The 144,179-nt window shown below is 35.9% G+C and overlaps 1 protein-coding gene and 1 pseudogene across 4 annotated transcripts; both read left to right on the top strand.

The window, feature by feature from the left end:
* The first annotated feature begins 30,200 nt into the window (after positions 1–30,200).
* On the top strand, positions 30,201–118,775 carry LOC149571099 (pumilio homolog 5-like). 4 transcript variants are annotated; one of them, XM_089812657.1, is made up of 12 exons: positions 30,201–30,334; positions 31,668–31,747; positions 31,867–32,584; positions 33,226–33,568; positions 33,650–34,850; positions 34,955–35,096; positions 35,340–35,447; positions 42,524–42,736; positions 42,832–42,942; positions 67,742–67,936; positions 68,792–68,966; positions 118,334–118,775. In XM_089812657.1, the coding sequence occupies exons 3-12, from the start codon at positions 31,943–31,945 to the stop codon at positions 118,354–118,356; spliced, it is 3,153 nt and encodes a 1,050-aa protein (XP_089668783.1). In that variant the 5' UTR covers positions 30,201–30,334; positions 31,668–31,747; positions 31,867–31,942; the 3' UTR covers positions 118,357–118,775. The 4 variants fall into 4 exon arrangements, with proteins under 4 accessions (XP_089668783.1, XP_089668782.1, XP_089668781.1 ...); XM_089812656.1 differs by having other exon boundaries at positions 31,664–31,747; XM_089812655.1 differs by having other exon boundaries at positions 33,226–34,850.
* Positions 45,604–46,873, top strand: LOC149571100 (disease resistance-like protein DSC1; annotated as a pseudogene).
* Positions 118,776–144,179: the final 25,404 nt, after the last annotated feature.

Below are 144,179 nucleotides of genomic sequence, written 5' to 3'. Positions count from 1 at the left end.
TTGGTCTACTCAGTGGTTTACTACTTGAGAGGAATAGCCCATTGTTTCTCTCAGGTGCAGTATGTTTATGCTTATCTTTCATGGATATGGATCTTGAGCTATGGTGCATGAGTTAGTTCTTGAGGGTTCATTTGAGAGATGGATTAGCATTGGTTATCTCCTTGTGGCTATCTTGTTATGTTGTTTGAGTTTGGGAGATGGTTTTATATTTGGCATATTCCTTGGATTAGGAATGGTTTTTTTTTGTTTAGGAATATTTTTATGACTTTGATCTTATTGTGAGAGGTTTACATCCTTGATTAGTTATATAGTATTGTTTGGGTGTTTTTATGGCTTATTGTTGGGGTTTCACAGAGGAGATCATGCTTGCATAGTTTACATCTAGAGGTGTGTGTAGAAAGACATGATATAGGTTATGATTTGTATGGCTTTCTCTTTGGTCTTAGTAATCCTTTTGGATGTTTGGTTCCACTTACATTGGATTTGAGATTGGTTGGAGATTGTGATCACTAGTTTGTGCTCATATATGTCATGTGAGAGATGACATGCTTATTCATTTATTTCTTTCCTTTGTTGGTTGTGGAGAACTTGAGAGAGTGTTGGAGACTTGTTTATGAGAGTTGTTCTTACAGGGTATGTGTTTATGTATTGTGGATGTCCTTGATACTACATGGATTTACTTCTTTGAGATGTTGTGAGTAAATTGGTTATAGATTTGATATTATCTTTTGCAATGAGAGCTTCTTGGTATATATGTGGCAGGTATTTCATATAAGGCTTGTGATTGCATGTTACAAATAGGATATGTTGATGATGTGAGATTCACTTGGTATACCTTTAGGGGTATGGATAGTTGGATGCGTTGGAACTTGTTGTGGGTGTTATTTTAGTTATGGATATTTGACAACCATTGATACATGTGATTACCTTTGGATCAGGTGTTTATGCTTGGCATTTGAATTGGTAAAGGATTTTATGATTCTTATGTGACTGGTTGGGTAGCTTTCTCTTTGGATGGCTTTTATGTATGTCTAGTAACAATGGCATAATAGGTGGTGGAATCATTCATGTTTGAGATGTTGGATACTTTGATTTTGTTGTGTGTACCTGGATGGAGCACATGGTGTACTTTGATCCACAATGGTGGATGTCCTAGGAGGGATTGTTTCCTTGTTCATTCATATGGCTACGAACTTGATGAGTTGTATTGTAACATTGTGATAGTATTTGATGTAATTATTTAATATTGGGGAAAAGAATTAAATTTCCAATATTAAATGTAGGGTCAATGAGTTAGGTAGCACATGATTTTAGCACATGGTTTTTGTAATACCACTTGGTGGTTTTGTGGGACTTGCTACTATATAAGCAGCCACAAGGATAGTTGTAGAGACAAGACAAAAAAGACAAAAAAGGGGAAAAGGTAAATAGGAAAGTCAAGCAAGGCAAGGCTTCATATGTTAGCCAAGGGAGCATTTGTGAATGTTGGAAGCATGGCATGGGATGTGTGCATTCATTCTTGTTCACATGGATTGCTTGGTTATGGCTATGACTTTGAAGGCTTCCATGGTTGTATTGTAATGGTGTTTTGCTAAATAATACATGGTGATGGATGTTATTGAAGGCTGGGTATTTTTTGTTCACCCTCAATGAGGGTTTCCAAGAATATATCTTAAGTCACAATTTGTGTGGCTATGCTTCTATTCTTTTGCATGTGGATTTCAATTACATGCTTTTTTTTAGATCTATTATGGGTTATGTGGAAATAATTATATATTTTTATTGCAAATTTCCTTCCAAAGTTAATTAGAAAATATCTAATTACTCTAACACTGCCTCCGCCCCACCTTAAGAAAAACTTAGGTAGTAGCTAAAATCCTAGAAACTACTATTGAAATTATATTTAGGTCCCAACAACAAAGATTGATGAGGTATCCAAGAACAACCAAATCTCTGCAATATGGAGAAATAGAGAAAAATATATGGGAAAAACCCTACTCCAAAAAGAGATGAAAAGAATGCTAAAAGAACTAGTGAAGGACCACAAAACCCTCCAAACTAGAGAATGTCCCAAAAGATAGGAATAAAAGATGATCATGAAGAACACCACTGAAGTATAAGAAGTTACAAAGATATGTTGGAAAGTAATTATTGATCTAAAGAACCTCCACTAAAATAAAACTTGACCAAGTAGAGAAGACTATAATCTATATGAGTACTCTCAGAAGACTATACTTGAACCAGGAGGCAAACAAGGAAAACAACTAATCTCGAAGATACAAATGGCATGAAACACTAAAGACTGAAGAGCTAAGCAATCAAACATAGAAGGCTACAACCAAAGTAGGAACAAAAAGAAGAGTGCCTATATGTTGAGTGATTCATCTCACTGAAAAGCATAGATACACAACCACTATATTTTCCTAGTACATAGGAACAAATATTGAACACGTAGCTCATGCCATCAAACCAAGGAAGGATGAGAACCAATAGAAGAACCCCCTATAATGCATGCAAGGGTGAGGTGATGTGCAATTGGAAAAATGAGTAAAAAGAATTACATGTCAAGGGAACATGATTAAGATGCACAAAAGAATACATATGTGTATACTAAGGTGATCAATCTCAAACATGTCATAATACTAATGTTACAGAAGGGAAACTTACTAGACAAAGGAAGATGGCAAAAAGAGACAAAATATCAACCCTCCATGGCACTTTAACCAAATTAGGGCATGCATAATAAGGCATAAGATATAATGAATCCCAAGAATACATAAATTTTCATGAGTATTCTCATATGACACTGCTTGAATCAGAAGGAAAAAGAACTGAAATAAAAATATAGATGGAATTTGACACTTCATTTTAGAGTGTTTGCAAAAATAAAAAGAAATGATGTCTACAAAGGCTAGAAGAGATATAAGGTTGATAAAATATATAGTACAACCCATGACAAATCATATGAAGCAATGAAATTGATCCCTGGACCTTAAACAACCAAGATTTCTACCATAATGCAAAAAAATGAATAGAATGTACCTATAGAAAAATATAGAAAAACAAATAGCATCATTGGAAAGAGTACAAAAATATATTTCTAACGATATAAATAATTTCCAAATCGAAGATTGGATATGTCTCCTAGAGTGTAAAAATTAACTCATGACTTTGATAACAAAAAAATCCACCAAAAATGCATCACCAAATAACCATCGACAGTTTTTTAGGACAAACCAAATCAAGTACGATAGTTTAAAGACTGTCAAAATCCATCCCAAAATTTTGATGACATCAGAACTGACATAAGTATTGTTGTCAGACCTGACATAGTACTATGTTAGAGTTGATGCATGTACCTTTTTGAGTACTTCTTTTAAAAAGAAAAGAGTATGCTTTTTATTCATAAAAGCATTATTTTTTTTAAATAAAAGTTTTGTTCTCCAATTTTATTTTATTTTTGTGAAAAAGAAAACATTTATAAATTGTATTAAATGAATGAATATTACAAAGAGATATCAATCTTTATAAAAAGAGATAAAAACCCTAAAAGGTAACTACCCTAGATTTCATGATAATAATTAATGAAACAATTAATTATTATATTCTTAAAGTTTAACTTAAGTAAAATAAAGTTAATTAGAAAATATCTAATTACTCTAATAGTTCACTTCAAGTTTTGCAGAATTTGTGTATACACTATATTATTGTTTCTTGTATCTTCCTTTTATCCTCATTGATGCATAGCTCATAATTTCATGCTATGCAATCCAATCTGCCACTCACCCTTATGTCTTTTATAATAAGCCCTAGATTCAGATATGTAGGCTTATTAATCTCCTTTACTTCCTCTTCTTTCTTATCTGATTTAGTCTTCTCTACACCTTCGTCACCAGTTTCTTCTTATTTTCTCTTTCCTTTCTTCTTTTCATTGGTTTTTTGGTTCTTTTCTTCTTTGATTGATCTTGTCTTAGGTGATCCACATGATTTTATTTAACCTTTCCTCTGGCAAGACTTTTCTGTTGAAGGTATCTCTTTTTCTTCTTCACACTGATCAACTCAATAAGAATTGAATGTTCAGGTTCTTCAATAGAAACAATTGGTGTCCTAGATTTTATACTACAAAAAATTTACATCAACATGCTCATCATTCTTCTTGATTTCCTTTGTATCACATGTTTCTTTAATTTCATCTTAATCTTGGAAAATACTTCTTCATATGTTCCAAACCTTTGAACAATGATATCATTAGGTTTGGATGACAACAATCTTTCATACAGACTCACCTCATTCTCATCTATCTCATAATGCATGGATAACAACCAAAAATTTATTTGTTGAATTACTTGTAGAATACAAATGTGTGTGTGTGTGCGCGCACACGCGCGCGCGTGTGTGTGCATGTGCGTATGTGTGCATGTGCACTCGCTCGTGCATGTGTGCATGTTTCTACAAGAAAATATATCTCATCCTTCTATTCCCTAGCCATACTGAATAAGAAGAAAATAGGACCTATCCTCAACCCAAATTCCTAAAAGGAATGATCCAAATTGATTAACCACAAGGAAGTGATCAATGCCCAAATGGATCAAGCAATAGAGAATATGAAGAAAGGAGGAGATCCTATAATGTTGGTATGGAAAAGTGTGTACTTGAAATTTGGAATGAATAGAAGACAAATACTAACCTCAAAGTAGGGTAAATCTAGAAAACGCTGATTTATGATGTCTGTGTACAATTTTAGAGAATTTTGCAACTTGTTCCAGACTAAAAATGTCAAAATAGAGAAAACCCAGAAAACTTTTGTCCTTTTGAATGTAGGTTGACCTTAACCCAAATAGTGGGGCAAAATCTTACCTCGGGGCACAATTGTGCCCCAAAAAGAAGACCTTGACCTACACTGCTTCGACAATTTTTTTATTCATGGATCTCTCAAGTTCGATGAAAAGGGTATCCAAATCTTCACTTTAATTCATTGTTCTACACCTATATCTGCAATAAAAATGGTTTGTTTGTTTGGATGGGGGGTTTGCCTTGGTCAAACCTAGTTTGGAATACCTTGAAATATAATTGAAATTTCAATATGAATAAAAAAAGTCAATGGAACTATTCACCTTGCTTATATTGCAACCCTTGTGGAGGATTTGAATCCTTGAATCCACAAGTACGAGTGCTCCAAATGGATATAGAAATGTATGTAGGATGTCTCAAATCAATGTCATTAGATCTTCAACACCAATCTTGAATGAATATTTGCATAGGAAGAGACTTGGATGAATGTGGACGGAGAAATCTTCAGCAAGAGAGCTCTATAGAGATTGAATCCTTCAATAGCTAACAATGGACCTCCTTGAGTTGGATCTTGAATGCTTGAATGCTTGATAAATAGTAGATCTTCACTTCATAGAATAATAGATGCACAACATAATGGTTTTTAGAAAATCGATGCTCTCCTAGTAAGTGGATGTCAAAATGAGGGAAGAAGGCTTCCTTATATAAAGATCTAGGGCAAAAACTTCTAGATAAGGCTAACATGGGAGAATTAAATCCCAATTAAGCTTGATCCCTAGAAATGGACCTAGATTAAATGTAATTTAAGAGAGTACCATTTTGAAACCCAAAACAACCGACCCAGAAGCGAGAAAATAAAAATTTCCAAAGCTTGATATCGCAAAACCTCCAAATATTGAAAATTGGACCTAGGGTCAGGGATGAGGTTGACCCTACCCTAGGTCATGGTTGAGGTCATTCTTGACCTAGGTCAAGGTGGAGGTCGACCTTGACCTAGAAAGTCAAAGTCCTCAGTTTTACAGAGAAAGTTGTAAGAAATATGTTGGAAATAGAGAGAGAGAGAGAGAAGCAAAATAGGAAAAAATAGCTAGATCCATGCAAAGACCTATTCAAGGAGCTTAACATGACCCCATACCACTTACTCAGAGGGCTAACACTCTTAACATGGAATTTCTTCCATTTTAAGATGATACACATACTAGCAAAAATCCTTTCTAATTTGTGCATTTTGGATTGAATGTCTTTTAGATTTCCCCACATGATACTATAGAAATTGTCTCCCAACTCTCTAATGGACTTTATTTTCATCATTGCTGATATCAACTAACCACTTTACTACATAGTTTCAAGGAAATATATTTTTACATAGAAAAAGATACATAAAAATATTTCTTCAAACTTGAATGATTATTTCTTATCCTTATTCACTTTGTCTTTGTTTGTTAAGAGTTGACACCTTAGCATTTTACACATGTCATTCATCACATCTTCCTTCACCATTCGATAGTGATGCAGGAGCATACTGGGTTGCATTTGCTATCTTGCTTGGTAGATGTGTGCTCAGTTATACTTGAGGACCTTCTTGCTAACTTTTTTGCCAATTGGCTTGGTGGAGGTGATTTTGCCTTTGTTCACTGAGTGGCTCGGGTTCTTCTTTCATCGAGCGATTCAATTTCTATGTTCATTGATTTCCTTGGTGACCTTTGTTGTTGTTGTCTGATGATGTCTTTCACCGAGTTGTCTATTTGGTTCTTATTTGAGAGTCAACTTGTGTATTTAATTCATCGATCATTGGGATGCATGTAGATCATTGTGTGGTCAGACTTCTCCATATGATAATCTAGAATATTTTGTAACTCATTTTGGAAAGTATAAATAAAAGGTCTTGGTCTAAGTCTAGCAGTTAGTTCGAGGGTAGCAAGGTTAGGATTTGGAATTTAGAAAGGAGGTCATAGATCTTGCATGTTGAAGAATATTTCATGTGTATTTGAATAATTTTATTGGTCACAACCTGAAATGCATCATAGTCGGGCATGTATAAGGAAGTTTTAATGAATTAATGGAAGATTCTAGTTCTCTCTCCTTCTGGCATTGTCTCTTTGTGATTTTCTTCAGTGTGTTAACTTAATAGGGTTGGTTGGTTGCTAGGTGTACCTTTGGCCCTAGTTCCCTTCCTCACCTTGCATCAAGTGGTATTAGAACAAAGGTTTCGTCCTTGTGAAGATTTTATCATATAAAACCCTAAGTGGATTTGGTTATAGGGTGTCATATCTAAGATTTGGCCTATAACTACAGAGGGTTACAAAATTGTAGGAACCTATTGTTATAATGGTTCATGGTAGAGGAAATGTTAATAATTTCAATATGGACATGTTGAGACAAATTGTAGCTAGATTAGATGTTTTTGAGACATCCCTAAGGAGAGGAGTACACCTTAATGATGTTAGTGATGATGAAGGAGCACCTGGAGCACCAAACCCTAACCTTGAACCTAAGATAGAATTTGACGAGGAAGTATTGATGAGGGTTTTGTCTAGGGCACATCCTAAGCCTACTATTAAAGTTACAAGTTATGATGGAACATTGGACACAAACACTCTGTTGGATTGGATCTATGAGATGGAGAAGTTCTTTGAATTTGAAGGCACCTTTAATAATAGGAGATTAAAGACAACAATCACCAAGTTGAAGGGCCACACTTCACTTTGGTGTGCAAATTGATATACAGAGGATAGGGAAAGAGAAGATTAGAACATGACTAAAGATGGTAAATAAAATGAAGAGGAAGTTCCTCCCTGCTGATTATTAAGTTTATTTACTAAGGAAGATGCAAAATTTGAGGCAAAGGGATATGAGTGTGAAAGAGTATACTAAGGAATTCTATAAATTAGACATTAGATTTGGACATATTTATGATGAAGTAAAGAGAGCATCTAGGTATTTGAATGGTTTGAAAATTACAATTCAAGATGAGATTAGTTTTTTGAAATTGGATAGTGTGGAAGAAGCATATCAATATGTCTTGAAAGCTTAGGAGATCTTGACAAAGAACATGAGTAAAGACAAAGAGCTAGAGGAGGAATAATGTTAAGAAGCAGATGTAGATCTTATGGAGAAAATACCATATATGGTAATACTATTGAAGATAAGAGCAAAAATAAGTGGAAGGGTGATTAGAAAGGCAAGATTGAGTGGAAGGGTAGTAGTTCTTATTAAGGAAGAGGTGGTTCTTATCGAGGTAGTTATGGAAGAGGAGGATTTCATGGTACCTATTACAAATGTGGTAAAGAAGGACATAAAGCTTGTAAGAAAACTAAAAGTAGAAGCTTATATGTTGTATCCAAGGAGAATATGTGAATCCACCGAATGGAACTGAAAATGAAGAAAATTTGATGATAAGAAGAACTTTGTGTAATGAGAAAATTGATGAAGAGTCCCTCCTGGGGTGAAGTCTTTTCAAGACTAGATGCAAGATTATAGGAAAATATTGTAAGGTGATCGTTGACAATTGCAGTTCAGAAAATTTGGCATATGAAGAGTTGGTAAATAAGTTGTAGTTGCAAAGGATGTGACACCCTAAACCATATCAAGTTGCCTGGATCAAGGATGAGCATAAATTAATAGTAAGTGAACAATGCCTTGTGAAATTCAAGATTAGGAACTATTATGATGAAGTCTTGTGTGATATTTTTTTTTGATAGGTAATATTTGTATTGTATTGATAAAAAGATATACATTGTTATTGTATGGCTAAAATCCTATCAGTTTGTACTATCCTTTCCCTTCCCATACATATGCCATTAGATGACAAAAATTCATAGTATGAACACTCTGATGATGACCAAACCACCCAACCCAAAAATAAAACAATCAATACAAACAAAATAGAGCCACTGTCACCTTCGTTGTCTACTACTTCTTGAACTATTGTGTCACTTCCTCACAAGTGAAAGTTGGAATTGAGTGGTCATCCATCACCAAATTCCCTTGTCTACCTTGGCGATGCTTTCCACTGCCCTCCCCCTCTTCGACTAACAAAGAGGCATCAACCCAAACTCCCTGTGTTGTGGATGCACCCTCCTTAAGGTGGCATTTATTCACAATCAGGTGAAAAAATTGTTGTCCTAGGGCAAGTGTGCTTTTCCACGGTGTGGCCTTCATAAAGCCTCATTCATGCTCCTTTGACACCCCTACATGCTCAGTCAGGAATTCCAATATTATTTTCCACCCTTGTTCTGCTTTGGGGATATGAATGCCTTGTGGGTTTGAGGAAAACTACACCACTAGTGGTTGGATAGGAGAGACCCCTCCATTAATTAGCCTCCAAGGTTTAGTACCCATCTTAATTCCAAACCCTAGAACAACTCTCTCAATTACATTCTTCAGCTCCATAAGCCATTGCCTTTCCATGCATGTAGCCACAATCTGATAGACCTCTTCTTTCAATTCCCCTACTAACAATGTGAGCACAACAAATAGTGATGCCACATCCAAATTTGATCTCCTCTTCTAGACTGCCTCCAAATATTTTGGCCCTAGCATCTATTGAACACCCTTCAAAAAGGTCAAGTCATCAAAAATGAAAATATCTTTAAGACACCGCGTGGAAATCTGGCCTTCATAGGTATGTATCTAAGAATCTAAGCCGAGAGCGAAGTTTGCCTCCCTTTCTATCTCAATGAAAAAACAAATGACCTTAACCTGCCTTCAGCCTGAATATATCTACCTCAGAACTCTCTAGAAAAAATTATCAAAGCAAACCAACACTCCATTTGGCATGTGCAAGGGATACATCGATAGCATGGAGATCTATGCTTACTGTGGAATGATTTATGTCATCATAAGTCAGACTCATGATGCCTTACTCTTGATCTTCCAATTTTAACTACCATGAGTGAACAATTGTATCTAATGGTCGAATAATAATACTCTCTTTATTCACTCCAAGTTGACAAAAGTCCTCAAAGATTTTATGTTGTGGACCCAAAGATGAATTGGCACCTAAATGTGCTAGCAAATCCACCACTCTATTCACTTCCTTAAAAAAATGTGAAACTTTGAAATCATTGAAATCTAGAAGTAATTCCTTAATTTGTTGTATACCCTAATCTAGATGCCATGCCTCCGTCTTTCCTCTCTTGATGTTGTTTATGATTATCTCAGAGTCACGTTCTAGATTGATTCATTTACAACCAATTTTCACTCCTAAGCCTAGAGCCTCCCTAGCTGCAAAACATTCAGTAGTATTATTTGTTCCATCCTGCAAGCATTTAGCTACAAATGCAAGTATGTTTCCCTTATGGTCTCTTGCCATGCACTCATACCCTAAAACACCTAGATTTCCCCTGGCCGCCCCATCAAAGTTAATTTTAATCCAACCCTCCTATGGGGGTGTCCATAATGCCTTTTCCCTCTAAAGTCATGTGTGATATTATGACTATGGATTTTTGTCATATACTTTTGGGTAGACCCTGGCAGTACCATAGTCAAGCATTGCATGATGGTAGATTGAATCAATATACTATTTGGGAAAAAGGAAAAAGACAAGTCTTTTTTCTTTGATAGAGGAACCTAAGGAAAATCATTGTACTATAGTACAGGTTTGTATGGTTAATGGAAATCAATTTGTGAAAAAATTGAGAAAGGAGAAAGTTTGTTTTGTTGTGATTCCTAGTGCACCAAGTAATGTTAGTATCAATCGAGTTCCAACAGACACTAAGAAGTTGCTTACCAAGTATCAGGAAATTATTTTTGAGAATGTACCTAATGTTTTTCCACTAGCAAGGAGTATAAGTCATTGTATGGACATGATTCCTGGAGCTACTTTATCAAATAAATCACCTTATAGATTGACAACTATCAAGAAAAAAGAACTTAATGGGCAAGTGCATGAATTTTTATAGAAATTTTGAGTCCATGTGTTTCACCTATTCTATTATCACCTAAGAAGAATGGTGAGTGGAGAGTGTACTAATTATGTAGCTGTTAATAAGATCACAATGAAGTATAGGTTTCCTATGACTTGAATGGATGATATTATGGATTGTTTGAGGGGGGAAATGTATTTTACAAAGATTGATTGAAGAGTGGGTATCATCAAATTAGAATCAGAGAAGGTGACGAGTGGAAGACTACTTTCAAGACAAAAGAAGGTTTGTATGAATGGTTGGTTATTTCTTCTGGTTTAACTAATGCACTGAATACTTTTATGAGGTTGATGGATGGATTATTGAAAAAATTCTTGGCTAAGTTTGTGATTGTATACCTTATGATATTTTGATATTTAGTGAGACTAAGGAAGAACACCTTCGACATTTTAGAAAAGTATTACGAGGATTGAAAGGGGAGAAGTTGATTAAATTGAAAAAGTGTTCATTCATGAAAGAGGATATTGTGTATTTAGGAGTTGTGATTTCAGCTGGTGATTTGAAGATAGATCCTAGGAAGGTTAAAGCAATTCTTGAGTGCCCTATACTTGAGAATGTGAGCAAGGTAAGATCATTTCATGGTTTACCTAGTTTCTACAAGAAGTTCATCAAGAATTTCAGTTCAGTTCTTAATGATATGACTAAGACAATGAGAAGAGATTTTTAAAAAATCAAGTAGACACATGGAGTTGATAAGAGTTTTGAGACATTGAAATAGAGGGTTGTTGAATTACCTATGTCGGCTTTACCTGATTTCAATAAAGTATTACAAGTTGAACATGATGCAAGTGGTAGTGCAATTGGAGTTGTGTTCAGTCAAGATGATAAATGTATTGCTTCCTTTAGTGAGAAACTAAATGATGCTAAAAGGAAGTATTATATGCATGATCAAGAGTTCTATGAAATTGTTCAGGCTTTGAAGAAGTGGAGACATTATTTGATTCCTAAGGAGTTTGTGTTGTATACTAATCATAAGGCTTTATAATATTTGGATAGTTGACATAAATTAAATCAAAGACATATGAAGTGGGTTGAGTATTTGCAGAATTTCATGTTTATGATCAAGTGTAAGAGTGGAGTATCTAATTGAGTTGCGGATGTGTTGAGCATAAGAAGATATTTTTTAATAGAGATGAAGGTTGAAGTTCTTGGCTTTGATGAGATAAAGGATTTGTATGACACCAACCCTCATTTCTCTAAGGTATGGAGCGAGTGTAGAGCACCAAATTTATTTGATCAACCATGTAAGTATGAATATTATTTCATTTGAGAGAAGGTATGTTGTTCAAAGGAATTGAATTGTGCATACTGAGAGGATCTATGAGAGTTTATCTGATGAAGGAGAAATATAGTGGTGGATTGGCTAGACATTTTGGTATTGATAAGGCATTGAATTTCCTTAAGGAGAAGTATGGTTGGCTATAGTTGTATAGGGATGTTTAGAAGTTTATAAGGAGTTATAGAGTTTGTCAAGTTGCAAAAGGAGTAAGTCAGAATATTGGATTGTATACACCTATTTTAGTACCTAAGAAACCTTGGAAATATATCAGTATGGATTTTGTGCTTGGCTTACCTAGGACTGCAAGAGGGCATGATTATGTATTTGTTGTTGTTGATAGATTTTCCTAAGATGGCACATTTCATACCATGTAAGAAGACATTTGATGTAGTGCATGTTGCTAAGATTTTCTTCAAAGAGGTTGTTAGATTGCATGGATTACTAAGAAATATTATATATAATAGAGACAATAAGTTTGTTGGTTATTTATGGAAGACTTTGTGGAATAAGTTGGATATCAAGTTGAAATTTAGTTCTACATTTCATCCACAAACTGATGGACAAATATAGGTTTTGAACAGAAGCTTGGGTAATTTGTTGATGTTAGAGTAAATGATTAATTTAATTTAATTTATTAAATTACCTTGACTCCCTACTTAAGGTTTAACTTAATGCACATGCATTCCCATTTAATAATTAATTATTAATTATTAAATATCATTTACATCTTAGGGTTTCCCTTTTAGGTATTACAATCTTCTTACACAAGGATTGATCCATTGTATATTTTTACTTATTCTTTTAGTTTGATAATATATTCTTGTATATTATAGAACCAAACCCTTGCCTTCTCTTGACCTTTTCTTCTCTGTGACAAGTTCTTGCATGCAGGTGTTCTACTGGATTTGTGGATTTGTTCTCATCAAATCCTTCATGATATCAGAGCATTTTCTAGTGATGCTAGTTATTTTCCCAGATTCTTCTCTAGGGACATTCTATTCAATTTTTTGCATTTTTGCAATCTAGTGGATATCTTTGTTGTTTTAGGTCTGAGGATCTATTTTATTATTTCAAATGATTTATCATGGGTTGTACTATCTATTTTTTCAACCTTATATCTCTTATGGTCTTTGTAGACATCTATTATATGCATTCTTTCAAACACACTGAGATAAAGTGTCATATTCCATCTATATTTTTGTTTCAGTTGTTTTTCCTTATTTTGCCTTCTGATTCAACCAATGTCATATGAGGACACTCATGCAGATTATTGTATTCTTGGGATCCATTATATCTTGTGCCTCATTGTACATGCACTACTCTAATTAAAGTGCCATGTGAGGTTGATGTTTTGTGTTTTTTTGTCATCTTCTGTTGTCTAGTAAGTTTCCCTTCTATTACATTAGCCTGATGATGTGTCTAAGATTGGTCACCTGAGTACACACACATGTGTTCTTTTGTGCATCTTGATTGTGGTTCCTTCACATGCAGTTCTGTTGGCCCCCTTTTCCAGTTGCCTATCACCTTGCCCTTGTTTGCATTGCGGGGGGGGGGGGGGGGGGGGGGTGGTGGTGGTTATTCTATTGTTTCTTATGCTTCCTTGGTTCAATGGAGTGAGCTATGTATTCATTATTTTTTCCTATGTACTAGGCAAATATAGTTGCTAGGTACCTATGCATTTCAGTGAGATTGATCATTTACCATTCAGAAACTTTTCTTTTTATTCCTAGTTTGGAGGCTTTTTCAATTCCTCACTAGTTCTTTTAGCATTCTTTCCATCTCTTCTTGGAGTAGGGATTTCCCATGTGGTTTTCTCTATTTCTTGTCTTTATAGATATTTGGTTGTGCTAGGGTACTTGATCCAACCTTTATTAGACCCTTTTTTTTTTGCTTTCAACATTAGTTTCTAGGTTTTTAGCCACTTCCTAAGTTTATCTTGGTAGGGGGGTTTGTCAGAGTAATACAGAATTTCCTTATTATCTCTAATTTACTTAAGCTAAACTTTGGGCATATAACGATTAATTAATTTATTAATTACTATCATGCAACCTAGGATATTTCCCTTTAGGGTTTCTACCTTTTAGGTGTTGCCTTTCTCCTTTTATAAGGATGATAGTTGTAAATCTATTCATTCATTCAATATAATTTCTAATTCTTTTTGTGCATTAAGACTATCTCATCTTCTGTGAATCTCTAAATTCGAGCTTCCATATCTTTGATCCTCTCTTTCTACAACAAGTGTTTGCATGTTGTGATTCTTGGGAGCTGCGGGGTCGATCTTTCATAAACTTCAATAGTTGATATGCTTAGTTGGGAATAAACTAAGTAACTGAGATTTAGTGTTGACACAAACAAAGTTTGCATACAATAATTTTCTGAGAAAGAGTACTTGAAAGACACCTTTTGAGATAGTTACCGGAATGCATCCTAGAGCTATATTGTTGGGGAATAGAAGAGAAGTGCTAAAGGTGATGAATTTGTTGAATTCATGAAATGTTTGCATTAGGAAGTGAAACATAAGTTGGAATAGAGTAATCTAAAGTACAAAGAGAGTGTAGATAAGTTTATAAGACACATGATTTTTTAAGTTGGTGCTGAGGTGATGGTTCATCTGAAGAAGGGTAGATTTCTTGTTGGCACCAATAGTAAATTAAAAATGAAGAAAATAGGTCCTTGCAGAATCTTAAGGACACATGATTTTTTAAGTTGGTGCTGAGGTGATGGTTCATCTGAAGAAGGGTAGATTTCCTGTTGGCACCTATAGTAAATTAAAAATGAAGAAAATTGGTCCTTGCAGAATCTTAAGGAAATTTGATAGTGGTAATGTTTATGAAGTTGAGTTACCTGATGACATGGATAGATCTCCTATATTTAATGTTGTTTATTTGTGCAAGTATCATGAATCTAATGATGAGTTGACAATACCGAGTGATTATTCTAAGAAACAAACCAAAGAGATAGAAAATAATTTGGATTAGAGAGTTGGTAAGAGTACACGAGGAAAGTATTACTTTGAGTATTTGGTAAAGTGGAAGGAAAAGCCAGTTAAAGATGTTAAGTGTATTTCTCAATCTAAGTTGGATTCACCTCAGGTTGTGACACACTCATGATTTAGGATAATTATTTATTTTCAACCCCAATTGTTTGATGTAGGAGCCTCTTAGGGTTTCATTTCCTATCTTTCTCGATAGATGTGTGCTTAGTTATAGTTGTAGACCTACTCGGTGACTTCATTGATGCTTGGATCGGTGGAGGTAATTTTTCCTTGTTCACTAAGTGCCTTGGGTTCTTCTTTGACTGAGTAATTATATTTTTATGTTCACTGAGTGCCTCAATGACCTTTGTTGTTGTTATTCACTTACGTCTTTCACTGAATTGTCTATGTTATAGAAAAAGGCTAATTTAATTTCATTTATTAAATTACCTTTTTTCCATTCTTAAGATTTTGCTTTATGCATTTTTTAGCTTTCTCTATTTAATAATTATTAAATAACTTTCACCTTTAGGTTACCCTTTTTGGGTTTCGATCTCCTTTTATAAGGATTGATCTCTTTGTAATTATTATCTCTTGAATAATCTCTTCTTATTCTAAATATACAGTTTGCATGTTTTTCAGATCAAACCCTTGCCTATTCTTGTCTTTTTCTTCGACATGATAGGTTTTCGCATGTAGGTATTCTTGGGCTTCGTAGATTTGATTTGCATATTTGCTCAAATCCTACAGTATACCATTATGTGATCAATCTTCTTCATATGATGATCTAGAATATTTTCTAAGTAGTTTTGGCAAGTATAAATAAAAGTTATTGGTCTAGGTTTAGCAGTCAATTCAAGGGTAGCAAGGTTAGGAGATGGAATTTAGAAAGGTATGAGATGACAATTAACTCTGACTCAAACAAATTTACCCAACACCATGTGTTAAAATGAAATGCAAACTCCTATTTTTTAAATGAGAATTAATATGCAAATACATTGTCCTAAGTAAAACTAAGTAAAGTGTAATTAAGAATATTTAATTACACCAATAATTTTGGGTTTTCGGTGCTCTTTAAGGACAAGGGGTCATATTCATGTTAGATAGTGGATGGAGTTCTCATTCAAAGTGGATGGAAAGAAGGTGGTACCAAGAGGAATATTGCATGATAGATGAAGGGAGATTTAAGAAAAACAAAAGAAAGCATTTTCCAAAATAATGATGTCATCTAGGTGACACACTACCTAGTCTTAACCAAACCTTTGAGTGGGAACAATATTGTAACCATAATAGTGAGCTTTAGGTAGTATTACAAAAGCACAATTGTCACTTAAAAGATATTCCACTCAATATATCCCACATAGAGGATTTGAGCATGACATCAATTTGGAGGAAGGAGTGAAGCCTATTATCACCATGTCCTATTGCCATCCTAAGATGTCAAAGAAGAGATAAAGAAGAGGATTCAGGAACTCCTTGACAAAGGATGGATCAGACCCCTCACTAGTCCCTTTGCATCCTTGGTAGTGTTGGTGAGAAGAAGGACAAGAGCCTCATGATGTGTGCCAACTACTAAGTATTAAATAAGAAGATCATAAAGAATAAATACCCATGATTCACAGGATCGATGAACAATTAGATGAGTTTCATGGAGCTGTTTACTTCTTCAAGATTGATCTTTGTTATGGGTACCACTAGATCCACATGAGGGAATAAAATGTCCATAAGATAACATTTAATTTCCACTACAATCACTATGACTTCCTGGTCATGCTATTTGGGTTGATGAATGCTCTCTTCACCTTCTAGTCATGCATGAACCACATCTTCAACATGAAACTAGGTAATTTCTGTTGGAATTCTTAGATGACGTAATTATTTACAACAAGAAATTTGAGGAACATATTAGATGTTTTAATGAGGTATCTAGAATCATGGACTCACACACAATGTTTGAAAAGAGGTCCAAGTGCAAATTTGTGATGACTAAAATATTGTGTTTAGGTCATGTCATCAACACATGAGGGGTTTAGGTACATCATGATAATATTTACATATTATTGGATATTAAATTTAGATATTATTGGATATTTCATACTCAGGATACTCACAAAGTTATGTGGTTTATTTGATATATGCAATTATTACAAATGATTTGTGAAAGGGTTTCACAACTAGGAGCACCATTGACATACTTAGCGAAGTAGGGGGCTTTCTACTAGGTTGAGAGGGCACAACATGGCTTTGACAAATTAAAGGCAATTATGAGTCCATGTCCCTTATCAACATTACTAGACTTCACTTGACCTTTCATCTTGAAATCCAATGTGTTAGAAGAGGGAATTGGAACAATTTTAATGCAAGATAGTCACTCCATCACATTTGAGAGTCAAAAAAACTTGGGAGCTAAATGAATATGCTTGGCCTATGGTAAGGGTATGCTTGTCATCATGCAGATTGGCCAAATTTCAAAAATACCTTGTTAGAGAAAAAAATATTAGAGGACAAACTACGATAGTATGAGATATTTCTTGGAGCATAAGGCTTTGAACGAGTGCTAGCAAAAAATTGGCAAGCAAAATCCAAGCATATGGTTTGACATGGAGTACACGAAGGGGAAGAGTATAATGGTCTCCAACTCACTGTCAAATAAATCTTCCATATGTGCACCTATCATAAATTTTGGTAGATTGAAAGGCCCACCTATTGATTGAGTACTCAAAGAACACCTTTGCATATTAATCAATGGATGGTTAAATAAAGGATGACATGTACAAATTGTTTGGTGATATCATCTACTTCAAGAATATAATCCATTTGGTACCCTAATTGAAGATAAAGGAGAGGATTTTGAGGGAAGGTCATGATTCATGCATGGAAGGTCACTTGAGGTACCTAAAAACCTATAGGAAAATTCAAGAGAGGTTCGTTGTGAAGGGCCTCAAAGGTGATGTATTGCAATACACGAGGGAATGTTCCACTTGCCAACAAAATAAATATGAGCATACTTTGTCTACTAGGTTACTTTAACCTTTTCCAATAATTGATCAAAAATGGGAAAGTAGTTTAATAGACTTCATCATTAGACTTCCCAAGATGCAAGGAAAGGATTATATTTATGTTGCGGTCGATGTCATAGAGAGGAGGTTGAGTTCACACACCATTAGAGTACCTAGTTTGCTAGAAGGATCTGCCAATTGAAGATCCCACATGGGAGAGCAAGTAGATCTAGGAACATTCAAGTTTGTAAATGATTAAGGGCAAGCAATTCTTGGGCCAAGAGGACTATAATATTCCCAAGATATTAAAATGACTCAATTAAATTAGTTAATTATCCTATAGACTCTTTAATTAACTAATTAAATTATTTTAAAAGTAACAAAATATCATTGTCAGTCTACTTGTAACACTTTGGGAAACTTCATGGAGCCCATTATAAGGTCAAGTTTGGCATTATAGGAAGTCATCATAGAGTTTTACATTTCTTATGTATTTATAATTTTAATCGAAATTTAACACCATCTATTGTTTCAGAGGTACAAGATCCTCTACATTCTAGCATTGCAGTTTTGGTGGGAATCACTCCTCACCCTAGTCTTCTCATTGGTTCCAATTTGATATAATTTGAGATATATTGATTTTATTTTATTTTGATCGATAAAAAACCAAGGCCATGATAAATTTTATCAATAAAATTAAAGATTACATCAGTTGTTGCTTCGTTCAAACGGGCACTGGTAGGAAAGAATGGAGAAGAAAACCTCCAATCTAGCCCGAGATAGAATGTCCTATATTATTACATTTAAAAAGGGGCATACCCTAGTCAGATCAACTTGAAAGATTACATAGAAGAATACAGACATTGAAGGGGCATACCCCTTACAATTTACATTAGCTTCCAAATCAAATTCAATACAATGTCAAATCCCTTCTTATTCATGTAGAGCACCTCACTTGGAAGATTATAAAGTACCTGCACCAGATAAGTCTTCTACCAACTATACTTAACTTCATCACCGGGTTAAAGATCTTAGAACAATCAACCCAAGGAATCCAACCATAAACTACTAAAGGATCAGAATTACTATCCTAAAAAAATTAATATCTATGAAATGGTCTCTATACCAGCAATAGACCTGTAATAATAAAGAAATACGATCACTTAATAAAGGGCTGAAAAAAACCATTATCAATAAACCTCATGAATTAGATCTAAGAGAAGGAGTCTAAATAAATCTACTTGTTACCGTCCAATAGTCCTAATACTACACCACGAGCCATCATAAGTTAATACTTTAGATCTCAATATAAAGTTACAGTCAGAAAAGTATAACTTTGTTCATCCTAACTATCTTATATATCAGCTAGTAAAGAAACCATATGATATTAAATATTGAAAACCAACAATCTCATTTAATAATCATCTAAAACTGACCTACATAAGAAGCCAATTGAAAGATCTTACGTCAACAAGAGCCCTCTTCCGTCAAAATGATAGAACCCACAGTGTTCAAAATAAATTGATGCATCCTCAGGGAGCTATTAAAAATTCTATAAATCTAATGTCACATAAACTCCGTTCTAAAACCACACTCACTGATCTTTCATAGTTTTAACTATTCTGGGATAACAACCAAGCCAAGAAAGAACCCATTTTGAGAACAGGGGAAAGCCCAAACAGAGTATAGGATAAATAGGATCAATTTCGAAATTATAAGACTTGTTTTACACCAATATATCTCCTTGTTTGAGCCATTCAACATAATATACAAAAAGATCGCACTGATTGAAGAGACACTCAAGGTTACTGCCTTATTGAGCTTCATATGTGCTACTGAAAATAGTGTGACAATCTTCATTTTTAGTGATAGAGATAAATAGAATTAAGAGCTTATCTTAGTGTATTACAATGGGCCTACTTCCAAATTGAATACATACAACAAAACCATGATCATTCACCTGAGATGTTATTCCATGCCCGCCTTAAAGTATCTCAAACATGACCCCATATATCTCATCAATAAATTACTAAAATTAACAAAATTCTTGACTATCAGCAACTATGAAGTCATACCACTACCTAAAACAAAAAGAAGAAAAATACAACTGGAAGTAAATTACCAACATTCATTCAAGACCAATTCTGGTCCAATGGATTATAAAATCTAGTATAATCATATATTTATATTGATATCTGTATATTAAACTTATGCAAGATCTAAAATACATCTCGATAAGATTATGAGGCTATTCGGCTCTCAAACATTGAAAATGAGAGGGTCTACTAGCTGCATATAAAAGCCCTAAATAGTTTAGCAGTCCAAGGATACAAATTTGCCTAAAGGCCTACTAGTATTAACCCTAATAAATAGAGTAGCTACCCAAAACACCATTCAGCATAGTAGATTACTTCCAATACACCATTATTACTTTAGGGATGTCATTTGGCTGCTCGACGACATAGTTTGGTGGAAATTTGAAATCCACTTTTGCCCTACTAGTTTTTTCAGCGTTTGGGGTGCAGAAATCAAGGGCGTCAAGGTTATCAAATACCACTCCCAGCTATATGTACGTGTTGAACAAATGGAGATATTTTATTAGCCAATCTTTTCTATCATCTGCAATGATCCTCCTCCAGTGAAGCAGGAATTGTATACTCACTTCCATTTTAGGCCATTCTCGATAGAACGCGGGGCTTTCCTGAATTATCAGCAAAGGGTGCCTGAATGCTATGTCTAGGTCTGGGGAACCCTGAGGCAGCTTCATGTACTTTCTTGGTAGTGGAATTCATAGTTTCTTGTCAATTCTATGGATGACCTATTCCAAACCCCTCCTCCAGGTAGGGACAAACAAGTAACGACAGAGCCTAACAATATCTTTTGTCACAATCTTTGCTCTGGCCATCACTCCAATGAAAGAACCAATAATGTCGTTGTTAGTCCTCCATGTGAATTCATAATTGAAGATACCTTCCTCGATCACTTTACTTATGGCAAGTCAAGTCATATCATCAACCGAGTAAAGTATCTGATTCCACCTTTCTAGTTTTACATTTCTACAAAAGGCCATGGTGTGAGCTTTGGACATATGGAACATGTAAATGTTTGTATCCATGTTTAAGGCACATTGAAAATGACAACTAATTGCCTCCAGTTATAGGTAGAGGAAGCTCCTAGAAACAACTCTAATGACAACATCTCGTGATGTCATCTAGATCGATTAAGCCCCTAGCACTTCGCCAATAAATGATCATATCACAGGGTGCAAACTAAAGTTGTCCTTACTTAACCAATGATCTTGAATACCATTCTGAATCATGATGAGGACTAGTCACGCATATAAAGTGGGTTGTAAATAACAAGAAAAATCATTAATATAGCTAAAACCTAGTTACTTACCAAGGTCTACCCAAAAGGGTATTGGGGAGGGGAATGTCGATAGATTGTATGAATCAACTACTACAATCGACTAAGAATCCTAGTAAATATAGGATTTACTAGCCCTTTGACTTAGTATATTAAATTACAAAGCCAAGCAACTGTTTTTAAGTAGCTCTATACATATAAGAAATCTAAATGTGTCGAAATAATGAAGTAATAAAAGATAATAGTATTAGTAGAGAAGGGAAGAAAAACATTAAAGGGGAGGCACCTACTATGAAGATGGGAGACCAAGAATCTTAGAGTGACGAAGAAACATTATTAAATAGTAGTGTATTAGCTCCATCCGCCCCCATATTTGCTAAAAGGTCCACTTCTTGGCTACCCTCCCTAAAAATGTGACAGATCCTGTAATCTTCCAACTTATCCAGTAAAGAAATGACTTCTTCTAATTGAGAGTTGAGAACCCAATTAGGAGTGGAACATTTTTTGATGGCATTTAATATAATCAGTGAGTCTCCTTCTATGAAAACCTTGGGGGTTTTTAACAAGAGACATAAATGGAGAGCTTGCTTTAAGGCTTTGAGTTTTGCAAGGTTATTGGAGGTTGGATTGATTGACAAGGATTTTTTGGCGATCCATTGACCTGATTCATTGTTAATAATGCATCTAATACCTGCTATCCTTGGATTACCCTGAGCCACACCATCAAAATTTAGTTTGACCCACCCAATGGGTGGTGGTTCCCATCTGCAGTCTTCGCTCGCCTTTTTATTAGCTTTGAGATAACTCATTGGAGGATTAATTAGATTGGACCATAACTTCTTCATTAACGCATCCTAGTTGGAAAAGAATCCTTCTACTATTTGCACCTTTCTAAGGTGTGAATTCATGGTCTCAAAAATGCTAGCTTCCATTTTTAATAACAACTCCTCAGGCTTCAGTTCTAAGTTGTAGAAAATGTGTTGGTTCCTCTCCTTCCAAATCTCCCATTCCATAATGGAGGGGGAGATATTCCATAGTTTGTGATATACTCCTTTGACCAAATTTGTGGGCCAACCTTTTAGATGAGCTGTCAGAGTATTAGGGAACAAGGTTGACCATCCCAACATATCCTAAGCCACTCCCAAAATTTCTGGGAGTAGGAGCAATTAAATAGAATATGATCTGCGTCTTCTTCCCTTTGTTTACATAGAACACATCGAGAAGGGCCTTGAAATCCAAGTTTGTGTAACCTATCCATAGTCAGGATTCCTTTTTGGAAGGCCAACCATAGAAAGAATCCTGCTTTTGGGAGGCAAGAAGCATCCCAACATAAATTTGGCAGGATATCCACCTTTTCTCGATATTTGGAGTCTACTAGAGCCTTGTATCCATTTTTTACGCTATATTTGCCATCATTCGAGGTAGCCCAGATAAGTTCATCTGACTTTTCTGAGTGCTTAATCCTCCTATCTTCTAGCAAATTTTCATAATCCTTGATTGTATCGGGAGCTACATCCAAACCCTCCAAAGATTTCCACACTACTTTAGGGGCGCCATCGATGGAGATCGTAGTCTTGTAATCACTGACTTTGTAGCCCCATAGATTACTTAACTTATGTTTGAGTTCTGATGATATGAAGCTCTTATTGAGGGGTGGGTGTCCATCCCAAGAATCTTCCTAGAATAGGGCCTCATCTCCCTTGCCAATATCCCAAGTTAAGTATTTGTAGATTAAGGGGTGACATTTTAACATAAAGTTCCATCTTTTTGATCCTTTAGGTGGGTTTATAGTTCTAAAGATAGAAAGACAGTCATCCACATTAAGATATTTGTTGTAAAGAATCTTCACCCATTTGTGATTTCTTTCTTTATAGAGCTACCAAATAAGTTTTGCCCCTAAGGCGACATTTTGCCATTGCAAATTCTTGATTCCTAGCCCACCCTGATCCTTGGGTTTGCAAATATTCTCCCATGAGATAAGCGCTAGTTTTTTATATCTTCTTCACTATCATTCCACAAAAAATTTTGCATCTTGGATTCGAATTTAAGTAGGTTTTGCTTAGATAGCGGCAGGCACAACAATGAAAAAATAGGAGTGGTAGATAGAATTGATCTAATCTTAATGCATTTTCTTGCCTTAGTTAACCATTTGTCCTTCCAATTGCCAATCCTGGTGTCCAATTTTTCCAAAGTATTCTTTCATACCTTGCTTGATTTCTTGCCTTTTTCTAGGGCAATACTGAGATACTTGCATGGAAAAACACTTTTTTTATATCCCATAATATTACAGATTTGTTGTTCTATATTAGGTTTTGTATTGATAAAAAATATTTCCAATTTGAGTTCATTGACTTTCTGTCTGGAGGCTTCCATATATGTTTTAATAATGTTTTTTAGACTAAGGGCTCTTTGATAGTGCTTTTGCCCAGAAGAATGGTATCATCTACATATTGCTAGTGAGTAATGTTTGGCATATTTTTAGTCACCCTAATGCCTGATATCTTTTGTTTTTGGTGTGCGTCGGTCACAACTCTCCCAAAAGCTTCCACCATTATGATGAATAGAGAAGGGTACAAAGGGTCTCCTTTTCTAATGCCCCTTGATATGTCAAAGAAACCTTCCAACATGCCATTGATGAGAATGGAGATTTTGGGAGTCAAAATAAATTTGAAGATGAGGTTAATCCATTGATGGGAGAACCCGAATGCTTCCATAACCTTGCATAAGAATCTCCAATCAACCATATCGTATGCTTTTTGAATGTCTAGTTTCATGAACATACATGCCTCTTTGTTCGAACAGGCCGAATGTATTGTCTCTTGAATGGTAATGATTCCATCAAGAATATATCTACCTAGCATAAAACCAATTTGTTCTTTTGAGACAATTTTGGGGAGGATACCTTTGAGCCTATTGGTTAGGACCTTGGAGAACACTTTGTAAATAGTGTTACAAAGTACAATAGGTCTATAGTCACTCGAGGTTAGAGGTTCATCCTTTTCAGGGATTAGTGTGAGAAAAGAGTGATTAATTTCTGATAACAAACCCCCCATTTCTGGAAGCTTCAATAGCTTTCCATAGATATATGCCTATGATATCCCAACATTTTTGGAAGAAGAAGGCCTAAAAGCCATTAGGCCTTGGGGATTTATCTGGGTTCATATCAAACACTACTTTCCTGACATCTTCCAAGGTAATTGGTTTGTTAAGGATCTTATTATCTTTAGGTGTGACGATTTTAGGAATTACCTTGAATAGATTGGCTTGTGCTATTCCATTCGACCCTTCATAATTGTTTAAGATGTTCTAAAAGTACTCTACAAAGGTATGCACAATTTCACTTAGGTTATTGGTTATAGTACCCGAGTGATTGTTGACACATGTTATTATGCTTTTTGTTATATTATATAAAGTAGAGTTGTGGAAGTATTTAGTATTTTGGTCTTCTTCCCCCAGTCACCTTTCTCTAGATTTTTGACACCAAAATATCTCTTCTTTGCTTAATATATCTTCTTGCTTAGCTAATAAGTCTTTTTCTAAAATATAACTATCATTGTTCAAACCATTTTTTATTATCTCTGAATTTAATTCTTCTAGGTGTTTTTCAATGTCTAATTTCACTTTGAAGATGTTATTAAATTGTTCCTTGTTCCATCTAAGTATCTGTTCCTTCAACATTTTCATTTTAGCCACAAAAAAAAAAACATCTTTGAGCCTTTGAAGTTGTTTTGTGCCCACCATTCTTTAGTGTTATTGATGAAGTTTGGGTCTAAGAACCACATTTTCTCACATTTGAATGGGTTTCTAGCAGGCTTATGAGGCTTGATGAATTCAGATTTGATCAAAAAATGATTAGATCCTACAATTGGTAAAATTGAGGATGAAATATTTAGATTAATAACACCTAAGTCTCCTTTGATAAAAAACCTATCAAGTTTCTCAGCGATATATGCAAAGTATTTTCTCCTATTATTCCATGTATAAATCCCAGTGCTTGTTGGGATGTCCATTAGATTATGCAAAAGACACTAGTCATGGAAATCTTTGGATGCTTGTGATAATTGGTGGTTACCGCCAATCTTTTCATTGATATTTAAAATTGTGTTAAAATCACCCCCTAATACAAACAAACTACCCTTGAGGTTGTTCGTGAATAGACTAATCTCATTCCATATAGCCTTTTTATCAACCCAGCTAATTGGACCATAGATATTAATAAGGATAAATTTAAGGTTTATTTTTAAGCTTTGAACACTACCACTAATCCAATGATTACTAGTATATAATGTATTTATACAAACCTTTCTAGGATCCCAAAGAATCCCAAGGCCCTCGGATGCCCCTATTGATTCTTGAAACACAGATTTCCATAAACCAAACATTTTATCTAGATTACCTAATTCTAATTTATCTAATTTAGATTCCTGAAGTAAAACAATATTAGATTCAAAATTTTTGAGGTTATGTTTTAATGACTTCTTTTTGCTAGGGGCATTAAGACCCCTAGCATTCCATGTAGTTATCTTCATACTTGATCGGGAAGGCACTTCCCCTTCCCATTGTTGAAAATCTGGTCTATCTTTTGCCATTCTCTACTATGTTCATCTACTTCCTTGAGCTCCTTTAATGATTTCCTTCCTCTCTTGCCTTTTTTTTTTGCCGCAAATAGGAGAATTGAGACCTTCTTGATTCATAATAATACCTGGCTGATCTAGATTAGATTTTGCCTTCTGCACAGTGAAACTCTTTTCAATCCCAATCCCTCCATTTACTTCCTTTTCACATTCTTTTAGGAACTGATTGAAAGGACCAACATGCTTCTATATGTCTAAATCTACTTCCATCTTACTACCCTTGTACATTCCATTATCTTTTTGCATCATGCTTGAGCCTGGCTTTGTCATCAAGGATTGTTTTAGATCATTTTCCTCAAATTCAATCTTATATAGATCTTTCCTTAGGTCTTCACAAGTGTAATTATTCCCTCCTAGTTTGAGGATTCTCTAAATGAGTTCTTCTTTCTGTGCATCCATACTCTTATCAATGTTATCATCGCTGAATACTTGGATTGAATCATCCGTTAAATGATTTAGGCTACTTTCTTCAGATTTTGATATGCTTCCTTCTTCCCATGCTGGATCACAAATACTTTCCTTGTTCAAGAATTCATGAAACTCTTTAATTGGCATCTTTTCGGATCTCTTTATCTCCCTGCTCTGTTGCTTACTGATTGGTGTGAATGGAGAGCTCATTGTGGCTATTGGGGTTTGCCAAAATTTGTATTTGGTTATTGGAGATTCTGTACTAGAATTTGACTCTTGAGACTGACCTTGTTCTTTATGATCCCTATCCTTCTTTGTATTGATTGCCTCATTTGTTACCTTAGGAGCATTGAATAACATACAATTCTCTATTTCCTCTATCTTGCCCGCTTGATCATCCTTCCTATTTACTGCTTGCTAAATTTCTGAGATTACTTTGTCTTCTCTGTGTCTATGGTTTAGATCATCCTCTGAGCTTTTGTTATTGATAATGACCTTTGCTTCCTTGTGATTAATACTGGTGCACCTGAATGATATCTTTTCTTGTTCCTTATGTCTCTGCTGATCCTTCGAGCATTGCTCCTCCCTGTTACCATCATTGCTAGAACCCTTATTTTTTAAAGCTTTTCTCCTGCTTTTTGATTTTCTTTTCTTGCTATACTATATGTCCTTTGTATTTTCTGAGATCTTTTTTTGGCTAACCACAATAACTGATTTTAGCTTCCTTTTGTTTGCTGAACTATCCTTAGACCAGCAATTTGCTGTGTTATCTGTATAGAAAGGCTCTGTCTGAAATTCAAATTCCTTATGAGCAGATTCCTCCTCATACTGCTCTATTAATCTCTGATTCCTTTTTTTCTTTAGTATTCTTAACCATGGGAATATGCTATCAAAATTTGATGTAAGAGGTAGAGTTTTGAATTTGATCCATTTGTTATCATTTAATCTTATGATCTCTGATATTTTACCTTCATATAAATGCATTGTTAGATCATAAGTTGCTTTATTTGTTATGACTTTCTTGTGTAGTTGTGTAGCTTGTTTAAAATTTGTTTTAATCAACAGTTTAACATTGTTACAACATAAGTATGAAGAATTGATTCCTAAAAATTCTCCCATGGCCGAACCTATACACCTAAGAGTTTCTATCTGAAGAAGCTCTGGTGGAAGGGATGGGATGTTGAACCAAGTTGGGATCTCAAAATCTAGCTTATCAATCTTAAAGGCTTGTGACCATTCTATGAATTTAACAACATGACCCTTGAAGAAACATTCCGAGACTGAAATTAACTCTTTCTTAATAATTTTTTCTATGCATTGTAAAAAGAGAATCCTATATGAGTGATGAGAAATACTTACTGTTCGTCGCAGTTAGCTTCAAGCCAATCAGAGAGGAGAGGGAAGTCTTTCAGGGGGCCATTCTATATTGCGAAAAGTCCACCTTTTAAGCATTCGTTCTAGGTCTCTTCTACCTCTTTAATGGTCACAACAATTGAGTTATCTACCAGAGTATCTAGGGATTTTTGGGAAACTTTAGATTTGGGAGGTGGGGAGATGAGCACTAAGGGACGCCTATGCAGAGGGATATATGAAGGCAAATATTTCCTATCTGTTGTGGGCAGTGGCTTTGAAGAGGCATAAGGCGAAGGTATTCCTCTTTTTGCGGGTTTAACATGTTGAACATCAATATGTGGTAGGGCATATTTAGTTAGGTTGAACACCCTAAATTGGTTATCTAAACTCTCAATGATAAAAATCGGTCGGGGCTAGGGAATACCTGGAAGACTAGTGTAATTTGCGTTAGGGCTTGAGGTGATTCACAATCCTTAGATCCTTCGATTGCAATGTTGCTTTTCTTTTGGGATCTCCAAGACAGAGAATCTGTTTGTAGTGTTAGTTGCGAATTTTGATTCCTATGTGTTCTGGCTTGGTGCTTGATACCATTTTTTGTTTTGATCATTAGCAGCGATTGGTGGATAATTGCCATGCAAGTATATCAGCCTATGATATTTCTTTTTGCTTCTCTAGATATTCTACCTTGTTTTATTCGCACATCTGTAGAAGTTCTCCATTAGCAGAGCTAATGTATCATTTAAGTGTTCATAATTTGAGATATATTGATATTATCTATCCAAAATCCACTATTAATCCCCATGTTATGATTTACAATATATTTTAGAAATAGTGGTAATAGTTGCATTTAAGGTTGAATATCTTCATCACACAATTGCTAAGATTTTATTTCTTACTTCGCTCAAATGAAGTTATATTATGGATGTTGTAGGGGAGATTTGGAGGGTGTACATGCACAAAATTAGGAGACTATCCGTTATACAAACATCAATAATATATACTAGTGAGTACTAATAGTTACTGTATAAATACTTTCAAAGAAAACAAGGCTTATGTACGATCAATACATATTATTGTACTGGTGAGGTTAAGTCATTGTACGTGCAAATTGCCTCATAGGTTAAACACATCATTATACAATGTGGACTCGACCATACGAAAAATGGATAACATGGAGACTTGCATACATCAACTTGGTCACTATACATGGGAGATACTGTACAAACAACATATCGTATGAAGGTTGGAATAAAGTAGGTCGTATGGGAAGAATTTCTTGCGAAACATCACACTATTCATATTTTGTAGTTTATCTTCCCCATTTAATGGTTTATTTTAGTTATGATTAAACATTTACGTTGGAATAAAGTAGGTCGTACAATAATTGAAGTGGTCGCATGGAAATAATTTCTTGCGAAACATCACATCATCTTTCACCCTTTATATTTTGTAATTTTATCTTCCCATTTTAATGGTTGTATTTTAATTACAATTAAATCTTTATAAGTGAATACATATTTGATTTGAACTCACCACTTATTTATTAAGATCCGTAGTACACCAACATCATTTTCTAAATAATGATACTAATTAACCTCATGTACTACACATCTCTATGCAAAAGTAGACCAAACTTTATCCTAACTTATCTTTTACATCTCTTTTAAGACACCCCCTACACACCAAGACACAATTGTCAATTATAAGATCATTAAATTCACAATTGTTAAAAACCCCCTTTTAAAAAGTTGAAGTTTATAAGAGGGACGAAGTAAATTCCTAGAAAAAGGGCAAAGTTTGCAGAAGGGAAGGCAAATGGAATGAATTTAAAGTGAAGTAATAAAAACTGCATCCCTTGTCTATTATGCCTAGAGAGATCGGGGTCATCCTCATGGCACGGTGGATTCTATTAGAAAACGAAAGTTCACGGATAAGAATAGCAAATATTACTATTTCTAGATAAATTTTCTCCAAAACATGCACCTTCCAAATCTCTACCAAATCTAGAGCTGTCCAAATTAAAAATTCATGCATGAAAATTTCATGCGAGACCATTTACACAACTTTAAATAAATTAATAAAAAAGAATAAAACCCAAAACAACTCTTTCCGGCATCTCGATCCGCCGGCGGCAAGCCACTAAACGATAAATCCAAATTCCCGGCCGACCCACGGAATCTCATCCTTGGACTTAATATTCTGCCACGTAAGCATGATCGGACGGTTGGCCTAAATCGTATCTTATACATCTGACGTGTACGTATATACGGCAATGTATGTATTCTGTTGTGGGCCTTATTTATTATTCAGCAAAATAGCCCTAACATTAAGACTAACTGAAAAATAAAAGTTAGAACTTCGAGTAAAACCGGGGCCGTCGGATGTTCTGATCGGACGGCTGGGAATCATATTCTGCGGCTCCTGGCGACTAGACTTGTTTGTAAGAGACACCCTTGTTTGTCTCACCATGTCTGACTTTTTTCTGTGAAATTTCACGGCAGTCGGGAGCTGCCCGGAATGTGCAGAGGCGGCCGGAATTTGTTCAACTTTCATGGCGATTTCTCAGCGGCGGCGACCGGAATAGTGAGAATGGAGTTCTCGCCGTAATTTTCTGCGCCTTCTCAACATTGTTTTGTGCTCAAAACGAACAAGTTATTTTAAGGAAATTGAAAAAGAAAAAATCGAATTTACTTATTATAGATATTTGGCATAGATTTTTTTCTCTTCTTTCACTACACATGCATTGAGATTATTACAGACTGCAGCAGCTTTCTATATTTTGGTAGAGTATTCAGTGTTGAAATCATAAGTCTTTGATCACTTGCGGCGCCAGTCAAATTTTCTCTGTGGACCTTTCCGGTGAATTTTTGTTCTTCTTCTTTACTTTGTTTTTTCTACCAAACTGAATTTTCTCGGAAATTCACTATTTTATGAGCAGGGAGGGAGAAATTAGGAGGTCTTGATGTGTTTCGCTGTTAATCATTTCTTGTTTGGAGTTTTTAGGTAATCTGGTTTTGGCTTTTTAAAATTTGTTTTTGTTGGAAGAGTGAAATTGCACCTTAAAATTTGTAAATTTGTTCTTTAAAGATTAAGGAGGGTAGATTACTTTGCCTTTCTTTAGTGTTTTTGGTTTTCTGTGAACTGGAATTGTGACCGATACTCTGCCAGTGGGAAGTTGATAATTAGGTCTGGATAAGGTGGGCGGTTGAATTTTTATGTTTGAAGTCTGTAGGTAAAAAATTTTGCTTTTTCTTTCTTTCCATTTGAATTTCACCGACAGAACAAAATTCTGCAGTCTGAGACGTTCGACTATGAAATTAGGTCTGGATCGGATTGGTTGTTAAATTTTCAGTCTTGAAGTTGTTGGATGAATTATCTCGTTCTCTCTCTCCCTCTCTCTTTTTGTTTGTGAATGAAAAGAGTGAAACTTTGTCCACAATATTTACGTGCACCTCACAATAATATGTTCCAAGTACCTGCTACTTTTGCATTTGGGGACTTCGCACTTGAAAGTGTGGCGGATATTGAAACTTGACTTGTGCATTCCAACATTAAAAGATTGATGATTTGGCTTAGATATTCAAAGAATTTAGTTTAATTATTCAAATTTTTTTAGGTTTCAAAGTGGGCAAACTATAATCATTTGATGTTTTTTGTTTTGAGTTTGAGGTTGAAATTAGGAGGTTTGGGTAAGTTTTACCATTAAATTATTATGTTGAGATTGTTTAGGTGGAAATTTCTGCACAAAATTGGGTATTTTGTTCCAGTTCTGCCTGTCTGTTGCGGTATATATTCTACTGGCGTTTTATAAAAATAAATCCATACACCATCTTATGGAGTACTGTTTTGAGTATAGAATCTTGAAATTCTAATTTGTTTTGTGGCAGCTTGTTTGGAGCTTAGGTTTCTAATTATACACTGTATTTTGGCAGCCAGTTTGGAGCTTAGGTTCTTTATAAGGTGACCTCTGCCACCTTTTGTAGTTTGCGATTTGTTTTCGGAGTAAGCAGTTTCAGGTCAGCACAAGTCTTTGAATCCTCGCACAATTCAGGCTTTAGGTGAAGTGAATAATCAATGTTCTTAACTCTTTACTTTTGACTTACAACTGCAATTTGTGTTTCCTTTTAAACCAAAGCATGTGATAGATGGTAAAGGAACTTGAGCCCTCAAACAAAATCGAATAAAAGACAAGCTAACGACATATAGTTACAATGGCCACTGAAAATCCAATGAGATTGATTAGTGATGGAGACGGAGCGAGGAACTGGTCTACAAGGAATAAGAATTTAAGGTTTGCATCATTTGGTGATGGAGCAGAGGAGGAGTTAGGTTCATTACTGAAAGGGCAGAATTTTGGTAACAGCAGACAAGCGATTCCGAATAGAAGTGGGAGTGCACCGCCAACTGTTGAGGGATCACTGACATCCTTAGGGGGGCTCTTTCCTCACCAAAACTCAAGCTTTGAATCGAATTGGGATGGAATTGGCGACACTGTTGAAAACTTACAATTGGAAGATCAACTTCGAGGTGATCCAGGATACTTAGCCTATCATTATTCACATAACTTAAATCCAAGACTTCCACGGGGAGAAAATCGTCGTTTAGCACATAATCTAGGCGCTTTAGGTAACAAGCAGAAGTTGAGATCTTTTGACGATAGTAACAGCAGGTCATTGTTCTCATCTCGACCTGTTCTTCCGACACATAAAGAGGAACCTGAGGAGGAAAGGTATCCTGGTGTTAATCCCAGGCAATTCTCCACTGAGTGGTTGGAAATGGGTTCTGATTATTTTTCTGGCACATCTTCATCATTGTTGGGAGGCCGCCCTAAAAGCTTAGTAGATTTGATTCAGGTAATTTTTTTCTGCTTATGTAAGAATAGTTTAATTAATGGAAACTTGTTATTTGGCTCCTTTGATTTCCACTGGGCTGCAACTGTAATTTGTATTCTTATTTTCATATTCTATATTCTTTTCTTCACTTTCCAGTCTTTATTTTTTGAAAAATTCTGTATTCTTTTCTTCACTTTCCAGCCTTATTTATTATTTTATATATATTTCATTCTCCTCTTATATAGTTTTATATGGATGTTTCCATACTCTCATGTACGGGGGTTCTCAAGGGTTGCACATCTAGATTTCCATTTCTATTGTGAGTAATTTAGTTTATAATAAGTCCTAATAGTTAGAATGTCAGGTCTTTTAAAGTAAGAAAAGCATGGTGAGCGTTTCCCAGAAGTTTTCTGAGTTGGAAGAATTGTAATATCTGACATGTGTGAGTGTTTCACTGAAATTTTACATTCATTAAATATAATAAATTGTGATACTATGGAAAGTTTAATTAAAGATAATGATTTGTTCCATATCTTTATTTTTTGTATAATATTTTGTTTGTGGCATGGAAATGAGTGTGGTGGAGTTCCAGCATTCCTTTGTTCAATTTCATTTAGATATCATTTTATTTAAATGCTAACTAGTGCTCTTTTCTTTTAAAGGAGGACTTTCCTCGAACACCATCCCCTGTATATACACTTTCTCGTTCCTCAAGTCGTGCAGCAAATGATGAAGGAATTGATGCTAATTCTTCTGGGGAAGCTCTTATGTATATTAGAGAATCTGTGGTGTCTTCTATTAAGGGCTCCGAGCTCTCATCTGCACGCCCTGGGTCCCGTTCGGCAACACCTACTCCTAGTGGTATACAAATCCTTAGTGGTTCAATTAGTGATTCTCATCCTGCTGCTCCAGTTGCAAGAATTCCATCCCCTGATTCACCAATGGAAAGCACAAAGTCTAGCAGCCAAGGAGAAGCTTTGATAGATGAGATTGCAGGTTTAACAGGTGGTTCAATTACTGCTAACTCAAAGTTAAAGAATACAATGTTTAATGCTGTGAGCACATCTGATGTATCAAACCTTGCAGACACATTACAAGGTTTCAATATTGCTGATGTGGATAATGTAGAAGATGATTCTCAGAAAAAACAGCAGCAATTGCAGCAGGAGCAGGAGCAGGATCACCCTCATCATTATAATGTGGCACAGGAACAGTATCAGCGTCAGCAGCGGCTTCTTCATGTTCCTTTGGTTCAAGGCCAAGCTCAATCCCAGGCTTCAACACAAATTCATCAACAACAACATCAACATCAACATCATTCTAGCATTGATCATGCTGTTCGGAATCAATCTAAATTTGGTGCACCAAATATGATGCAAGGTTCAGCTGTGGGGCTTCAACCAACATATCAACCAAGTACACCACCTGGACCACACCTTTATCCAGCTGCTTACTTGGCCTCTGGAAATCCTTATTACCAAAATGTACAGTCTACTTTCTATGCTCCACAGTATGGCATAAGTGGTTACCCTATGAATCCCACCGTTTTTCCTTCAATGATTTCGGGATATCCTCATGGTTCTATGCCAATGGCATTTGATACCACAGCAGCGGCTGTTGCTGCAAGCATGAATGCACGTGCAGCTGCCACAGCTTCACCTGGTGGAGGTATGGGGATTGGTGTAGATATGCAGCAACTTTATAAATTTAATGGCCAACTTGGAGCAACATTGCAACCGTCCTTTACAGACCCTACATACCTACAGTATATGCAGCGATCATCTGAGGATGCATACAATTCTTCAATGCTTGGTGATTCTTTAGCAGGGAGAGGATTCATTAGTGGAAGTCAGATGGATGCCCTTGAGCTACACAAAGCCTCAATACTTGGCTATGCTAATGAACACAAATCTCAGTTCACAAGAAGTGGAACATTGGGTGTACCAATTGCTGGCAGGAGTGGTTCTGTAAGTCCTGCATATTATGGGAGTCCTCCTAATCTGGGCTTTTTGATGCAATATCCTGGTTCACCATCGGCAAGTCCAGTACTTCCAGGATCTCCAATGATAGCAGCAAGCCTTCTGGCAAGACCAAATGAGAGGAGCCTTCGCCTTCCACTAGGATCAAGTAGGGTAACAACAATGGGAGCTTATGCGGGATGGCAGTCGCAAAGGGGAAATGAAAAGTTGGACGACGTAAAATGCTCTTCCTTTCTTGAGGAACTGAAGAATAACAAAACTCACAGATTTGAGTTATCAGATATTGCAGGACACATTGTTGAGTTCAGGTCAGTCTTTAGTATACTAATAATAGTACATTATTATATTTGTCAATCTGATATTATTAGCAAAGCTTCACTAATGAATAATGCAATATTTTCTTGTCTATTAGTTCTGATCAACAAGGAAGCCGGTTCATACAGCAAAAACTAGAAACTAGCAACTCAAAAGATAAAGCATTAGTTTTCCAAGAGGTCTTGCCGCAAGCATCTACACTGATGACAGATGTGTTTGGTAACTATGTGATACAAAAGGTAATGAGCCAATGGCCTTGTTGAACACAGCATTTCTATTAAGAGATTCTATTTTTCTTTAAATAATGCTTGAAACTATCTAGCTAGTCGTGAAATATTTATTTTGATTGGCGAGGCTTGTTTTTGCATATAATTATTAGATTTTAATTATTAAAGAAAACTATTTGCCTATGGATTTTAACTTTTTTATGTAGTTATCGATGAGTTGGTTGATCTAATTTCAAGATACATATCCTCCTGCAGTTTTTTGAGCATGGTACAGATGAACAAAGACAGGAACTTGCAAATCAGCTTGTTGGTCATGTCCTGACCTTAAGTCTTCAGATGTATGGTTGTCGTGTAGTACAGAAGGTAAGCCTAATGCTGTCAATTTTGTCTATAAATTCTGAAGCATATAGGTTTTCCCCATTTACATTCAAATTAGAATATTTCATTAAGTTGAGGTCGTATTTTTTTGTTAAAATAAATTATGCAGTCTTGAGGAATGAAAATAATCAATGTGTGTTTCCCGTTTTAAAGTTTGAAATCAGTTAATGCTCTTGATGAAAATATTCTTCTCAATTTTAAGTGTAGTAAATCATGTAATAAAGAAATAGCTTTATGGATTGGATAATATTTGTAAACAAAAATTATAATGCTTGGATTCTAATAAGACAATAGATAGACTCTCCTTATAAATATTTAGCTGAAGAGGACACTAAGGAAATATGGTCGTGCAGCCTCATCTCCATCCTCCTCTCAGCACCAATAATTCATGTTTAAAAGTTAATACAGATGTATTTCTCACGGTAATCTTGAATGGTGATTTAGTCTCCCACTTTTCTTGCACTTTGGTTGGGACTACTAAATTATTTTGATGCTTGTCTGTATGATGTGATTTGGGTGTGCAGTTTCTTATTGTCTAATGAGGATGATCATCGAAAGATTGAAAACAGATTCTCAAATTTTCGCTACCACTTTCGAATAAAAACATAAGGGATTGAAAGTTAAAACCGGTGATCTATAATATTTTTTGGCTCTTTGATCCACATGGCACCCCTGGTAATCTAGGTAGCAATTTTGGACACAATTATGAAAACTCCTGATTATCCACATTTTTATTTTAGTTTTGATTTCTTCAGAGCTCTTTAGTGTATAATTTGGTGAGGTATTACAAACAGATTTTAGGGGGATAAGGAGCCCCGCAAAGATGATTTACTGCAAAAATAGAATGCATTAAAAATAGCAGCCCAAAACCAGCCCAGAGCCAACAATCTATCCACAACCAAAGAACCAGCTGCCCAAAAGGCCAGCACCTTATGAATCTGATCTCAACAAGAAAGAGATCCTAAGGGAATTGAGGTCTCCTAAACCACATAACTGGGTTTTGACATGGCTCCCAAAACCTTAACAGTAGCAACACTTCAAAAGCTGAAATATACACATAGTCACTTAAATCCTCAGCTCTTAAAAAGCTTTCGTCAGACTCATCACCAACACCTATCTCCACTTCTATTGGGGATAACCCTACATCAATAGGGATAATCAGCGAGATAACCCCACCTCAATGGGGATAATCAGCAAGAGACCAGGACTCTGTCCCTTCACCAACCAAAGACATAGGCTCCAGTAATGAGGGGGAAAAAGAAGTGGCTGAAATCATCAAAATCCCCTGTTGAAAAAAAGACAGTGCCCTCAATCTTCCCCATCTCAACAAATAGGAAACCAATATTCCAATAAGTGAAGTCACACCAAGAACAAAAACCACCTGCCTCAATGCCAACACCTACCTCCCCCTCAATAGAAGATAGCTCCACCTCAATAGGAGTTGACAGTAGGAGACCAATAAACTGTGCCTTCACCAACAAAGGAACAAGAGCCCAGTAGTGAGGGGGGAAGCTAGAGAGGCTGAAATCATCAAAGTCCCCTGGCGAAAAAAAGAAAGCACCCAGTAACAACCACACCTCAGTTAGTGGAAAGCCGGCAATCCAAGAAGAGAAGACACCCCAAGAATGAGTACCAAACCCTTGAGGCAGCAACACAAGTGAACAAAGGGCCCATAGGAGAAGAAGGAACTCAACAAGACAAAGATCATTGAAGCCACCTAACAAAAGAATCTCCACACCAGCCAACAACCTCACTTCAACCACAAAGACACTAACTGCCAGCAAAGAGAAGCCACTCAAATAGCTGATCCAAAAATAAGAGCTCAACTTCACGCAAAGAGAGACCCTGAAGTGACAGAGGAGAACCGAAGGGCTGAACTTGTCTAAGTTCCCCTCCTTGTGAAAAACAACACCAACAATCAGCCACTCATCAATGTGCAGAATCCCAACTTCCCCTCAAGAGAAACCTTCTGAAAACCAGGAACCAATAGCAAGAGGAGACAACTTCCGAAAGAGGATAACCCAAAGGAAATGCAGAGAGCCAAAAAACCTGACATCACTGCCAGCAAAGAGAAGCCACTTAAATAGCTGATCCAAAAATAAGAGCTCAACTTCACGCAAAGAGAGACCCTGAAGTGACAGAGGAGAACTGAAGGGCTGAACTTGTCTAAGCTCCCCTCCTTGCGAAAAACAACACCAACAATCAGCCACTCATCAATGTGCAGAACCCCAACTTGCCCTGAAGAGAAACCTTCTGAAAACCAGGAACAAATAGCAAGAGGAGACAACTTCCGAAAGAGGATAACCGAAAGGAAATGCAGAGAGCTAAAAAACCTGAAATCATCAAGGCCCCCAAACAAAAGAAAACCAGAACCCACTGGCATCCCCATCTCCATGACGAGGATTCCAGAATACTCCAGAGAGACCACCTCGAAAAGAAGAGGGAACCTGTGGAAAGGGGGGAAATCAACAACTCCATAAACATTGAAGCCCCCACCGCAAAAGTTGGAACTAACCAACTTCACCACACCATCAGGTAAATGCACCTCTAGCTTTGAAGAAAGAACTCCCAACCAGCCAACAAGCAGAAGAAAGAGTTCTTCAGGTTTAGTTCTTCAGGTTTAGGATCACCCCGAGCAAAGCTAGAAAAATAATAGGATAAAGTTCATCAAAGTCCCCTATCGAAAAGAAACCCCTCCTATCAAGATCCAACAGTATCTGGCCCAAGAGACCAAAACCAAAAGGGCCTCTTCTCCAGCAAATCACAAAGAAGATTGTGACCTAAGTCTTTCAGTGCATGTATGAATTTTGAATTTCGAGGAACATGCTAGTATTTATGACCCCAACGAGGAGACTACAAAATAAAATTACTCCAGGAAATATTTCAGATCTAGTTTTCTCTTATTTGATTGCCCGTTTGAACTTCCAAGGAGGACATGGTTTACTTCCTACTTTGGCAAGAACTTATGTTCTTACCAGGAACCTTAAGTTAATATTTATGGTAAGTTTTCTGTTTCATATTCTACAGCTATATAATAGCTGGATTTGAAGCTTATATAGTGGACAACACATGCATCTCTCCTACAGAAACTCACCCACTCTGTATGCATTTTCAGTTGAAACTAAGATTATCTAATTTATCTGTTAATAATTACCAGTTTTATGGATATTGTTCAATTGCTGCTTATAATATATTATTTTTCTTAATAGCATATTGTACCCTGAATTACTAGCTCAATTGAGGTCACTATTTGAAAGATACTTGAGCATTGCACATGCTACATCTTTTGGGAGGCAAACAGAGTCATGGGTGTCTTAATCAAGAAGGTGACTTAGCTTGATTCGGGTCTCAATTTGATTTCTGAACTGGCAATGTTCAAGCATTTTCTTTTTTGATCTTGCAACACTCAACTGCTTCTACCTGCTTTGGATTGGGTTGACAAAGTTTAGTACCTTTTTAGCAAGTCTTGTTTGGTATTATTAACGAATGCAATAAATAGTTCTGTTTTGGATACAGGGATCTCCTCTATGTTATAATCCTAACTATTTCTGAACCCAAACTTTACCTTTTTCATCACAACTCACAAGTTCATAGAGTATGCAATTAGTCAAACACTTTGTATGACACAAATTACCATATTATCCCTCAGAGTAATTCTGTCAAACAGATTGCTTTTGTCCTACAGTTTGAAGCTAGTTTGAATGACTCAATTATATATGTTATTTGATTTTCTCTGTCAAGGAAACTCAATGTACCGTGAATTCAGAATAACCATCAATGCACCTCATTATGTTAATACATAATCTCTGAAAGTAAACAGCAGATGAAAACAAACACAGAGTAAGAATTCTAGTCCAGCCTTTATTTTGAAAAGTAATGATTCCAGTTGTATGTATACAGATTTGGCTTTATGATTTTCTTTGGTGAAGCCTGTAGTTGTCACTGCACGAACCTGAAGTGAATCACCACCAAGGAAATATGAATAATTGCTCCAAGCTCCTCAATATCTTTGCATGGACTTGATTCACGCACCCAAACAGCGATGAGTAAGATGATTCATTCAATGTATCCAGGTTATTACTTGCTCCCGGGAGGGATTTCCTTGACATCCCAACATAAAGAACAATGGCTCAGCTGTCGATACACCACAGAGATCCACAATACCCACTAATTCTGCTTCAGATCACAGGCATCTGATAATTTGTTTATCTGCTGCATTGCATACTGGAGAATAATGATACCTTGAATATGTAAATTGATTCCAATGCTTATAATGTTACCCTTTGTCTCGTCTGCCCAATATCTTCTCATGCCACCTCATTCTTGCAGAGCAACCTCATGGCCACACCAATTTCACGACCAGGCACGGTATTCACCACCAAGGCAAAGTTCAGAGCTCCCGCGAACATTAAAATTCACAAATGTATATTTTCCTTCAGTTGATAATACATTGCAATATAAAAATAATCTTGTCAACATTTATTACTTTATATTTAAGTTATATCCTCGCCAACTTTATGATAACCAATGCTGAAATAATAATCATTCATTAGGCATCCATAATATGGGACCTATCATTTTAGCATAGACATGTTTGGGCAAACATCAAATATATTAATAGGTATGCTATATAGAACCACCATTAATATGAGCCTTACCATCTATTCATTGTTTCCTCCTCAGTCCTTATTTGCACAAATAATTTATTTAACACAATGTTCCCAACCAATATAATGCTATTCATCCATAATATTTCTTATGCTACCAAATATATTTCCTTCACAATAAATGAATATTTCATTCACACTCTATAATATTTTCCATTAAACTATAGTTATACTGAAATAAATCATTTACAAAAAAGTGATGCAACCTCTGACTTTTTCTACACCAAAATCTGGTATTTTGTCATTCATAGAGTCTAGTTCTACAATCTCCGTTAAATCTCCATCTGTTTAACCTGCATGATTCTTCCAAGCTCCATCTAGGTCATATCTTCTAGTGACAAAAATGGCTTCCTAGGCACATACTGAGAAGAATTTGAGAAGAAATCACAAATCAATAAAATAATATTAGTCCCCAAATCATACTTTCACCAAATCTCAAAGTTCCTTTTAAAATTATTATTTCCCAGTGTTCTGCAGCGATGCTCCCCCCCAAAATAAACATGCAAGCGCCGCCAACTCGGGGATGATGTCATTCCCAAGTCCCTGGCTGTGCTGCTGATCGCCGCTTGAGGCCCGACTTCCCAGGGATGATTAGAGGCTTCCCTTACACTACATTTTGACATTTTGTACTTGTTTTGATATCATGCTACTTTATATAACATTTCACTTTGTAATAGTCTTATACATCATTTTATAACTAGCATTTTATATACCATATGTACATTATATAGTATATATACTCCCCCAATACCACTGTCCCCAAATTGAGGCCGTTTTGCCCCCCCATCGCCTGACGGTAGTGTAACTACATTATTTTTGGATTCAACTTTTCATGCATAGTTATTTGTTAGTGACTTTTAATTAATTTTTTTGACTAGAGTCACTCCTAATTAATTATTAATAATATTGCCTTCTATCTCATTTTTAGGCAATAATATTAAATAATTAATTTAATTTCTTTTTGCACCATTTTATCCTTAACAAATAAAATGGGACATTGTACTTTAAGATTTCCTATTACAGAATTCAATAGAATGCATGCCCTTGGTTCATGCGGTGACTTGTTTTCCATGGCCTTCATGTCTCATCAGAGCACTGTAATCATTCTTTCCTTGTTCTTGCATCCTACCACCCCTTCAATGATCACCATCTTGCTGTTTTGTCATATGTGACAATCTAGGAAGCTTATTCGAGAAGCTAACATATTGCTTTATGCCAGTTCATCTCTAGATTTTCTATTTCAACATTCCAACTCAGACGCCTTACTGTTGTTTAGTGGCTACGCTGTGTTGGTGGTCTGTTGCAACGGTTCACAACAGCTATGGTGTGATGATCTGTTTCAATGTGCTACCCTTGCTTTGAATGGTGATTGCTGGTCTAATGAAAAACTGGAGAGCTTTCCAATACGATGCTTTTGAAAAGAAAGAGGTAAATAGCAGATGGCGGCTTTTTCCTGCATATTCGTTAGTTCAGGTTGTCCTTTTGACTTTTTGTTTCTCAAGCCTTTTAAAAAAAAATCCTGTCTGATTGCATTATTTGGACATTCCTAGTGATGGGAGCCCCTGGTCCAATGGTGGGTAATAAAGCATTTAGTGCTTTGAAGGAAGTAAATGTTTTCAAAACCCGATCCAAGGCCCATGTTTGTATTTCCAAATCTTTGGCTAAGTAATCTGCTGAGGCCTCTGCTAATCTTACCAAAAAAATACATGCTTAGTAAGGGTCATTTCCAAATATGCCCAAACCACACTACATGTTCCCCCTTGCTATTTCCAAAAACTCCACTGCTCTTACTGTGTCAGCAATGCTCATCTTTGTTCTGAATTTTTGTGGCACATCACTATATGATCTCTCTGAGCTATGTTTGAATGTTAAATAATAGGACAATTTTTTATAGGTGTTGGTCTAGCGAGCATCTTAAGCATTTTAAGGGTTATGGTTATAGTAAATATTTTTGGTTTTGAACCGGCGGTGAACACAGGACAAATAGTTTTCCACTTTGGCCTATTTGGGTTTACTATAGGTGTTGGTCTAGCGAGCATCTTAAAGCATTTTAAGGGTTATGGTTATAGTCAGTATTTTTGGTTTTGAACTGGCGGTGAACAGAGGACAAATAGTTTTCTACTTTGGCCTATTTGGGTTTACTTAAAATCTTGGATTTGTGTTTCTGCAACCTGTTGGAAGTCTGCTAGACTGCTATTCTTATTTTCTATGGTTTGTAGCTTTGTACTGAATATGTGATCCTCGTTCTGTTTCAATAAAAAAGAAGACAGCAGACAAACTGGAGTTGTGTTTTCTCCTTGATTTTTTGTTGTTGTTGAAAACTTAGAATATTCATGTCACAGCACAGCTAGTACATGCAGAATCTGAAATCTTGATTACTGAATTTTGAGCCAGGCACTTGAAGTAGTTGATGTAGATATGCAGACACAGCTGGTTTCAGAACTCGATGGAAATGTTATGCGATGTGTGCGAGATCAGAATGGAAACCATGTCATACAAAAATGCATTGAATGTGTGCCAACAGACCAAATACAATTTATTATTTCCTCTTTTTATGGTCAAGTTGTAAATCTTTCCACACATCCCTATGGTTGCCGTGTTATACAGGTGATCTACTTTGGATGATACATTTTACATTGCCTATTTATTTCATTACATTTCAAAATGATTGTAAGTTTACCTATTTGCATGATTGGAAACAGAGGGTTTTAGAGCACTGTACAGATGAGCAAAAAGAACATGGGATAATGGAAGAGATTTTGCAAGCTGCTTGTAGCCTTGCTCAAGATCAATATGGAAATTATGTGGCACAGGTATTTCAGATTCAGCGGATGCCAACTACTTTCTGAATTGTTGCCTATTACAATGCTCCTCGGGTTTCTTATTTAGTTTAGATTAGCCTGTACTGGTGGTAACAATTTAGAATTTTATATCTTCTGTATCCTCTGAAGAAGTTTGCGTGTATGATTTGACTGCACTATCAATGTGGTATGTACCATGAATGAGCTTTTTTGACTGTACAGTAAGATGTGTTCCTGAAATTGAAATTAGAACTAGCTTGAATATTTATTCACATTCATTTTTTGGGAGCAGAATGATTTGGAAATTTTCCTTTGGCTGAAGTTTCTTTAGTCTAAAACATCATACAATAGTTTGACATCCATAATACCAAATGTAGCATTCTACTGTTACATACCACAGCATATTCATGTCTGTATATTTTATGTTTTTCTTGTTTTGGAGTTTGAACTATTACGATCTTGCCCTTTTTTAATGCCTCATTGGGGTTATCCTTTATATCTTTTGCGCAATATGGCCATCATTTGTAAAATAGGAACTAATTTTAGTTTTTAATCTTGCTGTTTTTCCACTTCTTTTCAAATTAGATTTGCTTTTCCGTTTACATTTGATAATTGTTTTGCTCTACTTTTTGAACTTATGTAGGGGGCTATAATGTTTATAAATCATTGGGGTCCCCATAAATGTAACTTAATATAGGGAACATTTCTGTAATTAATTTTAAATTTTTATATCTTCACAAACCTCTACTAGAAAATATGGCATGGTTCAGAAAGACTAGAATGAAGGATTGTTTATGACCATAGTTTCGAGAATCACGGCAATTCATGAGATTTGGCGATTCGATTCAAGCCAAACGATTTTTTGTGAATCGGTGAATCAAATCAGCGATAAAGACTTTATGAAATAAGTTACTAAATTTTAAGGTTTATTTAAATTTGCCGATTTGTGGCCGATTCGATTCCAGTTCATGGCCGTTTCACGATTTGATTCAACCTTGCCGATTCCAATCTGATTCCAGTTTTTGTTACTTTGTTTATGACACATATGACTGATAGTAGAGATCAAGAAGACTTGAAGAGTGCATTTGATTACAGTAGTTTAAGTACAAGGGCAAAAATGACAAGTCAATTTTGATCTTGACACATAACTGAAAGGCCAGTTCCCTTGACTAGCAACAGAGAAAATGTTGAAGAACCCAGATAACTTAAAATAACATTATTACATGGTTTGTGTTATTAGGAAGAGCAGCAGTTGCAGATGTAGTCCCTTCCACTTACAAGCAGATTTATGTTGAAACCTATCTGTTGTGACTTGTTAACCATTTATAAAATATATGAAGGTCATTTGAATAAGTTCTCGGCTTATGATTTTTCCCTTCTTACGCTATCAAAGAAGAGTTGCAGGCTGATAATGAGGAGTTGTCAGTGTCACAGACATGTTTGTAGAGGCTGAACTCATGTTGTTTGTTTTATGAGTTCATGAAGGTCCAAGTAACAGTGATCATGCTTGTCAAATCCTGATATATAGTGACATTTGGAGTTTAAGGTTTACTTTTCCACTGTTTTTTTCCTTCAAAGTTTTTTTCCAGATGTATGCTTATTCAGTCCCTCTCTCTCTCTTTTTTTAAGAGGGGTAAACTTCGATCCAGAGCTATGAACTGGTGAGGCGACAAATTGGGGACCTCATCCCTGGTGTGATTTGAACCTTGATGGCAAGAACACAAGACAACTACTTAACCATCAGAACATGCCAATGCCGGCTTATGCTTATGTTCAGTCTCATTTTCATGCTTTTTTTTCGTTAGTTTGGTGTTGTCATGATCATTTTCAGTAGTTAAAAGCTACAGTATTTGTTTGCTTTTGAATTATACAATTAGATTGGTCAAAGAAATTTTTGTGAAGCTAGAGGAAATATGATGCATAATTGTTAACTTTGAGCCAGAATCTTCATTTGAGTTTACAGTTCAGATTGGGGTCACAAGTTTCATTTTCTTTGCAATGTCCATGTGTTCAGAGATAGACGAAGGAGAGTACTTGCAGGTTAAGCTAGTAATTATACCAAGTTGGAATGGTAAATTTAGTTGAGGCTGAAATATGTATCAGAAGTTGAAAGAGAGGAGTGGCTAGAGGCATGGATGATAAACAAGCAAGATTCTATTGGGTGGAAAATTGCTGCTCAGATTCTCTGTGGAGAAATCAGTAGGCTAAAAATCATCATCCTAGTCTTCTTCCAGAAGTTGGAAACTATTTATGAACAGGTGTAGAAAGAACAGAGAGTCTAAATCAATTGAACAGTACTCAGAGAAGCCATCTTTTAGCAATAGTAACCCTGTTTTCAAGGTTGAATTGAAGATAGACATTCAACCCACTTGATGGACAGTAAACAAATGGAAGCAAGCTAAGTCACAAGGTTCAAATTTGAGTTTGGGTTTGTCAAACATAAAATTCGGATGAAATTTGGCAAGGGAAAAAAATCAACATTAAATTTAACTTATATAAATTTATTTATTTTTAAATATAATATATCCACATAATTGTCAAAATAGTTTGACATTGCCAAAAAATTCAAACTAAATGATTCAATATTATTTCAAAATAAAATAATATTATTATAAATAACAATATTATATTAAATATCATAAAATAGATGAAGTTCGGAAAGCGTAAAAATTTATAGATGATGGTCCTTCTTATCAACGCATACGAGAAAGTAGCATCTGTATTCCTGTTTTCTTCCCAACATTTCTGCAGTTGCAATCCTTTTTGAATGAAGTGGGTTTTACAGTTTAAGTCGATCGTCAGAATTGTTCCCCTATTTTATGATATTGTTTCCTCAGAGGTTCAACACCAAAGTATGGTTATATGTGCTCAATATTTCGATCAACATCTAACGAGCGCAGTAAAGAAGGTTTCCTGTGCATGTGGTTGGTCTGGAGATCAATACATACTCAAAGAATTTGTCGATATGAGCTCATGGTTCTTCGAAGGGACTGTTTTTCAGCGATGTTGTGAGGGATCTACTGAAAATGTTAAGAGACAAGGTTCATTTGGATACTCCCAAATGCTTTGGTTTAGACTGGCGCATGGAGCATGTGAGGAGATTACTAAACATAGTAGATTGTCAGAAGAAGAAGACCACCCTAGGAAAAGTTGTTTGCAAGAGTGTTTTCTACAATCAATTTGAAGTGCATTGTTTTTGTAATGGGTGTGGGAGAAAGATGCCAACAACAAAATGGGCTGGTAAAGCTGCAAACTCATACTACAAGACGTTTCCTGATTCATATCCAAACAAAGTTTTCAATTACATGTGGAGGAGATCATATTGATCAAGGTAACCATGATTGTCTCATGGGTAAGAGAGTTCTTCTCCTGCTAGCTGGCATTCAAAGTGTCGAGCAGCTGGAAGCTCTTGGGGGGAATTTCAAGGACCTCGAATTAGGCAATTATTTGCTCATTACATCTCAGAATGAACAGATTCTAGAATTGGAAAGCCTTGATGAAATGTATGAAGTAGGATGCCTTCCGTGATTCCCACTGTCCAGATCCAGAGCTACAAACATTAAGCATCAATATTGTCAATGCTTGTGAGGGCCATCCTCTTGCACAACAACTTCTTGGCAAAAACCTTCTTGATGAAGACGATAGAAATGTTACGAAAGACATGGCAGAGAAACTAAGGGATGCTCCTTATATGCAAAAAAAACTCCTAGTAATGAACTATTGATGCATCGTTGCCGCAGAGATTTGGGAGCAACTGTTTCAAGTGAAGTGTCTATAGAACCTCATAAATGCATAAGACTATGTGATGAGGACGATGTGCACCATGTGCTATACTGACCCTGGTTATGAATTTGACTTGATTGGAGAGACTATAATTCCACCAACATTCAAATCTTATATAAGTACTGCCCACCATTCACGGACTGAAAAGTTTGGTTTATCTGGATGTTGGGTATTGCCAACTATCTGAAAATGGATGTCCACTCAGAATATTTTAATTGTCTTCGTTAAGAATCATCCATCTAGAGCATCGATCATTCATTTCTCAACAAAATTTGAAAGATTAATCAAGCTTTTAGTTAAGTATGTCTATTTAGTTTCTCACATATCACAAAATTTATAAAACTTACATATAGGAAAGTGAATGATTCATTTTAACAAGTGAAATCATTTCAATAAGTCATAGAGGCGTTGCTATGTTCTTATTCAAATAACATAGAACTTAACTATTCATAAATCAAAAGTTTAGTCAATTTAAAGAGCATCAATTAACATTAACAATATTGATCAGTAGGGATGCACATTCATTATTATATTAAAAGGACATTTTCTTGTGATGCTTTGCATATTTATCACCTTAGCAAACAAAATATGTCTTGAACCAAGAAGATAAGAAAATGATGTCTTATGGACACTTTCAAATGAAAATCGATTTTTCTTTGAAAATATGTAACCACCCATTTTACAAAATGTTTACACTTTTATTAAATCGCTTACAAAATGTTACTATGGATGTAAATGTTGAACAAATCCTCTCTCTCTCTCTCTCTCTGTCTCTGTTAGAAGACAATGACACATGACAAACTCAACGAATTCTCGAATATTTACATATATAGTGATTTCATGACATAAACATAACTATATAAAATTTATTATATTTAATCATAAGTACACTTTCACATATTAACTTAAAAATATATTCAAAATATTTATTATTTTATTGACAACCTTATACTTAATTTATTTATATTACATAATAATGAAAGAAAGTTATACACATATATATGCAAATTATATAATTAAAGTACAAATTTTATTTTCCTTTACCTTTTTGTCAAAACATATTTTGTAATTTGCATTGTTTATTGATAACTCTAAGTAAGAGTTATGCTCTCCAGAAGCTTAATGGGAGAATACTTTCTAAAAGACAATATGAGAATCTGTGTAAATTAGACATAAGAAACTCATGTCATCTGATGAGATTGTCAGGACTGGAATCTATGCAAGGATTGGCAACATTGGATTGGTGGGATGCAATAAACTTTCTAGTGTAATAGGGAAAGAGATCTAATAATTGATAGGGTGTCCAATAACTATGATAGTTTTGTCATAGATACCCCCAATTACTACTCTTAAAAGAGCCCCAAAAAATGAAAACATGTGTATTGATAGTCGATCACAAATGTACTAATAGTCAATCAATTTTTATCATTTTATAGCTTTTTAGGTTGGTGATTGACCAATTTGTGCACCACTATTGGAACGTTTCACACAGACTACTGGGGCATTTAGCCACAAATACTAGTATTTTTTTAGTGAGTGTCTATTGGTGCATGAACATAGCAGGTATTGGGTGACTTTGCGCTTCACTATCCCTATAGAGAGATCCGTGAATACCCAAAAGTCAAAACTTTAACTTCAAGCTCTTGACTCACCTAAAATAGTTAGAGAAGTAGAGGGGTAAAAGGAAAGACATAGAGAGAGATAAACATAGAGAGGATGGGAGAGAGAGAAAGGGAAAGAGAGAGAGAGTCATACAAAAATGACTTTCATAATTCTATGACTTACCCATTGCACACTAAGGTGCGATGGCTAGTTATAATCTTTAATCTCTGTTCAAAACTGCTGTTACTAGTTTGTCCTCTTTCTAGATCTTTAGGTGCCTTAAATAGGAGTTATTGCAACCACCAAACAGTGTTGAATGCCTCCTTAAACTCACACGAGCCCTCAAAGAAGTATACAACCTGCTACCAAATAAATCATATATCACTCAAACTCAACAAATAGCACATTAAAATGTGTTTCCCAGCTGGGGAGAATGGAATGAGTCAATACCCATAATCAAATATAGTTTATTTCTGGAGTTTTGAACCAAAACTTGAATATCAAGATGGCTGGAAAGTGTATGGCCAGAACTACAAAATGCCAACAGTTATAAAACACAAACTGCACCCCAAAATTTGCTATCCTAAATCAGAATACCTTATATCTTTGTTTTCATCAAACCCTTATCACCAAAATTTGAGCAAACTCACTGCAAAGTGAGTGCAAACCCTTAAATCAACAACCAGTTAGGGTGGCTCTTGCACCATCGAATCTGACTACTGAAGAGGGTTTTTGTTTCCAACAATCCAAAGAACTCTTTAAGTTCAATCAACAGTATTTCATTAGGTGTGCACGAGCAGAATGAGAGAATGAGAGCACAAATTCCAATTGGTTACAGCTTCAAAGTAGTAGATGATTGGTTATGTGTCGTAGTAAGAAAGGTTTGTGTGTTGGTAGTAGTGGGTCTCAAGAGGAGGGTGAGTTGACAAAGATTTTTCCATATTATCAACTCACTCAAAAGGAAGGTAGATATTTGTATTTGATGCATGTCCTCAAGCTAATTTCATCTTCCAAAAGATAGTGGTTTGGCTTGGCTTAAGACAAAGAATCTTTCCAATCCAGGTTCATTGGGTTGGCTGAAAGAAGGAATGGGCATTGTGTTCTGAGGTTTTCACACCATCTATTAGAATATTATAATGTTTCTTTAATGGTCATCTTAGCTAATCATTAGTTTATTAGGCAGTTTCTATTTCTATCTTTAGTTCACGATTGTCTCTTTAAGAAACATCGTCTTTGTAAACCTATATAAGGAGCTTTCATTTCCTCTGTTTAATAACATTGATTTATAATAACATGGTATTAGAGTGGGTCGATTGGATCTAAAATTTGGCAAAATTTTAAGAAAAACTTGACTCTTGTTTTGAACTCTTTTTTTCTTGAAATTTGTTTTTTTTCGATTTTTTGAAATAAAAAAATAGTTCGAGGTATTTTATAAAAAAAATTGTGGTTTGTCTTCAAAGATTTTTGCCGAAAATCACGAGTTCGGTCGAGAGTTTTGAGTGCTCAATTTCTTTGTTTGAGTAGGAGCCTCTGATTTTTTGAGGTTGCATGTGCTTTTTGTGAGTTGTATGTTCTTGCATGTGTTGTTTTACCATACGAAGTCTCATGTTGTTTTATCACATGAAGGTTTCTCTATTGGGTTTATAATTTTTTCCTCGAGAATTATCTGATGGATTTTCACAATTTTTTCCCTTGAAAATTTTCTCATGGATTTTCATTAACTTTTCCCATGAAAAATTCTCTTTTGGGTTTACTGTTTTCTCCTCAAAAATTATTTGGTGGATTTATAATTTTTCCCTAAAAAATGATGCTTTGTATGTTGAACCATGTCTCAGATTCTATTGTTTGGTTTTGATTGATTTTTAACTAAAAAATCATATTTGTTTTTTTTTCAATTTTTTCTCCAATAGAAATGTGGCTCTTTTGCAATCTGTTTTGGGGCATCTTGCTCCTTTGCAAAGTTTGGAGGGTTTACTGATTTTTTCTCAAAATTGTTGGAATTGTTCATGGTATGTCTTTGGCTACAAGAAGGGATAGCTCTGTTACCAAACATCAGGTTCAAATTTTGTGATGATTTCTAGTCAGAAAATTTGCTGATTTTGGAAAGTAGCAGACTCATCTCAGTGGCATCTTGTCTCTTGTTACAGATCATTCTGCAGAAGTGGGCACACTTCTTTGTTTCTTTTTTTAGTATGGCTTCATGGTCACTAACATGTTGTAGATCCAAGGAAGGTCTCTTGGAGTAGTAGAATGTTTTGAAGAAGTTGTAACCAAAAGAAAGTAGTTTGAGAATGACCATTAAGGGAATGTTTCTTTAATGGTCATCTTAGTTAATCTTTAGTTTATTAGGAAGTTTCTATTTTCATTATTAGTGCATGATTGTTTCTTTTAGAAACACCATCTTTGTAAATCTATATAAGGAGCCTTCATCTCCTCTGTTTAATAACAACGTTGATTCACCATAACACCATCGTCCCATTGCAAATGGGGATCCCCTTTTTTCACTTGGTTGTGGGGAAGTTGTCCGAGGTAGTCTTAGTTTAGTAGCAAATTTGAAGTCTTCTAAGTCTATACGATGAGTTTGAGCAACTTTGGCTTGTTAGGGAGTCAAATTAGTGAAGGATATTGTTGATGTTTAGCATTAGGAGAAGCAAAATCTGAATCTTCTATAATGTTATTATTTGCAATTACATCACAGAGATATAACTATGCACCACTGTTTGATATACATTACAGAGACATATATACGTACATGTATTCATATTGATTTATGCATACATGTACGTACACATACATCTTTGTTATGTATATGGAATTTTGACAGAATAAGTGGATGATGATGGGCCAACTTAATTGGTCGTATTACTTGTAACAAATATCGTTGCCATTATTGGGTTTCATATTACCCGTGTTTGATGCCATTGTCGGGTTTCATAATTCCACCAACTGATGCCATTGTCGGGTTTCATATTTCCACCAACTGATGTTATTGTCGAGTTTTATACTGCTCACGACTGGTGATATTCATATCACCCGAGTCAAGGTTAATTTACTTAAGTCGGGTATTCAACACCCGTGCCTTGGCTTTGATTTAATATTGTGTTGTTATTGGGCAGTATACAGACTACTGTTGGAATCGTTGCTAACTAAACATGCCTCCGAAGAGGCATGTCCCTACGTGGCCTAAAAGGCCACGTAAAGACATGACTCTTCGGAGTCATGCCTCTTCCTTTTATATATATATGTGCATATCCGACTGCAGTGAAAGCATCATTACAAGCATACAAGTACCTGCAGAATCAGATCGACATTATATTATTGCTATTATTATTCACACCATTTATCTTACAGTGATCCAGTAAAGTATTCATTGCTGAAGAAGGAAGAATTTAAGAACCTGTTGCAAACACAGTGAAAAGATAAGTACTGTCATTCTGTTTATTTGATTCAGAATTTATACACAAATATTTGTAATTGTTTATCTATCAGAGATCTTTTATTCTCAACATGGTATCAGAGCTGCACTGATAAGAAAACCATTACAAAACATTAAATTCTGATTCTAATTTAAAGGGAAAGAATTTTTTTTGTTAAAATATTAAGATGGTGAATCATGTAAGAATTGAAGATAGATTAGATGGAGCTTCTAACTTTTCATCTTGGAAAACCAGTCTATTAATAATTCTAAAAGAGATGGAATTAGAAAATCACATTGAAACTAATTTACCTATGCCTGAAAATGAATCTGAGAAAGCAACATGGAAAAGGCATAATAATAAGGCAATGAAAATAATCATAGATTCAGTACAAGATCATATACTTCCTTCCATAGCAAATCTTAAAATTGCATTTGAAATGTTCTCTACAATTCAAAGTACATTTGAAATTAATAATACAAGTAGATTGCTAACTCTGAAACAAGATCTACTTTGCATAAAAATGAAAAATGGAGAATCCATTACCTCTTACTTCCTTAGAATTACTGAATTAAATGATCAACTTGCTACTATGCAAAGTCAAATGGATGATAAGGAATTAAGTATGATTGCTCTTAGAGGACTTCCACTATCATGGGAAACTTTCATAAGAGGTTTAAGCTCTCGTCCTGAACTTCGAAAATTTGATCAGTTAAAGAATGAATGCACTCAAGAAGAGTCTAGATTAGCATCCAGAGGTTTAATTTCAAATCAAGATGGTGACATTCAAGCGTTGTATTCCAAATCAAATAAGAAATGAAAGTTCAAATATAACAAGAAGGAAAACAATAAAAATCACAAATCTCACAAACATCGTGATTGGTCCAAAGTAAGATGCTTTAAATGTGATAAGTTGGGTCATTCCTACTATGTGTGTCCTGAAAAACAGAAAATTCAAGCAGCTTTGGCAAAAGTTAAAGAAGAGAATAATGAGAAAATAGACAAAGAAAATTATGCATTTATAGTAGCTCTCTCAAGTGAGTTAAGCTCTAATCACAACACCTGGATCATAGATAGTGGAGCTTCTCGTCATATCTTTGGATTTAAAGATAAGTTTGAAACCCTCTCAAATCATGAATTAGAAGAAGTAACTATTGGAGACAATTCCTCTTACCCAATTAAAGGAATTGGTACTTTCAATTGAATTCTGATATCACTCTTCAACTCAAGAATGTCCTTTATGTGCAAGGGATTAAAAGAAATCTTGTCTCCATCTCCGGACTTGCTGATCAAGGGTACAACATTGCATTTCAAGGAGATAGAGTTCTATCTTGGACTAAGAACTCATCTATCAAGAAAGCCATATCCATTGGGGTTAGGGATGGAAGTCTTTATAAGCTTTGTAATTATCAAAATTCAAAGTTAAACTTAACTCTTAGTAAAGATAAGACAAATTCCATTGAAATTTGGCATAGAAGATTAGGTCACCTTAATTTTCAAGCCTTAGCATCTATAAGTAAAATTGTAAAAGGACTTCCAAATTTCAAATCAGATCATTCAAGTATCTGTAAAGGGTGTGCCTTAGGGAAAAATACTAAACACTCCTTACTCAATAGTGTTCATAAATCTAAAAACATACTTGAATTAATTCATACAGATCTTTGTGGTCCTATGTTAGTTCCCTCTCTTAATGGAGGTCAATTCTATTTAATTTTCATTGATGACTACTCTAGGAGGACATGGATTTATTTTCTAAAACAAAAGGAGTCATCTGAGGTCTTATCCAAGTTTAAAGAGTTTAAAGCCCTAGTCGAAAATCAATCAGGACAAAAGATCAAAACCCTCAGGTCTGACAATGGGGGTGAATTCACATCTGATATTTTAAAAAACTTCTGTATTTCTGTTGGGATTAAGAGGGAGTGTTTTGTACCTTATAATCCTCAACAGAATGGAATAGTTGAAAGGAAAAATAGGTCTATTGTTGAGTCAACCAGGGCCATGTTACATGATCAAAACCTTCATTACTCCTTTTGGGCTGAAGCTTCCAATAGAACTGTCTACGTTCAAAATCGTTGCCCTCACTCTATATTGGAAAACACCACTCCAGAAGAAGCATTTACCGGTGTTAAACCAAATTTAAGTCCTCTAAGAATATTCGGATGTCTAGTCTATATTCACATCCCAAAAGAAAAGAGAACTAAATTAGAGCCTTCCGGGAAAAAGGGAATATTCATTAGTTATAGTGAAACTTCAAAAGGGTACAAGATCTACATTCTTGGACAAAGAACAATTGAGATTAGCAGAGATGTCATATTTGAAGAAGACACTGCCTTCAAAATTTTTAGTGATAGTGATGAATCCATTTCAGAAGAAGATCAAGCTATAGAAATTGAGAGGGAGGAATTTTGACATCTCTTCCATGTCTAATCATACAGAATCAGAAAACGTCAACTAGACCAATAAGAAGAGACCCCTCTGGGCCAAAAAAATGTTAGCTGAAAATCAAGTTGAACCAGAGGATGTAATTCAGGAAAGCAAAAGAACTAGGAACCAATCCTGTTATGTTGCTCTGCTATCTGAACTCATAAAATTTGAACCTACCAATGTTAAAGAAGCACTTTCACATCAATCTTGGAAGGAAGCCATGATTGAGGAATATAACTCAATATTGAAAAATGATGTATGGGATATTGTACCAAGACCTAAAAACAAATCTGTCATTTCTTCCAAATGGTTGTTCAAGATTAAACATGCTGCAGATGACAGTATTGAAAAATACAAAGCTAGATTTGTAGCCCAAGGTTTCTCTCAAAAGGAAGGCATTGATAATAGTTGCTAGGTATACTTTAGTCAGATCAATCCTAGCTATTGCTGTATCTAAAGGATGGAAAGTACATCAAATGAATGTCAAAACAACGTTTCTTAATGATAAGATTGAAGAAGAAGTTTATGTTGAACAACCAGAAGGGTTTAGCATTTTTGATTGCAAGACTCACATTTGTAAATTGGAGAAAGCACTTTATGGTCTTAAATAGGCTCGTAGAGTCTGGTATGAAAGAATAGATAATTATCTACTGAAATTGGGATTTGCCAAAAATGAAGCCGATCCAAATCTATACTTCAAAACTGAAGGTGATGATATGGTTATCTTTGTATTATATGTTGATGATTTACTCATTACAGGTGATGAACATCTTATAGAAAAATGTAAACAAGATCTCTCTGCTGAATTTGAAATGAAGGATCTAGGGTTACTTCACTGTTTCTTGGGGTTAGAAATCTGGCAGCTGGACAACTATATTATACTAAATCAGGGAAAATATACAGTTGATATATTAACCAAGTTCGGAATGATGGAGTGTAAACCGGCCGCTACACCTATTGAGATAAATCTACATAAACTAAAAGATGATATGAATCCTACTTATTACAGACAGATTATTGGATCCCTGATGTACCTGGTTAACACCCGTCTTGACATATGTTACGCAACTCATACCTTGAGTCAGTTTATGTGTGCACCTAAGAAGATACATTTGCAGGCATCTAAATACATAATGAGGTATCTGAAGGGTACTATTGGAATGAGAATCAAATATGACAAAGTCAATCTTGAGCTAACTGGATATTCAGATTTTGATTGGGCTGAAAGTTCTATTGAGCGCAAGAGCACTTCAGGATACTATTTCAATCTTGGATCCGGTATGATTTCTTGGACTAGTCAGAAACAAACTTCTATGGCCTTAAGTTCTACCGAAGCCGAATACATTGCATCTTCCCTATGTGCCAGAGAAGCAGTATGGCTCCGGAAGTTGCTCTCAGATCTCTTCAAAAGACCTTTGAAGCCCACAGTGATTTATTGTGATAATCAGAGTTGTATCAAGCTTTCTTCTAACCCTGTGTTTTACAATCGCTCTAAACACATTGAAATTTCATTTCATTACATCAGAGATATGGTTAATCGAGGAGTCATCCAATTGGAATATATATGTACAAATGATCAAACGACTGATATCCTTACCAAACCTCTTGCTAAAGTAAAACTGAAATATTTCAAGGAAAGACTTGGTATGATTATTTGTAATGGAAATTTATTGAAATAAAAGAGTTGTTCATTTATTTCCTCTAGTTATTATTTGATGTGTAATGAAAGGTGATCTTTCATTCACATATTCAGTGATGGAAAATTATTTACAAGGTGACAATCTTGTAAATAGTTGTTTATTTTTGGGCTTCTCTAGACATTGCTTAAGTGCAAGTAGAGATTATTTTTGGGCTTCTCTAGACATTGCTTATGTGCAAGTAGAGATTATTTTTGGGGCTTCTCTAGACATTGCTTAAGTGCAAGTAGAGATTATTCTTGGCCTTTTCTCTAGACATTGCTTAAGTGCAAGTAGAGATTATGTGTGTTATCTTTAAACATTGCTTAAGTGCAAGTAGAGATCATTTACTGTTCATGTAGTATTGCTTATTAGATGACTCTAACTAATGTTTTTCATCTCCCTAGCTAAAGAGGGAGTGTTGATGTTTAGTATCAGGAGAAGCAAAATTTGAATCTTCTATAATGTTATTATTTGCAATTACATCACAGAGATATAACTATGCACCACTGTTTGATAGCACCACTGTTTGATATACATTACAAAGACATATACATACATACATGTATTCATACTGATTTATGCATACATGTACGTATACATACATCTCTGTTATGTATATGGAATTTTGACAGAATAAGTGCATGATGATGGGCCAACTTAATTGGTCGTATTACTTGTAACAGATATCGTTGCCATTATCGGGTTTCATATTACCCATGTTTGATGCCATTGTCGAGTTTCATAATTCCACCGACTGATGCCATTGTCGAGTTTCATATTTCCACCGATTGATGTTATTGTCGAGTTTTATACTGCTCACGACTGGTGATATTCATATCACCTGAGTCAAGGTTACTTTACTTAAGTCGGGTATTCAACACCCGTGCCTTGGCTTTGATTTAATATTGTGTTGTTATCGGGTAGTATACAAACTACTGTTGGAACCGTTACTTGCTAACTAAACATGCCTCCGAAGAGGCATGTCCCTACATGGCCTAAAGGCCACGTAGAGACATGACTCTTCGGAGTCATGCCTCTTCCTTTTTTATATATATGTGCATATCCAACTGCAGTGAAAGCATCATTACAAGCATACAAGTACCTGCAGAATCAGATCAACATTATATCATTGCTATTATTATTCACACCATCTATCTTATAGTGATCCAGTAAAGTATTCATTGTTGAAGTAGGAAGAATTTAAGAACTTGCTGCAAACACAGTGAAAAGATAAGTGTTGTCATTCTGTATATTTGATTAAGAATTTATACACAAATATTTGTAATTGTTTATCTATCAGAGATCCTTTATTCTCAACAAATATGAGTGAGTTGGGATAGGCTTGTCAAGGATGTGGATTTGAAGTGAAGAGATTTGTGATGAAATGAATTAGAATCTTTGGAAAATTCTTGTTTAGTACCAAATTTATCTTGCGCAGTCAAGACAAGCTATGGAAAAGAAGCTTGATGAAGGCATGCTGATTACTATAATTTGACTAAATCTGGAATTTTTTAAGATTTTCTAAGATGTAGTATCTCCATTTTAACACTTAGTGATTTGAAACCACTATCAAACATCCTGAAATTGTTTATCTAAAACTTAAAGTCACTTAAAGTTATATTTTATACAAGATTTTCTGTCTTCCAAACAATGAGTTTAGACTTGCAACATCTTTAACCCTTGGAGTGAGCCCAAGAGCAACTCGGAATCCAATTGTTTGTGGGGGCTCCATGCCTTTTGCCATGCATTGAAATAGTGAATTGCATGTCAAAATGGCGAGGTAACAACGAAGTTTGAGCAAAAAATCAACAACTTAAGCACATTTGGTCTTAATTGAGCCCATCAGATGGTTGGAATCAAACCTCTCTTGGGGCTTTGGAGCCTAAGTAGAGGTTGGGTTTTGACTTGTTCTGGGGCTCCATGATCATGACTTGTATTGAAAGTTGAAACCACATTCACTTGTCATCAATGATTGCGCTTTGCCATTAGAGAATTTGATGAGAGGAGAACAATGACATAATGATAAGATGGAGGGTTGGTTTGAAAATCAAGAAGATTGATTCTTGAAAGTGCAAGTTGCTGAAAAATGGAAATTGAGAAGCAAGTCAACTTGTCGGTGACAAAGATTATGGAACTAAGTTCAATTTGCACATGAAGTAGGTGTTGAACTGAAGAAGAGGGCAGATCAAAACATCCAAATTTAGCCCACCATTCAGTGAATTTTTTGAGGCCACTTGGGCAAGCCCAAGATGTGGTTGGAATCTAACCTCTCTTGGGTCTTTGAAGCTCCACCAACCTTTGTTTATAATGAAAGACCCCAATCACTTCTCCATATGCTCAAGCATGAAGTTCAAAATCAGAATACGTAGGTGAAGTTAGCACTTCTAGGGCAAAGTGTAGGTATTGTGGATCAAGATTTTGAGGCAAGAAGAGAGTGAAAAAAAGATTGAAGGTACAATTTTGAGATTGAAACAACAGAACGGTCAACTTGAAGGGCAACCACAATTAGGAATGACAAAACTAAATGTGAAGTTGAATTGAAAAGGAAAAACGAAAAAGTGTAAGTTTGTAGATCAAGCATCATTGGGCTTAAGCCCAAGAGGTGGTTGGAATCCAACCTTTTTTGGGGCTACAAAGCCTAAGAGGAGGTCGGATTCTAACCTCTTATGGGGCCCCATGCCCAATCGCCTTGATCGCTCAATTGTTAGGCAAAATTAGAGCTAAATTAGATGAAGAAAATATAAAGACTTGAACATCAAAAGCATTCAGCTCAAATCTGTCAACAACAATCAAGATTTGAGGATGAAACTGAATATTTAATGTTGTTAATTAAGTTTGCAAAGTATGTGCTGAATTTTTTGGATTCCCTATAACTCTGATTGAAATAAAAAATGCTGTTAATTTTTTTTCTTGTTTTCCAAGGCTAAAGTGAAGGATTGAGATGCACAAGAGCATGTAGGAAGTATGGCAAAGTACAATATGAAGACTTCATGCACTAGCAAGTTGTAAGCCATTCATCAAGAGGACAAGTGAGATGGTGTTTGATATTGAGGGTCAAGGTGGAGTTGCTGATCCAAGTTCAAGTTGTGCAACATCGAGATCAAGTAAAAAAATGATTTCAAGTGCAATTTCAAGCTTCCATCAGAAGATTCCCTAAATTGAGGAGGGACAAGATAAGCATGCTGAGGTGGTGCCCATTCATTTTCAACCAGTCATAGGGCTCCAGTTGCACGTGTTTAACAACATTCAATTAGACTATGCCAATTGTACACGTGGAGCCCACTCAAGGCTTCTACCTAATCTGTTTTCTGAATTGTAATTTTCTTATTGGCCCACAAGGCGGTGCTTTGATGCAATTGGACAAGCATTTAAATGATTGTAGTGGTTAGGCAAGTTAGGGCAGTGCAGGCATAATCCTAGCCCTTGATCTTGAATTGATTTTGGCCTTTTATTGTAATTGAACAGCTATATAAACCAAGGCTGTCTCATTTTATCTCATTAGAATTAGTTTTAGAATAGAGTGTGGGGGAGACTTGGAGAAATTGTTGCCATAATACTATCAAAGTAATTACTAATTTGTTGTTGGTCTTCATGGTGGATTACTTGTGTTTTACTGATGCATGATTAATACATTTCCTCATTTGGAATAGGGACTTAATTTCATGTTTATTAGTAGTGTTTAGTTGAATGGAATATATTTTAGATGCATCTTTGTGAGATTTGCTTAGACCAAATCTCTATTTGCTTGCTGATTGTAAGTTTTCGTGTTGTGGTCGAATGACTTATTTAGGAGCTTTACTTTGATTATTACTTGCACGTGGATATGCATTGATGGATTGTGTAAATGGAATGCTGATAGTTTGAACACAACCTTAGGAGATTGCACTAGTGTAGAATAGCTTTCTAAATCCTTTATTCCTTTGTAGTTTGATTGGTTGAAAGTAGTTGATGTCCATTGATTAAACAACGTAAGTTCCTTTGTGATACTCAACATATCAGCTCATTATGACTGAGTGAAAATCCACAATAAAAAGAACCTTGGGATTGTCTCATTTGATTACAATCTAAAAACGTTCTTTAACATTTGAGCATCCTTATTCAAGAGAGAGTTGGAAATTTGGTATTTCATTTGGAATATGAAGTTTTAGATTTTGTATGTTGTAGTGGCATAACATTCACATCAACACATCCTAGTCACTAAGAAATGTAAAATCAGATTGGGCTTTACCCATGTTCATGGACAAATTGATGGTAGATGTCATCCCTTTGGATGTTTGTGAGGTTGCCTTTGATAGTCCGTAGAGAGTAAATTTGTAATAAATTAATTAAGTAGTTATTAGAAGTCTTGTACCAAATGTTGCATTGATTGGTATTAGTAACCAATCCGAGCGCTATATGTATTACTCAGTGGGAATAGAAAGGGATGGTAATTTTGGATTCATTGCTAATGGTATATAAGCTCAATTGGTACAATCAATACAAGACATATTTTGCCATTTTGTGTATTACTTCCATTTAGTAGAATGCATGTGATGATAATATTGTGAATTATATCTTAGTACATAAGAATTGTACTTGGCAACATTGTCTTTCATATTGGCATAAACATTTCTAGCGCCGTTGCCTAAGTACGAACCCATGGTCAAGAAGGTGAAAGGAAGATGGAAACATGAATGGACTGACCCTTCCATCAATAGAGAATGACAATTGATAGCGACGTTGAAGAAGAGGAAGTGAGGAGGGAGGATCAATTGACAGAGAACATTGTACCTGTGGGATTTAGCGTTAGACGAGTACGTGTGACAGGAGGCAAAGCAGAGGGCTCTCCCCACTAGCATAGTACGTGCCGAACTCATGGTAAATGAGGTTGTGTATGATATACTCGGGAGTCTTCCAAGGCTGCTCGCAGGAGGTTGGTGGAAGTTGAGGAGCAAAGAGAAGTGGACCCAAGGGAACAAAGAAGGCAATAGACACTACAACTATTCCATCGAAAAACCCACAAAAGGGAGGAGTCCAGGGATACTAACAACCGCAGGACTAATCTCCGGTGGAGGAATCAAGAGACAAAGAATTGTAGAAGGAACGATTAATTCCACAATTAATGCCCCTTCCTTCCCAATAAGGACAAAAGATGTAGGAAGGAAACTCAATTGGAAGATGCAAATGAGGAAGTAAGGTGGACATTTTTGATACATCAGCAAGTGGAGAGGAGGCGAAGATTGCACGATCTTGCCCAATAAGTAGAAAGAGAACTAGAGCATAGTGAGCATGCCCTTGGTGAGACAAAAAACAAAGCCTAGAAGGGGAAGTAGAATTGTTTGTAAGAGGAATAGAGAGGCTAGCCATTTTGGAGAAGCCAACCATAGGGTAGATCGAACGAAAAACCTCAAAAAGTGGGAATTCCATTTCCATCAAGGTGGAGAAGCAGAGGGCTTCCATCAAGGCAGAAGATGAAAGGAGCATGAGAGAAGGGAAGTCTTGCACATTCCTAGCGAAGGAGAGAGTTCGTAGCAAATCAATAAAAGAAAATGCTAAACACACCAAATAAACAAAAAACTTCTTGAATTTAAAGGCGAGGGATCAAAAGACCCTTTAAGGCATTGCAAGACGTGTGACCATTTAGGAGGCGGGAGGACAAGATGACGAAGACTACTGTTTGAAAGCCTTTCTTGCCACCTTGTGTGGAATAGCTATCGACTAGTACATAGACCTTGTAGATGAGGAAAATGCAACATGGGCCATACGGAAGAAACCTTTTGAAGCATAATTCAAATTATTGAGAGACGATGATGAGGTCGTAGCAGAAAAATTATAACACTAGACAAGGGAAGAATGAAAGTGTTCGGGCATACCACCGAAGATTGAAGGAACTAATAGGGAAGCCGAAGAATAAACCAATGAACAAATTGAAGAATAGGTGGTTTATAGAAGGATTGAATCCCTCCATCTAGAAGAAAATGAAGATGGTACCTCTATTGACCTATAAAAAGGTTTGTGATAGAGCTATGGACATCGAGAGCAGAGATAGAACTACGAGGAGCAAGAAGAGAACTAGCGACGCTAGTAGTGAGGGAGAAAGCGAAGAAAAAAATTGTTTCAAGCACTTCGTGGAGACATGATGAGAGAAATAAAAGAAAGCAAAGGAGGCAAGGAACTATAGTGTACAGAGTGCGGAAGTGAGGGGCACACAAGGACCAACTATCTAAAAATTTGTTTTGCAACATTTGTCAAGTGGTGCGACATTCCATTAAAGAATGCCTGTACAATTTGAAAGCAAGAAACACCCAAGTAATCTTGATTGGAGATCAATTTGCACCTCCAACAACCCCACCAAGGAACATAAATCTTGATGCCTCCCCCAGACGAGGAGGCAACAATAATAGTAACACAATGCGCAGTTGTATTGAGTACAATGAAATAGGCCACCCAATGATTCAATATCGAAGGTGTAACACATAGGGGCATTTTTCTCAAGAATGCTAGAACCAAAACCAACATGGTAGCAGAAGGAGGAAGGAGGTTATGTCGATGATGTGGACCTAGAAACCATGAGGAGGCCGACTGTCCGAGAGGGAAGTTGGTGAACATGTTGGAGGTAAATGCTATCAGTAGACTATCAGTGAAAAAAGATCTCTACCCAAATCCCCCAAGGGAGAAAGAAAGGCTAAGGGATGATCGAAGAATGATAAAGGAAGAACAAAACACACTACAAGAAGCTTCCCCGTATGATCCAAAGCAGAAGCCAATATAATAAAACAAATGTTGTAGGCCACGGTACCAGTAAGGGTAGCTGAGATATTGGATGTATTACCTCAAATGAAGGTAGCAATTTCTGGGATGGAAGAAGGTAGTCACAACCAAGGGGGAGACAAGAATGGAAAAGAAAACAACAAAAGGAATAATATATCGGAACAATTGTCAAACTAGGATCCAATGTTGTTTTCTGTGGGAATAGGGAGAACTTTTGTGATAGTAGAGATGGAAGTCATGGGTCACAAACTAACTAATACCATTGTAGACGGCAGATTGGGAGTCACTGTACTTCCTAAAGAGACATTATGGCCACCTACCTTCCATCTAGTAGGAGCATACCAACATGGCATAAAGCCACTCGGAATGCTCAAGGCTCAGAAGGTAACTGTGGGAACACAACACTTTCTCTTAGATTTTAGTAATTTCCCTAGAGAAGAGAGGATACAATGCTTTATTGGGTAGGGAATTGTTGATAACAACGAAGGCCAACCATAACTAGAAAAAGAACACCTTGTCAATCGAGAATGAAAGGAAAAGATGTACCATTCATCTACGAAATCAAATAGTGAGCCAGGAACTTGCATCCGACTTAGAATTTGAAGGAAAGTACCATGAAGATGGAAGGATAGAGCCAAACGAGGAAGGAGTCTGAAGAATCGGGAACTATTCGGAAGATGAAACAAGTTCGCTTAGTGGATTACTCCATTGGCAAATGGAGGAGTACGAGACGCTCCAACCAAACTGCCATATGTTGGAAGTGGTAGAACAAAATGAGGGAATGCCAAGGACAAACAAAAAGCATGCTCGCCAAATGAGGAAGAAACTGGGTGAAGAAAAGCAGAACAAACCAAAAACCAAGGAGGGACAAAAGGTATGCCATTGAAAAAGATCAAATACAGTAGTAAACATTTTGTTTAATACATTAAATAATCATTTACAATAATATAAGCATATAACAGTGAAAACTCCAAATACGTGTTCATCAACACGATAAAACATAATACCACTGAAAATCAGAAATAACATCATGATAAGATAATCAATATTTTTTCGAATACAAAATACACCAGATATCATCAAAAACAGTAGAATCATCATGCAGATATGATCAACAATAAGCATGAGTATAATCTATCATCTACATCAGCTATGACACTGGTAAAACCAAAAGAATGTACTGTAATCAAAAGCATCTTGCAATGCTAGTGCAAGATCACATCATACAGTTAGTCAGGAGAAATGTACTGTAATCAAAAGCATCTCGCAATGCTAGTGCAAGATCACATCATACACATCATACAGTTAGTCTAGCTCAGATCAAAGTATTGTAATACAGAATGCAATCATGGGATGCATTACATAGAATATAACATAACTGATATATATAAAATTCTTCACTTACCATTATTAATAAATTTATCTGTATATAATATGCATATGTTATATATATATATATTGGACCATATCAGGGTTCTTTATTCAGATATAATACTTTGTAAATCAGTATGAAACTCAATGGCTCATAGATAAAATCAATACATCTATTTGCTGTCACACGAGGCTTCATAGCAATATAATATATTTTATTACCTTTGATGAGCACAAATGTATATCTTCTCAGTTCTCCATTTGTCCATTCCCTATTGATCTTCTTACCCCTTCATATCTTTTGTGAGGAAAGGTGGCATCTCTTCATCATGCCTGCCCTTTTCAATGGTCACACCCTTTCACAATTACCACCTTCAACAAGGTCAGAACCCTTCATTATTGTTGCCCCTTCGGAATTTATTTCTTCCATTAATCCTTCTTTAACTGCAATGCTCTCATCTTTTTCCTTCCGTCATATCCCTTTCAAATAAATTTTCCTCACTTTTATATCTTATTTTTGAGGGAGTTAGAACCCTTCGTTACATTTCTCTTGACCTTTTATTAAATATAGTTATTTATAATATTATATTTTTTTATTTGTTTATTTTAATTATATTATTATTATTATTAAATCCTATTTCAGAAAAGGGGCATAACAATTGCCATGCAAGGCAAAGGGGTATTCAAAAGAGGATGTAGGCCAGAAATGTCCTTGATTAGTTCCTAGATTTTTGGGACCAAAAGTTTCTTGATTGAAGGACCTGCAATCCAAGCTATCGGATATTGGTGCATGACTAAAAGGTCGATTTCCCTCATTATTGATTGGCAAAGCACTGAAGAAACTAGAACTCTCAAGATGGTGATTTTACAGTTTGTCTAATAGGTGCAGAATAGAGTGTTGATGAAACCCATCTTGCTAAAGTTATAAAAATTTATGAAGGTCATTTGAAAAAGTTGCTGGCTCAAGTAATGCAAACTTCAAAGAGAGTTTGGCAGGCTGATATATGAGTTCTCATGGTGTTGGATGTATGTTTCTAGGGTTTGTTAATTTGCATTCATCAAGGTCACAATGAATTTGCATGTCAAAGGATGAGATATAGTGACATGAGTAGTTTTCTTTCTTTCTACAAGTCATTTTTGGGCATGTGCTTGTGTCTTTTTTCATTTCCTTGCTTGTTTCTTTTTATTTTTGTGCTGTGGTAGTCATTTTTCAGTAGTTGAAATCTAGAGTAAGTGTTTCCTTTTGGATAAGATGTTTTTGACACTAGTTGTAAGTTGATTGGCAAAATTAAGGGTGCGTGAAGCAAGAGGAGATAGAATCCATAATTGTTAAAGTGTGAAGCGTAATCTCCATTTGTGTTTATGGATCGAAAGAGATTACAAATAGGAAGCTCAAAAATGTGGTAATGTCCAAAATAAGATTGCCAAGAATGAATGATCAAGAAGAGACTAAATGGAGAAAAAAATGGGATTATAATGGTCGAACTTGAATTTGGGTATTGACGGATGGTGGAATTGGTGTTACACTACAAGGGTGACAATTTGTAGCACCTCAACGACACTGTACGCCCACAATTTCGTGGATGTCTTTGTCATGTGCACACATCTTGGGCTCCAAGCTACGTGGACGATATTATGAGAAATTGGCAACAAGGCTCAGATGGATAGATCTAATGCTTGATGTGGATTTTCATGTTTTAAGCTAAGGTAGAGACATGGTGTAATATCAAATTACACCGGGCTGTAAATTTATGATACTACATTTTGCCCCCACTTTAGGGAACATATCATGACATGAGATGTGAGCTAAAGTGAAGAGAGCTTACTTGACTTACTTGCGAGGATTTCATTCACATAGGAGTGCTCCCAACAAGTATGTAAGATGATGAAGACAACATATAGACAAAGACCATCAACCATTGATGGTACATCGATATGGCTGACAAGTTATGTTAAGCCAAATAGTGACATTGTAGGGTGATTTTGATAGTGCATTGATGTGAGTAGCAAAATCTAGATAATTGCATGATAGGACAGCTTTAGACAGTGCATTGATACGTATAGGAAAATCTAGTTAGGCATGTGATAGGGTGGCTTAGACATGTGTTGACGCACACAAGGCATGTAGTAGGGGGATTTAGATCATGCCAACATGATTAGCAAAAGCTAGATAAGCATACAATAGGGTGAGATTTAATGAGATAGTGGATTGTCCCCCACAGAGGTAGACATATAGATCAATTTTAAAATTTTTGTTTTTTCAAGAAATACCTATGATGTAGAGACAATATGATAATTAGATAGTGTAGATGTAACAATCCCCCTTAGAATGGACTGGCTGCTCAGAGGGGAGCATGAGACATTCTAAGGAGAGAAAAAATATTGTGGCATGTCAACATACTAGATGTTTCCATGAAATGTCAACCCACAATAAGTAATATATAATCTCTACAACATTCAAACAGAGACAAGGGTATTAGATGGATTTGCATTAGAACCTAGTAGAGTGATATACATCCTCTTAGGGGTATTTCATCACTTCAAATTATAACTTGATCTAAAGAATAGCACATGAAGAAAAAGTAAATAAAAATTTGTGTCAACATGGAAGGGAAGCCTAAGACATGCTCAAACCTGCATGTTCTGTTGTAGTTGATGTCTAGTATCTGTCTACTTAAAACATCCACACGTCAAGTGCAACTGCTCACTGTATAAATATCCTAAGCACATGTATAAAATAATCAAAGTGCGCCTAACGTGAAGGGATGCTCTAGTGGCGCAATCATTTGTATGTATTAGAGTGATATGACATTGGCCTTTCCATATTTAATCCTCAATGTACAATATAAGTGAAAATCTCATTTAAAACATTAACTAATCATCTATGGCAATATGATCATTAAATAATACTTTTATCTCTTTGGGAACAAAAGAGGTCAAAGTTGTCAAAGTTAAATACAAAACAGTCATGACACATAAACAAACAAGTGGCGATACCCTTGAGTGAACCTCAAGCCATAGAAAGTAATACAATTCCTACCAGATTTATCTGTAGTCAAGCAAAACATTTAACTTTGAAATACTACCAAAACATCAATTGAGAAATGCTCATCACAAGAAACTTATTTGATTTTTTAATTTGGAAAAACCCCTAAAACATTATTAAAAGTCCAAAGGCTATCTAGAGAATTGACAGCTCAAAAGTTATTCTCACAAATGACAGTACATCATATTATACCTCAATTGGTATCTTTAGGACTCTTCTAAGTGTTATTTAAATCTCTTTGTAATTCCATCGGACCATTGAATCTTTTTATTATTCACCATTGGATTATTAACATTGTATCCAATTTTGATACATAATAAATAAGGTCGTTCCACTTGTCAAATAATCCTGACACCACTTTGCCATTTTTGCACCTAAATGACTTATTATTATTTCATTAATCTTATATTCTAATAAACTTTACTCTTGAGAATTAGCACTATTCAATAAGTTCAATTTGTTGACATTTAGTGGTTTAATATTATACCTATTGTATATTTTCATTTACTTTTGTAACATTTTTGGAGGCAAGTTTTAACCTTATATTAATAAATTATAAACATTCTAGAGGTTGTGTGACAATTAATTCCTCGAAATGCATTAAGGAATTTGTGAATTTCTTCTCCAATTTTAAGCTAAATTCTATTGGGATGTCATAATCAAATGGAAGATGTGTTAGTTCTATAATTGCTTTGTTAGCTTTTGATTTCTCCCTCTGAAACTCTGTGATCATTGTTTAGCATGTATTGGAACATGGGAAGCCACATGAAAGAAGTGAAGTCATCAACAAATTGGCAGGTCAATTTGTACAAATGAGTCAGCATAAATTTGCATCCAATGTTGTTGAGAAGTGCTTGGAGTATGGAAACCCAACAGAACGCCAACTGTTGATTGATGAAATGCTAGGCCAGACAGACGAGAATGATAATTTACAGGTAATGTCCTCTATCATTATCTTGCTCATGGCTAAATTATGTTGTTAAGACTTAAGGTTTCTGAGCAATTCATTTGCTTTTCTGTAAGTGTCTTTCGATTAAGTCATTATGTACATGCATCAGGTCACTTCTTTTGTTTTTTTGATTCTGACGTGATAACTTTAATTGGAGGGGAACTAATAGTCTAGCAAATGAACAAATATTTTGTTATCTTTATTATTGATGATAGCTTAATGAAGCCTGATACAATTTAAAAACCGTTTATGATGGTAACTGCTAAATGGCTACATATATAGATTATGCATAGTAGCATTCTTTTGCTGCACATTTTGGTGATTTTAAACCATAAATAAATGCAAGACTTTTTCAAGCAAAAAGTCTGAACTTGCTGAAAATCTGCAGTAAAACTGCTAGTAGCAAGACAGAAAGAAAAGGTGATCAATGGAGTTTTTAGGAAAAAAGAGTATTGGGATTGGTCAAGGAGGAGAGAAATCTTTGTATTTTGTATATTTCCAGAGAAGGAAAGTCATTGTCAATGTCCTCATTTTATTTACCATGTAGTAGAAGGTTAAATATCTTCTATATATTTCTGATTCAATATTGACTTAATGAAATGACTAATTACAGGAATGAACATATGACTGAACTATTACACTATTGGAAGTAAATAAATATGAATGCAAACTTTGTTAATGTTTTTGGATATTTCAGCGATTCCTGTTTATGAATGATTTGGTGGTGCAGATGATGATAAAGAATCAATGTGCAATCTCTGTAGTTTAGAAAGATTGCAAGATTGGATAATGTTTTTTGGATATTTCAACAGTTCTTGCTTATGAATGGTTTGTTGTGCAGACAATGATGAAGGATCAATATGCAAACTATGTGGTGCAGAAGGTGCTTGAAACATGTGATGACCTACAAAGGGAAAAGCTACTTGCTCGCATTAGAATTCACTTACACGCATTGAAAAAGTACACATATGGGAAACATATTGTTGCTCGAGTTGAAAAACTTCTTGCTGTTGGAGGTGTGTGTCGTCTGACCTCTTTGAGTGATGAGGAATGCCCAAGGATTGTGCTTTGGCACTTTGTAGTGTGATTCTTGACTATCATTTTTAGATCTATGCTTCAGTTTTCTGAATGTATGCTATTTGTGAACAAAAAGAAGAGCAACCGCAAAACTAGTAATTACAAGCACATATTATGGAGGATTTATAAATAATTTTTCTCGTCATATATTAAAAGTTGAATTGAAATAATTAGGAAAATATGGGTGTTCAGAATCTAATAAATATTGATACATTAATAGCAAACAATCAAGCAAGAAAGAAGATGAATAATCAATTTCAGAGAATAATGAAAAAGCATTCGAACTTTTCAAAACACCTCTCTTAATGATCAAGAAATTTTAATGAATCATCTGTAGATGACTTCCTCAACTTGCTTTCTTTCTTATCCCTGTAGATGTGATATTTTATGTAACATAATAAATTAACTTCCTAAAAATAAAACCATTAGTTTAATTTAATTAACGAACATTCATAAATAATAAATTTCACTTAAAACCATAATAACTGAAGTAATTGCTATCGTTTTCACATGAACATGAATAACTGAAGGCTTGTTTAATAACTGAAAGGAATATACTATTTCTCTTGAATGATGAACTTTACACGAAAAGGAATTTAGCTAACAATTTTCCAATTAACGCCATGTAAAAGAATTGTTAAATGATATAACCAACAAAACATAAACCATAGAACCTAAAAAGCTTGGTGGTTCGATCTTGTTTATCTTTACTTAAAGCTCCTGATCTCTTTAGGGGAAAAGAGTATCATGAAAGGTTCCACCACCCAACCATTGATCTTATGTTCGTGACCTTTAATGTTCTCCCACACAACTTCCTCATGGAACTAACCCAATCCTACATGGAGATGTAGGCAAGAGATCTAGTCTTTCAGACCATCTGTGACTTGGTGCAGAATCCACAACTTGTTAATGTTGTAGCTTCAGTTGGATTGAATTGACCTAGAGATAATCCTTTTATGGTTATTGGTTAATTATCAATTAGACAAACACTCACATATATATATATATATATATATATATATATATATGTTATATATTAATGTTAAAATATTGCCTAATTGATGATTAATTTATAAATCACCATAGAGACATGTCTTTTCTACGCTTATTTATATAACATTCGAATCTGCATTTGGAACACGCAGAAATAATAAGTGTTATTACATTTGCAGCAATCGTTTCTCTCAACATGGTTTCAGAGCCAAATTGCAAATGTAAGAAAGCCAAAGACATGGTCGGAAGATTTTGTGCCTGTAATGAAAGATATGGAATCAATGCACACAGTCACACAATCAGAAAAGTCACCAAAATAATTGTACAGAACTCTAAACCGAGTCACATACTTAATTGCTTCAGTTCGGTAGGTCAAGATGTCTGAATCTTCTTAAATTTGGCTTAATGGTTAAGATGTCTGAATCAACTAGGAAATGGAAAACGCTAAGGAGGAGAATAGACATGTATTCAGCGATTAAGGTACAGTCAGCAGATTGACAGGTTGAATCAGCAGGAAATATATGAAAGTGGCATCTGTAACCCAGATCACTAGACCATCTTCAATGCAGTAGTTCCGTCTACGCAGAGGAGAATTAAGAAGGGGTACGTATGCTCAGCAGTACCATCATAGACATCAATTTCTTGTTTTGTGCATACCAGTGCTCTATAATCACAAATTAGCATTCACATTAGCTTGAAAGCATTGGGAGCTCTCACACAGTGAGTGTTTCCACCAATATAATCCCTATAAAAGCAGTGTTGTTTTTATAATACATAAAAGCAGCGAAAGGAAGAATTTAATATTTTTCCAATACATCTACTATATCGGAAATCAATCAGAAATCATAGTGGAGGGATGTTATGATTGTTGGAGGATTTACTAGTATCCAGTGTAACACGGGGACCCGCACCCCCCTCGCAAACCTCAAAGTACCCATCCCCATGTCGTCCCCGCACCGAGTACTTGAGTACCCAAGTATCCCTACCTTCACTATTCCGCAACCATGCTACCACTGAGATGAGTACTTGAATTTCTATTTGAATTTTGATTTTTAAATGTTAATATTGGGTATATAATATGTTACTATGTTGAATGTTCAATGGTTCGAAAGTTCATGTTGCAATTTTTCTACGTTAAAGTATTTTAATTTGGTATGTTCTACTAAAACATCATTTTGTAACTAGCATTTCAAGTTCTATATGTATGCTGTACAACACCCCTCCCTATCCTATCATCCCCTTGCTGCTGTCTCCCTGTCATCCAGAAAATGAGACCCATTTTTCCCAGTCTCGGAATTTTGTCCCAGCGTACCCCAGTACTGGGGTTACAATGCTTGTATCTGAAGAGTGAATGTGAATGAAATAGTTTTGGCAAAACAGTTAAAAGTGTCAACTCTTTGATGACAAACTAATATCCAAAGATATACTTGAAGAGTTATGATGTGAATACATCTATCAAAATCACGGCCGAAGAAGTAATGCCCACAATTCTCAGTTGATTCACACCATGGAATGTCAAGAAGAACATCATATATGAATCTAATGACATAAGTTGTGTGATAGTCAGCAATCTAAGGCCAATGTATGGTGAAATTAGCCAACAATAAGGATTGTTAATTATGTGTACTCTTGATCGAGTTTTATCAAACTTCCATAGGCCCATAGGACATGGTATTCAAAGAGGGTTGAAGACCTCTATTGTTACAGTACCATTTTTTTTGGGAAATGATATAAGGATTATAGATTACTCTCATAATGGGAAATGGGCGCAAGGCATTTATAATTGGTAGCTTAAACCAACCCACCCATGTGGCTAGCATCTAAAATTAATAAAATTCCTAAGGACAGATTAAGGAATTCTAGCTCACTTACCAGATTGGTGGATGTCCAGCAATAAGGAGTATTTGTCCAAACAACTTTTACAGAACTAACGAAATTTGGGACCAATTTGATGAATTCTGAAATTAAATGCACTCAAAGTGTTTGATGATATACTTTGTGAAATAGCAACACGAGCTGAATTTTTTTTAGTTAGAAATGGTCTGGGATATTACAGAGCAAAATCACTTAATGTTTTATTTAGAAACATGTCTTGACACCTAGATATGATAGAAGGATGGTTGTCTTCAAATTGAAGAGAGAGGGACTTGCTTATGTTGTCTTTAAGGACTTAAGACATCCGTCGAAGAGGAAGAATCTATATAGATTGTGATTAGTTTCTTCAAAGAAGAGGAATCAACATTCAGAGGGAGAAACTGCAAGATTTGCCTAAATTGACTGTCAAATAGACTAAGGTTCTCAGATATATTAAACAAAAAGAAGTTTTCCATATTTGATGTGATGCAAATTGTTCAACAATATAAGATTGGGAATTTTACATTATGGGGGGGAATAATAATCAATGTTCCATTCCCATTGTTTGACAAATGTTTATATGGAGACACTTTCTAATTTGTTGCACATGGACCCTCATTGGAGCAAATTATATCAAGGATGTTGATGTGCAGATAAGTATTTCTTATCTTTCAGTATCATGATGGACTACACTAAGTTGCTGTCCTGGAATAAGCCGGAGATTATGATTGTTATTTGATAGACTACATTCAGTTGCTGTCCCAGGATGAGTTGGAGATCAGATAATACATATCCTTTTAGGATAAAACATATTCTCTTGGTAGGCATCATGACCTTGATGCAAGTGCACATACCAAGAGAATATAAGTATGATGAATATCATATGATTGATATTTCTTGTTGAATCATACTTTGGATGATATCGAAAGAGAACATCTAATTTGATTGATATATGTTGATATGCTTAAATATGCCATTCCAAGAATATCACATTGAGATGATATCTCTCTATATACTTGAGAGCATAATGTGTTCTACAACAATCCTCCTTGGCTAAAAGGGAGTGTTAATGTTGTAACTTTAGTCAGATTGAATTGATTCTAGAGATAATCCTTCTATGGTTATTGGTTAATCATTAATTAGACAAACCCTCATATATCTACTTTATATATATATATATATATATATATATATATATATATATTGATATGTTAGGGTTAATATTGTCTAATTGATAATTAATTTATAAATTACCATACAAACATGTCTTCTATGCATATTTATATAACATTCAAATTTGCATTTGGAATACAAAAAAATAATAGCAGTGTAATTACATTTGCAGCGATCCTTTCTCTCAACACAACTATCATAATTAGTCACACCTTAGGCATCTTAGCCTATGAGAATGACCCTCCTAGCTAAACATTGCCCTACTAGTTCTAGCAATTGATGGTTACTACCACTATACTTTGTGCTGTCATTGTCATTACCAAACTCGTATCTTGAGTCCTTTAGAATCATTCAGGTTTCCATGACCCATCCAGGGCTAGTTTCCCTTCTTGACAATAATGGTCCATTGACCTAAGATAGTTATTTATGGGCATAAGCATAGCATTTGTGGTTCCCATGGTTCATGTTCAAACTACAAGTAGTCCTCCCCACAAGTCTCCGTTATTATATATGTAATAGTATGATTGACATTTAATAGTCTTTTCTATTTTCCATTCCTAGGATAAAAATGGAACCCTTCCAATAATGTAGCAACATTTATAATTGTTTATGATTGACATTTAATTTTCTTTTCTATTTTCCATTCCTAGGATAAAAGTGGAACCCTTCCAATAATGTAGCAACATTTATAATTGTTTAGGCTCAATCATGTATTTCAAGATGATACAACGTTGTTGATGTTTGGTAGCTTTAGTTGGATAAATCTATGAGACCAAACTATTGAAGAGAAATTAATATAATAATGCTTTTTGGAAATTATATATATATATATATATATATATATATATATATATATATATAAAAAATTAAGATTGTCATTATATTAATTACGTAATAATGAATAGACATGTCCCATGGAGGGACATCTGTCTCCATGTCTCATTCACAATATATATAAGAGACATTGCTGCCTTGGGAAAACACATACCAAATAGGTAGTGCCATTACCTTTACAACGATTCTCTAAATCCAACATGGTATTAGAGCTAGGCTGCAAATATACAAAAAATATTATAATTAGCTAACAATATACAAAGATTACAGTGGAATGACAGTACAAAGATATGAAGACATTGGTCAATATATATTCGAACTATCTATAAATTACAATCCAATTGGAACAGCAGACAGAGTCAAATTAAGTTGGCATAGTCATCATAAGCAGCAAATATAATCAGGAAAAGGAGAGAAGTGCCTAGTGCATCCGCCACATAAGATGAAGACCCCAACACAAGTATGTAAAAAGGAGGAGGTACAAGGCTTCCATCAAAATATGAACATGGATCTACTTTTCTTGCAAGCAAGAAGAGCTCTGTGTGCTCTTAAAAGCCTTGTAAGGTTGCGAGCATTGGTTTGAGGACACATTGTGCAAAAGCAAGCAATTGAAACAGTACGCAACATGCAAGCACTAGTTAGAGTTCAAGTTGTGTTGCATGTCCGTCAAGTTAGAATGTTTGAAGAAGGGTAGACAATTTAGAGATAGTTGCTTTAAAGGCGCCAACAAGAGTCCCACCCTTAGAGATTTCATTTAATTTTGAAACTAATACTTAATTCATCATCGAGGGTCCCAAGTTAAAAACAAATATGGAAGTGAGGCAGAGGGGGCATCAAAGCATTGACCAAGAAAAGCCTTTGCGAGGGGAGTGTAAAAGAAGAACACACGTGCCCTGTTTCCTAGGTCAAGCATGTAGACAAATATATTGAAACCATAGACAGGGGGATATTATCAAATAAGGAGGATCAAACAAATAGAATTATATAAAATAAGGGAACCTCATATGTGAATAGGGTTAAGACCATTAGCAGGTGAAAGATCTGAGATGGCTTGGTCCCATCTATCCCATTAACATAACCTTAAGAGTAATTGATTAAAACTCAAAATATCTCCGGCATAATCAAAGAGGAGGGAATACTTATACATAACGATCAAGATAGAGTGATAAGGAAGATAAAACACACACACATTAAAGGGTGATACGTTAGACAAGCAAGTAAACCCTTGTATGATCGTGGTTTGTCAAAAGGTAAGACCAAAACTAATGGCTTGTAGTCATACGGTCAAACAAGGATATACGCAAAAATAGGCCCTTTTGGATATCAAAACTCTCGATCACAACTTGTGATTAAATAGTGCATATCATATAGAGCAAAATATATTATATCGATTTTGGTGGAAGTTCATATTAATATATATGGAAAGATATCAAGTAGAAATATATATCAACATGTCATATAGATGATTATATTTAACATCCTATATAAGTCATCATTGACGGGAAAGAGAAGAAAGGAGCTTTGATACCTTAATATTACATAAAGACATTGTTTAAAATTAAATACTGTTGCGCATAAAGGAGAGACAAATGTTGAAAATGGAGGTTATTGTTTGAAGGGTATGCATCTATGTTAGTGGGAGCAGCTGGAGAATCTTCTTTAATTCATATCCTTTGACAACATGAAGTAAGTCTTCCCTTTTGAGTACAATTTCGAAGTATTGTATTTCTAATATAGTAAATCTCTGTTATTTGTACTTCTATATGTACTATAAGAGCTATTTGTCTTTATATTTTCCTTTCTCTTCAGGGATGTTCTTCCAGGAAAATTAAGATTAATATCAGATTGAGAGGGAGTTTGACACTTCATCAGAGGTAACATTGGATGAAGAGTCCAGAAGATTGATATTGAGAGGGAGTCTAAAAATCCATGTGTGTGACTGTATGATTTTAATGGGCCTACACTTTTGTACGTTACAAGGAAGTGATGACTTCCAAATGATTATCACTTGTATTTGTAGAAGTTATTGAAAGGTGACGATCTTACAATAACTTAATCTTCTATTATGGTGGATATCTTATGATGTCTAAGAATATCATGATAGATTATATCTTGCATGGTGGATTAAGTTCCTTAAATATATCATGAATGTTCCTATGGTAAGTATTATTGAGGATACGTGTGCACATACCTTATGAACATTTTTTAGTACTTGGTGAATGTTATGCAACTTGATGTTCAAGAGGCCATTACTCATAGTACTTGGTGAATATCATGCGACTTGATGATCAGGAGACTTGATGATCAGGAGGCCATTACTCAGAGTACTTGGTGAATATCTTACAAATTGACATTCAGGAGGCCATTACTCATTACTCAAAGTACTTGATGAATGTCATTTGACTTAACATTCAGGAGGCCATTACTCTTGATATCATGAGATGATATCTAAAATGGTGGATATCTTCTGATCAAAGATAACCTTGAAACTTGCCATTCTTGATTTTAACATTGAGGTAATCTTGTGTTTATCCTCCTTAGCTAAGAGTGTTACATCCCAATTTTTGACCTAGCTTGAAATATAGACGTTATGGAGTCACTTGGCAGTTTAATTTGATATAATCTGGTGAAATGGTAAGATAGTTGGTTGTTATGATTTCAAGTGAAGATGACATGTTAGTTGATCGTTAATTTAGAATTCATGGAATTAAGATGAAAGGTTAATTGATACAATTATTTATAATTTATAATTTAATTACAGAGGGATTCCTTGCAGGGAGCATGTTGAAGGGGTGGAAGCATTGTCAGAAAAGAATTAGGCAGGGCATTACCATCACTGGCAGACGGATAGAGAACCTAGCGATTTGAAAACAAGACACACCCATGGAATTGCATGAGTTATTTAAACAAATAATTTAAATAAAATAATTAAGTTAAAATATAAAACATCCCTCAAAGGATTGTAAATTATCTTTCATCATTATTATTTTGATAAAATTTATACTCATGCATTTAAACATAAAAATGATATAATAACACTATAATTTAATAATCGATTTCAATAATATTCAAAACTATAATAATGATTGGGATTATAATGTTCGAATTTTAACAACATTTGAATTATTATTTTGAGTTATAATCTTTCAACCCTCTTTCATTTCTTTTTCCTTAAGTAATTGGAATTCGTATGGTTGCTTGTAACCGGTGGAAGCCAAATTAAACTCTTGTTTCTTGTGAAATGTCTTGAAGCGAACCAAAATTAGGCGTAAGTGGGGGGAATACAAATATAATCAAGCGCAAGTTGTGATAGGGGACGGATGGCGCATTCTTGGTGTGTAACAGTTTTAACCCAGCTTTCCTTTATTTAATCTGCTACGGTGCCATAGCCTGAGGACAATACGTCTTTGCTTCGGTTCATATTAGCAATCAGAAATTCATACGCCATTTTTCATTTGTCTCCATACGTAATAGAGTTCATATATCATTGCATCCAGAACACATGGGAGGGGGGATACATAGAGTTATTCATTTGAAAGATTAGAGTGATACGTCTTTGTTTCTTCAAGCAATTGTTTCCATGGAACCTGCGGGAGGTGTTAGAGCCTAGTGTTAGGCAATCAACCGTGGGGCAGTCAGCCACGAAGGGAGCACCAAGGATATCACCAAGTTAAAGTCAGAATGAGGTGATGAAGGTGCGATAAAGATAAATGTTAATAGAGTTAATACTGTCATGGGATTAGAATTTCTGGGCGAATGGATTAAGACATAGATCCTTAACCATAGCTCTACAAGAATTCGTTATCATACTAGTATATTTTCCAAAAAATCATATGAATGTCTTTGTTATTCAGAGAATGTAAAACTGTATTTAAATTCGGAAAACCACAGATCCTGTCCATCATAATATATTGCTTCCCTTATTTTGATTAAGAATGCTGTAGTTTCTTTTTATAGAAAAGTTAAATATAATTTGTTGGCATCAGAGAATCGCTGGCTCAAAGGCCTGATATAGGTGAAGAGGTGCAAAAATATCTACAATGATAAAAATGTTATAATAACAAGACAATTAAATAAAGCATTATCTCAAGCATGAATAATGTTGCCAAGAATAATAACATTATGAGATCTCTTAATAACATAATCATAGAATATGTAATGATGGTTGTATGTAATCTTCTTGAATAAAAGGAGCCGTCTGCTCTGAGAATTCCGAATACCTGGGACTCACCCAGTTGTGAAAGATGGGTGATGTGGTGTGAGAAAGGATTCATCAATAATATGAAGCAATATCATTTGTGACATTTCAATACTTACCATTTAAAATTAATTAATAGCGCATGCATATTCTTGTTACTGTGATCTCCTGTTGCCAAGACGTAAGGCGTGTTTATACCTTGAAGCCCAGTGATTGGTAGGATGTTCCCTGACAATTCCGGGTAGAGAGGGCCTTTCTCGTTAGAGATTGTGTGGGGATATATATTGTGGTCCGAGGTTGGGTGGTAAAGCTCTTGGCAATGTTTCATTTCTCTCAAGATGTCGAATATGCGTCACAAAGAGATAAGCCATGCACTCAATTGTTTATCAGAAATAGGTATTATTATCATTTTTGTTTATGAGAAGGTAAGATTTAATTGAAGTATTTCATTGCTATCCTCATTTTACTTCATATAAATGAATATTGAATATAAGTATTTATCTAATCTTGAGAATTTGTCACAGATAAGCAATCGAAGGAAAAGAAATCCAAGATTTAATTGAAGTATTTCATTGCTATCCTCATTTTACTTCATATAAATGAATATTGAATATAAGTATTTATCTAATCTTGAGAATTTGTCACAGATAAGCAATCGAAGGAAAAGAAATCCAAGGCCCTAATTGATTGTGTGACAGCTGGAACCTTAATTGATATGGTGGTATTGGAAGCCCTAACTGAATCTGTGGTATCGAAAAACCCCAGTTGAATCCGTGGTTGCGGAAGCCCTAAATTGAATCCGTCGTCGTGGAAACCCTAGATAAAATCCGTTGTCGCAGAAGCCCTAAATTGAATCCATGGTTGTGGAAGCCCTAAGTGGTAAAGCATTACCAGAAGCCCTAAATAAACCGATGGTAATTGATGCCCTAATTGGTAAGATGATATGTGATGTTCTAATTTAAGTTATATTGGTATTTAGTGGTATTCATCAACTGGTTTTTTGAGATAGCAGTCGATTTGAGAAATTGTTAGAGTATTGGTGGACTAACTCAGGTGGTTGCAGAAGCATACTTAGATGATTTTTCAGTCTCAGTTTTCCAAAGTATGTGATTTCAATTCCTGAAGTTATTTCATTTAATGGTATTTCAAGTAATTGGATAAGAAATTTTTGTTTAACTGATTTTAACGATAAATCTTCTTCACATGAACAAGAACGATGTAACTGCCTTCCTATGAAATCGAAGTTATAACTGTATTCTTTGAGTATGTTGAATGTTAAATTAGACCCTGAAAAACTGGATGTTACAAAGAGGGAGTGTTGATGTTTGGTAGCTTCAGTTGGATAAACCTATTAGACTAAATTTTTGAAGAGAAATTTGTTAAAGTTTTAGCTTTAGTTAGATTGATTCTATCTGATATACATTACTGTAATTGGTAATCATCATTTCCTATATATACTTATTCATGTTAATAATATATATTATTGTATATAATACATATATTTATTATTGTTATATATATATATATATATATTGTTATACATATTATTATTATTCATGTTAATATAATATTATTTAAATGATGTTTTCACCATAGACACGTCTCTTCATAAAACATGTCTCATCTCATATTTATATGAGATCCAAATGTACATTTGGAGATCATCAATAACAATGGCTATAATTCTACATTTGCAGAAACGATCCTAGAAGTTAACATGGTATCAGAGTAGGCTGCAAATGTAAGAAAATAATTGAAAGCACAAAAAGCTTCTTTTCTCCAAAATTGTTCTTATTAGGATCATGGTTGGTCCATTTGATTCAAAATACTCAAGTGTAGTAGAGATTCAGATTGTTGTGAAGGGGAAATACACTCATTGTCTAGACATAATGTTCAATTCAGATTACTGGAACCCATGTCAAGATTCAAATAGTCGATTAATAATATAGTCAGCATTTGATTGGAGGAGTTTTACAGACAAGGACTTGTTAGCAGTAGATAGAGAGTTACAATGAGTATGGGTGAATAAGAAAGGAGGAGATAGATAATGTTATCAGGGAGTACACCAACAGAACATGGTACTTAGCAGTTGAGCATATCATACTTGAACTTCAAAATTGTCAACGACGAACACATCCACAAAAGATCTTCAGGGGCCGTAAATGTTTCATTCATTCCACGAAGACGAAGAAAATTGAAGACTCGTATACTCCTCATGCATCTTGGACTTGTGGTGCCAAGAGAATAATGGGTATTGAACCCTAAGTCAATCAGACAATCATAGCGGAAATCACGATAGCTGATGAATGAAACGATTAAGGGATTGGAGGAAGGGTGTCGTCTCTATCAGCAATGTATTGTTGTAAATAATTAATATCTAGGTTACTAATATTTACAGGAAAGACAAATTCTTGCCATGTGTATTGATGGAGTCTGTACGAAGAGGATTGCAGATAAGAGGAGAAGAATTTGGTATCAATAGATATTATTCTTTACAGAGTACGATACACAAGCAATAACAACTATTGTCCAAGTTTTCTTTGTTGAAGACAACTAACTAAACAAGAGGCATCTAACGTAGTTCAAGCTTAAGGAATATAAGGAAGTAAAACGAACCAGTCATTAAAAGGTGCAAATGCAATTCAAAGGAAGTGTCGCATAAGATGGAAGGAGACTCAACAAGAAACAACTGAAAAACATGAAAGAAACGAATAATAAAGTGGCCTTTGACTGAGGAGAACAATGGTGAGTTAAGGAGCATCCATCGCTCTATAGCATCAACATTCACCATGTCTTTTCTCAATAAAATGACAAATTTGTAACTTGTAATGTGGAATATGAATTTGTGGCAAGTGGAAAATCTTGGACGATATGCAAATTAACGTGATCATGACAAGAAGATAAGCTCGGTAGGTTGAAGAAAATTAATAGTATTCAATAAGAGTTGAGGTAATCAAATTCCAAGTTGTAGTGTTCAACGGAGGTCCTTGACATTGCATGGTAATGGAATATGTGTGACATGTCTCGCTGCACTATACATATGGAGAGGAATTCAATGTTCGAACGATGATTGTATAGGGCAAACAATTAGTGCCTTCAATTTCGATTGATAATAAACAACAGTTACTATGCTGATTAGCAATTAATATATAAGATCGGTTACAATAAACATTGATTAATACCCGTAAATAACAACTTGCCTAACTTATAATAGACGCAGTTAAAGACATTAATGTTTGCTAATAAAATAGTGTGAGAAATTAACAAAGAGGTGCAATCTCTCATATGAGGAGGCATCTCTTTATGAAATGTGAAGATATAAATATAATATGGCCTAAGATGGACTATTAGAGGAGCAATAAATAGAAGATAAGAGATTATGGATCGAGCAGAGAAGGGGGACAGATGTTGTAAGGAAATATTATTAGGGAGAGATCATAATCTATACATGGGGAACTTTATAATGAATATTTATAAAGTCGTGACTGTAAGAATGAATGAATAAAATACATATTAGGGGATAAGGGATATGGGATATATTCACAAGCAATATATTTCATGGAGGACAATAAATTCATAGAAAATCCATAATTTTATATTATCTCATTCCTTCATAATTGACCATATGAACATTTACCAAGATGGCTATTGAGGTTGAGAAGAAATGCTTATAAATATGATGGGTTATTTTAGAGTGATTATTATTATTATTTTCTAAATTTTATTTTCATTACACTATGAGCTATTTGCCTTTATCTTTTCCTCCGAGAATGTTATTGCAGGAGGAGGAGGATTGATATCAAATTCAGAGGGAGTCTGACATATCTGTCTAAATGAGCGGATAGAGGACGTTTCAGTTGATTATTTGAAGATCTTGATCATATCAAGGGACTATGTGGAATGATGAGATATGTGTGACTCTCTCCAAAGGAAATTTGAGTTGTGAGACGTTAATGAAGTTTTTAAGAATTCATTTGAACCATCTACGAGTCTCACTTTGATGAATGAAACTCGACGTATGAGTTGTAGACTCATTCATGTGGCACAATCATACTCAATCAAGATATTGGCATATTGTGGACAAGTTTGATAAAATGGAAGGACATGTTCGCTTCTATTGTTGGACTAAATGAATGTTTGGACCTTCAATAGATGAAAAGAGCAATTGGCACTTCGAAAAGAGTAGTCATATTTGATACAAAATTGTTCAACAATATAAGGATGAGGGGAAATTTTACATTGTGGGGGCAATAATAGTCATTGTTCCATTCCCACTTGAACCTTATCTAGAGGGGAGATGTTCCATTCTCAAATACTCTAAAAAGACAATTTTTGAATCTTCATGTACAAATAAGTATTTTATCTTTTATATTTATGTACTCTTTGTTGTCTCTCTCTTATTTGTAATTCTATACATACTATAAGGGTTATTTCTTTGATCTTTTCCTTTATGTTTGAGGATATTCTTACAGGAAAAGAAGGTTGGTACTTTACATATGCTACCAAATATTCGTGCAGCCTCAATCTAATGATACTAGCTCCAAAGACCTTGATGATCAAGATGGATAAAGTGAGGCTCTTGAAGCAAACATCTTTGATGATCGAGATTATGAGATTCTTCTACATTAAGAGGAAGTATGGCACTTCTTCTAAGGCAACACAGGAGCTTAGAAGATTGATACTCAGAGGGAGTCTGGAAATACATGTGTAACTACATGATTTTGATGGGCCACTCCTATGTATATCATGAGGAAGTGATGACTTATCACCAGAGAATTAGATATCAGATTCAGAGTGAGTCTGACAAGAATCCTTGGGGAAGAGAGTCTCTAAGGGAGTAACTACTGGACCTGACTTCCTACGATCATTTTTCAGAGGGAGAATTTTTGAGGTGCAATCCTTTGTGAATGATATCTTCTCTATGAGGAGAAGTTCTAAGTGAAACTCCTTGTAATGCATTCTTCTCTATGAGAGGAAATTAAGGTGAAAGCCTTTGTACCACCCTCTGACTGGGTTCATGGTGGTTACTATTTCACATATTATATGTAATGAAAGGTGATGAACTTTCATTGACATATATAAACAAAAGGTAATCATTGTAAGATGACGATCTTATAAATGACAGACCTGTTATCATGATAGACTTATTAAATTGTTGTTCTAGAGTGCTGGAAGTCGCACTAGTAAATTTGGACCTATATTTTGACAAGCGTTGGTTGATATTTCGATGAGCATTGGTTGATATTTTGATGGACAATGGTTGAAAAATTGTATCGCTATAATTTTGTCAAAATTTCGATGAAATCTAGTGTTGTCGATATATTGACGGACAACCCCATTGAAAATGATTCCAATCTCTATCACCAGGCGACGAAATGTCAAAACTTCAACGATTATGACATTGTTATCGACGACACGCCTCGTCGAAAATTCGATATTTAGGAGATTGTTGTCGACGAGCTTGCCATGCCCTCGATGAAAGGCCTTGTCGAAACATCGACATGCTTGCCATGCCATTGATGACAGGCCTTGTCGAAACATCGACTAATGGTCGTCGAAACTTCAATGACAACCCTAGTTAAAAAGAAGAAGAAAAATTCATAAGAATCCTATTTGTTTGGTGATCCAAGGTAATTGGTGACTGTCATGCTGGCAGCATTAGGAGTGTAAGAATCCTATTTGTTTGATGATCCAAGGTAAGGCAATTGTTGGTCTATGGGGAGTAAGTGTCCCTATTGATTTAAGAGGGGGAATACATTTTCTAGTTTGATAGGTGAGTGACGTTCCACATGTTTAGTTGTTTGTCATAAGTCTGACAAAGTTAAGGATGCTATTGGGGGTTTAGTATCAGATATTGTCTCTTCGCATCCTTGCAAGATATAAGATGGGATTCAAACTCTTTTCAAGGGGGGATCAGCCAGATATTATCCTTTACAGATTACTACAATTAGAGCAGCCTTAATAATATTCTATCCAATTGGAATAAGAATGAGAAGATCCAAGGTAACAAAACATGTAACAAAACAACATTATGCAGGAATCTTAAAAAAAATTGTCATCGATACTTCTCTTCTAGATTCAAACCATAAATAGATTCAGTCCTTACCTAGGATTACCCTCAAATGATGGAGAGATGTTTTCTTTACTCTACAACCTCAATTTCTCATTCAGTTCTGTTGCTCGATACCTTGCAACCAAATACAACAAAATCATGATCAATTAGTGCTATAACAACTTTTAGAAGACTAAGATCAGCATGTTACCAATTAGTAGAGATCAATTTTAGTCAATCAAGGCATGACAAATTTCAACAAAGGAAACAAAATATTACTTTTAATAACATCAAAATGTAGAATGTAGCAATAGTCAAAAAAAGGAACTCAGTGATAGAACTACAATGTAAATAGTGAAGAATCATTGTTTGTAGCCACTTAAGCATCCCTATGTCTTTGGTTTCCCTCCCTCCCATCCAAAATAAGATTCAACGACTCTGAATCGAGAATGCACCTGCAACAACATTCCATATGCATGGACAATAGGTGGAGCTGAAAAAACGCACCATGTTTACATTAATGACTAGTATAAAAAATGCAAACATGTTACGTTTTTCAGCTCTACCTGATGTCCTATGCATATCAATTGAGATTGCATATTGAACTAGGGCCTCCTTCTGCATTTCCTGAAACCAAGACAAATGAAACAAATTAATCCAAAATATAGATTTATGGAACAACTGATATGTAATAATGACCCAAATTGTAAAACCATTGGCCTAAGTTGCATATATAAGCCATCATGGTCAAACTAGTCAAGGGGGTAAGAGTAGAATTTGGTGTTCTTAGGTGTTGGGAACATTTTCAAGTCATATTGCACTTATTGTATGAGGTTTGAAATGGTTTGGGTGTAATTCGTTGCAAAATGCAAAAAGTTTTCAATGTTGCTTGGCAACATTGTCAACATCTAAATGGAATCTCCTTAAAGATCTCATCAAATACCTCTCTCATTGGCTAGATGGTTCAAATTTCGATTGATTGAGAGGGTATTGATATATTTACGATCTAATGGGTCAAATTCAAGGACATATATGTATGAAGGGCTGGTGTAGGGGTTTCAGAGAAACACTAGGGTCACAAGGTGATGCAACGAGAATTCGAGGGTACCCCTATGGGAGGTAATTTGGATCCTTGCAAATAACCACACAACAGAAACACAACAACAATGCAAGATCTGATACAAAATTAAAACACTTTATTGATAAATCAACTGTTTACATGCAATATGCTTGGCTGTAAGACTTTCTAGGTTAGGGCCAAATACAATAGCAATTACAAAACAATTCTGCAAGATCCCACAAGATCCAACTCCACACTAATTCGAGCTAGTTCAGATCCACACTGTAGTAGAAAACCCCAAGGAAATCTCAACTTGTGCTCACAAACCCACCAAGCAATTATTAAGATAATATTTTATACTTTCTATAATGATCAACTACTAGTCTGTAGTTCGTCTTTCAGTCTAGATAGGAACATTTTCTATCTTGTCTTTTTTGTCTTCAGTCCAGATAGGAATGTTTCCTATCCTGTCTTCAATCCAAGTTCTAATTTCGTCTTCAGTCTATATGTCCTTGTAATTCTTTATAAGGAACACAGTTGTTCCTTTGTTAATCAATCAATCATCCAGAAATCCGTTAATCTGCCAATTCTTGAATCTTGTAACATGGTATCAGAGAAAATACTTCAAATTTTTTCGGAAAAAATTTATAATTTCTATTGAAATTATTTGTTAAGTTTTTTCGAAATTACTTCTAGTTTTTTACAAACAACTCGGCTAGGGTTTCTGTTTGTACACCCAATCACGGTTAGGGTTTCTGTTTGGCATTCGTTTTTTGAAAAACGCTAGTTGCATCCGTTTTTAAAAAAAACACAGGTTTTGGCGTCTAGTTTTTCTCTAGAAATCGCGTTTCTTCTTCAGCAAGCTCGTGTGGTATTAGTTGTTTTCATTGGCTTCTAGTTCTGGTTGTTGTTTCCACTTGCGACTAGAAATTCGTGGCTTTTCGACTCGCGGCTCTGCTTTTTTTTTTACAAACCTTTGCACTTGCCAAATCCGCCATTGTTTGAGGTCAAACACAGTCGTTTACAAATGACTCTGTGTTTTTTAATAAAATCAAATACCAACCATTGCCAAATTGACCATTTTTTCCAGAAAATCAACGTTTTTTTTGCAGATTTGACCTCCATGGCTGCCGACTGAATTTCTACTCGAAACCCTAATTTTTGGGGTCATAATTTTTTTTTGATTGCAGATTCTTGATGGGTTTTTAGAGAGCTCAATTGGGTTGTTCGTTTTTTTTGGATGCCTTGATTTTTGTGCCTTGATTTTCGAGCCAACAGATCAAGAAATCAACAGCATATTCCTGCTAGGTTTTTCGAGTTCTCTTTTGGGTCACTCTGATTCTTCTGTATTTTTGCCTCGAAGAACGTGCCTTCACATATTTTCACAGATTCACGTGCCATCGCATCTCTGACATATATTTTGCTCGAGCATAATTCCAAATTCAATGGTCGCAATTATGGAACCTGGAAGCAGTGCATCGTTGCAATTTTTGAATATCAGGACACCAATCAACTTGTTCTGGGTGTTACAAAGCGTCTGACTTCTCCAAGTCCTGATCAAGGCAAAGCTGCATTTTTTTCCTTCTGAATTTGTTTTTGTTTTCTGGGTTTGTTGATTTTCTCCTTAAAAATCATTTCATGTTGTTTGTAATACACAAGGTTGTGTGAGATTTTGGGTTTTATCATTTTTTCCACAAAAATGAAGTTTTGTAATTGCAATTTGTTTTGAGTCATAGCACTCTTCTGGTAAAACTTCTTGGTTTCAGCATTCTGTAGATCTAGGGTTTCAGTTATCCTAAACTATTCTGACATCTGTACGTTGACCATTAAGGGAGGGTATTAAGATAATATCTTATACTTTCTATAATGATCAACTACTTGTCTGTAGTCCGTCTTTCAGTCTAGATAGGAATGTTTCCTATCCTGTATCTTTTGTCTTCAGTCCAGATAGGAATGTTTCCTATCCTGTCTTCAATTTTGTTTCTAATTTCGTCTTCAGTCTATGTTGTTTCTTTTAGAAACGTCCTTGTAATTCTTTATATGGAACACATTTGTTCCTCTGTTAATCAATCAATCATCCGAAAATTCGTTAATCTGCCAATTCTTGAATCTTGTAACAACAATCTCCTGGTTTGCCAAGCCTCTACCACTAGCCCTTCTCAAAATTTGCTCCTACACTTCATCCTCTTCTCTAAGCTGGATGAATCTACTCTATACCTTAAAACTCCACAAAACACCCCTACTTATACCCAAGTAAACCACAAGTCGGCCTAGCCCATTACAAATTAAAATAAACCCTTACATTAAATATTTGCATAAGCCACATGTCGGCTGCAACACTCATTAACTGTCCACAACCCAAATTAAATGCCAAAAGTCGGTTCACAAACAACTTGGGTAACACATAAGCCAAGACCAAACCAAGTGTCAAAGAAAACCATGCCGAGTGTTAGCATTGCACCAAACATGACTGAGCTCCTCTATTGACCGAGCACCAGTATGTACCGAGTCCACCAGAAGCAATCGAGCCTCTTCATTGACCGAGTTGCTCGGTCAACATTGCAACTAGGCATAATTGAGCCCAAAAGTATGAACCAAGCTGTAATGAACACCCCTGGATGTCCCATAAAACTAAACCAATTTGCTGAAATGAATTTTGTCAAACAGTTTGCATGCAACCTCTTAAAACCCCTTATAACTCTGGAAATCAAACGTTTATTTGTTTGTTGTGTTTCGTGCATGGAATTGGTATCATACAACATAAACAAGAGAGAAACTACAACAATATGCAAAGTGGAAATGAACTGCTGCTAATAAAATGTTATTTTCAGAATTCATAAAACCAAATACATGGCAGATTTATCAACTCACTAATTACTTCAGCAATATTGTCATAATACTCCAGCCCATGCTTACAAACTTGTTGCTACAATACTTTGTCCTCCAATCAGTCCACTACCTTCATAATACCATTCCCTCCAAGCGGCATAAGCGTCGGACAAGTAGTGAAGAAGATATGAGCAAAATATCAAATCTGCCTGTAGCCGGAAATGCAACTAAACTGCCTGATACTAAAGCCAATAAGAAAGAATTCCAAAGGCCAAACCCCAAGGGAATGACGTCTAGAATGTTACAAGAGAGGATAGACGTCCTCAAATGCCAAGAACAAAGCTGCAACTCACACACCAATTTCTTCTCATATTCAACCTGCCTAATGAAGCCACAAATGCTTCCTTTTATTCTATTCCCACGGGTCCGCTCAACTCATATGGGCAATGTGGGATAAAAGATGTATAATATAAAACATATATTAAAATACCCCTTATGTCTCCTTTGGGTACACATCACCATAAAATAAATATTAAAGTAACACTTTAATATTTTACAATTAAATTAGACGTTACTTTAATAAAACTTCAGGCATTAAAATGTATTAGCAATCGGACTTCGAATAATGCGAGTGATAGCTCATCGGAAAGCTCTCACCGAGGAGTATCGAATCCAATCACCAAAATTGACCTGCACTGTGTCTTGCCGACTTACTAAAAATAGTAAGTATGCCTGAAACTGAGTAAATCAACTTCGTTTTGGCCCAAACTGGAAATGGCTAGGCCAAAACACTCCAAGATCCCATTAAACCCTTCGTTAGCCCTCGGGACCATGTAGAACAAGGCTAACGCACACACACTTGGTCAACTGCTAAAAGATGGGATCATTACAAATCCGCCCTCCTTGAAATTGCTTGTCCTCAAGCAATTAAGCAACATAATGAACTCCAACCTCCACCTGGATCCCAATTGAAGTAATGTGTGATATCCATATAGACATTAAACAAACTGCAAATGAACATCATTAGGACCAACCACATGTCCTGCAAGTTAGCTCCCAAAACTTGTGCTGATGAAGTATAAGTCTGGATGTCACCAGAAGGCGGCTCCATAGAAGATCTCTGAAACCTCTTCCTCCCAACTGCTGCAACACAAAACTGAATCTTTGTAGATAGTGAAAACTGAGCCCATCTCCACTCAGGTGAATGATTAACATCAGCCTCAAACATCAGATTGTCATAAGACAATGTTGCATCCATGTTGAACATAGTACTATCCCAAGAGTGAACATTAACACGTTGTTGATCGATAGTATAATATGACTCTGTCACTATATTGCTCACCTCATTAGCAATAACAAGTGTACTATCATCAGAGCACAAATCTACAACCGCATGCTTATTACCAAACTCCTCATTGGATGGTTCAACTGACATAGAAGTGGTTGTTGATATGACAGTTCCCTTGCATTCTCCTAATTCCACTATTGCTACATCATCATCCCCTGACAAGGCTTCATATGTGGTCTCCTGACTTTGCACGCATGTCTCTACTGACTCTGTCGAAATGCCCACATCACCAACATCATAATTGGTTGGCTCTATACATGTCTCGATCCCACCTGAGGAATCAACTACCTTCTGCTCTGGAGCAGCATACAAATCATCAATGTTGATGCCCATCTGTCTAGCCATAAGCTGCAACATCATATCCATTTGCCTATTCTGCTCCTATTGCATACGTTGCCCCTTCTCTAATGTACCCAATAACTCTCTGAATAGTACCTCCCCCTGATCTGGACCAGCATTCCCGCCTCCGCCTAATCCTGTATTCCTGTCATCTCGATCACCCATATTGTTGTCCTGATCAAAGAATATCTCCTCCGTGTCTGTATGGCTGGATTCAATGTCCCCCTGCACAGATGTACTAGACTGTTTGCTTTGCAAATCTAAAATCCTATTTTGTCTTGCTCTGGTATCGCGAAAATTATAAGGCCCCTGTTGCATGCTCAAACATAAATGCTTAGCCTGTGTTTTTTACTTACTTTTTCCCTCTATCCGGCTGTTCCAAATTCCCTATAAGACCTCCACAGGATGGCAGGACTTATAGCTCTGATACCACTGTAATGGACACCCCTGGATGTCCCATAAAACTAAACCAATTTGCTGAAATGAATTTTGTCAAACAGTTTGCATGCAACCTCTTAAAACCCCTTATAACTCTGGAAATCAAACGTTTATTTGTTTGTTGTGTTTCGTGCATGGAATTGGTATCATACAACATAAACAAGAGAGAAACTACAACAATATGCAAAGTGGAAATGAACTGCTGCTAATAAAATGTTATTTTCAGAATTCATAAAACCAAATACATGGCAGATTTATCAACTCACTAATTACTTCAGCAATATTGTCATAATACTCCAGCCCATGCTTACGAACTTGCTGCTACAATACTTTGTCCTCCAATCAGTCCACTACCTTCATAATACCATTCCCTCCAAGCGGCATAAGCGTCGGACAAGTAGTGAAGAAGATATGAGCAAAATATCAAATCTGCCTGTAGCCGGAAATGCAACTAAACTGCCTGATACTAAAGCCAATAAGAAAGAATTCCAAAGGCCAAACCCCAAGGGAATGACGTCTAGAATGTTACAAGAGAGGATAGACGTCCTCAAATGCCAAGAACAAAGCTGCAACTCACACACCAATTTCTTCTCATATTCAACCTGCCTAATGAAGCCACAAATGCTTCCTTTTATTCTATTCCCACGGGTCCGCTCAACTCATATGGGCAATGTGGGATAAAAGATGTATAATATAAAACATATATTAAAATACCCCTTATGTCTCCTTTGGGTACACATCACCATAAAATAAATATTAAAGTAACACTTTAATATTTTACAATTAAATTAGACGTTACTTTAATAAAACTTCAGGCATTAAAATGTATTAGCAATCGGACTTCGAATAATGCGAGTGATAGCTCATCGGAAAGCTCTCACCGAGGAGTATCGAATCCAATCACCAAAATTGACCTGCACTGTGTCCTGCCGACTTACTAAAAATAGTAAGTATGCCTGAAACTGAGTAAATCAACTTCGTTTTGGCCCAAACTGGAAATGGCTAGGCCAAAACACTCCAAGATCCCATTAAACCCTTCGTTAGCCCTCGGGACCATGTAGAACAAGGCTAACGCACACACACTTGGTCAACTGCTAAAAGATGGGATCATTACACAAGCTCCCAGTGTACGTCGAGCATCATAGGCATCGTTGAACGCCTTTATTAACTGAGCTCCTCAGTTAATACACCAACCACAAACAACTCAGTATTAATCGAGCCACACCTCTTCCTTTGACTGAGTCCTCCAACTCCAATGTCAAACCACACCAACATGCAGGATTGCTAGCCAACCATGATACTCCTACATCACAAGGTGATCCAAAAAGCAGCATGAAAATTGATAAGGACTTTAAGGTCGTAAAACAAAGTAGCAATGGCCATTAGAGCCATTTGAATGAAGTTTGAATAAAAAATGTGTCAAAATGTTCGAGGTTACTAATATGGGCAAATAGGCCTAACAAGGGCTAATAGATGGGTTCAAGGATAGCTTTAGACTTTAGTTGATGTTTGTGTCTAAAGGGGCAATAAGAGGCTATTTGATGTAATAGAATAAGAAATACATGTTAAAGTTGCAAAAATGGTGTAAGTTGTCAAATTCACAACATAAGGGATTCAGAAACAAAATTAGTCTATTATGTTTATAGGGTAGTTACAAAGGTGGAGGTTGGTTTCAGTAGATTGTATTGGTCTATAAAAGATGTCAAAGCTTGATGATAAGCGTAATGGTTGAATGAGTTTTGAGCAGCAAGGGCAAGTTTTGCATATTTATATGTTTTGACTGATATAACAATGCTTTAAAATGGTTCTTTCATGGTTGATCCATTAGTACCTAAATCATATTTGTTTGTGGATGAAAGCACGGTGAATGCCCCTAAATGATATTTGTTTGTAGAGAAACAGTTGTCAAGGGTTCTGGAGTCCTAGTTTGTGGAATTATGACACATTTGAAGGATGAAGTTTTGACAAGAAGAAAGGGATGACAATCAGTAAATTGTTATGTAATTGGTATTTAGGTGTGATCAGAGATTGATGGAAAACCAAAATGTGGAGCATGGTGGTTGGACGGAGTTGTTTGTGATAGGCTCTAACCATTAATAGGTCTTAATAGAGTCATTAAGTAATTTGATGATTAGTTAAGTGACTTGGTGTTGGTTCAATCAGTTTAGTGGTTTAAGAGGATATGTTTGATGTGAGAAGCTGTATCTCACTGGAATAATTAAAGAATCTGTCCTTGTACATGGGACAAATGTGTTGAACCACTATGCTTTGCATCATGGTGGTGTCAGAGCAAGGGATTAGATCCTAATTGCTGTAACAACACATACATATTTTGGTTCATGACCCATAAATTAGTATAGAACATAAAGCTTTATTGAGCTATTGTCCTAGCAAAAGATTCATTGTTGCTTACTTCTAGACAACGTGCTCTCTGACACAATTCATTTCTTGTTGCCTCTTTCTCTTCGGTTGGATTTGGATCCATCACAAGTGTAAGAATTTGTAGATTGATGCTTTTGAGGCTTTTTTTACACATGCTTATAGGGTACCGGTATATGTGATGTCATCATCGCATAATATTGTGGCCACGATATCAGCAACTACTTGCTCGTGTAATATGTTCTTTTCCCTTTCCCTAAGTATCAAATTGTGACAAAAACATCAGTAAAACAGTCAAAACAAGTCCAAAACCTTAACAAAAATAACATAAAGATACGATATTTTGTAAAATTACAATTACACAATTTTTTATACAAAAGGTTTACCTGCGTTGGAGAAGGGGTGGGAGCAACATCCCTACCTCTATCATTCGATGGATTGGTCATGTCACCCTGTGACAAAGAATATATATAAAAACATCAACATAATGAAAGGAATAGTCGAATTAGTAAAAAAACTTATTAATAAAATGGTATATTGTATGTTGGTGTAAAAACCCCAACCTGGCTATAGCTTCAAACATATATCTTAAGCACATAATTTTCTAAGCTAATCAGAGGTTTGACATTTTGTCAAACAGTTTGCAAGCCAACTCTCCAACAAGACAATAAACGGATGTGATTTCAAGCTTTGTAGTTACCAAATGAAACAGTTTCTTAATTGTAAATAATTTTCAAAAGGAAGAGCCAACTAAATGTCTAATGAAAAACCAGCTCAATGTATTTTAAATTTCAACAACTTCACTTATTTCTCAAAACCTTCCACACTTATTACATTCACAAATATTAGTGCTTTAATTGAAGCACAAGAATCAACACTGGAATAACAATTGGAACCTGATTTAAGCAATTGAATAACTTGACTTAGTGTTATGAATTCCACCTTGAATCGATCAGCAACCTCTCTTCAGTCTGATCACAGCCCTTCCACATCCATGTTGGCCATTGTCTGTAGAATGATAGCTGAAGATAGTCTTGGCAAATCTCAGATTTAAGGCAGCTCCTCCCCAAAATGCAGACGCTGATATCTAGACTCAGCTGCCCGCCTCTAAATCCGAAACGAAGGGCTGGTGTCATTCACGTGCAAGCTTGAATGTGGTTTGTAGGAAAAAAAGAAATGGTTCAGGCCTATTTGGAGTGATCGCAAGCCACTATCAATGCCCAATGCTGCCTTAAATCAACAACATCAATTATTTTTCCAGATCGCAGGCTAAGAGTGGGTTTGAGCATTTAATTCCACCAAATTCTTGCTTCAGGTTTATCAAATGAAATTAGAACTTCTCATAACAGATCAATACAAACTTCAGCAATGACGACTCCTTAGTCACAATAGATACAGTAGGAGAGAGAAACTCACAAACCACTTAGAACTCCCAGCCACAGTATAAACAGAAGGGAAAAGAACAACTGCAATATCTCAGTTGCAGATGAAATACTGACCCTCAGATCAAACCACTATACCTCAGTAGTGGAATGAACAATCAGCTACAAACCCTTATACTTCAACAAGGGCACAAAAAATCAGAACTCAGAAAAAGCCACAAAGGCATCAAAAGCAAATAAAATATCCAAGCATGCTTTTCTCAACAAATGGGCTTGTATTTATAAACCCTAGATTCCCTTTTGTTGCCAAAATGTAACTTCACTCAAGAAGCTTCACCACACAACATTAATTAGAAGCTTCCATAAGATTCTCTCACTTGGCTTAACTAATTAATAAATGACACTTTTCAATGATAACTCAACTCCCAACTTAAGTGAAATTATAAGTTAAATTATAACTTTATAATAAGCCATTTAATAATTAAAAATAATTTGGCCACTAAAAATATAATAACTCCGAAAATACTCATCATTTAAATATGCCGTCTGAAATAGGATTCATACCTATTATTTCTCTATGTGACCAAATGCACTTTCCAAAAATAGAAAGGGTCCATCTCGATCAACACCAACACAAATAGTAAGTACACAAAACTATGCCCAAATGAAGTTCGATCCGAGCCAAATGAAGACCAACCTGTAGCTTACTGAGATGTGGAGAAGATAAGACCCTCTCAAGCCAAGCCACTGCCACGGAAGACCCTCTATCCACAATAATTAGCCTACAAGGATCACAGTAATAAGCTAATCCCTGAAACTCTGATACTGACAAAAATGGTGACATTACAATTGGAGTTCTAATTGGAAGTAATTAGTTTTAAATATTACATATACTTACAAGTCCCATGATAGTAACTTTCTTTGTATCTATGTGATTAAAATTGTAATCTGTTAGCAGCTCTTCACTTGAACTTATTTATTTTATCACACATACAAAAACATGATTTCCTTCATGCGCCTCGAAAATGCAATTGGGTCGCCTATTAGTTGACCCAGGATACATACTATTTATAAAACATGTAGTTCCCTGTTGCTTTTGGCCTTCCATCAATGTACACAACAAGTCTTTTACTTCGATCATTTTCTTTCCATTGTAGATAATTTGCTAAAAGTGTATACCTACACATACTTTTTTATATTGAATTATCCGCATCCAATTATTGTAATTGTAACAAGGTCCTACATACTCCATCAATTCAAGAACTTTGTTATAACTGACCTTTATGCCATCCATGGAAAATAGGCCCAAACCATGTAATGATGATGGAGCTATGCGCTATATCCTCTCGTTAACACAAAAATTAGTGTTAATTGGAGATAATTCCTTGGGTACCCATTCTTTCTAAAGATGCGCACTTCAAGGGAACCTTGATGTCGCCTTTTGTCTCATCATCTTAAGAACATGACCCCCCTTGAGCAAGGGAAAATTGCATGCGGTTATTGAATTTTCTTCTAATCTTTTGACCTCTAGTTTGTCTCTCTTTTGTAGACTTACTACATGTCTCACTATCCTCTTTTATTCCTGCATTTCCCTCACTCGAGGAAGACAAATCTGACATATACCTATTTGGTGGTACCTGTAGCCCATCAAATGAGAGATATAGTAGGAGTGAAATATTTTTCTATAAAATGAGGTTAATATTGATGAAGTTTGCCTAAAGTTAATGTTGAAGGTAAAGAGAAAGCAAAGCATGTAATAAACTTATACCTCTCGATCCATGTCACTGTGTACGATCCTCATCAAAGGGGTATAGTTTCCTGCATATGTAAATCATTTGTCTTAAGTTAGTTACAAATTACATGATACTTATGCTACAAATTACATAGAATATAACATGAACAATATGCTTACATCATAATCATTGTATAATTTTTAATTCGTTACCTCTACAAAAAACATATTATAAGTAATCAGCACCAAGAATTGAGCATTGTAAGAAATATTTCAACCTAATCAACACCTAATACATTTCCATTGATCATGTCATTGATCGTCTTCTTTGTTCATCTCATCATCATGAACATCATTTTCGCCATCGCCATCCAAATCGTCAGAATGACCATCGCCATCATCATGATCGTCACTATGACCATCATTGTCGTCGTCATCGTCGTCGTCATCATCATCATCATCATCACCATCACCATCACCACCATCATCATCATTGTCACCACCCTCACCATCATCATCATCAATGCCATTGCCATCATCATCATCATCATCATCGTCATCTCTTTCTTTATCTTTGCCATCATCATCATCTACGTCATCTTCCACTTCTTTGGTATCTTCTTCTTCAATCACATTATACTTTACTAGTCTTCTTTTTGGATCGTGTCTATGACAAATGACCAATCCGGTTTATGTGGAACGCCAAAGTAAAACACTTGTTTACATTGGCTTGGAAGAACATAAGACTCATTTCCAACTGGCTCAAATGACCTTGTATTAATCATTGTAAATCCATTATCATGTTCAATAACAGTTTTATCAAGATCATTTTGATTCAGTTGTAGTTTGTACCATTTGACAACAAATAACACTAGTTTGAAGGAATTAAAATTGCACTCGATTATATCGTCCAAAATGCCATAGTATCCGTTTTCAGGTTGTTCAGGATGCATGTCGTTTCTAGATGAAATATTAGTGACCTCAAAGACTGCAGTTATCCCAGAATCACAAGTTCTCTTAGTGTTGTCCACCTTTTTTATACGAAATTTACGGCCATTGTAGTACATAACTTTGTGGTGCTTGACTTGTTATTTTTTAAACATGTCAAAATTATGCATCCATCCGTGAGTTGATATTAAACAAATGGGTTATGATAGATTAACTTATATGTGCCTTTCCACCGCTTAAACTATTTGCTAGATCAATTACCATTGGCGTAACATTGGGATCTCCATTACAATGAGCTTTTTTAACTAATGAAGCAACACTTTCCCATGTTAATGAGTGACCATTTTATTGAGATTGTTCAATCCATTCCGTCATCCAATTAAGATTGTTTGCAATATACAAATGAAGTGCATCTCACTCACAAGCAACTATATAAAATAAATAGAGCAGTTAGAAACAACTTATATTGATGATGGATAAGAATTAATTAACTACAATAATATCTTATAATTACCTCTCACTTTAATCAATCCAACTTTCCCCATCAAGTACTACCATTCAAATCTGTTAATAGAGTTGGGATCCCAAATGCGATCTACATGGATCTTTGATGCAAACTTGGAAAGATATTCACTAATGTACACCATGGTTTGGTATACCATATAACCCTCGACCATGGAATCCTCAGGACGTGCGCTTTGTTGAACCAAGCCTTTCAAAAAATTTCAAGTGCCTCTCAACCATCCACATTAGCCTAGTTGGTATAGGTCTACATTAGTCAATCTCCTCAAATAAATGTATGAGGTAGTGTTCTCGTGCATTGAAAAAAGTTGAAGGTAAACACTTTTGCATCTTGCACAAAAGCTAAGGAATTTTGCTCTTCCAATGCTTTGTCTTTTTTATCAATTTCTTTGGATGATAACCACCTAGATAAGATACGATAAGATAATAATATTAATGTCCAATAAAAGACCACAAAAGGTCAAATGGGACTGAGAGATTACAACAAGACAATTGACAACAACAGGAGCACCAAACAGTGTCCGAGAAAAGTGAACAAAAAAAACTAAGAAGAAGAAGAGAAAGGCGGAGAGAGGCCAAGACAGAAACTAGGAGTCCTTCCTAGGCAAAAAGGAATCAGTCATAAAAGGATAAGATTGCGAGTGGATAGAAGCTTTGATCTGTCTCCTGGAGCTCATGGAGGAGGGATGCTGATGTAAGAAGCCGCTGCGAGGTCTGACAGTCCCGGAATGACTAGTGGAACTAGTACTTCACACCACGCAAAGGAGATAAGGGTGTGAAAAAGGCAGTAATGAGCTGAATAGAGGTATGTTGGTGAGGAAGTAGTGACTGCAAAGTACTATCACGGAGCAGGGTAGCCTCCTGAAGATAGAGCGCGAGACACCGCTGGTCACTATACTTGAAGAAAACTGAAAGAGAAAAACCATCCTGAAAAAGACAATAAAATCTCCTTCTGATCTCATAAAAGATAGGGCAACGAAAAATAAATAGAAGATATTCATCACGCAAAAACATATTAACGAGACTTTACAAAAATATTATACAATAAATTACAAAAAAAGAAGAGCAAGATGCAAACATAATATCTATTCACCAAATCTAACAAATAACACTTTTAACCTCATGCATTTCCAAAGATCATATATAATTTGTTGAATACTCATGTTGTTAAAGTTGTGTGGGAGAGATAGAGGTAGAACGTACTGCAATAATAAAAAAATGATCTTTTCAATATATTACAAAATAAAACAATAAAAAGCACATGATATTTTATAAATTTATTCTAAATAGAGAAGAACATGACTTTACCTTGACGAAGGTATGCCAATCATGCGTTTTCAACCCTGACCCAAAATTACCTTTTTTTGATATGAGATTGCTTATGTTTGTAGCGAATCCTATGCAAAATTTAGGTTTTTTATGGCTTCAAATATGGCATCAGTTTGCTACTGCATTAATAACCAAAGAATGACACTCGTATTAATCTGGTTTCCATTGCTATTTGATTCAAGGAAAAATTTCAATGCAATGATTGGATTTATCAATGTCATTACAAATTTTGACCAATTTTTCTTTATCATGCCTTCCATCCAATATTTTCCATAGTGTCTCTGTTACATTCTTTCCACTATGCATAGCATCAAACAAATGCATGATTGAGAGGTGCTCGTAGTACAACAATCTACTAAATTGTCTAAGATAACTTTTAAGTCCTTTTGGAAGTTGCTCATCAATGCCTTATGACCTTCACGAATATCAATTACATCATTACTAAACAAAAGACAATATCCAAATTTTAATTTCATACAAAAACCTACATCAGATGGAATGACATTACCTTGACGATTCATTCTATTGTATTCCAACTTCCACATGTGAGGTGTCATTTTTTATGGCTTTGATGTTGTCTCTTTTTTCCCATTGAAAAGATGTTTTTCGATAATTTGATACTTATGATTTTTCTGGAGAAAGTGTCTATGCTCATCGAACATCTGCTTTCTTAAACTTTTTGAATGACAAGATTTCATCTTTGGACCACAAATTGGACATGCAAATTTTCCCTTTGTCTGAAGATCTACAAGGGCGTGTATAATTGGATGACATGTGTGCTAGAAGATTCATATTTACAATTATCACATGCAACTTAAATATACAACAAAAATGTGTTAGCACTATTACATCCCAAAAATATGTGTTAACAGTTTTACATATCACAAAAATGTGTTAGTCTAGGGGCATCATGTATTGTCCATACAAGCGTTGTACGAAATTGAAATTGTCTTTCATCAATTGATTTAGAGATGTCGTACGTAGTGACCCCATTCCATAACTCCAACTACTGATCAATCAAGGGCTTAATATATACATTCATATCGTTCACTTGGTACTTACCTAGTTGAATGAACATAAACAAAACATAATTATTATGACCATTTTGATATTTTGTTTATAAATTAATTTAGATGACTATTAAATGGAAAAATACCTAGTACAATCATTATCAACATTATGTACTCCCTCTTTACGGACATCCAAGGAGGAATGTTATTGTTAATAACAAAAACAAGCCAGAACGAGTAAACAGATCTCATCTCTCCTAATGGATTGACATCGTCTGCTGCTAATGAAAGCTTCAGATTATGAGGTTCTTTAAATATTGGCCACCTATCTTCTAGTCCTTAAATGCAGAACCATTTGTAGACATTCGCATAATGTCATCTTGACTTCTATTGCGTGCATGGTAATCCATAAATTGTGCCAAACTAGTGCACTTGAATAATCATTGCAGATGTGAGATAATGAGAATGTACCGAAGAACCTTGCAAGACACCTTTTTGGTATTTTGATATGATCGATATCCACTAATGTGACAATTAGGGCATTGTGTTGCAATTTCATGTTGTTTATGATATATAATATGATCATTGGGACATGTATGTATTGTTTGATACTCCATTCCAATATCTTTCATAATGGCCGATAATTCTCGGTAAGAGCGAGGTAGAATATTTGATGGTGGTAACAAACACTCACCTATCAACCTATGAGTTTTTTTTTGTTAATATAAATAATATTAATGGTACGCTAACATAGAAGATGATAGAAATGACACTACACCTTAGCATATGTGAGATTGCTACATTTGAAACCATTTATAACTTTGAAGTTTACCAACAACAATACAATGGAGAGAAGCGTTGTTTGGGAGCCTTGATACAGGGGCTTGTATGCCTTTTCAATTACAAGTATAGCAAGGTTCTCTTCATCATCATCATCATTAGATGCACTATTATTATCGTCTTCATCTTCATTAGTTGCGCCAATAACATCTTCTTCAATCCTGTTCTCTGGCACATTATCAGTTGCACCAATACCAACATCTTCAATTGTGTTCTCTGCCTTAGGATCATCTTCTTCCATGGGAGCATAACCTTCTACTAGTTGGAAATCCACATTCACCAAAGGATGAAAATCCTTTACCCCTTCAATGTGATCATGTTGCCTACAATGTCTCTGATCTGTTGTGATTAGAATTCTTCTATTCTTTAAGCCCTTGCATTTTTTGCAAGGACAATAACATTTTCCATCACCTTTTCTTTTGAATTGAGACCACAATCTAGAAATCGTCACCTTATTTTGTTCTGGGTTCATATTGCTAGGCGTGGATTTTCTTCACAAGCAAATATTCGGGCTATAAAATTATTTCAAGTATAAACATACAAGCATTAGTAGTATCTTGTATATAATCGAAAAATAATTAAATAATTAAATATTACCATCTCTAAAGTCTTCTAACTTGGAGTGGTACATGTAACATGAAATTTTTTTGCGAAAGAAATACAAGTTTTACATGCAACAAGCATTACAATTTTTGGGCACATGTAATGGGGTGAAAACACCATAGGAAAGGCATTTTACTAGTGCTAAAACTGTGGAAGTGGAGGCTCCTATTTTCTAGTTGTTTGAAAATGTGGCTTCCCTTAAAACTATTCAACCCTAGAGTAGTAGAACATGCTAAACCAAGGTAATATGAGAATTTGATAGGTTGTAGCACTACAGGTAGAAAATAAATGCGGAACATAGCAATGAAAGAAGTGACATACAATAAATATGAGACTCGTAGTCTAACCTTTCATCCACACACCATGCCACCATCATACCTTGATTGTATTCTATGGATAGAAGGAAAATAATAAATCCAAGAAAAGGAGAAGGATGAAAATGCCCTAAGGATCACCTCGAATTTGAAGCAAATTTTGCATGTTTTGAAGCAGCAAAATGTGTTAGACTGGTGTTGATGCGAGTTTTGTATCACTTACATAACATATTAGGATTTGAATATTCGATAGGGGATATCAAAATGCAACTCCTCTCTTGGAAAGTTATTGCTCATGGGATATGAGAATAGCTCCAATGTTCCTTACACTGTTGGATACTCGCTCAGTTTTATCGATGTGATTCGTTGGTAATCACGTAGCTGGCCTTACGCAAATTGTTGAGGATGACTTGGACTTTGATGGGATGAAGGTGATGGTGGCTCTGTTTGTGAAATGTGCGGGGCAGATAATGTTGATGGTGGTGATGATGGAGAATGTGTCTGCCAAGGATGATGCTGGTGGGAAAGTGGTGGTGGTGGAAGGTGAACGGATGTGTTCTGTTACTTGACTTACTCCTCTAACTTCCTTAACTAAACTTCGACTACCCAGCTACTCACTATTCTACTCCTACTCCTACGAATGGAAGGTTAGCAAATGAACGGGGATCGAACCTAATGAGAGCTGACCAGCGGCCTCACTTCCACAGGTGCAAATGATTCAAAGGAATAATAAACTAATTTGCCACACAAAGCTTTCCAACCAGCCGCTAGGATGCTAGTGGTCTAGTATTGATCCCTATCAAACATTTACCAATGCTACCATACAACTATCGATCTACTTTAACCTCACTTAAACAACTTCAAATGCAACCAACTTTAACAACTTCAAAGGAAATCTAACTATGTGGAAGTAGAAAACATGCAATAACACTCAATGTTCTTAATCACCATGCAAGTCACAACAATGAAAAAGAGTGATTTTGGTATTATTTTAGCAACAATTTCTCCAACACTTTACAAATGAGAGCAAATGGCCTTTGATAGGGGCCAAAAATACAATGGATGGTGGAGATCAAAACAAGATCAACGATCCATATTGGATCCTAAAAACCCTAATTAGGGTTGCCACCCCATCGGCCAATGAGAAGCTGCCACCTCATCAATGGACCAATGAAAAAAGTGCAAAAAGTGGCAACTAATGAGAAGGCACCAAAATGGTGGCCAATCCGAAATAGACACTTTTCCTATTCTAGAAGAAAAAGAAATTGCCACTTGGGCTTACATCAAATGATCTTCTAATATAATTCTTCCCTTTTTTTTTATTTTCTTAGCCAAGGCAATGAACTTAGCTAGTCTTTTGTTAACTTCTTCCATAAGAGGACAAGGTGTACGCTTTGCCCTGAGTTCCGCTGACTTCACCACGCTGCTCGCTACTTGTAGTATCTTTTCGTGATCCTTCTCACATTCTTTTGCAAATCCAATAAAAGCACTGAGAGAGGAAAGGGTGCCCAAATGCTTCTTCTTGATAACAACCTTTCCTAACTCATCCAACCTTGATCCAAAATCTGTCTCATTGATATCCTCTTCTCTGATATCCTCAAGATCAAGTGCCACCCTAGCGTTGCTCATCATAGTTGAAATAGAAGTGTCGACGCTTCGGCTATGCTGTGCAATCTCATTATGTATTTTTTCAAGTGTTCTAAATGTGGTAGTCAATGTAACAAACCAAGATTCAACTATACTCAATCCTCTCTCATCAACCAAGCTGGCCGTTTGCAAATATGCCTCTGGTAGCCCAATGAACACCTGTAGCCTAGAAATAGCCAAATCTTTGATGGGAAGGAAACCTCTCCACTCCTCTTTGAATAATCTGAACTTGTCTATAACAGTCACTAATGATTGGAATGTTGAGATGAAGGAAAGCAAGAAATTTCACCCATCCTTGGCGCTGGCCCAAAAGTCTTCTATAGTGGGAACATGCTTGAATTCATTTCCATGAGATACCTTGATAAGACCATTAGGATTAAATCCTTGCCTTGCTTTGTACCATCCTAGATGATACCATTCCAATTCCTTTTCCATAGCTTTAAAGGAGGCCCGATTTGGGCAACTATCATTGCCAATTATGATTGAGAATGTAACGCCTGTCTTTTCTTCGTTTTTCATCATTCTATCGTAGTGCTCTAGTTGCCTAGCCAATTCCATTAAAACTACCTTGTTGGGTGGGTACCTTGGAAGCCTCTTAGGACAAACTATACTTCCTACCACTCTAATGTATGTAAACTGTGGAAATTGGATGAACCAACTCCCATACTTTCTAATTCTTGCTTCTGCTTCCGGTGAAAGTCTCTTAGCAGGTGTCCCCTGTAATACCCTTACTATCTTCATGGCAAAGGCATCACAAAATATCTTGTAATCCTTGTTGTTGTGCAAATGGAGTTGCGGATAGCATTCATGCACCAAATATTGCCCCAGCCCACTACCAACTTCTCCTAAGACCGTAAGTCCCGGACTCTTGTACAATCTAGCAATTAGGTAGAACAGATAGGAGCCCATGTAGAATTGCCTTTGGTTTTGTACGGTTCTAAGTTGCAATTCTAAGTTCTCACTTATGATCTTAGCCCAATCAAACCTTCTTTTCCCCTTTAAAATCTCATCAATGAAGAAGTATATCCAGTTTTCAAATTACATTCCTTGAGCTAGGCCCATGATCCGGCTGAGAAGAACAACGAGATCACCATATTTTGGTTTGAAATTTGCCATTGTGAACCTTGATGATTTGCTAACACCTTTCATTCCTTCGTGAATCCAATTCTGCTTTAAATGCGTGAAATAGGCCTCTTGGTTATCTTGAAATGATTTGGTTGCCTGAGCCATCATCACAACCGTCATGCCTTTGTACTGGGGAATGTTGAATATTTCTTCGATTGCTTGCTCGCCGATGTTGGCCAACACTCTCTTCCCTTCATCAAAAATGATGGATTTACTGTTTAGATCAAATCTGGATGCACATTCCATAATCAATTCCGAACACGGCAATGTAGGGGGAAAAGCTGTCAATTCTACTTCTGCATATCCTCTTTGCCAAGGGGGATTGTCCTTCCTCTAGTCTTTCCTTCATCCGTATCATGTCCATTGTACCGATATTGGTGTCGGTTATTCTCTTCATTTTCGAGAAGAAGGGTGTTTTGGGCATCATATCCTCTTTGTCTTTCTTAGTGTTTGTCCACTTGGGATTCTTACTTGCACTAACATCTTCCATACTCGTCGCCCTATTATGGGATGGTAGAGTGGTGGACCAGAAGGCAAGTAGAACCAAGGGAAGCAATCCTTAGACTAGAACGAAAGAAGGATGTCAGCTTAAGGACCCCTTGCAACTCTAAATCATGAAAATTCACCTTAACCAATAATCGTACAACAACTTTTCGGAATTAGGACTAGACCTCAAGAACTCCAAATCCTTTGCAAATCAGAAATTTAAACATCTAAAGCTATCCACCACTTGTCCACAAAGCAAAAATCAGACTTTCTCATGTATCCTTTCTCCCAACAAAAATCGCCTAAGTCTGATATAAAAAGTGCTGTCCTAAATGGAGAAAATCAGACCTTCACACAAATCGCCCATGGCACATAAATCAGATCTGCCCTAGCAGAAATCGCCAAACAATGGAGGAAATATGCCCTTTGCAAAGTCTTCAAATAATGAGAATTCTGTCCCAAGAGGAAAATTGCCAAGAAATGGAGGAAATCTGCCCTTTGCAAAGTCTTCAAATAATGAGAATTCTGTCCCAAGAGGAAAATCGCCAAGGAATGGAGGAAATCTGCCTTGAAAAATTCGCCAAACACCAAAAATCTGCCCCTTAATAAAATTTGCCTAAGCATGGAGAGGAAAAATGAAAAGTGAGGAAGAAATGGGAGAGAGGCCTCCTCTTATACCCATCTTCTCACTCCCTCTAAGCCAACCGACTTGGTCTTGGAGGAGGAAAAAAACAAAATTAAATCAAAATCAAGGCCCACAATTAAATACTTAGCTTAAAATTTAATTTTGCCAAAAGGAAAATTGCCCTTTTAAATTGCCAGTTAGCTCCAAATTGCAAAAAGAAAATTAAATGGTGCCTTGGAGATGTTAAATATTTCCGTTTAATGAGGATTCAATAATTAATACATCATTAAAATTGGATTTTGGCTAACCAAAAGCCATTTTTTCAATATTAAATTACCAATTTCATTAGATGGCAAAAAGTTTTCAAGGCAATTTTAATCTTTTAAAGCCAATTTTTTTTTTGCAATTTTCCTCCAAATCGATTTTGCTATGCCATTTAAAATTTTGACAAAAATAAAATAAAATTGCATCTAGAGCCAAAAATCGATTTTTGCAAATTTAGCCTCATTTCTACAAAATTAAAATTTTCACCAAAGAAAAATTTGAGATTTTCCAAAACTTAAGTCTAACAAAATTTTCCTTTTGAAAGATTATTCAAATTTTCACAGTTATATCCAGATTTTCAAAAGAAAAATGTCTAAGCACAAATCTACCATTTTATCCTGCCAAGCATTGCCTCTTGAAATTTTGTCCAGCCTAAGGATGAAATTGGTTGCTCTAGAAAATCAAGCGAAAACGGGTGAAAATAAGCTAAGTCTCCCTTACTGGCTTGAAGGTGTCAAGGCTCAAAGAAAAAAAGGGGGTCCCCAAATTTTTGGAGCGATGGTGTGAAAACCTCACAACAACTGGCCAAACTCACAAATTCCAAAGCCCACTACAAGGTATCGTAGGAATAAAGAGAAGAAAAAAGATCTTCCAAGTGACAAGGATAAACTTAATGATAAAAAAAGTTCAAAAGAAAACATGTTCCTCCAATAGATCAATATAGTGTATGTGGTTATTGGCCCAAGTTGAAGAAACAATTTTATGAAGGAAGACTTGCACAGGCATGCCAAGAGGTGGTGGATTTAATTAGGATGCTTTAGTGCAATGAGGGCTCTCAAAGTTGTGATGGTATGTGATGCGATGAAGTCATATTGTCGTATTCATAAAGAAACATATCAAAATATTGATATTGTATATTCGGCCTAGTCAACTACAAAAACATGGATTACAAGGGAGGTGGAAGCCCTTCTAGCAGATGGCTACCCTAGAGTTTGCATAGCCATGTCTGATACCCTTGAGAAACAGAGAACATTATTTGGGTGCATATGTATGGAGTTGCAAGTCTTTAATAGAAGACATTGAAGATTCACAAATTGAATATGAAGAACGAGTTCTTGAATTAAGGGCAGATTCCATGAAATGTGGGATGCTAGAGGACAGTATAACTCTAGAACCCTTTAATGCTCTTAAAAGAATGTTGTAAGAGTATGAAAGAAGCCAGATAAGGCAAGGTTTCCTATGACAATTTCTTAACGCTTTTAGTAATTGTTGTAAGCTATATGATGTTGGCCAATTATCCCATAGATTGCAATGTCTATGGAGCAGGCCAAAATGAATTTTTGAGTACATCGCAATGACATGGGATATGTTGCACTTGATTGTACATCATTTTCAACTCAATAAAGTACCTTAATTTACAAAAGGCATTATTTCATAAAATAGCAATAAACCACTACACTCAATTAAGTACCTAAATTTACAGAGAATAAATTGAAGTTGGCATGAAGGAGAAATTACATGACAATTGTTCACAAACTAGCATGCTGTCTTAACTTGAAAAGGTGTCCAAGTCATTCTCCAACATAATTAAGTCACCACAAAGGATTCTAGTAACCCAACTAAGTTTGAGCTATCACAAATAATTATAGGTTCACAAGAAAGATGATTATAAGTCTGTTATAGATATCAGTCATGTCTAGAACTGATTTAACCCTTCTCGGAAACCAAAACATTTCAAACAGGGGTACCCAACTATATATCAACATCACACATTAACTCAACAACTCTAAAACCTTTCTATATTCTACTATAGTCATTAAATTACTAGCTGGAGATTTATTATAGACCTTGGTGACAGCCAGTCTATTCTTTCCACTTTGATTATTATCAAGAGTTTTAGAGCTATTGAGTTAATGTATAGCATGAATATATTTGTTTACCATCAAGAAATATAATAATAAAGCATTCATCTCCTCAAAAGAATGTCAAAACTGATTTTCTTAATTCAGGCGTTCAAAGGATTTACAAACTGCAAGGTTCTAGAAGGACTAGGAAATTCATTTGACTTCTCTGGAAATTCTTGTCCTTTCTCAATAATAGGTTATTAAAACAACACTTTTTCTAGAAGAAATGATATATTCATGTTGTACATAAGCTTTAGTAGGGAATACAGTAAATGATAGTTATCCTAAAACTGTGAAATTAATCCAACAACAGAAAAATTCAGTCATTGAGATAGTATGAGTAATAGCAGTTTAAAATTATAGGTTTAAGAATATGGTACTACCTTTAAACAATTCTTCTCTTTTGGCGAAGACTGTTGGAATTGATTTTCCTGATTCATATGTCAAAGGATTTGCAAGCTGAGGAGTCCCAAAAAGAGGAGGAAATTCATTTGGATTCTTCAAAAATTGTTTTGATTTCTCAACCAGAATCTAAGAAGTCAACAAAAATTATGCACTGAATTATATACCATTGAAGAATGTTAGAAGATGATAGATTACATTTGGAATCCATGAATACTGTTGAGGAAAGTCTGCAGTGGAAAATGGAGACCCTTCTTTCCCAAATGGTTAAGAAGGATTTTGTGGCAAAATAGTGATTTCTCCTGTAATCCATTGTAGTTTTTGTTTGGTGTTGAGTCTTATTGCCTTTTCAAGCATGTGGATTATTTTAGTTTTAACACATTGTCTTTACCCTCACTTATTATCCCAAAAAATAAGGTTTGAAATATATCTTGAAATTCACTCCATTCATCAAAAAACTAGTTTTCCTCCGTCCAAAAATTATTATTAGTGGGTCTAGAAAAATGAACCAAAATGTGGAGCGTTGCTCCCAAATTGAGTAGTGTTAAAATGACTCAAATCTCAAATCTTATGTACTAGTCTCGAAAAGAAAGATGTAAAAGTACACTTATGAAAAAAGGTACATAAACATTGAATGGATCATAATTTCAGAAATAACCAGATGTGCATAAAGAAACATAAGCTTATGGTTCTACAGGTGACAATGCTCATTATATGTTCCAAATCTGCTTTAAAAAAAAAAAAAAACCAGTAACACTTTCTAAGTTATAAAATACTAAAATAGTAACTTATTAATAAACGTCAAGTGAACTAATATAGTTCAAAGAGTTGTAAATTATCTCACACATAAGAAAACCATAGAATTACTTGTTTAATAGTTGCTGGATGCATGAAACTCGTCAATACAAAATCTCGTCATGCGTATCAAGTAGCATAGATACGATGACACTAAAAGTAATTTAAGGCAATCGTTATAACATAATTTGCAACAGTATAGAATGTATGGCTTTTAAAAAATCTAGTTTCCTATAGAGTGGTCTCTGAAGATCAGATCGTGCAAAAAGAGTATTGTAGCTTACCAACATTTATCGTCTCAAAGATTTCAAGTTTTACAAATACAATATGAATATGATTTAGATAGCTTTAAGGATAATAATTAGCTAAAGTATTCAACTTATCAGATCAATTTATAATACTCTCCTATTTATCAAAATGCATTTTTTTAAAATTTAGATTTATATATACCATCTTAATATTATATACATTAGTGACAGATGATAACAAGTTGTAAACATTATAACAAGAGAAAATTATTTATATTTTGGGCGAATCTTTTCCTCAATAACAGAATTCAAATGAAAATAATATGCAAAAATTAATCTAGTGGATAATATATCATCTAGCAGAAATAATAGAAACCTTACGTAGAAAAAAAACAAGTAAATGGAAAAACCCACTCTCAAAAGAATTTCGAGTTTGGGGAATGACACTAGACATTGATAAAAAAAACATTCTCCCTCAATCTAATATAGAATTGGTCGTGCTCTATATTTTGTCTACCCAAGCAACAAGATGGCTACAAATTTTTATAGCTCTAGATATTATAGATTCACAAGATTGACAGGGCACTTCAAGATTGAGGGCTAATGCAACGAAACTTCTCTTAAGAAGTGTCACTTACACTTTGCATTTGATATATGTTTCATCCAAAGTCAAGCATCTTCAACTTCCCTTCAAAGAAGTTCTCTACTCTTTGTTGGTGATCTGATCAGCTCAAGTATGTGTACTACTTTGCCATATGCACCGACCTATTTTAAGGTACTTGGGGATGAGAATATCAGCCCAAGTTTAATGATAGGAATAACCTCATCTTTAGGATATTTAGAAAAAGTTGGGTTGACACAATATATAAGGCTTTCCTTCATTGAGAAATGATCACAATTATCCCATAGGATCACAACATCATCCTCCATGTATTCAACATGCCTCCTACCTGTAACAAGTACTAGAAGCAACACCCCAAAGCCTTACACTTCACATTGCTCATTTAACTTGAGGCTTTAACAAGAAAACTCAGGGGCCATATATCCTAATGTGCTCTATATCTTGCTAATGTGCTCTATATCAGTATATATCTTGCCAAATCGCCTAACAGGGAGCAAACAAAACGCCCAACCCAGATTGCCCAAACAGATTCGTCAAGATGTGGTGACATAATGGAGTTTAACCCACTGATTTTTCTGTACTTATCGTTTTGAGTTCTTGGTTCAAATTGTATACATGCCATACAAGTATTGAAGTCTCAACGTAAAGATAAGGAGAAGAAATGAGTTTGGAAGTCATCCCGAGAAGATTGGTGCCACAATTTGTGTTGCTCAAATGTGATAAGGGTTATAGTTAATTCGCATATAGACTAGGTAAATCAAACAAGGAACAAAAAAACTAGCATACAATCAACCCTCAAATCTGAGAAGGACATTATCTCTTGTTGCGGTTTCTCCTCACCCAAACTCCCGCCTGCACTCTATCGTGCGAAAACAAAATGAACTATTTCACCTTTTAAATTTTTTTAATATGATCTCGACAATATCGAAATTTCAATGATAAACTTAATTGTCGTCAAAATTTCGACGAGAAATTTACCTGTTGTCATTGAAATTTCGACGTTGTCAGGATCATATTTAAAAAAATAATAATTTAACAAGCCAAATTGGCTCGTCGTCGAAAACGGCGGCCTAATATACTAGTGTCATGATAACGAACAGACGGAAGGTAACCATTGTAAGGTGGCGATCTTATAAATGGTAGACCTGTTATCATGGTTCTTTTGGCTAGATTTTGGTGGACACCATGATAACCAACTCATCATGGTTCGTTGGGCCAGATTTTGCCAGACACCATGATAACCAACTCATCACGGTTCTTTGGGCTGGATCTTGTCGGACACCATGACATAGTTACTATTATAGATCACAATTAAGGTGGTGTTTAAGCTTATATTAAAGTTATGGAATTTGTTATAGGTGAGATGATATCTCTTCATATACTTGAGAGCATAATGTGTTCTATATCAATCCTCCCTAACTAAGAGGGAGTGTTAAAGTTGTAGCTTCAGTCGGATTGATTCGATCTGATATACATTATTGTTATTGGTAATCATCATTTCCTATATATACTTATCCATGTCAATAATATATATATATATATATATATATATATATATATATATATATATATATATATAAAATTGTGTACACACACACACACACACACACACACACACATATATATATTGTTATACATATTATTATTATTCATGTTAATATAATATTATGTAAATAATGTTTTCACCGTAGAGACATGTCTCTTTATGAAACATGGCTCCTCTCATATTTATATGAGATCCAAATCTGCATTTGGAGATCATCAGTAACAATGGCTATGATTCTACATTTGCAGAAACGATCCTAGAAATTAACAAAATTAATATAATAATGATTCATGAAAACTATATATATAACTATAATTGATGTCATTATATTAATTACATAATAATGAATAGACATGTCCCTAGAAGGGACATGTCTTTCCATGTCTCATTCACAATATATATAATAGAAAGATCAGTGCTTTTGAAAAACACATACCGAACAGGCAGTGCCATTACATTTGCAGCGATCCTCTAAATCCAACAAACCTTCTTATTGATGACATACTGACATTTTTTATAATATTTTGGTTTTACCTAACCAAAGGATTCTTTGTTATCTATGAGATTTATTGTGTTATTAAAATGTAATCATTGCAGGTTGATTAATGATTAATATTACTCCACAGTTGACAACTTCTTGAGCAATATAGATTGTCTTGATGAGAGAGACTCAGAGATATGATCTCCATGAATTCTTAAGAATGGTTTAACTGAAAATAGATTCATAAATAAGTTGTAATTTCATTTCCGTTCATATCTGTTATATAGAATCATATGAGATATGCTCAATTCTAAAGTCATTCAGATACATATCAGGTTTTAAAGGATACTTGGATCCATATCAGAAAATAGTTTCAAGAAGATATATGGATTCATAACAGAATAGCAGAATTTTCAAATGAAATGCTGATTCATATCAGAATTACAGATTCATAAAACTACGGATTTAAATCAGAAATGTTGAATTTACCACGATGAAAGGATTCATTATAGTTGTGTGCAAAGTTACCTTTCTTTTAGTGAGTCTGTTTTGGCATGCCTATTTCTGGCAAGTGGTGAGCACTGGCAGAGGAATAAGCAGAGAAGTATCTAGTTCTTAATCTATAAAAATGAACAAGTGAAGCATATGATTCAAAATTTACTATTTCTGAGCACATCCTTGAAAATGTCCAAAAGAGGAAAGGACATGGAAAACATTGATTTCACCAAGTATGGGAAAACTCGACCCCATCCCAATGAATGCCTAAAGTGGACAAGCATGAAAAAAAATGGTGAAGTAAAAAGAAATTCGAAGTTGTATTCAATCTATCCCGATGAGTGAAGAGCAAAGAATGCTTGAAGAGCTGAAGCTCTCACAGATAATGTTCACCTAGAATGACTAGAAGCTAGGGCACAAATAACAATGATTATAATGGAGGGACTTCACGAGTCAATTGGAAAAGATGAAATGTCTATGTGAGTTAGTGCTGGGGGTTGCTCACATGGTCAGACAATGATAAGATTAATGATCATATTTCTTATCTCTTTCCTGGTCATGGAAGTAAGAATATGAAGGTATTTTGCAGATCATGACAAGGAGCAAACAGTGCAAACAATTAATAGTTTATAGCAAAAGAGATATTTAGGAATTAGCAGGGAAAGTACATAGTTTAATTTTTTTTTCCGATTTTTAGCATGATTGCAAAAGAATGTTAGAAAAACAAGAGGAAACAAAGAAAATAGTCCATGTTCAATGAAGTTCCCTTACAAAGGGGATGGGGGGACCAAGGGCCTCAGTTTGGTGTGGTGGGGAGGGGATGGCAATGTGCAGGTGGCAGGCTGGTGCCAATGCATATAGTACTTGAAAATTAGTTATAAAAAAGAGTGCAATGGATAAGTATAGGATTTACAAATCAAACTTTGGCATACTAAGTAAAGATTAAATTACTAAACGGTAATAATATGGCAATGAATTCATTGATCATTTTAATATCAGGTGGAGGTTTGGGGAACGCAAATCACCTGGGAGGTCAAAGGGCAGTACCCCTTATGGGTTTTAGACTTAGTTACTGGATTCGTGTATTGGACCCCGGATCCGGATTCGGGTCCGGATCTGCATGTGGATCCGTGAGGATCTGGGTAGGGTCCGCGATCTTGCCTGTGGATTTGTCAGGATCCGTGGCTGAAGGATCTTGACGGATCCACAGGCAGAATCAAGGATCCTGCCCGGATCCTCAAGGATCCAAGCACGAATCCTGAGGATCCAGCATGAATCCGTGGCAATACAAAGCAGAAAAACATAAAATCGTGAATGTGAATGCTCTGATAGAGATTAGAGATTAGGGTTTTGTTAGAGATTAGTGAATGTGAATGTGGCAATACAAAGCACAAGAACATCAAAATTAGGGTTTTGTTAGAGATTAGTGTTCACATATTATGTTGTTGGAAAATAACAATGTGAGTTGCTGATGCAACTCACGTAGAGATCTAAGAGTGTTTGTAAAGATCTAATAAATAAGTACCAAGGCTGTCTTTGCTCTGATACCATATAGAATATTATTTCGTGTGTAAATTTATCTGATTTCCAACATGTTATCAGAGTGAAGACAGCTTTGAATCTCTTAGGAGAGGGGCTTGATCATATGCTTATTCTGTAGAATTAGGCTAGAGTAGCATAGACGTGTTTTATCTTTTGTTAGATGATTTCAGAAATCTAGATTGGAATGGCTTGCATCTAGAATCTGAGGGATCTTGCCTAAAAAATGGATGTCAGCAAATAGAACATGATTCGGTAAGACTGCTGGCAAGAGATGGGTATTGAGGAATGGTGCCATCACTGCACCTTAGGATCTGTGAATAGAATGGCGGAGATGCTTGTCAAGAGAAGGATCAATGCATCAGTTGTCTGCATTTCGATTCAACAGTGAGAAAAAGTTTATCTTCATTGCTAGCTCTTCTCACAGACTTTGGGTGCTTCACATGCCAAAGAGTGAAAGGGAGAAAGCAAACAAAAGAACTCCATGTTTTCTGAATTGATGTTCCTTACACTATTGTGTAAGCTTTTGTTCTGAGCAGAAGTGTGGAAGGTCATGTGTGCTTGTTTTGACATGCTGTGTTCTCCCATGGTCAATCTGCAGCATGATCATCCATGCTGATTTGAAAGGTTATTTACAAGAATGACGTGTGATTATCTATATCCTAATCAGCATCATTAGCAGCCTGTGCCCCAAGTCAGTGACATGATATTAAATGTGTTTGATGCGGCAGAGCACTTCCTTGTTGGTTATTGGGAGTAGTGCATTAACTCTGATCTGGGTTCAGTGTGTTGAAGGGACCAGTGCTTCTTTCTATTGGTTGTAGCATTGATAAATACGCACCATCATTGGTGGAGAATGGCATTGGCTTCCCATCTATATTGCATTATGGAGGTCGTGATAGTTGGCAACTGACTAGAGACATGATTTCTTCGCTTCTGGCACTATGATTGGTTGGAGAGGCATTTTTTGTATTGCATTTTGTTAGTTGTCTTATATTAGGTGCTTTGTTGGTTGAATAATGCTATTTTGGGCCTGATGACATGCCTTGGGACAGAGATATGTTTAAGTTGACCCTTCAGTTCACAGAGGATTATCTGAATAAGCCACTAGCAGTCCATTTTGTATCTAGGCTGTTTCATCCTAACATTTATGCTGATGGAAGCATTTGCTTGGATGTTTTAAAAAACCAGTGGGGCCCTATCTACAATGCTACGGCCATCCTTCCTTCTATTCAGACTTTACTTTGTGATCCAAATCTAAACTCTCCAGAAAATTCAGAGGCTGCCTGCATGTTTAGTGAAAATATATGGGAGTATAATAGAAGAGTTCATGGAAAAATTGAACAGATCTGGAGAGAAAACTAAGTCATTTTTGTAAAAGGAGGTTTGCCATATTGTTGAGAGGAGTTTGTGGACAATTGGCAGTATTTTGGTCATCGGTGCATCAAAACAATATTTTTGCATTCATAACATCATAAGCTAGTATTGCCATATGTTATTGGTTCTTTGTACAAAACATCCACTTTAGAGGCTTCTACTTAATACTTCAGTTGAGATTGTGTAGCCTTATTAGCATTAGCATTAGCATTAGCAATAGTCCTATAGATGTGGTTGTTTTGTTTTTCTAAAATGTTACCATTTTAGAATAGGATTTTTTGCTTTTTTCTTTTTCTATATATGCATTTATTATAAATCAAACTCAACGTGTTGAAAAGTAAAGAAAAAGAAAGAAATTTTGTTTCAATCTTAATTGGAATGCATGGTCGGTGGTACCCAACGCTTTTTGAAAGAAGTTTACAATTGGGGAGGGTTGGAGGCATTCAAAAATTGAGCTTCAAATTTATATTTTCTAAGTAGCAAACAAATTGGAGGATGGAGGCTGGAGGAAATTTAGCAATCTCTCGTCACTCAGTAGTGATAGGGTTACAAAATTATTTTAGTGACAAATTAACTTGTGCCAAAAGAACTGAAGTCAAGATCAGGTTACAGGTGGCAGCGGCAACTGTATGATGTCATTTGCGATTAGAGTGGCACTGATCTACAATAGTGGCAGCATACGCAACAAGAACTTGGCTCTCGAACATTTTATATATTGTGGTTGGATGTGTATGTCCTCAATCACATCTCTTGGTGGTTAGTGAATGGATGTTTATCCCCATTCATGAGGTAGTGTAGTGACTGAAGTGTTTGTCCCTAGGCACAAGAGCTGTTGATTAAGATTGGATGTGTGTCCATTATCATAATTGTTGTGAGCATATGTCCCTATCCAATTTGTCCCTATCCAAACCTGATATAGGACCTTTGATAGATGTGTTAGTCCCTATCCTTGGATCCATGAGTAGATGTATATGTCTTTACACTTGTAGTGTTTGGGAAGCTACTGTGTGTTCATCAAGTATTGTGATGTTTTTTCACCCCATGTTCTCACTAAGGGGGGTGTTAGATCAGTGTTGACATGTTATGTTGAGAAAATAATAATGCGAGATGTTAATACAACTCACATAGAGATCTAAGAGCGTTTGTAGGGATTTCAGTTTTTGAAACAACTCATATATTTCAGGAGTTGTTATAGCCTATAGGAAGTTTTTTTATAATATAGGATATGCATATCCTATAAATTTGTAATGTCAACTGAATATAAATATGTAGTGTCTATTTAAGAGAGGAGATATAGCATAGTATTTTGTGTAATATCTCTGATTTCCAAAGGTTTTGTGGCTTACCAACTGAGAATACTTCTTGACTTTTAAAAAATTTTCAATTTTCAATTTGGGGAATGCTTGTAAGCCCTTGGGGAATTGAAACTCCTTTGAGTCCCCAAGCTGTCCCCAAGCCAGAGGCTGTCCCGAAAATGTCCCCTCCTTCAGGAGTATATCTTGGTAACATCCTGGGGTCTTGAGCAGTGATGGTAGGATGGTGGGAGGATGTTCCCTCCAATTCTCCTCTTTTTGTGGATATCCGTGTTGTTGAAACCTGGGAAGTACAAGAGGTGGGGGTGGAGGACAATGAAGAGAAGCCTTCCTGAACTGTGCTTTGATATATTTATACTAATGAATCTTATGATGATCACACCCATTTATCTAACCGTTTCTAGAAAAATGATTTCCATCTCATTTTCTTCAATGCTATTAAAAAATGGCTTAACAACCAGATGAATTTTTACATAATTGTATAAATTTGGTCCTATCCACTTCACTATAAGATCTGATGCTAAATCCATTTGGTGCTTCCTAATACTCTGAGACAAGAGTTCACTACTTACAAGCCCAAAGAGGAATGCTAGCAACGTAACTTGAAGAAATGGCTGGCCGGCTTGTTGCTGTAGAACATCATATCAGATACAGGTGTGCAGGAAGAAAGCTCGATTTGCTAGCAACCTCTAGACTGAGCCAGGAAGAGCTAAGTAAGTGGGACTTGCTAAAATAACGCTCAGGAAAGACTGACTGCTATCTATCCATTATCCCTCTAATGACTGGGTAGCACCACTTTATCACATGAGAAGGGATTATTAGGTTGCCAGCCTATGACTTTGTGTTTAATTTTGAAACTCACAAAAGATATGGATTATCTTCTACAAAAAAAAACATGAAGACAAAGAAGACATATTGCAGACAAGAAAGTAGTTCACCAGATAAAATCACCTCATGGAATAAAAATTAAGTTGCATTAAGCTGTGAAATGCCCATACATAATAAGCCAAATTATAATAGATAAAAAAATCCAGTTGATTAAGCTGTGAAATGTTTAAATACAATCAGGCAAAGTATAGGCCACCTTCATTTTCCTTGCCTAATCAAAATGTTTGGAGAAGTACTAAACAAAAACAGATGGAGCCCAAACAGAAACACTCTTTAGGTTTTCTCTTATATATTTATATGGATTGACATAATCATTTGTGTATCCATTGGCAAGGTGAACTGCAACTCTTACTTCCTAAATGAGTGGTCTTGATCGTTGTCATGATTGATATCAAGTTGGGACTTTAATTCAAATTTCTCATTACTGTTGTATTCAATTCCAAATCTTCATATCTCATGACACTGCTGGATATGTTGTTAGCAGTTAATTATGGCTCAAAAAGTTGAGATTCTGGCTATTCAAGACATATTGATTTGTTTTGGCACTATAGCTCTCTGACATTGTCAACATCAACATGCGATCTTCTTGTTGAGTTCATCACTCAACTTGCTTTGAACCTTTTCTCAACTAGTCTTGTGAACCATCTTTATCCAACATTTATGGAATCATGATAGAAATGGCCTTTATCCCAGTGATGCCAACAATTATCTTTAACCATCAGTTATAGAGTTATTGACAATGAACCCGGACAGCTATGGCATTGATGCTTCTCAGTTTGAGCAAGGAGCTGTTTTTAAAATTAGGTTCCTATGTAATCTATCCCTTTATATATCAATCTCTACATGCTCCTTTATGGCAGTCTTTAGTTTTGAGAAACAAAGATTCCATTGAAATGCATATTACACATCAACAGCACACCACTGTTTTTTGCTCTTTGATGTAGTGAATTTTCTTTTGCCTGTAAAGAGGCCTACTTATGTACAGAATGGCTTCAGGTCAACAATGAGGATTTTGCTTCAAATCAATATTACTATTAGGATCGTCATAATAAACAAGGGCTTAGTGGTAACTTGTCTTTAGGATAGGACCTCATTTTCTTTTTTGTGTTAAGTAGGTCTGCCTTTTGCATATATTTTCAGCTGAGTTCTATTGTACTTCAATATTCTTGGTTAGTTTGCCTAACTTGTACTTGCTCTCTTAATATGTTTCTTGGGAGCTTACATCCTATCCTATTGTTCGTCACTTTTGTCTACCAATATAAGTACAGGTTAATCAGAGACCAAAATTAATGAATTTCCATAATAGGAAATATTGACTAGGGTGCTTTTTCATGTACTTGGCTTAACTCTTTGGCACTTTGTCACTTTGCAGAAAAATGGAGTTCTCAGACATGAATTTCGACTTGATGTTGTTTATGGAGCCACAGATATTTTCAAGCTGGCTGCAAGAATATGTATATTTCTTTGTTATTTATACAAATCTTGCATTTGAATTGTCTAATAAGGGGGCATTGTGACAAAGCACAGGGAGTCTTTGGCAAATATATATTTGCTTGTATCAAGATATGTATCATTTGTGGATGGTGTTCTATGTATAACTATTGGTTAGTAAGTAATCAAAAGATTTTAGCATTCTTTAAAGTTTAGTTTACTCCATTTGGTTTGGAGCAAATAGTAGTTTGTTCCAAGGAGTAGAGCTCTGGAATTTCAAAGATAAGATAGTTTCATATTTCTCTGTAAATAATGAATATAGTTTGCAACTGTACAGTATCAAGGAAAAATATAGATTGTTTTAGGACGTTCTAATTATGTCACCGTGGCCTCTCTTTCAGTTTTTCAGATCTTGGTATTCCCCTGCATTAACTGAATCTTAAATTAGGGTCTGTATCCAATGCCCGGATCACTGAACATTGCTCATACTGCCATGGTGGTAGTAGGTGCATTGTAACCAATTTCTATACATTTTTGATTTATTAGGGGTTTAAGATAGTTGGATATGTAATTTTTTTGTGTGTTGTACATGGGATTGAACGACACTATGGATTTGAAAATATTGTCTCAAGAAAAGTGCTGTGATGCAGAAACTTTGGTGCTAATTAGAACAATTGTAGTTGGGAAATGTTGTTCTGAATATGTACATGGATACTTCGAGGTGGTTAACTCGTTGTTTCGATAGGCTTGTTTCACAAGGTCTTCATTCATGCATTTACCCATACTGGTACTTATTAATATTTTTGAAAGCAGAAATGACATCAATTTATTACTGTTTATACATTTAATCTTTTAATGCATTGCAAGAGTGAAATTTGGCATATGGCAGACAGATTCAGCATAAGGTTGCCAGTGATATAGCACTTTTGGGTAATCTTTACTTATTAAAGCATGCTGGCCATTATGTCTTCCCATAATAAATTCGTTTTCTTGTTTGTGAGATTTTCTATGTGGCCTGAAGTACCAACTAAATTTATCATGATAAGTTTTTAAATATGTTTATTGTAGTCCAGGAGAATGCATTTTTTTCTCCTCACTTCCCATCATTGTTATCCCACTAAATAAAAGTGATAATCTCCTTTTTGGTTCCGTGGATCGCAAAATTTGAAATGAATCTGCTGTGCATTCATTGCCCAGGGTGTTGGAATGGTTTGACCCCTTTTTGTTATGGTGCTTAATTATAAATAAGGCGCATCTATTTTTTCCTCATGGTTCACAATTTATCCAGAGCAAGGAAGCCATGGACAGTTCCCTAGTTCAACGAGAATTATGATCGCCCCGGTACACTATCAATCTTGTTCCATCCCAGTCCACCTTTGACAGTTGGAGATTGTTGGATGTCATCTTCCTAGGTCAGTTGACGTGTTAAGGATGAAATTTTTTATTTCATTGTTTGCAAGAGTTCTCCTTGAACATCAAGAGATACAATTGAGCCTTATCACCTCAGTGGGACGCATGTTCGCCATTGTTGAGATTGTAGACCATTGTAATACGCAGTGGGCATTTGATTCCTGACTATATAAATGCACCGGATTTGTCATTAAATCACAACCCATTGGGTTTCTCACAATATACGATGGTAGTGTAAAATAAATAAATGTCCATATTTATAATTTGGTGAAATTTGTGGTGAAAGCCCAAGTGCAGGATCCCACTTTTTCTTTGTAAAAGCGACATGGAATGCTTCGGAAGATGGCTCAAACGGCAGTAATGCAATTCGATTAGGCACCTCATGCCTAAAATTTATTGAATGGTTTGTTTTGTCTGCCTAGTAGTAAATCATTTCCAAACCTACTGGAAATTATACAGATTGTGTGTAGTCACGTCGTAAGAAATAATCATAAGCCACGATAATGTGTAATAGCTCGTCATCATGATGATAAATTGCCATTGGATGTCATCTCATGTAGATTGGGAATATGTTCTGAAAAATATATGCATAAGATAGTCAGGTGAGTTTCGGAGAATCCATTCAATGATTGGCAGTCAATCAGTACAACAATAAACGCACATGAAAACAACGTAGTCCTACATACAGATACCAGTTAATCTTTAATTAATTTGTGAATTTTAGTACATATTTAATGGTGCAAGGACGAATTGTAGTTGAAGAAAATGATCTCTTTATAATTAATAATTAACAAACATAAAATAGGATCCATGATAGCTTCTCAAGGATATTCGGTCAATCCTCTAAACTGGCGGTGTTGGTTTTTTTACTTTATTTCACAATGCACATCAATAGAAAATAATTTGTTTTAGACATGGTAATGTTACCGGTGCCCAACACATTTTTATCTCTTTTTATTGGTCCGAAAGGGCTTGCCAAATTATATAATCCAAATGTGAATTATGTTATCGATGCAAGCTTTCCAAGTAAAATATTTGAACTTTGAGAGATTGGTCACAAACAAATATTCCATGGACGAAAACTTAAAATGTTTGAAAGAATTATCAAGGCAAGTGAATTCAAAATAATTTAAGGGTATTAGTTGAGAGTAAAATCAGGATATTATAATATGATAAAAGATAATTAAATTTTTAATGTATGTTTTAATTTTAATAAAAATTAATTAGTGAAATGATGTACTAACCATAAGCATTTCGATCCTTATTTATTGCTACCAATCTATTATAAGGTCACATCTTTAGGTAAATTACATGCTACCTTGTTGAATTCAAAAATTATTAGGGATATATTCTTAATATTTATGGTCAAGGAAAAAAAGAGGTTTTGATGGGGCTCTGAAACATGGTACAATGAGATTTTGAAGGGGATTTGGAATTCCACCAAGATGAATTGCTGCAACAAATAAGACATCAGTAGAAGCAATCTAAAATTAGTTAACTAACAACATTACAAAATAATTATGGTTTTTTGCTATCAAGTTTCCCCAACTTAACACAAGGCCTATGCCTTAAACCTATGAAAACTTTCCCAATCAAGGAGATCCTTGGGGTTGTATGACACCCCAAACCATATCTTTGGGTTTTATCTTGGCTTTCATGATCATGGTAATAATCGACCTTAAAAAAAGGAACATCAAAGAACCAATTGAAACTATTGTGCATTGAAAGGCTCCCAAGAAAACACACAATAATTGAGTTTTTATATAGCTCCTAAAACCATCCCTGAACATGTGCCACAAAAGATTTAAAGAACCAACAACTTTCCTATTGGGATTTAACATGCCCTCCACAACAACAAACACAACCCTTAACCAATAACAACAATAGTCTAGGCTAGGCCCTTGCAAATTGTTAGTATCTAGATAGACAAAGAAAAAACAAGAAGTGAAGGGACATTGTAGATGAAAAGGGTAAAACATTCTAGTCTAGCAACAAAGAGGGTCTTTTGGGTTGTCTCTCATAACCAAAAATACAAACCAACTTGAAAGATTGATCATTGTGATCCTAGCTGAAAAAAGAGGTTTTGGAAGGCATCCCATGTAAGAAAGCAAAGGTGAGTGGAATCACTTCCTACCCTAATCTTGAGAGGATGGTTATTCAAATAACATTTTAACTATTACAAGGACTTCAAAAGACAAATAAGAGCATGAACGAAATTACAATTAACACATAACACGATGATTTATCATGGGAAAACCCTTACGGGAGAAAAACCTCACATTGCAAGCCTTCGATAATGTATTATTAAATCAATGGAAACTATAACACTTGCAATGCAAGTTTTTACAATAGCATCATATTAGCTCAATTCGGAAGAATCTTTACAAGTGCTCTTTTAGCATACAATCTTGCAAACACAATTCAATTCTCAAACTCCTCCCTGAGTCCTCTTTTTATAGGCTTTTCACAACCTCAAAACCATTTGTGGTTCTATAATCCCACGTGCAAAACCACCTTGACATGTGTTGCACATGCATGACCTGTCTTTAAAAATAATGACTCATGTCCAATGCATTATCCCCAATTTTTTAACCTCATAAATGTCATGACAAGTGTCATAACATCTAAAAATGACCCTTGCAGCAGTGGCACTCCCCTTGGGAATCCAAACTAACTATTTTGCTGAGGCATTGGCCACCCTCTAGATTACCAATTAGTTAAGGATCGGGGGGTCTCTAAGCTATCGCTGGAAGGAGACTCAATGAATATTGTCAATTGTCTAAATGGTGTTTCTAAACCCTCTTGGAACATTGAAAATATCACTAAGGAAACTATTGATATTCTAAATTCTATGGAGAGCTATCATATATTCCATGTATATTGAGAGTTTAACATAGTGGTTGACACTATAGAAAATGTGGCGATGAGGTGTGAAGAGAGGATGACATGTCAAGGTAATGATGGCTTGCCTAAGATTGTCATATCTAGCATTGATTACGATATCATTAATGGGAAAGAGGGAGTAATTATTAACAAGAATGGGTACATTTAGAAGTGATGTTTTTCTAATTTCGAGATACAAGAAAGAGAGAAAGGATGACACTCACATTCTTTTTGGGTTATTTTGAGAGCCATTGTCATTTAATTTTCTCTACATTTCCTAGCTAGGTTTCTCTGCAATAGCTCTATATTCTTCAAGAATCACAACAAGGCCATGGAGGTTAGCGTAGGCATCATGAACCTTCAAACTATGACAAATGGAAAAGGTGCACAAAGGTCTAGGAAATTTTGGAGAGAGGCAACCTTACCACATTCATGGAAAGGCTCTATGGAGGCAATCCAGATGTCACCCAACTCTTCTTGTGCAAGTGGAATGAGGGTACTCTGAATTTTGTTGGCAAGAGAATTACCATTACCGAGGAGCTTATTGCTAGGGTGACAAGAATTCTGATAGTTGGCATAAATTTTTACAGAGACTAAAAATTCTTGGATGTGGCCATTGATGACTTTCCTAAGGAGCTTGGTGAGAGTGAAGCTTTAGTGAAGCAAGAAGGCAACACCTCCTTCTAGCTTGGTTGCATCAAAAAGTTATGGCATTGTCCTATGTGTGATAATTTACTATGTTACTCTTGATGGTAGACTTTCAAGGATTTGTTTGCACAATTTTGTTTTATCAAATTACTTTAGGCATGGTATTAAGATCTCCATCCGGTTTTATCTTTACTCTTCTATGAATGCTGGCATTAATGGGGTAAGTGAGAAAATTCTGTCTAACCCTCCGCTCCATAAGGGCTTAATGCTACTCATTTATGAGCACATTAAAGTCCATTTTGTTGCCAAATTTCCTAAGGTGAAAGATACAAAGCATGTTGAGGAGAATGATTTGAAGGAGTCTCAGGGTCTATCCAACACTAAAGACAATGAAGGGTTACTTTCGGAGGATGAGGAGATGGTGCCAAAAGGAAAGGGAAAGGGTAAGGGTTCTGCTCGTATAACCCCTGCGCAAGCTTCTTTCAAGGCACCAAAAAAAATTTCTCCTAGGAAAAAAAAGAAAAAGAAAATGGTGAAGTCAAATGAGGATTTATTTGAAGAGGATTCTAGATAATCGATACTAAGGACGTTGGTTACAACAAGAAAAAGAAAGGGAAGGGGGTGCATAAGAAGAAGAGGGTAGTGCAAAACTCGAGTATGGCAGGGCCCCTGTGCCCAAAAAATAAGCCAAAATTGTCACCTTGTCCGATGAGTATGAGGATGATGGAGATGAAATAGACACTTACATTGATGAAGAGGGTACTAGCAAGCTCTCCAAGCCGATCAAGAAGAAACAACAAGTGGATAAAGGTGATCTTAAAGGCAATTGGAGCTCAAACTCCCCATTGAATTTTATCTAGGATCAGTATGGGGATGCCTCCTCTTTGGAGGAACAAAACATGGATTCTGTGCCCACCTAGACTGCCCAGTCTAAGGTATTTGCTTAAGCTCCTGCACCTTTGAAACATAAGAAAATGGTGTAGAAAAATATGAGCATGAATATGGTGAGGCTGGGGATTGCGAGGGAGAAGATTGATCTAAAGATTGGTGAGGTGGAACCAAGCAAAGTGGATCTCCAAGAGCTCATTGATCCCTCTATGATCATTCTTAGTGACAAAAACAAGGAGGAGAACATGGACTTACTGAACAATGCTAGGAATAACCTTCTGGATAATTTTAGATCCATTAAGTAGTTGTTTTATCAGGTCATGGATTTAAAAGATAGGATGCAGTCTATGGAAGGGAGAATTGATGGAGATAAATTTTAGGATGCTGCTGAGTGGGACAAACCTTATATGGGTTCTTTAATTGACATGACGACTTTCTATAGACTAGAGGCCTAGGTGCTAGAGTTGGACAATACTATTTAATAGCATTGAGAGCACCCTCAGGAGTATAGCGGATCAAAGCTATACAATCCTTAAAGCCTCCAGTGAGCATGTTAGAATTCTCATTAGTAAATTGGAAGGTAGCTTGAGGGAGAAAGCCATTGTCACTGTTGCTAAATATCAAGGTCTTGTTGCTGATAGCAAGGAAGGGATCGAGAGGAGGGCCAGGGCCAACACTAGGAAAATGACTATAGGGCCCTCTTCAGATATTAGCCAAATCAAAGAAGCTACTAAGAAGATGGACTAGTGGAGGAGCATGTTGCTGAGCTGATAAAGAAAATGGGTTAAGTCCCATATGATGTCCTTATAGTTCTTTTAGTGTTTTAATTATTTTGTCTTTTGATCATTTTGTTGTCCTTCTGTAGCTGACTTTGTTCAATTGTTGGCTTTGTCCTTTTTTGGCTTTGTTTTGTCTTTGGACTTAATGCTTAATAATCTTTAATATATTTATGTACAGGGTTTCAGGGCCCCTTCAAAACCTATTTTCCTAATTAAAAAAAATCTAAAAATGGCCCTCCAATATTGTATTATGGACATGGCATCTTTTGACAAATCATTTTACCTTTCAAAGGCACCGATATGCGAAAAACTTCCCAACTACTTTTAGAACTATCTAGAGAATATTTGCAAAGTTGAGACATATTTTGATCCAAATTAAAAATATGAGCAACAATACCTAGTGTAAGACTTATGGTATTATGATTATTTGAAAATAATAAAAAATTCAACAACAGATTCTTGCAAGCCAAAAATTCATGCATTCTATTCAAAAATGTAGTTTATACAAAGTTTTTTGGATCCTAAGGGTCACCGATATCCCTTGAAAATGAAAATGAATAGCCATCTATTACTTAATTAAAAAATAAACTCTAAACTATATGAAATTATGAAAAAGTATTTAGAATTTTAAAGTCTACTTGTAGATAGATAAGATAAATTTATTAATGTCCAACAAAAGGCCACAACGTGGGTCTATGGGACTGGAAGCTTACAACAAGGAAAAAGAAGACAAACACAACAAAAGAAGAAGAAAGCAGGAAACATCACGAAAAAGATTAGGTATCCATCTTCACAGGGAAAAAGTCCAACAGTGACTGATCTATGCGGCTACCAGAAGCCCTGTGATGAAGCTGAGTGCTACGAGAGGAGTGTCGTAGGCAAAAAGGTCCCCTGCGGGGTCTCACCGATCTAGAACAACCTGTGCTAGGGAAATTGTACGGTTGCTTCACACCCCGAGCAAGATTTAAGGGCGAGAAGAAGGTCGTAATAAGCTGTGCCTGGGTCTAACTCCTGGGAAATGAAAGCTGTAAAGTATGGTCATGAAGCTATAAGGACTCGTGGAGATAGAGTGCAATGCAACGCTGATCGGTGTACCTGAAAAAATCTGAGGGATCTGCAATCTCTAAACAGATAGTAAAATCTCCCTCTAATCTCGTAGTATATGGGGCATCTAAAAAGAAAATGAATCTCAGATTCTGCCTCTGCTAAGGTACAAAGTGTACACACCTAATCCTCTCTAGCAATATGGTGATCGACTTGAATCCAGAGTTTGTGCGAGCCCACCCTAAAGGAGCCAAGGGAGATACGCAAGGCGTGAGTCCAGTATCTATGTAAGTACTCAAGGTGTACAATAATCCCATCTCAGATAACTAAGAAGTGCTTAGTGTAGAAAGCCATCCTTGGATGTAGTCCCCCTAGAGGATCCACCTAGGTTCGTGTGATAAACTTCCTGTAAATGTCAAGTTTGACATGCCCGTTCAACTCCTGCCGAGAAGGGAGTAGATGAGCAGGGGCATCCAATGAGAACTGGTAGGGAGGAAGATGATCAATGTCAATCTCCACTGAACTTAGTAGGATAGTAGCCTGAGCATACCAACCGCGAGCTCTAGTGGCAGGATCAAAGTCAACAATAGCAATTGAAGAGCAGTAGGCTAAATGAGGGTATCTGTGTTGGCCTTCCTCTGAGTCAGCAAAGCCACGAAGACGGTGGAGAAACCAGATCAAGTCAAAAATGGCTACAAGTCTAAATGGGTGAGCACCGAACTCGGCCAAAATAATATTGTTGGGGGTAGAACTGTGACATCTGATAATCCGACAGAGGAGCATAATTTGGGTACTCTCGATCTTGGGCCAATCTGAGTCTAAAAGAGGACCCAAACCACCGAAGCATAGAGCACTGTGGGTCTTACTACGGAATCCAGGAGGGATAGCTTAGACGATGTATCCTAAAAGTGGTGTTTGAAGCATTGTCTCTCAAGCATGGCAAGGGAACCCAACCCTTTACTGATCCGAGGCTGAATAGCTGATCTCAAGCTGAAACGAGATCCAGAAAACTTAACCCCAAGGTATGTGTAAGATGATGTAATCTTAACTTCCCGACCCTAGAAGTGAAAATGGAGATGTGAAGTCTTCAGACTGTTGAAGAGCATAACCCGAGTCTTCTCAAGGTTCACAACCAGCTGTCTCATATCACAAAAAGATGAAAGTCTATCTAAAAGCCTCTGAAGACCCTCAGGAGAGGAAGCAAGAAGAACCACATCATCAGCAAAGAGAAGGATGGAGATCAATACCTGGTGTAGATGACAACCATCGCCTGGAAGCGAGGAGTCACTAAGAAAAGTCTCGAGATCATCAATGTAGATCCTGAACAAGCTAGGCAAGAGACGGCAACCCTGCTTCACCCCAATGGTGCTCTAGATAGGATTAGAGAGGCCCTCTGTGGTCTTGAGTCTACTAATCACAGTCTCATATAACCTCATAATAGCCATCAATAAGATCTCAGAAATACCAGTATCTCTCAATCTTTGAAAAAGGGCTACTCTGGGGATGGAATCAAAAGCCTTATGAAAATCCACAAAACAACAGTATACTTTCTTCGAGTGATGTCGAGCCTCCTCGATAATAGCTCGTAGTGTAAAGATATGATCTATGGTCTAGTAGTCTATCCTGAATCCTGCTTGACCCTTAGCCCTGCAATTCCTCCTATCAAGCTCACTGGATAAAATAGTATTCAAAGCTGTAGCATAAAGTTTGGCAAATGTATGCCCAATCATGATGGTCCTATAGTTTTCGGGATCAGAGGTTAGCCTAGACTTATGGATTAGGTGAATAATGTGTCTCGACCAAGAGTTCCAAAAACCAAAACAAACCACCTTATTAAAGAGCGTAGAGAGATAAGGGCCCAAGATCGTGGTACCGAGTTTGAAGAGCTCCACCTGAAAACCTTCCTCATCAGTTGCCTTGTTGCATCTCATAAGTCTAATGGCCTCGTAAATGGTGGAGGTGGAGAATAAGTGACAATGGGGGAGTGGGTTGGGAAGGGGGGTGAGTTGACCCGGGATGTCATACAACGTGGAGATATGGGAAGCAAGGAGATGAGGGTCGGGGGTGGACACTAGAGTTGGCTACGCCTGGGGAACATGATGCGCCAAAACAACTTGGGATACTGAATAAGCGTGTCTCAGAGGGATCTGCCCTGTGAAGCAATAAATAATCACTTCTTATGGCGAAGAAAGCGTTTGTAAGAGAGCCGTAAATTGGTGAAAGTGAGGGAATGAGTATCAAAAGCCAAGCGCAAGGAGCGGTGGAAAGTTTTACAGTCATCATCAAACCACTTATTCATGAGACAAGTATTTCGTCAAGCCGATCTGTGAGTGCTAGAAATGGAGCGGTGAGGGATAGAGAGGAGAGCTGACTCCCAAATCGTGGTAGCTAGTGAGTGAAACATGGTGGACACCTGATTGTGATCCGTGAAGCTAGTTGGGCAGAGGAATCTTCTCAGATGGAAAATGAATAGGTCTTAATCATTATCCTCGAAATAGAAACGAGTGTGGCGGTAGAATCGGGCAGGGTGAGTAGAGATGGGTGGTAAAGGGTGGGAAGAAACACAGACCGAAAGGCTAAGAAGGGCATGATCAGCCAAGGGAAGACGGGAGATAGTAAAATTTTTGATGGAGGGGAGGAAGGAAGCAACAACGAGGATGTAATCCACCACGTTCGCACCCCCACTATGAGGCCAACACGTAAAAAGCTCAGAACCCGGGAAACAAGAGAGGCCATTTAGAATCACCAAGTTGGAGGACTCACAGAGCTGGAGAAGGTGGTGACCATAACAAGTTAGAGGTCCACTATGATCCTCGGATAAATGCTGAAGCCCCATACTAGTAAGATCCCTCTTAGTAGTACAAATCAAATCAGACTCACGGTCATATTGGGGGTTCTGGAGATCTTTAGTCCGTGCATTATAATCTCCTAAGATGATGATGTCGCCCATAGCCCCAAACTTGGAGATGCTCTCAAATAGGTTCGAAAAAGGGTTCCCATCCTCAACACTATGAATGGCGTAAGGTGAGGTAGTTGGCGGGAAGTAACAAACAACAATGAAGATATCTTTCTGACGATGATTGGTACCTCCAACTCGGATCCACATAAATCTGGCATAAGTGTCAGAAAGAACCAATGTGGTAGTACTAAACAGATCATCTCTAATCAAAAAAGAAACTCCACCAGAACCACGCACACCACCCGAAGCTCAGGCCTCCTCTCTGCAAACTGAAAGCCACTGATACCCTGTGTAACCTGGAAGGGGCCGAGCAAGACTCTCATGAGTCTTGGTAACAGCTAACAAATCAGCATCCTCAATTGCATCATGAAGTAAGCCTACCAAAGACCACAGGGAACCAATGCCATTCCAACAGTTGACAAGAAAAGAGCCAATGGAGGGCTTAGACTTCCCAAACTGTTGGTGCTCAGAGTGTCATTTGGCTTGGGTATGTCTCTCATCCCAACCCTTGGGAGGTGAGTCACGAATAACTGCCTTTAGATTCCTTATTACTACCCATTTCCCGTTACTCCTTGCTTCTACCACAAGACTACTAGAGTGCTTTAGTTCAGCTACCTATGATTTTGTGAGGTCCTTATCAAGAAATATCTTTGTGAGAAGAAGGAAGAGCTTCTTCTTTTCCCTGAGAGCTTGTAGTCGATCAGCTAGTGAGAGAAACCTAAGAAAAAGGGTGCCATCGTGTCCAAACCATGCTCTGTCTAATGTAATATCTGAAATACCGAATTGCTCGTTGAGAAATGAGTAGCCCGTGGGGAGAGGATCAATGATGGACAAAGGAAGACCTCTAACCCAAAGGTTGAGTTCCCTTAAGTGCCTAACTCAGTCTTCTGCCAACTTCTCTTGGACAATTTTTTCAACCATTGGCAGAGGCCTAGTGTTGGAGTTTTTGCAAGTAGAGGCCCAAGTTTTAATTTGCTGCTCTATTTCAGTCAAAAGAGATGATTGTTTTTTAACAAGCTTGGTCTGCTTATCCTTGAGGTTTCCAATGTCTCCGAAGTCTTCAATAATGGAGCTAATATCTTTTGTAATGCCTTTCGTTTGTGTGGTAAAAGTTTTAGAAAGGTCCTGGATTCGTGACGAATTAGCTACAACCTGCTGGTTCAAGTCATTTAATGATTGAGATAGGGAGTGAATAGTATCCTGGAGAGTTTGATTCATTGATTCGAACTTCTGGAGTTGCACTAAGAGACCTTGGGAAACTGTTGAGAGAGAAAGAGTTGTGACTTTCAGAGCTGTATTATCCTTCTTTAATAATGCCAAGTGGTCAACTATCTGCTATAATGTTGCTGGATTGGGTGGGAGGTCCATGACTCAAAACAATACTAAACAATATATGAATAAACAATACTAAGTCGTATTTGAATAAAACAAAGCAAAAATAGCACCGGACATTTTGTCAAACAAATCATGTATGGACTGTCTTGTGGGTCATAATCTGTCTTGTGGTGTAGCTACAAACTGATTACGACTTCTCCATACTTTACTTGCACGTTTACTGTAGGGGGATGATTTCTTCACGGATAACTTCACGGCGGGGCATCTACAGTCAAGGGCCTCAAATGTTAGGGCATCAACAGTCAAACGGGATGGAACCTGTTTGGTTACGACACAAGATGTCGCCTCTACACGAGGTTAGGATGTCACCTCTGCATGGGGTCACGAGATAATACTGCACATCTCAGACGGGTAGATTATACTTCACGCCAAGGAAATTGCAGCTTAAGACAATACTCGGCAAGAAGTGCTCAACTCCTCCTGTCAGAAACCCTGTCACTAGTTCCGCTTCTACTCGTAGCTTGAAATCATGAACTGCTAACTTTGTTGAAAAGATCTCCAAGGGTTCTACTTTTAAATCTTGAAGGATTAAGCATACCAGTACACCTTACCAAGGTGACAAAGCCTAGAAACGCTTCAGAAACCTCCAAAAAATAAAAACACTAAAACATAGAAAATAACAAAAAAATTAATTTTGATATTTTTCCATTTCTACTCGTGCCAATGTCCTTTACATCTTCTTGAACTATTTTCTGATAATTCCTTCCCCCTTGAAAGGAAATGGGCCCCATTTCATCCACACTTTGTAACATATATGAAAAATGAAGCTAGATTTGTTCATGTGTAAGTCACTTTCCCTGATGAACAAATTGTTCCACTTTCACCACACGATACAAATAGATAGTCTGGTTCCTCAAATTCTTCATGACAACCTCCACAATTCGATCACTTGGAGTGGATTAACAACTTTTGAATTCAACTCTGTATGACTAATTTCCTCAATAATTTCTGCAATGTCTAGTAAAGGAGAAAAATAAGGCTTCAATAGTTCTACATTGAAGATTGGATGAATACCCAATAAGGAAGGCAGGTTGAGTTCAAATGCATTTTCACTAACTTTCGTGGTGATCTTATATGGACCATAACGAAGAGGATGAAGCTTCCCATGAGGACTTTGCAATCATTCCTTCTGAAAATGCAACATACCTTATCCCTAACCTAAAAATTATGAGGAGTTTGATCCTCATTATGCCTCTATTTATACTTCTTAGCGATCGGCTCCAAAGTTTTATGAACTTCTATAGATGATGAATTTTATCAATGAACTTCATTGCCTTTTCCTTCTCCTTATCCAAGCATGGTACCAAGTCAGGTTGCATAATTGGTATAGAAATGTTTATAGGTGTTAAAGGCCGATATCCAAGATAGACTTCAAATGAGCTATGGCTAATTGAAGTATGAATTTCCCTACTATAGCTAAGTTGTACATATGGAAGGATCTTATCCCATGTACAAGGATGTTTGGAGTGATACATACATAGATTTTGAATAATCATTTGATTTACAACCTCTGTTTGACTATCTATTCAAGGTTAAAATGCAGTGGACTTTGTTAGTTTTGTGTCCATCATTGCTCATAATGAAGACCAAATTTGACTAAGAAACAAACTTTCTAGTTTGAAGTAAATACTTTTTTGTAACCCAAAATGAACCCGAACATTCTCAAAGAAGAGTTTTGAAGTTTCTTCTGTAGACGTTGCCTTTCTATAAGCCACCAATCTTTCCATCTTTGAAAATCTATCGACTACAACATATACACGATCATTCTCCTTTCTAGTGGTAGGAAGACCAGATATAAAATCCATAGAAGTTGAAGGCCAAGGTTTTTTTAGAATAAGAAGGGGTAAATATAAAACAAGCTTACAATTTGAAGGTTTTGGAATGACACATGTTGTACAAGCTTTAATGTATGCTATCACATCATTTTTCATTTTTGGCCAATAAAAATAGCTTTGAAGTATAGTAGTAGTCCCAACTATTCCAAAATGAACTACAACCTTACTATACTAAGCTTCCCATATCAACTTCTTACGTTCTGCCTTAGGAACACAAATTTTGCCAAGGTGACAAAGCATTCCATCTCACAAATAATAATCAATCACATGTTTATCTTCCACAAGCTGAGTAAATACATCAGAAAATTCATCATCATGTTCATATAAGTGAGCTTATATTTATGCTTGGTGACCATGCTTCTAATGCCATGTTTATTCCTACTATTGGAGGCCTTCTCAAACAATCTGATACCTTATTGGTGCTTCCTTTCTTATGGCAGTTATTGAGATGAAATTGTTGAAGATAAGTTGACCACCTTTGGTTCCTATCATTTTGCAACTTACCTTGTGTTTTCAAAAATTGAAGAGGTTTGTGACTTGTGTAGATTATAGTTTCTTTTCCTAAAATATAATGCTTCCATTACTTGCAAGATTGAACAATGGAAAATAATTCCTTATCATAGGTGGGATACCTATGCCCTATATCAGAAAATGTATCACTATGGTAGGCAATTTGATGTCCATGCTACATGAGGACTACACCTATGTCATATTTTGATGCATTAGCTTTGTATTTCAAAAGACTATTGTAAATCAAGAAGAGATAAAACTAGTCTAGAACATAACCTCTATTTTAGCTTCAAATACTTGTTGTTGAGCACTTTTCCACTTGAACTTTACTTTCACTCCTCTTTGTAGTACTAGTTTAAAGGCCAAGAAAAATGTGAAAACCCAAACACAAATTTGCAATAAAACTTATCCAATCCCTAGAAGCTAGGAAACTGTGAGATTTCTTGAAGTAAGCTAGTCTTTGATTACTTGTACCTTTTTAGGGTCAACATGAACACCCTCACTATCAATAACATAACCCAAGTATGTAATAATTAGCATAGCAAAAAGAATATTTTTTCTTGTTAGCATAGTGTCCATTGCCATGCAAGACAAAAAATACCTGTTCCACATTTTGCAAATGTTCTTCCCAAGTTTTGCTGAAAAATGAGGATGTCATCTAAATAAACAACTACAAAAGCATTAGTAAATAGCCTTATTACATCATTAATTATCCTCATAAATTTTCTAGAGCATTTGTGTTCCCAAAGACACGACCAACTGTTCAAATTCTTTTTTCTTAGATTTGAAAGTCATCTTCCATACATCTATTGGATCACTTTGTACTTGAAAGTACCTAGATTTCAAATCAATCTTAGTGAAGAATTTTGCCCCTCTAAGCTAGTCCAAGAGATCATCCATTTGAGGAATTAGATATCTATTTTTCATAGTGATCTTATTCAGTGATCTATAATCAACACAAAGCCTCCATGTTCCATCCTTTTCCTTTGAAATAATAATTGGGCTACCACATGGGGATGCACTTGGGAGGATATGTCCTTTGTAAATCATTTCTTGTATCTTCCTTTATATCATCCGTTTCTAATACTTATCTCCTATATATTGGCTCATTAGACAATGGAGTTCTTGGTATCAAATTAATAGAGAGTCTAACTTGCCAGTGTGAGGAGACCCCTGCTGGTAACTCAAACACTTTCTAATACTTTGTTAGAATATGATCCATTGAATTTTATTGTTTTGTTGTGATGGCCACCATAGCATGAGAATTACCCATAGTTTTTTTTTGTTCCTTGGGATGAATCATTAATAAAAATAATGTACTAGTATGGGCTACCAATATTTTGCATTATTTTGCACTAATCAAAGATGCAACGTGTGCATGAAGTAGTTCTGGCATATGGTACTTTTTTCTACCCAATTTTATTGTTACACTTCATGGCCTATACTTATACATCCCATGGTGTTGATACTATTAGCCACAACTGATAATGATGTTAATGTATGTGAAAGAGTCATATCAATTGTTATTTTTTCATTGATATCAAGCCTTAGTTGGTTAGATATTATGCTAATTCAGTAGAGTGCCATATCATTTTATTGATGAAGAGGATTTGAAGAAAATATAATGATTCAACTGTTGATAAGTGTATAGTATTCAATATGCACTTGAATGAGTCAGACTCTGACATTATAATGTTGGTATGCTTGTTTTACATGATTTGATTAAGTATTGAAAATCATGTACATACAAGATAGTTTGGTCGATGAATAAAGGGACACAATATTAACCGAGTTACTATGATTGTCACTGAGGATCTAATCAAGAAGTGAATAAGTTTAGTATTAATTGATGAATCACAATGTTAACCAAGTCTAGTATTGACCAAGCAAGTTGTAATGTTCACTGAGTATGAACAAGAAGAATTTTTTTAGAAAAGATTAAATATGAGGTTGACATTTGATGAAAATTAAGGTTGTTCGAGAAGTTTCAAGGATAAAGGTGAAGTTAGTTATGAGATCAACGATTGGAGAAATTCAAAGCACATCTGATGAAGGAGATTTATCAATTTGAAATGGAGAACAAAGTTCAAGGTGGAACTATATTTTCCAAGCATCTAGATTCAATGAAATTGAACCTAATGAAGATCTGATGATTGTGATTAAGAGACAAAACTTGGAAGTTTCTAGTATGGAAAAGTTTCCTATTTAAGGGATGAACAAGATGTTTTTTTGTTGCTGATTATGCTAATGTTTCTAATTGTTTTTGTTGAAGAAAAATATAGTCAGAAGGTGAACTAAGTAGAATAATATTGTGAAGATTGAACAAAGGAAGCACTATGTTGATGTGTGAGAACTAGCTGGAAAAGGGGTCAGAAGAAAGAGATAGAGCGAATCAGAGATCTGAACAAGAAAGATAGTGCAAAAACCTAATAGATCATCCCATTGTTACTTTCTTACCATTGTAATAGAAAAATATCTTAATCAAGAGGACCTAACAGTCTTTTGAAATCTTATATGGTAACATTCCAAACCACTATTTAGAAATGTCAAGGAGTGATAAGGTCTAGATGATCTTTGCTATAAATCCTCCAACAAGGTCACATTAAAAATGTGTAACCTATAACAAGGTTGACTCCTAACATAGATCACTTCAGAAGAGTAAAAATATTTGGGTTTTTAGCTCCCAAGTGTTTTTTTTCCCTTTATAGGGTTTCCATGTTAAATACTTGTGTCAAAATGTGTGAATACTTATTGTGTTGCATGTAAATTTCATGTTAAATATTTAATTCTACAACTTGGTGTAAGCTAAATGTTTACTCTGATACTCATTATATTAAGGAATAATCAGTTGACATTTTCAAGAAATTTTTTATCGATTTGAGTTACAATGTTAGAACTAGTTACCAAGTTAATGATCTAAAAGCTTAAGAAGTTTAAGTTGGTGAAAAGTGCTAAGGCCTATAGGATAATTGGTTATAATCAATTCACCTCTCCCAATAATCTAACAATTGGTATTAGAGCTAAGTGCTTGAAGGAAAAAAGTTTGAAGGGACTTAAGCTAAATATCCAAAAATGTATATGAGAGGTACCAAAGCTGAACAAGTAGAATTTATCTTCATGGGAAATCAAGATGGGGCTACATCTATCTAGGATTGGAGACAATGCTCTACATTATTTGGATAATCAATACACTACTCCAAACCTGCCTATGATAGTAGAGGAGATGAACCCGAAGAAGAACACAACAATTTGATGACTGGGATTGATTCTACTATGAATGATGTTGAGTTTAATGATGTCAAGGACTATGGTACTGGTGCAAGAGCATCTTAGGCTTGCTAGAAATCTTGCATGTTGGAGGGATTTTGGCTTGAAGTTGTGGACTTGCTCACCAAAGGTGTGGTGCTTAGTCATTATTGGGCATAGTTTTGGCTGAGGAGCTCGAGAGATACTGGTGCTTGGCATACTCTATGGTTCTCTACATACATTATGGAGCTCAACATACACTATGGAACTCGACATGCTATAGGAGCTCAACATGCATTAGGAGCTCGACAATGCTTGGGAATTTACTGATGCTTGACTTGGTTTTCTTTGGCACTCAACTTGGTCCTAGTTGCTGTTGGTGCCAAGTTGTCTATGAGCCAAATTTTGACATTTAATTTATGTATGGGTATTTAATTTGTGTTGTAGCCGACTTGTGGCTCAACATATAACTAATGTAAGGGATTTAATTTACTTTGTAATGAATTGGTTTGACTTGTGGCTTAGTTGAGTATAAGTAAGGATTTTGGTGGAGTCTTTAGGAATTATTATCATTATTATCATCCAGCTTGGAGAAGAGGATGAAGGGTAGATGCAAATTTTAAAGAGCTAGTAGTTGGGAAATGAGAACAAGAGGATTGCTTGGTGGACTTGAGGGTACAAGTGTAGATTCTTCCTTGTAATCTTATCTAGTTATGGATCTAGACTAGCTAGGATTGCGATTGTAAGTTGGATCTTGCAGAAATGATGTTGTAATTGTTGTTTGTACTTGGCCCTAACTTGAAAGGCCTTACAAATAGGCATATTGCATGTAATCAGTTATTTTATGAATAAAGAGTTGTGATTTGGTATCAAATCTTGCATTATTTTTGCTTGTTGTTGTGTATTCATTGTGTGTTTATTTGTTGGGAGTCTGAACATTTGCTTTGGGGATTCTCCTGCCTTGCGTTGTGTCAGAAGGTATCAGAGAAAAGGTTCTCCTGAGTGTGTGGATAGATCACCAAAGTTGAGGTAGTTTTCCACTAGGATCTTAGGTTGGAAAGGTTGATCTTATGAAGTTGATTGATCTTCTAGATTGGTGGATCTATTGCTTTGGGTTTGTTTGGAAGATTCCTCCAAGAAGATTAGACCCTAGGGCAATTAATGATCTTAGTGATGTCGTGGAAGAAAGGATCTCATAGAAGATTGGAGTAGAATTAATGACATTGCACTAATGAAGAGTGACATGATTGCTACAATTGTGAGTGCTTTAGGTGGTGTACCTAGGCATATGGGTACTGAAGATGGCTATGAGGAAGTTGCTATAGACTTTGAAGTTATTGGATGCAGTGGTGAGGAAAAAATTGATCATGTGGAAAGACCTATTGGAACTAGGGATGGTCAGTTTATTGGACCTGGATCTCAGTTGAAGCTGAAGCATAAGATGGAGGTTTCTAAATTTTTAGGTACTTTGACTCCTGAAGACTTGATTGATTGGATAGGTGAATTGGAAGACTACTTTGAGCTTGAGGATATTAAGGATCAAATCAGAGTGAGGTTGGAACAAACTAAGTTGAAAGAGCATGTTTCTCTTTGGTGGAAGGAACTACAAAGAGATAGAGAAGAAGAAGGTGAAATGAAGATTAGTAGATGGAGGTTGATGGTGACTAAATTGAAGGCCAAGTTCATTCCTATTGATTATGAACTTGAGTTGTTTAAGAGGTTGCAGAATCTGAAATAGAAAGATATGTCTATGAAGGATTATACCAAGGAGTTCTACAAGTTGACTATTCGGTCTGGGCATAGAGAATTGTCATAGGAGAAGGTAGCTCAGTACATTATTGGTTTTAGATTCAATATTTAGGATGAGGTTGGTATGTTGAATATTTATTCAACTGAGGATGCTTATTAGTATGCTCTAAAGGCAGAATATAAGTTGAAGAGGAAAAATCAAGGTAATGCTAGAAGGAAGGAGAAGTAAGATAGCTTGACAAAGGATAAACTAAGCATTGAAGGTGAACCAAAATTTGTTGATCAAAAGAGGAGGACAAGTGGATGTGGTGAAGAAGGTCATTGATTTTTTGAATGTCCTCATGGTAGGAGGGCTATTGTTGTGAATGAGGTTGCAGTCCAAAATAGTCAACCTGAGCAAGAAGAGAGTTTACTGACTTGAGGAGTACTGGTTGGTATGAGGACACTGGATTCTTGTTAAAGGACTAGTTTTTTTAGGATTTGATGTAAGTCTAGTGGTAACGTCTGCAAGGTTATTATGGATGGTGATAGTACTGATAACCTTGTTGCTAAGGAGATGGTTCAGAAACTTTTTTTGAAAAGAGTGAGAAACCCTTATCCTTATAGGATTGGTTGGTTGCAAGGTGAGTATACTTTGGAAGTGAGGGAGTAGTTCCTTGTTGAATTCCAGATTGGGTAGTATCAAGATCAAGTGTTGTGTGACATTGTAGACATGAACAATTGTTATGTGTTGGTTGTGTTGACATTTTAGTCAAGTTTGTTATTAGTGACACACACTTATTTAGATAGTAAGTATCTATCGAGCTTCTTGTATAGTTAATAGTTTAACCAAGCATTTCAGGCTTTACTGAGTTCTACAATTGCTATCAAGTTTAAGGAACAATATTCAGTTTGCACTAAGCAATTTCTACTAGGTTGGTGATTATGAGTGTAAATTGAGTTTCATAAGGTTTATCGAGTTCCTTAGTGCAAATCAAGTTGTGCAGTGTTTAAAAAGTTCATATCTTCAATGATGTGAATCTAGTGTTGACCGAGTCACATAGTGTCAACCAAGTGATTCAGTTTATACCAAGCTCGTAGTGATAGTATTTGTTGGTGTTTGAAAATGTTACCCATTTCCAATTACCCCGATGAGAACAAAACATATCTAGGGGCAGCTAACTCCCATCATCAACACATCCATTCAGACACCAGGCCAACTATAAGGCTATACTCCTTCTGCACTTCAAGTTTTGGAAAACCTAGGTGGGTAGACCTATAGATTCTTTATATGGTACCAGTTGTCAAAGCATATACTGAATCTGATATGAAGCAGATAAAACCCTTATTTCTCCTGATAACTCATGAAATAACATCAATCTACAGTAGCTAAATGTAGATCTAGGAACCTCATAAGTTGAGTGAGGGCATTCTATTATAGCTCTTCAACATGAAAAGGAAAAATGTTGATTATTGATGTTGATGTTCAACAAATCCTCAACCATGCAACAAAACCTAATGATCATGTAACTGATCAGTACCTAATCCATTGGACAATTTCATGAATCCAAAACATACATCTATGACATCAGGACATATTATGTATATCCAAACATCAGATCTATCTAATCACCTTGTGATTCAGACATCAATGTTCATTGAGATCTCATTCTTACAAAATATCCTTCTCAAGTAACCAGCAACTTTGTTAAACATATCAAGCATTTACTTGGCCCTTAGGTCCAAAAGAAAAATACATCAAACATACAACCTGAAAGGGATGCAAATGGGTCTCAGATCTTTGTTCCAAAACCACATAAGACTTGCAGATTACAGAGACAGGAGACAAGACACAGAATGAAGCTAGTAAAACTATTGCTCATATGTATTCACTTTCTTTGAAAATATACATTCAGGTGCATGAAATTAAAACATGAAACAACCTAACATCTCAAAACTATCTGTATTATCTTTACACACTGCTCATATAAGAGAAAATGCTGAAGAATGAAGGTGGAAGTACAGTTCTAGATCCAATAAAGTGGTCTCACAGAATGACTGCAAATTTCCAACCCACAAAGGTTTCTCAGTAACAAAAAACTGGAACCCCCTTTTCCCCTCGGAAAGAATGAAAGATATATGAGAAGATGAAATTCCCGTATCTAATATGCAACTACCATCTGTCCACTTGGAAAAACCTTCTCAACAAGCTAAAAACAACTTTCTTATCTCTCCCGTCAACTGGTGAACCAAATCTTCATCATTAGGCCTTTACCAGCACAAAATATCTCAGATATTTGAAAGGAACAAGTAACTAATTTCAACTCCTAATTTGAACTCATGTCAAAATGAAAATCAGTTAGAATTTTACTTCTAAAAGCCAAGAAAAACCCTTTAGAATCAAATTTCTTCACATCCTAACTTTAATAAACCTTTATATCTATCTTTTATCTGATTCTGATACTTCATGCTGAATTCTGCTCATTCCACTAAGAAAGCCCCAAAAATTGGAAATCTGCTTATAACCTGAACCAGTGAGTTGCTATTGAAAATCTGACCCCAAATCTAGAAAATTTGGATTCTCCCGGTTCCAATGGTATACTACACTACACATTTCTAATAAAAAATGCCACTGATATGGCAATTTGAAAAAAACAGGCCTCCACGACTGAATCATAACATTTAAAAATGAAAATTTTTAAAAGGTATATAGTCTAAACTATATAAAATTTAAAATTATTTGAAATTTTTCATTCTATTTGATTTTTATGCTTTTGAAACCTCTAAATTTCCACTTTATATTCATTAATCTCTACCCCTCGCCACTTGTTGGATTTTGATTGGCTGCCATCACTATTTTGAATTTTATTTTAATTAATTAATTAATCTTTTTAATATTCATATCATTACCTTCACGCTCATATGGGAGGCTTCTTTTACATCTTTACAATCATGAGCGTATCCCCGAAACCTTTAAAGATTTGATTTACGCCTTTACGCTAGACATAAGAGCATAAATCTATCATTTGCATCTCCCGCCCATATGTCCCGCATCCTTTATTCTTCATTTTTCATAAGGCCATAATCCATATGAACCCATCTTTACGCTCTTACGAATCTCCCACCTTTTTATTCATCGTAGCATCGGGAAACTTTTGATATATCCTTACGTGCTTACATTATTCACGCTATTCGTAAGAGCGTAATGTGTTTGCACTCTACCTTTCGCTCTTTTGACTGCCTTCCAGACCTGCCACGTGTTGCCTCCAGGTGTGAGCATCACATTTGGTCAAAAACTTTCCTTTTAGCCACCAAACTGGTCGAAGTCGGTCTCCTCCAAGCATAAGTAGCGCCTGTTCTTTCAACGTGTCTATTAAGAAACTTAAGCTTCTTGTGACCGGGCATATAAATGCAAAGATTACACCCCCACATCAAATGTGGGATAAAAAAGTGCTCTCTTCTACATATGCAGAGCACTGCTTGAATGCGCAAGATCCTCCTCTTTTTTATGCTGGCGCCTTATAAGATGTGGAGACTTTGTTGTGATGCCATGGGCAGCCTTAGTGCACAAACCCCTACATCTAATCCTCACGTGCCCCCAACAAAAATGGGGGGCTACCCTTGTTTTAGTGTGGGAACTGCTATGGTTGTCTCTGCCATGATGTGGAATTTGAATGGACTGTATCATCAGTCCCTTAATCCCCTACTGCTGCTTTCTACTTTGGTGTGAGTAGCTTTGATTGCATTTCAGACGGCTTCAAATTCATCAACGTGAGATGTTTTGTTTTAAAACTTGCCGCTAATTGCTGTCTAAATTATAAGCTCCCCTGTCCTCAAGACGTAAGTTTGCCCCCATTTAGCCACAGGTTAACAACTTGCTTTTTACGTGTGAACTCAGGATTGCTTGGTCTTCTATCTTGAATGACAATGACTTTTTGATGCCCTGCAGCTTTTTGCTGAGACGTCTTCCTTCAAATGTATGATGCCTCTTCATTCTGCAAGGACTCTCTTTTTTACGGATGTGTGGTCTTCATTCATCATTGCATTCATTCTCTGGCTGTGAGTAATGGAGGGGATCTCTGCCTATTATTGCTTCCATGCACTTTGAATATTAAGGCAAATCTCATCATATTTAATGCGTGAGATGCTTGCTTGAAGTTGTTTTACTCCTTAGCATGAGTTTCTCCTTAAAAATGTGGATACACTTCTAGCCAACATGGGCATGGGTATTTTTTACTATTCTATATGTAACAAATCTTCAATGATAAGAAGCTCAACTGGGAATCCAAGCATAGGGGAGTGACAAGATTTCCCCAACATTTTGAAACCCATATTCTTACCTTGCGAAGAACTTAACTATTGTCTATCTTCCTTTGAATATCCAAAATTTGCTAATGTATTACTCACTTTCTTGCACTTAAAATTGCAACTCTTCTTACGTTGCTTAACTCCCTAAGCGATACTTCTGCCCGTGATGTACTTGAAGATGCTAATCTCTCTTCTTGAGAAGATTGGCTAATGATGCCTCCGGATGAGACATAGTTGATGCTGCCAATCGTTCTTTCTTGATTGAATTAGACACCTTCATTGTTGTAGAGATGTCTCCATTTGCAACCCCCATCACTTTTCTTCCAGCCACTTCCAAGTGTGCATCCCCGAGCATTTGATTCCTCGCTACAGTATGAATGGCATTTTTTTATTTGCACGTGTTCTTTTTGTGGACGTCCCTTGTGGATTCCTTTTCATTGTTGCATTGGATACATGGCTCCCTTTTAGTGTATCTGCATTGGGCTTCCTCCTATCAGCTCACTGAAGTCAGTCGGACCGCACAGTTGGTCCAACTAAAAACATTTTGTTTTGGCATGACTGACACCTCAAATTGATCTATTAAGATGTTCAAACTACTTGGCATCAAATTGGATCATAATGTGATCATTTAGAATTCATTTATCACTTTTTGCCAACTGTCAAATTCATGCTAGGAGGTCCGTTGACTGGCCTTAAAAACTGATCCAAGCAACTGACCATGCTCTGAAAACTGGCACACTGAATAATTGTTTCACATACTTGCATCCTACCAAATATCATCTCATGACGAATTCCTAGTCAAAAGATATCGACTGTCAAAGTTGCCTACTTAAAAACACATGCAGATAAACATGTTAGAAAACTATAAATTGGGCTTGGATTTGGCTCGAAAAACTAGGCAAACTGACACCTAGGGAGATGAAAACTGGGGCACTAGTACTTTGTCACAAGATAAATATGAATATGTGATTTAAGTTCATGACGAATAACTGGGCGCAAATGGCGGATGTTCAAAGTGAGCTACCTGGATTTGTTGACAAGAAATAATGTCAGAAAGGTGATTTTGGTAAATGGAATTGACCTAGAAAAGTGTGCAAACAGATTTGTCAAGTTTTAAAAACTGGTATACTTGTAATATTTTTAGTGGACAATATAGGGGAGCAAACCATTTGACTTCACCAATCACGGGTTAGGAGTTATGATGCCACGAACAGGGCTGCTAATCAATCTACAAATGCTGACACCGGTAATAGGTTACAAATTGCGTTTGGAATCGCGTTCAAAAACATATCAAACAAATTCATCAAGACTTAAAAATTGAAACATAGGAGGTCTCTGATGTCTAAAATGCAATGCAAAAGGAATTTAAACATTTGGGTCAACTGGTCAAAAGTTACAACATGTCAAATAGGGCTTCCCAAAATTTTGAATATTTTGCAAAAACATGAAAACAGTAACTGACCAACTTCGAGGGATTCAAAACCTAGTCAGACGAACTCGAAACAACTCAAAATTTGAAACATAGGTTCTTGGGTATGGACACTAGATAATCTCAAAGTGGCAAGTCATGACACATTTTTGGGTGTGAGATATTCATTGGTGAACACAACCTCCTGTCGTTGTTTGACTCAGGTGAAAATGAAAATTTGAAACTAGCTCAAAACAAGGCTTCACGAAACAACTCGAAATGAAGTTTTAACTTCACGAAATAGGTGGACAGGCTAAATGGAAAGTGTTAGAATCATTAAACACCATGTAGGCCTCATACAGATAGCTGGGTACAATCTCATTAAAAAGGCATTCATAGGGCTTGATTTTCTCAAAAATTTTCAATGGTGCTCAAAATTGACCATGCAATTTTTAGCGCCAACAGTATTGATCGAGCTATGCAGTGTGACTCAAGTGATTCAATTTATATGCTGAGCTTTGCAGTATTCATCGAGTTACTAGTGCAGACCAAGTTCAAACTACTTGAAAGTGATTAGTATGGACCAAACTTCTACATCTACTGAGTGCATGATGATGCCAAGCATTGATAGTGGATGCCGAGTATTAGAACCTCACTGAGTTAGCCTTCAGAACTCAAGTTCCTACAATTGGGCTGACTTTGTGTAAACTTGTATTGTAGTTGACTCTGTTGAATTGTAATTTGGA

Source organism: Cupressus sempervirens, chromosome 2 (genome assembly GCF_028749045.1).
Source record: "Cupressus sempervirens isolate cs-2001-9-10 chromosome 2, ASM2874904v1, whole genome shotgun sequence".
Taxonomy (NCBI): domain Eukaryota; kingdom Viridiplantae; phylum Streptophyta; class Pinopsida; order Cupressales; family Cupressaceae; genus Cupressus; species Cupressus sempervirens.
This window is presented reverse-complemented; position numbering and strand designations above follow the sequence as displayed.

Bases quoted from the DNA above. Each gene is read 5' to 3' on its own strand.
- LOC149571099 (XM_089812655.1), top strand. From the start codon at position 31,943: ATGGCCACTGAAAATCCAATGAGATTGATTAGTGATGGAGACGGAGCG. The intron at 35,097-35,339 runs GTAATGAGCCAA...ATCCTCCTGCAG, and splicing joins GTAACTATGTGATACAAAAG to TTTTTTGAGCATGGTACAGA. The intron at 35,448-42,523 runs GTAAGCCTAATG...ATTTTGAGCCAG, and splicing joins GTTGTCGTGTAGTACAGAAG to GCACTTGAAGTAGTTGATGT.